General features: G+C 31.1%; 12 protein-coding genes and 1 pseudogene across 21 annotated transcripts; 3 read left to right on the top strand and 10 right to left on the bottom strand.

Annotated features, from left to right (window-relative positions):
• Nucleotides 1-23776: 23776 nt before the first annotated feature.
• On the top strand, nt 23777-27438 carry LOC114395563 (probable polygalacturonase). Its single transcript, XM_028357374.1, has 6 exons — nt 23777-23908; nt 24055-24390; nt 25576-25696; nt 26007-26181; nt 26304-26374; nt 26525-27438. Exons 1-6 carry the CDS (start codon nt 23873-23875, stop codon nt 27238-27240), a joined length of 1455 nt encoding a protein of 484 aa, XP_028213175.1. The 5' UTR covers nt 23777-23872; the 3' UTR covers nt 27241-27438.
• A 99-nt stretch (nt 27439-27537) lies between these two features.
• Nucleotides 27538-33124, bottom strand: LOC114395564 (mitogen-activated protein kinase homolog MMK2-like). Of its 2 annotated transcripts, XM_028357375.1 has the most exons (6): nt 32664-33119; nt 31536-31665; nt 30581-30718; nt 29943-30275; nt 29076-29259; nt 27600-28354 (listed from the first exon to the last, which is right to left on the bottom strand). In XM_028357375.1, exons 1-6 carry the CDS (start codon nt 32822-32824, stop codon nt 28179-28181), a joined length of 1122 nt encoding a protein of 373 aa, XP_028213176.1. In that variant the 5' UTR covers nt 32825-33119; the 3' UTR covers nt 27600-28178. The 2 variants fall into 2 exon arrangements, with proteins under 2 accessions (XP_028213177.1, XP_028213176.1); XM_028357376.1 differs by lacking the exon at nt 29076-29259 and having other exon boundaries at nt 27538-28354; nt 32664-33124.
• Nucleotides 33125-35745: 2621 nt separating this feature from the next.
• Nucleotides 35746-40005, bottom strand: LOC114395999 (protein BPS1, chloroplastic-like). Of its 4 annotated transcripts, none has more exons than XM_028357887.1 (3): nt 39815-40005; nt 37340-38445; nt 35746-36487 (listed from the first exon to the last, which is right to left on the bottom strand). In XM_028357887.1, exon 2 carries the CDS (start codon nt 38431-38433, stop codon nt 37381-37383), a length of 1053 nt encoding a protein of 350 aa, XP_028213688.1. In that variant the 5' UTR covers nt 38434-38445; nt 39815-40005; the 3' UTR covers nt 35746-36487; nt 37340-37380. The 4 variants fall into 4 exon arrangements, with proteins under 4 accessions (XP_028213688.1, XP_028213691.1, XP_028213690.1 ...); XM_028357890.1 differs by having other exon boundaries at nt 35746-36461; XM_028357889.1 differs by having other exon boundaries at nt 35746-36428.
• Nucleotides 40006-46337: 6332 nt separating this feature from the next.
• LOC114395229 (probable serine/threonine-protein kinase At1g01540) lies at nt 46338-50158 on the bottom strand. The gene is made up of 7 exons (XM_028356950.1): nt 49243-50158; nt 47844-47948; nt 47617-47739; nt 47357-47527; nt 47080-47209; nt 46778-46987; nt 46338-46685 (listed from the first exon to the last, which is right to left on the bottom strand). Exons 1-7 carry the CDS (start codon nt 49845-49847, stop codon nt 46560-46562), a joined length of 1470 nt encoding a protein of 489 aa, XP_028212751.1. The 5' UTR covers nt 49848-50158; the 3' UTR covers nt 46338-46559.
• Nucleotides 50159-60393: 10235 nt separating this feature from the next.
• LOC114395230 lies at nt 60394-67214 on the bottom strand. Of its 2 annotated transcripts, none has more exons than XM_028356952.1 (9): nt 66848-67214; nt 66674-66759; nt 66454-66582; nt 66228-66343; nt 65247-65328; nt 64253-64312; nt 64062-64169; nt 61396-61441; nt 60394-60717 (listed from the first exon to the last, which is right to left on the bottom strand). In XM_028356952.1, exons 2-9 carry the CDS (start codon nt 66749-66751, stop codon nt 60503-60505), a joined length of 834 nt encoding a protein of 277 aa, XP_028212753.1. In that variant the 5' UTR covers nt 66752-66759; nt 66848-67214; the 3' UTR covers nt 60394-60502. The 2 variants fall into 2 exon arrangements, with proteins under 2 accessions (XP_028212753.1, XP_028212752.1); XM_028356951.1 differs by having other exon boundaries at nt 66674-66756; nt 66848-67213.
• A 2684-nt stretch (nt 67215-69898) lies between these two features.
• LOC114397669 (CAAX prenyl protease 1 homolog) lies at nt 69899-77883 on the bottom strand. Its single transcript, XM_028359830.1, has 14 exons — nt 77726-77883; nt 76202-76349; nt 75969-76053; nt 75790-75885; nt 75397-75462; nt 75130-75228; nt 74882-74995; nt 74205-74315; nt 73138-73200; nt 72263-72355; nt 71861-71974; nt 71097-71168; nt 70813-70878; nt 69899-70380 (listed from the first exon to the last, which is right to left on the bottom strand). Exons 1-14 carry the CDS (start codon nt 77754-77756, stop codon nt 70264-70266), a joined length of 1275 nt encoding a protein of 424 aa, XP_028215631.1. The 5' UTR covers nt 77757-77883; the 3' UTR covers nt 69899-70263.
• Nucleotides 77884-79101: 1218 nt separating this feature from the next.
• Nucleotides 79102-82331, bottom strand: LOC114396823 (50S ribosomal protein L5, chloroplastic-like). The gene is made up of 3 exons (XM_028358999.1): nt 81977-82331; nt 81254-81454; nt 79102-79652 (listed from the first exon to the last, which is right to left on the bottom strand). The coding sequence occupies exons 1-3, from the start codon at nt 82235-82237 to the stop codon at nt 79311-79313; spliced, it is 804 nt and encodes a 267-aa protein (XP_028214800.1). The 5' UTR covers nt 82238-82331; the 3' UTR covers nt 79102-79310.
• A 3857-nt stretch (nt 82332-86188) lies between these two features.
• LOC114396576 lies at nt 86189-92787 on the top strand. Of its 3 annotated transcripts, none has more exons than XM_028358636.1 (11): nt 86189-87134; nt 87238-87336; nt 87512-87711; nt 87883-88076; nt 88171-88276; nt 88433-88743; nt 89263-89293; nt 89507-89673; nt 89929-90010; nt 90121-91689; nt 92420-92787. In XM_028358636.1, the coding sequence occupies exons 1-11, from the start codon at nt 87073-87075 to the stop codon at nt 92572-92574; spliced, it is 2976 nt and encodes a 991-aa protein (XP_028214437.1). In that variant the 5' UTR covers nt 86189-87072; the 3' UTR covers nt 92575-92787. The 3 variants fall into 3 exon arrangements, with proteins under 3 accessions (XP_028214437.1, XP_028214439.1, XP_028214438.1); XM_028358638.1 differs by having other exon boundaries at nt 89510-89673; nt 92420-92643; XM_028358637.1 differs by having other exon boundaries at nt 89932-90010; nt 92420-92643.
• Nucleotides 92788-94757: 1970 nt separating this feature from the next.
• On the bottom strand, nt 94758-100279 carry LOC114395136 (protein REVEILLE 6-like). Its single transcript, XM_028356844.1, has 8 exons — nt 99942-100279; nt 99555-99612; nt 98469-98592; nt 98211-98387; nt 97962-98081; nt 96898-97007; nt 96649-96708; nt 94758-95326 (listed from the first exon to the last, which is right to left on the bottom strand). Exons 1-8 carry the CDS (start codon nt 100106-100108, stop codon nt 95219-95221), a joined length of 924 nt encoding a protein of 307 aa, XP_028212645.1. The 5' UTR covers nt 100109-100279; the 3' UTR covers nt 94758-95218.
• A 3363-nt stretch (nt 100280-103642) lies between these two features.
• On the bottom strand, nt 103643-113087 carry LOC114396342 (C-terminal binding protein AN-like). The gene is made up of 7 exons (XM_028358264.1): nt 112424-113087; nt 107913-108066; nt 107682-107812; nt 105125-105901; nt 104923-104970; nt 104588-104701; nt 103643-104008 (listed from the first exon to the last, which is right to left on the bottom strand). The coding sequence occupies exons 1-7, from the start codon at nt 112979-112981 to the stop codon at nt 103937-103939; spliced, it is 1854 nt and encodes a 617-aa protein (XP_028214065.1). The 5' UTR covers nt 112982-113087; the 3' UTR covers nt 103643-103936.
• A 1061-nt stretch (nt 113088-114148) lies between these two features.
• Nucleotides 114149-120958, bottom strand: LOC114397391 (annotated as a pseudogene).
• Nucleotides 120559-124775, bottom strand: LOC114396604 (putative receptor-like protein kinase At4g00960). Its single transcript, XM_028358671.1, has 7 exons — nt 123966-124775; nt 123278-123406; nt 122913-123040; nt 122565-122775; nt 122212-122449; nt 121743-121893; nt 120559-121591 (listed from the first exon to the last, which is right to left on the bottom strand). The coding sequence occupies exons 1-7, from the start codon at nt 124750-124752 to the stop codon at nt 121244-121246; spliced, it is 1992 nt and encodes a 663-aa protein (XP_028214472.1). The 5' UTR covers nt 124753-124775; the 3' UTR covers nt 120559-121243.
• A 4527-nt stretch (nt 124776-129302) lies between these two features.
• LOC114395396 (putative receptor-like protein kinase At4g00960) lies at nt 129303-134173 on the top strand. 3 transcript variants are annotated; one of them, XM_028357169.1, is made up of 6 exons: nt 129311-130076; nt 132034-132178; nt 132527-132658; nt 133111-133164; nt 133723-133829; nt 133957-134173. In XM_028357169.1, exons 1-6 carry the CDS (start codon nt 130041-130043, stop codon nt 134116-134118), a joined length of 636 nt encoding a protein of 211 aa, XP_028212970.1. In that variant the 5' UTR covers nt 129311-130040; the 3' UTR covers nt 134119-134173. The 3 variants fall into 3 exon arrangements, with proteins under 3 accessions (XP_028212972.1, XP_028212970.1, XP_028212971.1); XM_028357171.1 differs by lacking the exon at nt 133723-133829 and having other exon boundaries at nt 129303-130076; XM_028357170.1 differs by lacking the exon at nt 132527-132658 and having other exon boundaries at nt 129315-130076.
• The last annotated feature ends 10006 nt before the right edge of the window (nt 134174-144179 follow it).

Below are 144179 nucleotides of genomic sequence, written 5' to 3'. Positions count from 1 at the left end.
CATGTTTCGAAAGAACCATACATTCATCTCCTTAATGTTGAAGACCACAATCAAAGGAGGCAGAAAACCTAAAATGCACTGAATTTTTGTCATATTGTAAAAAACTTTGAAGATCTGTCGGTGAAAAGACACAAAGCATGGCCGGATTAAAAAAGACAATAAAAAGTAACATATATAGTAATTCCTGCAAGACATAATAATAATAATAATGATGTTATTGTTGTTTTATCAAATTCAAGATATTTTTAAATAAATTATATTTTAAGATTATTGTAATTTATTCAATTTGATTTGATATTTTATTATTAAATTTGGAATTTTCATAATTTTCTCTTCACTTTTAAATACCTGGTCTTTTAATTTATTTTTATAAAATAAAATAAAATATTCATTCTTAATTATGAAAATAAATATTTTAAAATTTTTATATATAATTATTTAAATTTAAAAATACACGTGCAATGTAAAGGAAGTTTATTGTGTTGCTCATTATACAGAGTATGTGAGAAAATACTTCACTGTTGGGTAGTCATTAGGGATTTCCAACTTAACCCACACTAGGTTCTTAGACTTATTTGTCAAATAAAATATATCAAGACGTTCTTAAAATCCTATTCAATTAAAAGAAGTTTTGATTTAGACCATACAAAAATCCTTTTAAATCTAATAAGTTAGCTTAGTTAATAATAATAATAATAATATAGATAAATATTAAAACATATATAAAACTGATTAACTAAATATAGATTTAGTTGAGACCCATAATCATATTTAGAAATAGTTATTTTAATTTTAACTTATTTAAAAGGTCCTAATAATTCAGCTTTATACCAAACTTTTTTTTTGTGGAAATACTAAACTTTTACTAAACGCATAGATGGATTAGTACAAAATTATTACCATTTAATTAATTAGTGATCTTCAGTTTTAAATTTTGGACATGTATTTGTGTTAAATATTTTGGGAGAGAATTTTACCCTCTATAATATAATAACTGTACTTTGACTAAAATAGAATTGTCCCCATATAGAAAATACTTGTTATTGAGTCCTAGATTCAAAAAGTAGCTTTGAATCAAATTTTATACAGCTTAATTAATTAGCTGAATCATATGAATTGTCCCATGGTGGATAGGTGTGTTAGAAATTGCTTATGAGTTGCAGAAGGAAAAGTAAAACATGAGACTCACGTGCAGCTAAGTTCCAAGCTTTCTAATTAATCATCATAATTAATTGGGTGCACCTCTTCGCTACGCTTTAAATAAAGTAGCTGACGAGTGTAAATTGCTTAATATAATGCATAAATAAATGATTTTGTTTTTTCTTTTTGTAAGTACTCTACAATTGACTTGACTTTGTTCTGAAATCTGAACTGAGGGCTTATTAGCCCCAAAACAGCAGCTAGCCCATGGAATTGATAAAATTGCAAATGCCTAGCTACTACGTACTAGAAATTTTTTGTTCACATATATTTACAGAGAAATTTCCGGAATGACTTGAAATGAATTTTCCTCAGATTTTAAATAGAAAACTACTTACAGTATCTTGTTAAAAATTGCACATTGCTGCAAATTAAAAAACTTCAGCCGAAATTTTGTCCTGAAGTTTTTCAAATGAATTTGGGAAAAAATTTGATCAAGATTTTCCATTTACTGACTTATTTCAAACAAATTTAATATGGCTTCTTTTAGGCGAATTTTGGACAAATTTTATTATGTTTTCAGTTTTTAGGAGATGAAACCAAATATCTATTATGGGACAGATTTTAAGCATATTTAATTAATATTAAAATTTCATTTGAAGTATAATTAAGATAAAATTATAAACTAAATTATTTTATTTCTAAAACAAATTGAGTTAAAATATAAAAATTATTCTTCCTTTATTGTTTCGTTTCACACAGATTTAATTTGACACGATATTAAATTAGAAGTTTGATAGTTTAGAGCAAATTTGAAATAAAAATTAGCAAACATTATGTTAACCTTTTTTTTTACAAGAACATTATGTTAACTTATGAACACAAAATAACGATAAGATATAGACAATCCTATTTTTTTAATGTAATCATCTCATGACATTGGGTAACCTGTTGATAATTAAGATCAATTAAACGATCATCTACTAATCAACCACGCATCACATCAGTCTTTACAACTAATACCTACTTCCATGAAAAACAATTATATTATATTATAATTGGTGACCGAATAATATTGCAATGTAACTAAGATAATTGTGGCATTATAACATAATGTTTGTCGCAGGTTCAATCCCTTGCATATTTAATGAAGGTAACAAAAGCACCCATAATCCTGATGCACCAAAACTAGAATCATCACTATAGAAGTATCTAACGGCAAGTTTTACATTCTTGACTTAAAATAACGTTTGATATGAATTAAAAAGTGATTGACATTTCCCTTGGCTGGACAAACACAGTTGTTGTCTCTTGAGAGACACAACAAAACAACTAGAAGATGCCTCGTATCAATGTCTACATGGTTTGCTCCCTCGACGACCAAAGCTTAGATGTAATGTTTGGAGAGAAAAAGAGCATTAATCCAACATGCTTAGATGTAATATTTGGGAGAAAGAAGCATATATATATATATACCAGTCTATTTCCTATATGCCAAAAATACAAATCTCCCAGGCTAGCTAGCACCAATACAGGAAATTTTGGAGGTAATTAATGTTGTTACAAGTGTTCCAACAAGAGGTAGTAATAATAATGTTGCTGCAATCAGCTTCTACCTAAAAATCAAATTTGTCACAACAGATTCACCAGGGAAAGGAAATAATAGTACTGTTCTTAATCAAAAGCACTTGACACTACACAAAGCAAAAACTAGGAGGGGAGAGAAGAGAATACATGTCACTACATTGCACGGTTTTGTCATATTGTTCCGGTAGGCGAGGAGGTATTGCAATTTGCAAAAGTACAAATCAATAGAAAAAATAATAATAAATGCGGCAAGTGATGTAGTAAAAAATATTTTTTTTATATTGTGATTATTAATAATTTTGTGTATAATAAAATTGTTAATTTTTATAATACCAAATATTTTGTATTTACGGTGTGTTTGGTAAAAAAAATAGGGAAAGAAATTAAGAAGTAGAGGGAATGAAAATGTGTGAAAAAATAGAGTGGATTTAGGGGTATTTTTTGGATTAAGGTTTAAGAGAAATAAAAAAAATAGAAAAGAAAGAAATAAAAAAGAATAAAAATAATCTATTTAATTAAAATATAAATTTTCAAAAAGTAAATACTGGAAAATCAATTTTGAGATGCTGGAAAATCGATTTTTTTTACAGAAATAAATATTGATTATCATAGGTGCCACATTTCTAAATAAACATGATAATTGATTATAATTTTTGGTAAATGGATTCTTTTTTATTATAAACATGTTGATAGTTAATTGAATTCACTTGTTTAAACTTATTTGTTAAAAAATATTTTTTAAATAAAATAAGTATTGATTATTTTTTATGTGTTTGTTTAAATTAGTTCTGTTAATAAAAAATTTACTTTTTTTAAGAAGCAAATTGTATTTGCATCTAAAAAATATTTTTCATAATTATTTTTTTAAAATTTAAACAAAAGGGCACATAATTAATAATAATAATTAATCGTTTTCAGTGATTTTTGGAGAACAGTTGAATTTCTGTCTAATCTTGAGACAGTAAAACAACGTATAAATCTCACAATTTTTTATTTCTCTCCCTTAGTCCTATTCTATCAAACAAGTCATTTTTATTTTTCTATTTCCTGCCCCTTTTCTCCATTTCTCCTCTATCTCTTTTGTATTTTCCCAAACTGATCAAAAGGGAAAAAAAAACGTAGAGGAGACGGTAAACTCGTTTTGTCGCAATGACTGATGAACATAAAGAATGCATTGGTCAGTTTTGTTTAAATAAATTAAAAAAATTTAAGATTATATTTGATAAATTAACTAAAAATTAGACTATTAAATTATAAGTGATAGGTAAAATTAATTATTAAAGTAATTATGTAAAATTACAGAAAATAATTAAATCATAATTTATTTTAAAAAGATAACTAGAAAATTGAATAAAATATTAAAGATAAAAATATAAAAGATTAAAAAAATAAATTTTAATAAATATTTTTTTAAATAGTGTTTCAAAAAATATTAAAAAATATTTTAAAAAACATTTATCCAACAATTAAATAAATTTTTCAGTTAATAAAAAATAAAAATTTACGTTGGCGTGTGAAATCACGCTTGATTGTCCACCACTCGTAGGTGACCACAGCGGCCCGTGTGAACACAGGACACAGTTGTTGACTGGTTTGTACACTTCACACATGACGGCCATCAATCTCTTTGTGAAAAGAATTTCAAAACTAATTTATGGTCTACTATGTTTTATTTAATTTTACAAAAGTATATATGTTAATTTGAAAATTCTAATACAAAATTATGTATTTAAATACATAAAATAAGAAGAAAAAGTTTTTTTTTTAAAAAGTACCTTTTGAGTTATTTTAATTTTAATTCAAAATACACTTAGTGTGATGAAAAGCAAAGGTGAGAAAATTTGAAATTGAAATTAAAGAGAAAATAAAAGAATGAAAAAATTGAATTTTTTTAATAGTTAATATTTCTCTTTTTTTATTTATTTTTCCTCTAACTAAGCTAGCCTACGGAAAAATGTCATTAGCCCACATCACTCCTAAACTATACTGGCCCCAACTACTTTAAAGTTTAAATCTGATTTTTAGGTTCTGTTTACAAAACTCACATTACTTAGATAGGAAAACCAAAAATTGCATTTTGACACCGTTGTTTTGTCGTGTGAGTCTGGTTTGGGAAAGTCATGTGGTTTTCGTAAAGGCATGAAACTGTTTACAGAAAATGTATTCGTTTTTTCCATGTCTGTCTCAATTTAGTTTTACTTTTGAAGTTTGAACATTGTTTGGGCCTTGCTTTGGCATTGGTTTACAAAAGTCACTGTTTCTAGTCAGTCCTTCTTCAATTCCTTTCCTTCCAACATGATTTGTATGCATTCAAATCATTTTTCCTAACTACTTTTTTGTGACACTATTTTAATAAATATGTAATATGATTACATAAAAAAACTGTGATTTGGAGTTTTTGAGAAAACCAAATCATATTCACAACCTTATCTCCAACCAAACACAAGAAGAAAAAAGTGGATATACATTTGAAAAGACGGAAGAAGAAAAAATATTATTAGATACCTCTACTCTAATCGATACCTAATTAAAAAGATAAAGAGATATAATATAAAAAAGTGTAGATTTGATAAGCAATATGATGCAATAAAAAAACAGAAAAAAAATTAATAATAGGTGTTAATAAAATATTTAAAATGATAAAGTATTCACATATCACAACTCAAATAGGAATACATTCATTTCTTTAATTTGAAAGTACGAAATTAAAAACATTAATTATTAAAGCATCTAGAGAACCTAGAATGCATGAATTCTTTGTCATGTAAAAAACTTGAAAGGATCTGCCGGCGAAGGACAAGACACAGACAAATTAAAAAATACATTCACGAAAAGGACAAGACACAAGACAAATTAAAAAATACATTCACTGAAAAGGAGAACCACATCCAACATTGTTTTTTATAAGCAAAATAATATTATTATAGGGAGCACAAGGTAACCCTACATACAACAGCAACAAAGTTATGTCCCTAATACTATTGCAACAAATTAAGATCTAACACTACACATTACCCGTGTCACTAATCATAATCATTCCTTTCTTCAACATTATAGATAGCTCCCTCTACCAAGATTTTAAATATAGATAACTATCGCATTATAATTTTATCACGTTTGTTGATATAAAAACAAATCACAAATAAATGTGACTGGTGTAATTATAATTGAGATCACAAATAATTAAAAAATGTTGATATTACACCTCAAATTACATGGTCCCTACTATAGAAAATCTTGCTCCCTACTATTGAGAATTAACTCATAATTAATATTGGCGCCAATAAAAAAAAATATTATAGGTAACAACTGTCTCGCATATAACATTACTTATTTGATTTGATTTATCGTTTTCATTGTTTCCTAGTTTCCAAATCACATAGAAAAGAATGCTATTATCCAGGTTCAACTTAACTCAAGGGCAAATCAAACAGCAAGCAAGAAAGAAAGTGCAACGTAAGAAAGTACGCGGCGGCGTGTGAGCACACGAGAATTCTGCGTGCGTGATTGTGTGGGAAAACACTTGACAGAAAAGAAGCTCAAAAGTCATAACAGATTTCGACGGCATTGCGTGTGTTTGGAAAGAAATAATAATACATTGATCTCGTGCTTATTACGTGAATCAACAATCAAAGAAGGAAGGGATGAGAGAACCTACCTAGAATGCACCAAACTTAATTTTGTCATGTAAAACATGTACTAAGTTAATTAGGATCTGGCGGTGCAGGACAAGACAAAAGACGGATCAATAAAATAATAAAATGATAACTAGAGAGAATAGTACAATGAGAATTTTTACTGTGCCCCGTGAATTTGGGGATCAAGCTATATTATTATATTGTTGTTTTAAAATTTAATGATAATTTGAAAAAAGAAACTTTAATTTTTAAGAAAATTGCTAACAAAAGATTAATTTTTTAAAAAGAAAAAATAAGGATATGTCAATTGACATAATAACAACAGCACAATATTAATATGACAATAAACCAAGAAAGTAATAAAAAAATCCACAATTTTAAAATTTTGAATTTGATTCTTATCTTTTTTTTAGTCTCTATATTATACAAATTTTAGGTATTTTATATAAGAAAAAATGGTTATGCATGTGTAAAAAGTTTTATACTATCATTCAATCACAACTCATTGTATATGATAAATTTGTTGCTTTTTAAAATAATTATCTTAAAGTGATTCAAATGATGATTTATGATTAAATGACAATGTAAAATTATTTTATCCTATCAATATATACGCATTAAACTCTTTATATAATTTTCTTAAGTCTTTTATATTGAGAGCTAGTTTAATTCTTAATTATTTTATATTTCTTACTTAATTAAAATGTTAAAATTATGCAAAAAAAAATGACAAAGCATTAAACGATAACAAAAAGTATATAAAATACCTAACGTGAATTATATATACTTTTCAATATATAAAATTATATAAAAATTGACAAAGCACAAAATTGCCATATTAGTATGTTTGGATGAGGCTATTTAAAATTCTAAAGAATTTCTAATGTTTTAATTGAAATTCTTTCATTTTTAAAATTCTGTGTTAGGATAAAGAAATTAAATTTTTTCATTTTCAAAATTTTATGTTTGGACCTAGAAGGCTTTGGGTCTAGTTTCGATCAGGATGAAGGGTTTTTGAGCCATAGCGATGCAATACTTGGCGATCTCTCTGAACTTGGGAAAACTCCTGAGATCAACCTTGGTGTCGTCCTTGAGCATTATGACGATGTCACCCCACTCTTTGATGAAGCACGACACGACATGCATATCCTTGATCATGTTGTAGTCAAAGTCGTTATAATCCTGCTCCGTCAGGTCTAAGATCACGATCACGGGGAGGTTGGTGAACACATAGCATAGGTACATGGCGCATGATACCGTAGCAAGGGTCGGGGGAGCCAAAAAAGGGTGAAATCGAGGAGGAGGTTCGTCGCAAGGTTGGCATAATGGTCCCTACTGTTGAAGAATATGGTCTCATCGAAGGTGGTGGGGGGTGGAGGAGGTGGGAGAGGACACGTGGAGCCGCATGAGGCGGCGACAATGGAGGATGTAGGGTTTGAAGAAGGGGAAGAGGGAGTTGGAGCTAGAGGTCCAAGAGAGACAAACTTGAGAGAGAAAGCGAGGTTGCGATGTGGTGCCAGTTTCTATAGAAGAAGAAAATTTTAATTTCTCACGTATTAGAAAGAAATTAAAATTTTATATTTTTAGTTGTTTAAAATTTTGTTTTAAAATTCTAAAAATTTAAATTCTTCATAAATAAGCATCCAAACAATGAATTTTAGATTAAATAATTTTACATTTTTTGATAAATTACTTTTTTCAGTTAAAATTCTTTATTCAAACGCACTTTAAGAGAATTATATAAAATACCTAAAATTCGTAAAATATAAAGACTTTAAAAACGATAATTAAGGATGGAATTCAAAATTTTAAAATTGTGGACTTTTTTTTATAATTTTCTTGATTTGTTGTCATATTGTGTTACTTGTTATTATACTAATTGGCATATCCTTTTTTTTTTTTTGCTTTAAATTAATCTTTTGTTAATTTTTTTTTAAAATTAAAGTTCCTATTTCAAACTATCATTAAATTTTAAAATAACATAATAATACAGTTTGATTCTTCGTGAATCCGTATCAATACTCCCAAATTAATGGGGGACACAATAAAAATTCTCATAGTCCAATATTTTCTTTCTTGATCATGATATTGATACAAATTACATTCATCATCAAAAGTAATGATAAATCTATATTGGAGATCATAAGTATACCTAAAATAAATAAATATTTATCTTTCAACATAATTTATTCAATATTCAATATTTAAAGTCAAGATTTGACCTTGAATCATTTAATTAAATAACATAAGTCATTATCAGTACATAATTTCCAATACTTTTTATTCTAATCATATATTAGGAGACTTTTGTTTCAATGTAGTATCATGTTATATTTCCCCGCATCACATGTTATTTCTGGATTTATTTAACAATCTGTTTCATTACATTTTAACTTTTTTCGAATATGTTTTAAAATTTTAAATTAAAATAAAAAAGGATATTTTAGGAAATGTTTTCTCTTATTCCATGTGGATATCATTTTCTCATAGAATAAAAGTGTAGGAAAATATGATATAAATAAAAATTATAACATTTTTGAAAATCAATAATACGGAATAATTTTTCAAAACTTGTAACAAAGATAAATAATATTCTCACTTTGGTTCCTGGGAATCAACTTTTAATCCATAAAGTAAACACACGGTTAGTTTTAAGAGTATTAGTTGTAATTCTAGTCATGTTAATTTGATTTTGATTTTAAAATTTTGAATTTTAATCCACTACAAATTATGTGTTTTAATTTAAATTACTTATTAATTTTTCCGCACTTTTAAATGTCTAGTTTTTTTATCAAATAAAATAGAATATTCATTATTAATTATTAAAAAAATATTTTTTTTATATAAATTTACAAATATGTGTGCAATGTTAAGGACTTTTTTTCTTTTTTTATTTTTACTGCAATAAAAAAGATAACTTCGAGAGAATGAATATCTAGACTTGTAAGCAAAACATATATTAAATTAATCTTGGCAGAATCAAATTGTAAAATTTTAACTTAATAAATTGATAATAGAAGCTAAAATGAAATGTAAAAATCAATGATTGGACACATAGTTAATGTGCTGAGTTAAGATTGAATGTTAGGTAGTGTCTCAACTTGATTCTTGATGGAAGTAATTCTTGGTTGAATTTTACTTATCTCTTGAACAAATTTTAGATTAATCATAGTTTTTTATTCCTTGATTAATTGGAAGGTTAAGATAAAGAAAACGAAATGTAGAGAATCAAATATTCAAATTAAATAGAATGAAGTAATAGTAACTTGGAAGAAAATAATAATAAATTAAATGGCTAATGAAAAAAATATAAGTTTGAACAAAAATTGAAAGGAAACAAAAGAACTTAAAATTAATTTTGAAATGTAAAAAAAAATGTAAACTTTTGAATTTAGCATTGCCTTGGGGCTAGTTGTTGGCTTCTGATAAAAATCAAGCCCTTTTGAAGTAGTTGAATTGGTGGAAGTTTCATTAGGAAAATCTTTTGTGACACTATTCATCATTATGAGTGATGGGAGAAGGAAAGAAAAAGATGGATTACTAATCTCTTAGCTTGAAGAGAGAAATGAAACAAAGGGTAGCAACGAGTGACTAGAGCAAGTAAATGGGTGATTTTAAAGGCAACTCCGCGTATTCTAGAATCTAGATTTGAGAATTTGCTTTTAATTATCCTAATTACTTTACGTCATTTTATTATTATTTTCCATCATCATTATTTATCACCTTAACGTTCAAAAATATATGAAGTCTAACATTTTCCAAATGGAAAAGAGGAAATTGCTCTCAATATCTGCGACTGTAGGCGATGACGATTGAGGCATGCGTGTCAAAGCTCATGTTGCATGGGTTCCACGTTTGCTAGGGTTTTTATGAGGAGACGTGACGACTGACAATTTTAAGGAAACCTTAAATTTTATTTTCTCAACCTTACAAAATCCATATCCCTTAATTTAAAATTCAATCAAGACTAAAAATAATGTTTAAAATTTTTTTTTGGTTTAAGATTACAAATGTCTTCTATTATTTTTATTTTCATATATTTTCCAAACCATTATTACATCTCATTACTTAAGCTACTTCCATTTTTATAATAAAAAATGCACAAAAATGAATCTTGACATTAATAACACGTTCTTAAATAGTGATTTTTACTTTTAATAAAATATATATGAACCTACCTTTGGAATATCCACTTGTATGAAGACATTACGTTGTTTCTATAATAATAATAACAATCCATATGTCCCGTTATAAGTGTCGTTTTAATTATTTTTTTTACACAAACCAAGGAAAGTGAATAATTAAATAGACGAAAAAATAATAATTGTATAAAATTAACTTTATTATCATTAATTTATTTATACTTTTTGTTGTCAATTAATAATTTTATTAGGGATATAAACCAAGAAAAATAATAAATATTACATTAAAAACTAAAATAATGCTTATTTTAAAACTTAATTTTCTTTTTACACAATACTTATGAGATGGAATATAAAAGACTAGTGTTGGAATTTATTTTGTTTTTGATGAATAGTATTGGATGTCCCTCTTATACTTACGACCTATTTTATGAACTCTCTTAATAATTATCATATACTCCAAGATTATACACTACTAAAACTCCTTGACAAGTAATAATGGACCATTATCAGTTTATTTAAGGCCATTTATGGAAGGAACTGTTATGTGAAGCAAATGAGAAATTATTAGATAATTTTAGATCACCACATGTTAATAATTTCGATTAAATTTCATGTGACATGTATTTAAATTTTTTATTTTAAAAAATAATTAATAACACTTAATGTCATATTGTGTAGAGATTGGTCTGGTGACCATGAACAAGTAGTAGACAAAAACCATCTAATAATTTGACCAAAAAAAAAAGATGGAATCTCATAACTAATAGGAAAACATCATAACTAGGTTGGTCTCCAATTCAGAACAAAGTCCTCGCCTCCTTCCCCCAGATCTAAAAGGGGAAGACCATCAAGTATCTCTATATGTGGAGTTAGGCTATTTGGAGTGAACAAATACATAAAATATCATAAAGAAACTTCTTTTATTTTTTTTATTATATTTTAAAAATCTATATGTTTTCTTAATTTGAAAAAAATAATTTTGATATTGAACTGATATCAATGTAACTTAATCATTAAAATATTTACAAGCGCGGCACTATAACACATACATATATGTAAAGATGTTATATTATCTCAAACTAAGAATTTTGCACGTAAAATAAAGAAGTTTTTGATGATTTTTTCTTACTCATAAAAAATCTTATAAAATAAATAAAATTGGTGTCATGGTCCTCTTAGAGTTAAGGTAGCATTCCTTCCTGAGTATGTAGCTAGCGTAACAAACTTAGGTCGAACATATATATACCTTAAGTAGGGCAGTCTCCGGTAACGAATAATTATAGATTTTTTATTGATAAATATTAATTTGTTAGTTTTATTAAAAATATCGATTAAAAAAATGTTTCTGCTTATGAGAGTTTATAATAGGACAAAAATGGAGGGTGGATTTTGAGTGGTCATCCGTAAGAAATTTTGTCGGAGCCACAACTTTCTTTATTAGATTTTTGGAATCAGCCAAGAAAAATGATTTATAAACACTCATAATATTATATGAAACTTAAAAACAGAGAGAGAAAAGAGAAGTAAAAAAAATTATAAAATGTATGATGTGATAGGAAAATAATAAATACTTATAAAATATTTAAAATAAATAGATATTTATATATCTAAAATAAATAAGTATTTATATATCTATTATATTATATTAATTAAATATTTTACTAATACCAACAGTATAATTTTTCTGTTATTTTCCTATCAAATTAAATTCCGAATCATGTTTATATTTAATTCTCTCCGTGTATTAATTAGTAGAAAAATGTTAATAAGTACAAAACATAATTCATAAAACTGCACGAATCTCTTGTTTTTTTTATAAATCTCATTTTACATTTTTTTTAATTTTTAATTAAGATGTAGTTTAAAAAATAGATATCGGTCCAGGCCATCCTTTTACATTTTGTTCCTAACAAATAGCACTTAGTATTTGGTGTTTTCTTTTTCAGCATAATTTATGTCTAGATCCACTTTAAATTTAATTAGCGGATAAAAAAAGTATTAAAAAGTTTAAAATGCTAACATTTAATTTCGTTTAGTCCAATTGAAAGTAAGAGTTGGGGTTGAACACTTAGATGACCTAAACTTAAAAATGAAAATGGCCGCTTGGCCACTCCTTTACCACTATAGGCTCCATATCTGGTCTGGCAGAGTCTCTTAATTTTTCTTTAATTACTATCATTTTAATCTCACCCTCGTCACTATTATTTTTTTATCGGTGGAAAAAATTTACAATAACTCACGTATTAATTAACTATTTGCTTTAATTCCATATTCTTTCGTGGGCATACATCTTTTTTTTATTTTCTTCCTTTAACTTTGTTGCCTCATCTTTTAAGAGATTATTCAGATTGTCTCGCTGCACATGAATTGGTGCAGAAGTTCATCATCTATCCATATGAAACAATTTCATAAATTCTCTATCTAATAAACAATGAACTTAACATAGATTTAGAGATATCAATTAATCTAGCTAGTAGCTTACATAGTCATGACTCTCGTGCATAGAAAAGAGCGAGCAAGGGACTCTAATCTTACAAAATTAAAGCTCATGCGCTTCTTGCAGAGCATATGTTAGAGAAGAAAATCAGGTCCAAATATATAAAAAAAAATGTGAAAATGATCATTGAAGATCGAGAAATAAGTCACGGGTTACAAGTCAACAACCTCTAGAGCATGCATCACAAGAATTATATAACCTCTGGAGTTGGAGTTGATAGAAAGTAGTAATATATACCCAACATTTCGAAAGACTGGAGCAAAAACAAAAACTTTCAATTGGCAAATGATGGAGACCTTTTTTATTCACAAGTACATTCCACGCCGGAATTGAACTGAACTCTGTCAAATTGTAGCTAGTTTTTTTTACTATATATGTACTTAGCATGACTGAGGAAGTTTTGTTCAATAAAAATGTTTGTATATTAATGTATCTAACTCAGTTGATTAATCACATGTGTAAATATTGTAAATTTTGATACCTATTTTCAATTCCTGCATATAAAACAAAATGTTCGTATGTGTCACCAATGTGCGAGTTGGTTTTAAATTGCAGATCAAGCAACAGGTTTTTGTAGGTTCTTATGCAAGTAAAATACGAGTTTCATATCCTGATCACCTTACGGCATGGTAATCATTGTCTGTTTTACTGAATCCAATACGTCTTTTTTTTAGTATTTCACTCCCTTTTTATTAGAATCTCCAACCAAATTCAAGGAGCAAATCTTTATCGATCCTGCGGTTCTACCAGCTATCTAATGAAAAAAAAAACTTTTCACCGTGCCCGGCTTCATATCCATGTCCTTCAAAAACAATTGTTCAACCGATGTTAAAGGGCCTAAGGCTTTCAACGACACCGATTATTATCACGCGTCATAATCAAGGTTAAAAGGTCATTAAAATTGATGTAGAAAAAAAATAGATTTTCATCATTTTTTTATCCATTTTTAAAGAATTAAAAAATTAAAACATTTTTAATTTTTCACTTTATGAGTTCTAAAAGTTTTAAGTGAAAAATTGAAAATGTTTCTAACTATAAGTGACTGTGAATGTCACATTCATGGTTAAGTTTTTCTATTTGTACTTTTATTATAGATTTATAATTATCACTGGCACAACTAAATCAAATACCTAATTCCAACCTTCATAAAAAAATTACCATTTATAAGAAAAAAATAGTTAACTTAATTAAATGACTTATGGGCTGTTGTTTTTTATTTTTTGTTTCGAAAAATTTTTCATTTGACTTTTGGTCCCTCTAAAAAAGTTATTATTGTTATTTTGTTTTAATTTTTTTAATATATTTTTTTTGTTTTAGTTATAATATGTAGATAATTTACTTTTAGTCGTTAAATCTCTATAAATATTTGCTAAAACATGAAGTGAAAGTCATTTTAATCTTTTTAGTTTATTTATTACAACAACGAAATTTTCCTTTAAAAATGGTACGGTTTTGTGTGGTCTAAGAGTGAAAATAAACTTGAAAATCTCAATGACATGATAGGCGTATACTCCACATGAACAGTTAATTCCCATAAAATGTATTCATCCATAGATTATGGTCTCCCTTTTTTACTAAATAACTAAAGCATTCCGAACACTACAATCAATTCTTGTTTTATATAAATTTTTCTACATTGCATATTTGTCTCAATTAAGTGAACATGCCAATACAAAAACATTTTGCAGTTTGCCCGCTTCTATTCTAAATTATTCAATTCACAATTAATGTAAAATGTCTTCCAAATACCTCTCCCGCTTCAATAACTATATTTTGTCGTTGTGGTTAAAAGTCGAAACTAAAAAGTTTTCTAACTAAAACTTATTGTTGTCAAAATTGGAGTTAATAACTAAATTTTGAAAGATCTTAAATCAAATATTTGAATAGATATTTAAGATTTTAAATATTTGAACAAGTGTTTAAGATCTTTCACACACGGTTCGACTTCAACTTTGGTGATAATAGTAGTTTGAGTAAAAAAAAAATTGCTAGTGATTGACTTTTAACCACAAATAGTCATTGAAATTGATGATGTATTTGAAAAATATATTACTTTAATTATGGAATTCAGATAGTTATAATGAGAGAGAGCAAATTGTGAAATGTTTTTGCATTGATTTGGACACTTAATTGAGAGATGAATGGTTATTTGACAAAAAATAATATTAAATAAGAATTGGTTGCATTTTATATTGTTTGGTTTTTTTACTAAAAGGGAGCGCATAATTCATGAATGAAGCATTTAGTGAGGATTATTGATTAGTCATGCGAAGTGAATGATGTTCGATTCACTGAGCTTTTCAATTGTTAGACCACACATAAGATCATTTTGAAAAGTAATTTTTTATGTTGTAATACATTAACCTATAAAAATCCAAAAACATCCAATCATATATATATATATATATATATATATATATATATATATATATATATAAACTATTAATATTTTATTTGTGTGTGAAATATACTACCAATTAATAATGTATCTAAAGAGGTGAGACTAATCCTAATTCAAGCACAATTCGTCGAATAAAAACACAACCAATTCACGTTCAACTTAACTCAAGGGCAAATCAAAGAAACTAATTCGTCAAATAAACACTAAATAGAGATTTTCTTTTGTGGCAACTAAGTGCGGAAAGCTATACAGCAGCTATAGAGTCATGTCGTATGTGATCATGGCCGCGAAACTCTTGACAGAAAGCTCAACATATTTCAGACGACTTGCCCATTGAATTTGATAACAACATTTAGCGCCCATGCGTTACATTTCTATAAATAACTTTTCTCTTGAGTTCAAAAATCAATGAACTGTTCTTACGAAAATGATAAAAAAAAATTATTGATTTCTCAACATTTATGTTATGTTGGATAAAATTAACCGATAAGTTATCTAAAAACTTATACTCTCCAATTTTAAATATAGGAAGAAAAAATACTCTTTTTTATCTCAAGTATAAGAAAAAAAGCTAATAGGCTTAAGCTAGCCAATTTATTTTTCATAAGCTAACTAGCTTAATTAGTTTATGTATCAAATAAATTTATTTTAATTTATAAGTTAGTCAAAGGAATTTATAAGCTTGAGAGCCTTACCTATGCTAATAAAAAATCAAAGTGTTATAATCATTGAAAAATTATTAATTAAAATTACTATTAAATACAATTATATATATTAAAGTATGTAACTATTTAAATTTTAAGCGCTATTTTTTAATTGGGGACTATGATTTACTTACTCTATCAAGAGAAACTATGTACTGTGGGTCTCCACAAAGTCTCAAACACATTCACACGAGCCCAAAGCAAGATAATCCCAATTTGGTTCATGGGCTAAAAGCTATTTTTGGTGCCCAACAATGCTCAAAACCCAAAGTGAGTATCTGGTTTGTAAACTAATCGCAACTGGGTCTTTTTATAGCCCAAAGAAATTTATTCCATGAAAACAGTCAACTTATATGCATTGAATTTAAGGGTGATTTACTTAATTTTATTCTATCATTAAATCATAAATTATTGTTAATATGATTTTTAAGATAATTTTATAAAAAAATTAATAAATTTATCATAAATAATAATTTCAGATTAAATAACTGAATAATTATATAAAACTATTTTACAACATGTATAACCCTTTTTTCATATTTATGCATTATGCACTATCTTGACAAAAAATATGCATATCCAACAAGCTCGAACTTGGGATTTTGTTCATACAAGTACCACTTTGTGTACCCTCCAACGTATGTTCAAGCCGAAAACCATGCATGATGTATCATCCGAGTTTAATAAAGCAAATTAAAGTGCAACAACTCACTCTAAATTTAGACAATAAAGAAGGATGATTCATAGAGCATAAACAAGTCCCCATTGAGAAATAATCACTTTATCTTCATCTTCAATTTTCACACCAATACTTAAGATCATCTCTAATTATGACAATTTCTGGCTAATAGTTTTCATAACTTCATATGTATCTCTTGGGGATTACGACTTTTCATCTTTAGATTTTCTTCGTCATCATCTGACATCACCGGTTTATTCTCTTTGCTGTCAAGTGTTTAATACAATCTCGCTTACACAAATTCTAGGATATCCTTCACTTTCACTATGTCTTTGCCACAAGTTGAAATTATTTTATCCATGAAATTGTTCCCTCGCAATTCTGTCGCTACCCATCTTGGCCAAAGCTATATATATATATATGACTGTTGGACATTATCATCACTAATATCAAATATTTTTTTGCGGTTGGATAATTAGGCTATTCCATCAAAACAAGCTTTACCTATCAAAATCAGCATATTTATATAGTCTTTCTAAATAACACTCGTGAACCCAAAACACAATTATAGCCAACACTCTCACTATATTATGGTCTTTTTAAATCACACTCGTGAACTCAAAAACCCGATTACAGCCAAAACACAAAGTAACATTTAACGTTATTACTTCACTAGACATACTTTTTCTTTTTGTTTTCTCTAGCACACTCACCGTCACCACACTTTCGAAACCCAAATCCAACATAATTATGATTTAGACAAATATCCAACACATTTATGGGAGCAGTGGAAAGATTAACAAACTGGAGCTACATGCATATATGAATGTGTGATAAACGGAAGGCTAGTAACGTAGGATTTTGTTCAAGTTTTTATCTACAAAATGGTAAGTGCGATCACAATGGTGAATCAACCATATTTTTCTCTATTGACAACCCCCAAGTTGTAGAAGATTTCATTCCTTTGCTCTCTTTTTTTTTTAACATCTATTTAAATTGCAGGACACCATATATATTATGCATGACTTTCATGTACCATCCCCTAAATTGGTAGGAAATTTGAAGCACAACTGATGTGGGATTTGGGTATTTCCCAATACATCCCCTTCACGCCCAGCACTTATTGGGCTTGGTGCGTGAACCACAAATGGTGGGTGCTCGTCGCAGCGGAAGCAAAGACGAGATCCCAGGGTCAGAACCTGCTCTGATACCATGTTAGATTTCATCTTAAAACCAATTGATATTAAGTGAAGTTGTCCAACAGATATATAAGCTGTACTCCAAGGAATGAGGCAGCTGATGTGGGACTTGGGTATTTTCCAATACACCCCCTTCACTTCCAAGGTGGTGTATTGAGAAATACCCAAGTCCCACATCAGCTGCCTCAATCTTTAGAGTGCAGCTTATATATCTGTTGGACAACTTCACTTAATATCAATTGGTTTTAAGATGAAATCTAACATGGTATTAGAGCCGGCTCTGACCCTGGGACCTCGCCTTCGCTTCCGCTACGAACACCCACCATTTGTGAAGGGGGTGTATTGGGAAATATCCAAGTCCCACATCAGCACAGCTTATTTCAAACTTCCATCGGTAGTAAATCTCCTTTTAAGGTCCTTTATGATTGTGATCCCTTATATTATACCTTGTTCTTTTTGGGATGTTACCCTTTGACATCCAACGGTGATTTCAGCAATGTGATTTCTTTCTAACTTGGGCTCAAATTGAAAATTTGTAGATCAAAATCAGAGAGGTTGAGTTTCATGTTGATGACTATGTTTTTGTCAAACTACTACCTTATCTCTAGGTCTTACATTGTGCCTTCAACGAAATCAAAAGTTAAGTACACATTATTTCAGACCTTTTAAGGTTAATTAAGCACAATATTGGTTCAATTGCAAACAAATGATAGTTACCATGCATGCCAATCCAAGCTTCATCTAGTTTTAATGTCTCCCTCTTAAATTTGGTATGGGAGGGACACTTCCTACCTGTATATTTCCTACCTCTGCTTATGACTTTGAAGGGGCCACAAATTCAACTAACATAGATGGTGCACAAGTTTTAGATTAAGGATACATGGCTCCCTCTTGTTTTGGTCAAGTTTTAGCTGAGACTTCATTCTTCGATCTACTATGTTCTATTGAGTTGTTACTTCTACTTTTTTTTTTACAGGGATAACATTTGAATTACAATCATGCAATAGTTTATTTACAATATATAGTGTTGTTTAACTATATAAATTTGATCGAGTTTTATGCAATTATTTTGTTGAAATAATCAGTAACGTTATTATGCAGGTAAAAAATTATTGGCTGAATTTCGTTAAAATTTAACATAATTTAATGTAATTATTTAGTAAGTTAAAAAGTAAAATAGGAATCACTCAAGGATCCACACCAAGGTTATCTTTGTTGGATTGGCTAATTTTAGCAATCAACTAAGGTATATTCTAACTTTCATTTTGAATTTCTAGTATATTTTCCCTATCAAGAATTCTTTATAACTCAAGGGTAGTTTATTTTCCCCTAGGTGTAAAACAATAAGTCACGAGCACATCTTTGAAAAGACAAAATAAAACGGTCCCTATATCACTGTCTTGGGAACCTTCAAAAATATAAAATAAGTTTATTCAAATAAAATGGATCTAATTTAAAAATAAAATAATTAATTAAACTATTATAAAAGTGAGATATTTTAATTGATTTATATATTATTGAATTTAATGTCTGAAACTCATTTAAATTATTATATTAAATATATTATTTAGTAAGGATAAAATGATCAATTACTGCTTCACCCAAAAACAGTGATCAGTATATAATTAAAATTTAAATTAAACTATTTCCCACCATATCCTGCAAAATTTGATAAGTTATGTAAAACAATTTAATTTACAGTTTAAAATCATTCATATCCTTGTTAACATGAAGGCACTAAATTTTGATTCCATTGGATAATCATCGTCATCGTCACAAGAGAAAAGATAACCATTTGTAGCCATATACGTTGCACTGTCTTTATCTTACTCCTAAAGCAAGCCTATTTCTGGTATGTATATATATATATATATATATATATATATATATATATATATATATATATATATATATATAATTAAATAAATCTACTATTTTTTAGTTTTTAAACTTTTTTTAAATAAAAAAATTGTCTTTGAACTTTTTAAACTATTTTTAGTCCTTTAATTTATTTTTCTTGATTTTTAGTTCCTTGAAAGGATTAAAAATAAAGATGGAAAAAATGTTAAAAGACTAAAAGTAAGAATGGTAAAAAAAAACTAAGGAACTGCAAATAAAAAATTTAAGGACTGAAAAGATAATTTATTTTAATTAAATATACAGAAAAAAAAACACCCAGCTTATTTTATAAAATAAGAGATTCTCATGAATCTATAATTTTTAATAAATTTCAAATAAAAAAAGAATATGCATGTTAAATAGAATGTGTTGCTAACCTTCTTTAAAAAAAAAAAAAGTTATTAATATATATTGTCACTTTTGCCTATCATAACAACGATAATATAACACCTAAACCGTATGTGAGAATCTTAAACGTGTTCTAGTGTTTGGATTATGGAAAATTACGTTAGTTCCACTACCGACCAAGATTTCTCGTTGTTTAATTAAGAGTACCCAACCCTTTGTCATGTGTTTCTCTTCTCAGCCACCCAATCCAAGAGGTCATTGCTCCTTGAAAAAGACAAATTAATAATATCATTTTCAAATAGTTAATAATTGATTTAATCTCCTTATCCATTATATAGATATATATAAAAAGAGTCTACACTAAAATTAGATTAATATAAATTCTGACAAGAGTACAATTTAGTGCATCAAGAAAAGGAACAGAAGGGGCTCTCGTGATGGTTTTGAAGAGAAAAAGGTGTCATCTTCATGGAATCACATCCACAAAGACCCACTAAGGGAGGTGTGTGCGACCATGGATGAATGCGTTTGTGACTCGTGAGTGACTGAGTGGAAAAGAAAAGTTTCAACATATGTAATATTATATCCTCCAGAAGCCTAATAAACCAAAGAAAGACCCTACCACTTAGCTATTAATCAAACAATTAAATAATATAGCATTGGGTATTTTAATGTTGAATTTAACTTTAATATATGCATAGTGTAAATTTTTTTATATTATCATTTAATTATAGAATGTTATATAATATATAATTATTAGCTTATGTAGATTTAGGTAATAATTATTCTAAAAAATGTTAATAATTAGTTTGTGTGTAAATTCTTTGCTAATAGTGTATTAAAATTAAATTTTTAATTTAAAATAAAACTAAATATATTCTAACATTTTTTTATGGACAATGAATATCTTTAAAGAAAAGTAATTTGTTCTGGACGAATAAAATTATTATGAGCAATAAGTTATCTTTCCAAATGCAACATAAATACATACACATAACAAAAATATTTAAACTTTTTACAATATTAAATTCCAAGTTTAATGAAATCAAATACTTGATTACTCTTCAAAGAAAAAAAAAAGTAACAACTGAAGTTGATATTAGGTAGAAGTAAAAATAAGCCAAGCGATTTAATGAAAATGGTTGGAATGTTTATTTTATGCTTGATACTAAACCAAACCGCAACACAAACACTCTAAATTTAATCCACAATATTAAAGTTGAATAAGGGATAATCAACTTTTAAATATTAAGTAAATCTAACCAGACTATCAAAGTATTTACTTTATAATATACTATTTTATAATTAGACTATACATATATCCTCACTTTTACTTTTTTTGTGTGTTACTTATCACATTTTTAAAAAAAAATCTCTTCATTTCTCTCTTTTTTTAACCTAATCCCACACATTACATGGTGGGGATTTAGTAATTTTGTTTGAAATATAGTTAGCGGCTGAAGCAGAAAGAGGTGGTGCTGAGAATTGAGATTGAGACGGGCATAGGATTTGTGCACCCGTGAAGAGGGTCGGGTTGAGGGACACTCACGAGACCAAATACCAAAAAGTGAGAACTCCAATAAAGTGAAACCTTCTGGGCCCACTTGGTCCCATCTCATTTAGATAAATATATTTGTTAAATAAAAAAATAATGGCTTTCTATTCTATAATATATTTGTTTAAATTGTTTTTTTAAATAACTATTTACTTAAGAAGCAAATTCTATCTATTTGTTTTTTAAAAAACACTTATATAAAAATATTTGTTTTTAACTTTAAACAAAATTATTCTAACTATAATCCAACATAATTTTTCTATAAATTTTAGATATTGTTTTAATAATTAAGTATGTAAAATCAATTATTATTATTATTATTATTATGTATAATACATTGCGTTTAGATAAGTAAATGTAAAGTAATTTTAAAATTATTTATTTAGTTTGAGTTGTATAAAATGATTTTTAATGAAATTATAAAATGAATATAAAATCATTTTTAATAATTCATTTTGTATTTAGATTAATTAGTATTGGTAATAAAATAGAAAAACAAAATTTGTAATGTTCAAATTTTGTTTATCATAAAAATCATTTTTTTTTCTTTTGTTAAGATTGTAATGTAAATTACCAAACAAATTTAAATATTAATACCAATAACTCTGTTAAGTTTTGTCTATTAAACATTGAATCCCTAATCCAAAGTTTGAAGTAGTAACCACATGAACCCATTAATCATCCTTCTTTTAAAAAAAAAAAAAACTGACTCGGAGTGACAAGACTCTTAATTAGTAAGAGCAAGAAACAGAAAGCCTACAAAAGAAGAGCAATAAAAAGAAAACTTAACAATAGGTTTCTTATGAAAGTCATCTTTATATTGCTATCCTATTATATAGTAGAGATTCTTTTCTGAATTAGGTTTAGTAAATTTTTTTGTCATGTTAAAAGGTTTTTCATGTTAAAAATTTGCTCTTTTTTATTTCTTGTTTCAAAGTTTATTTAGTGTCCATTTTAAGTTACATATAGAGCAGGAAAAAATTTTAGTTATGGTTGAACTATAGTCTAAAATCGTCTCATTATCCTACATAGTCCTACATTTGCCAACAACCCCAGATGCAGATAACTCTACAATTGTATGGAGTTACAACATTTATTCTATACGTTTAACATAAATGTATGAAGTGTAGACCAAGAACATGTGGGCACAATATATAATAAGATAGGAAAATGAAATTCTACCACAGAATAATTGACGATGTGCCGTTAACATCTCGTGAACAATGTGACAGCAGAGATGATGAGATGAAGCATGGATTTGATAGATCAAGAGTGAAGATGCAAATTCAACATACCTAATTTTTCTCGAGCCTTCGTATAAACACTTCATAGGACCACAACTTTGAAGTTGATTGTGTTAGATATGAGACTAAGAAAGTTTGTCTAAAGATTTCAAGCTGGGAATTAAACAGTTTTAAGTTTCACTTGAAATTTCAGTAATAGAATATTGATAAATTCTAACAAATATCTGAGACCAAAAAATTCGTTACCAAACGCTTCATCAATTACTAAAAAAAGAAAGCATAAACGAAAGCAAAAGATAGATTCTAAACAAAGAAATGAAGGGTTCATAATTCACAGAATAGCTACTTGAATTTTCCTTAACATGTTCTGTTTATGAAAATCCTTCAAAGTATAAAGAAAACAAAATAAGCATGCACTCAATTTTGTGGAACGAATGACGTCAAACACAACTCCCATGTCAAATTTGCAATTAAAGATCAAGAATTGCACTATCATTCTTTGGTATGTTATGCCTACTTTTTTTATTATTCATGAAATAATTTCTACCAAAAGTGATGATTAATTCCTTGAGAATCATAAGCACACATTAGACAAATATTCTCCTACTAATGACAATTACTTAATTTGTACCCATAAAAATAGCAATCTCTAAGAACATACAGTGCTGGTATGTTTTTTGGCTTCAAGAAAAACAAAAGAAATTTGTGTAGTTTATACTATTTTTATGTTTTAGAAACCAATGAACCTAGAGGCCATAACTTAAGTTCCACTATAAATAACTGTCATGGCTTCACTCTCCACTCGTACCTAAAATTCCGAAGTTCTTTTTCTTATAATGGGGCTCTTGTGGAAAACTCACACGAGGATACACGTGAGACCCTTTTTCCTCCTTTCTTACTCTATCCACTCTAAGTAATATTCTCACATTCTGTTCTTAATATGTACACTACTTTAGTGAATATACTAGTAGCTTCATTTTCTAACAATTTTATTTTCATGGATGTGTTGTTTTTGCAGGTGATTAGAACATTTTTTGCAATCCTTTTGGTTGCACTGCTGAGTTCAGAGAGAGTAGAGAGCAGAAAAGCCAAAGTTGTGACCACTTCCTTGGAGTACAATGCTATAAACTGCAGAGCTCACAGTGCTGCATTGACAGATTTTGGTGGTGTTGGGGATGGAAAAACATCCAACACAAAGGCATTTCAGTCTGCAATAAGTCACCTGAGTCAGTATGCTTCTGAAGGTGGCTCTCAGCTCTATGTTCCTGCAGGAAAATGGCTCACTGGTAGCTTCAGCCTCACTAGTCACTTCACCCTCTATCTTGACAAAGATGCTGTTCTCCTTGCTTCTCAGGTATCTCATTTCTACTCCTTTGATGACAAATTAACCATAGACATGAGGTTTTAAGGCATAGTGTGTGTACATTTTGTGCTTTTTGAAACATTGTGAAGTTTGTTCAAAATCCATCATTTGTGCTACCCCACAAATTTTCACCACACTGATGTTAGATCAGAGACTTCCATCTGTCAGAATATGCTGTTTTTTGAACATTATAATAAAGTCTCTCACATCACTGCTGTCCAGCATTTGAATTTTCAAAGTGTTATTATTGCTCACAAGCCTTTGAAAGTAGAACCAAAATCTTTTGTTGATTCTTTTTCTACTGACTCTGGTTTTTAAGAAAGTGTTGCTGTACCAATCACTTGGCTTCATCTGCCTGTTCTTGCACCTTTCCTTTTGGCAGTATTTTGCTAGAACTGTTTCCAAAGTCTGATGACAGATCAAAACAGGATATGAAATACATTAAGATATGCTCTATGATTTCATCAATTTTGTTGCATGATACAGACATTTAAGAGATTTAATTGGGAGAAAATCAAACAGTATTCTTTGATTTTTTTTTTCCCCCAAAATCTTTAATTCATCAAAGAGTATCAAGCCTCTTGTTATTGAGAAATTATTACATGTTCTGAAACCACCACATGTTTATGATTCCGGTCAATTTTCACGTTAGTTGAAGTTTATTAATTTTTTAGTATAAATTGAAAATTTAAGTTACGCATTACGTAAAGATTGATTATAGACGCAGTTCTAGACAATACAATAATTTCCCCACTATTTGTCACTATCATAAACTCATCACTCATTTTTTAATATGGAAATAGAGAATTTTAAAGGGGTTCACGTGAGTTACATACAAGGGAAGATGTCCAATAAATGAAAGGCAAAGAATGTGTCACAAGATTCCCCACTTTCTACCGAGCATATGAGAGCAATATTAGGTTCATGAGAGCAATAGTCTTAAATAATTCAACAATACACAAAAGTCCAATGACTCCCACAACAACCTCTTTACCCTGGCCACTTTTGGTCTATTCCCACATCCAGACAACAATTTTAAGAGTGCCATAGAGTGGTCCATTACACACTTGTCTTGTGTTATCTAGGAGAACGGTTCCAAGTGTGACACATTTTTGGCACTTTCATGTATACTACTGCCAACTCTTTTTCTTTTATTGAATTAATGAAATGGTTTAGGATATAACTGAGTGGCCTGTGCTTGAACCCCTCCCATCATACGGTAGAGGAAGAGACGCACCAGCAGGAAGATTCACAAGCCTCATATTTGGAACAAACCTCACTGATGTTATTGTCACAGGTAAAGGGGAAAATAGTTTCAGTTGTATGTATCCAAAGGTTGTTTCAGTTCTAATTACAAAAATTTACTTACTCACCTACAATATAACTTAAATAAATAATATATGTACTGAGAATCTAAATTTTTTTTATGATGTCATCCAATTATAAATCCCTATACATAGTATAGTAAGTTTGTTAATTAAGTTATAATATTTTTATTGTATTGACAATATAAAAACTTACACTCATAGTACATACATATTAAACTCTTATTACTATTATTATTATTATAGATAAATGATATCAATCATGACCCTTTTTGTTAACAGGTGAAAATGGCACCATAGATGGTCAGGGTGAGTTTTGGTGGCAGCAATTTCACAGGAAAAAGTTGAAGTACACTCGCCCATACCTGATTGAATTAATGTTCTCAGACAACATTCAAATCTCAAATCTAACTCTACTCAATTCCCCATCATGGAATGTTCATCCAGTTTACAGCAGGTAATCCCACTTCACTTGTATTCAAGTCTTATAAAAAAATGTCATTAGATATACTGATATAGCTACTTTACTCTCTTATTGTCTTTGAATATTATAATAACAAATGATTTGATACTATGCAGCAATATTATTGTGCAAGGCATCACCATTTATGCTCCTGTCACATCTCCAAACACTGATGGCATCAACCCAGGTCAGTATTTCATGATCAACTTCAGATTCTTCAAATATAGAACAATGGATAGCAAGCATTTGATACAATGTAACCAAAGAATAAAAGTTTGATTTGAATTGCTAATATTTGCTCTACCTATGTTTCTTTCTTTTATCTTTTTCTCAACAGATTCTTGCACAAATGTAAGAATTGAAGATTGCTATATAGTTTCTGGGGATGACTGTGTGGCGGTTAAGAGTGGATGGGATGAGTATGGCATAAAATTTGGGTGGCCCACCAAACAGCTAGTGATAAGAAGGCTAACATGCATCTCACCATACAGTGCAACCATTGCCTTGGGAAGTGAGATGTCAGGTGGAATCCAAGATGTGAGAGCTGAGGACATCACAGCAATCCAAACAGAATCAGGTGTCAGAATCAAGACAGCAGTAGGGAGAGGAGGGTATGTGAAGGACATATATGTGAAGAGAATGACCTTGCATACTATGAAATGGGCATTTAAGATGACTGGTGATTATAACTCACATGCTGATGGCCACTATGACCCTAATGCCTTGCCTGAGATAAAAAACATCAACTATAGAGATGTTGTGGCTGAAAATGTGACCATAGCTGCTAGGTTTCAAGGAATCTCCAATGACCCCTTTACAGGAATCTGCATTGCAAATGTGACACTAAGGATGGCAGCCAAGGCCAAGAAGCAGCCTTGGACCTGCACTGATATTGAAGGGATGACGAGTGGGGTGACCCCTCCACCTTGTGGTCTGTTACCTGATCAAGGGCCGGAGAAGATCACAGCATGTGATTTCCCAGCAGATAATCTACCTATTGACATAGTGGAGCTTAAGAAATGTACTACCACCATGACATATGTTGAAGTGTAGTAGTTTATGCAAGTTATTGTTTTAGGAATAGTCCTTCTCAGATTATCAAAAAAACATTTCTCAAGTTAAGAAATGAATGGTGTTTCAAATTATAGAAATGGAACGGTTGTCTTTTCTTCTCTCGTTTATGGAACTTGGTGGCTTGATGCTGCTACAAGTTTCATAGCTAATATTAATCAAAATTTACTGGTTAAGTCTTGCTGTGAGTATCCTATGCTTATTCATTCAAATTAGGCACAAAACTGAAAAGGCTACAAACTACAAAGAGTGATCATGACAGTTGAGCAAACCAAGGTATTTTCTGAAAACATTTTCAAACACTAACAAACTGTTGCATTTTATGTCATACAGTAGGATAATGTCGGTCCCCACAAATGAAAAATTTCTCATAAGAACCTTGAGAGAACTACACAAAATATAGTTGTCATAATTGAAAAGCCCAAAAACATATAAACCCTACACTAGAATCCCATAGTTTCAATATAGGACTCAAGTCCCATACCTTGTAATTGGATCCATACAGTGTCTTGTCATAATATTTGTGTGTCTACATTCTAAAGGATGGAGAAACTGACTGAATCAGTTAACTGCACTAAAGTGTTTGTCCTAGTCTAAGCTGAAGGATAGAAATACACCAACAAGCAACAAGGAGCCAGAGCCCATGGATATTCCTGCTGAAACCTTAAAGTAATGCTAATTGGCTTCTGATTACTCCAATTGTACATCTCAACAATAAAATTATCCGAGAATGTTAAATAATAATCAAATGAAATACACCTCACAAAACCTCATTAAATCTCAAATATAATTTACCAAAAAAATCTCAGTATATCCAATACGTTAATTACTTCTGTAGAGAACCAACAACTCCTCGGTAGTGTTGTAATCCAGTCAAAAAGTATTTTTCACTATGCACAGACGATAGTAAATGCAAAATTTCAATAAATAGGTGGATCAGGATTGAATAACACAGATTCTCTCCAGATGAGTTCCTTGATATCTTCTTCAGTGAAAGATGGTTGCTCAAAATCAAAACTGAAAGGTCTAACGCAAACAGGTTCCTCATTAATATCATGAAGAGGTGCCAAGTATGGGTGACACAGAGCTTCTTTAACTGCAAAGCATCATAAGTAACATACGATTAATAAAAATATATACAAAAAGAAAATCCAACAGCTATAAAAGATTATTGCAGATAAATTGTCAACATTCAAGAAACAATAGAATCTTGACCAAAATGGTCAACCATATCACAAGCAGTTAACAGGCTCTGGATATATTAATTTTTTAACATTTTTAAATTAATAGAAACAAAGAAAAAGAATACATAATTGAGATGAAAATTTTTCTTTTGATACCCAATTAGTTTGAATTGTAACCAACGATTAGGGTATGGACAGAATTAAATGGCCTCACTGAGGAATTGGTCTTGGACAAAACACCGTAGCATAATTTGATTCATGTTACCAACCCCATATTGTGGAAAAAGGTTTTGACTGTTATTATTTTCATTGTAACCAACATTTAGTATTCAATGTTATCAGAGACTAATACATTTTCCTTTCATATTCAGATTTCAGCTACAACTTTATGAGCTTGGTATAGCAAGTTAATCATGGTAAGCATATTTGAACAGGATGAAATACAAACTACAGTTAGAAGCAACTGAGTATACCCATTTAACCAATAACAACCTCGTCATTGATTTGGTTGTTCTAACTTAAGAAATTTGCAGAGGTCAGCAAACTCTACATGGATTTAAAAGGGCAATTTATAAAATAAAATTACAAAGATTGTACCCAAAAAGAAAGAGAAGAAAAATTATGTCATTTTACTTGTAATGCGCCTATTTGGATCAAAGACAAGCATCTTCTCTAACAAATCAACAGCACCAGGAGACATACTTGGGAATCTAGTAGCAAATTGTTGCCTTGGATATTGTGGAAGCTGTCTCACATATCTACGAGCATTATCACTTCGTAGAAATCCAAGGCTATGGTCATCAGGTGAGCCTATGAGCTTTTTAAAAGCAAGGAAATTTGTCAAAATTAAATCATTTTTTAAACATGGAGACTTAGTATGAAAATGAGAAAGAAGTTGCAATCTATAGGGGGAAATGCATAACCTACCTTCCCCCCATGCATTTAAGTTCTTAGTTTTTGGTTTAGAATGAGTGAAGAATTTTTTTTTAGGCAAACACCCTAGCCATTAATGTTGTGATGCACAGATAATAAGTCCCTTTCTCTTAGGTGTGAAAACCTAATGACACTGAGGGAGATTCTCAATTTCTACAGCTGTCTTTACTTGTCTTTATGGATCCTTGGGATAACAATCAAATCTCAGCCCTTAAGAGTATTATTCTTTGAGTGCCTGATAATTCTTTAACCCTTATTCTTTTGCTTGCAGACCATCAATCCCCCACCTATCACATATGCCTCTTCAGTTTGACTAATTCTTTTTAATAAAATTTCCCTATTTTTTACCCTTAATTCTCACAACAAAACCCTAACTTTGATCCATTGAATTCTGTGCCTTCTCTGTCCTGATTTAAAGGTCCACACAGAATTTCTCTCATTCTATTTAATTGCATGTGGATCCAACATTCTGATCTATAAAATAAAAATAAAAATAAATGAAAGAATGTTTGCAATTCAGGAACCAGATGTAAAAAGTATCATTCAGGATTTCCAACTAGCTAATACCTCTGTAATCAGCCTGAGCTGATGAACATAATCTTTCCCCGGAAATAGGGGTTGTCTTGTTATGATTTCACCAAGGATGCAACCCACAGACCATATATCGATGGCGGCAGTATATTCTGAGCAATTAAGAAGTAACTCTGGAGCTCGGTACCACCGAGTAACCACATACTCAGTCATGAAATCAGTCTCAGATGTAGTTCTAGCGAGACCAAAGTCTGCAATCTTAAGATCACAGTTGGCATTCAGTAGCAAGTTGCTAGGCTTTAGATCACGGTGCAGAACATTTGCTGAGTGTACATATTTGAGTCCTCGTAGCAACTGATAAAGAAAATACTGGAAAATGTATCTTATCAGTCACTGTGAGACAGTATAAATATCTTTGGTTATATAAACCAATGTATGATGAGTACTCTTTTAATTCAAAACAAAAAGGTGAGAGCCCAAGGAGATTCCAGACAGTAAATAAGAAAATTCAAAACTGCCAAAAGCTCTTGGGAATTTTAATTAGCCAATTCAGACATATTTTTGAGCTTCAATTTGGCGATAATACTAAAAAGAAGAATAATCGAGAGATCTTTCAATATGGTAGACATTAAATTTAAAAGGCATATGCAAAAAGAAATGGTAATAGTGCTAACCCGACAATGATCATCAGTCAATTGTTGATTGGATCGAATTATTTGATGCAGATCAGTATCCATTAACTCATAAACAATGTACACATCATTGAAGTTATCCCTCTGTGGTGGTCGTATAATGTCTTTAAGGGCTATCACCTGCATTAGAGAAGTAATTGGTAAGTGAGCAGCCTTGTTTCAAATTGAATTCTAATAATGATTGTAGAATTAAAATCCAATCAGGAAGCTCCCATGAAACAAAGTGAAAATATAACACCAATACCAACTCTTAATAGGTGCTGACTCACAAAATCCGTGTTTAACAATATACTAATTAGAAAACAAAAGAAGAAAACTTTTTTCGAAAAATTAGATATAAAATATTATGAAGGGTATAAATTTCTGAGTAAGCCAAAAACATGGTAATCAAAAGCATATATTATATAATGTAAATATATCAAAAGGTAAAAGTTCTATTCTATCAATGTATCTTGATATCAGTTAAAAACATAAGCCAGAATACACAGAAGAGATATTTTGATATGTTGCAATTTTCAAGAGTTTTGAATTTATCACAATAGAAAGCGTAACCAAAAGTACATCAATTAGTACTTCTAGAAAATTATAGATATGCTTATGAGAACTAAAGCAAATGTCCAATTTAAGCCAAACAACAGAATTATGCTTAAAAGGACCTTCATCACTAGTAAATTATGGAAAATTTGCCTATAGTTGCAGTACGACAGATACAACCAAAAAATAAGAAGCAGAAACAAAGAAATCAAAATATGAGGCAACAATAAGTCAAATAGGAAAGTCCATAGTGCTACATGGAGCACTCCCTTAATATCCAAATTTGAGAAGAAAAAAGTAAGATAAAAAATAAAAAGTATAATAAATAAATAAATAAGCAACACAAATGGGGGAAACAAGGTTTAGATATGAGAACGTGAGTAAAAAAGTTTATTTAAATTACATTTTCATGATCCATGTGCCGAAGAAGTTTAATTTCTCGTAGAGTCCTTTTGGCATCTATTCTGTTGTCAAATGCATTGCCAACCTTCTTAATGGCAACTTCTTCACGTGTCTCTGCATTTACAGCAGCACTGAAAGAAAATGAAAAAACAACATTGTCCCTCACATTGTTGATAACAGAACTAAAACCATATTAATGAGTATAGGTCATTGCCTAACACACCAAATTTAATAAACCATCCACAAGATACAAATTATCTTCAGTTTAATGAGTCTGAACATCATGAGGATTGTGTTATTTACAGTGCCAATAAGTACACCAAATTCTAATAGCCTGGCTATCACAATCAGGTAGCTTCAGCCAAATGTAAATTAAACTCTATAACAAGATAATATGAGGCAGAATCCGAAACGCATGAAACTAGATATGAATACATGATTAAATAGACCCACAAGACTAAAACTTGATTCTCTTTCAATTACTCTACTCCAATCAATCAATCCCAAACAATGATCACAAAGAATATATTTTTAAACTCAAGAAACTCAATCATCTTAGCACAATAACCCACATTCAGCTCAGGAATCACATCAATCCCATATTAAAAGCATTGAAGAAAAAATACAAATTTTCAAAATCACTTCAATCCCCTATTCACATAAATAACAGATACATGTCAAACATCTACTTCAAATAAACAATCACCTATATTCTGAACTTCCCCTAACATTCAAACATCAAATCCAAAATCAACAAAAAGGCCTTTGACCACCACCAGCAACCACTTCCTTGCTTTCAAAGCCAAGAGTTCCAAACCCCCAAAAGATGCGAAATTATTGTATGGTCCGGAACCACTACATGTTTATGGTCCTGAAAAATTTCTAAGTAACACATACCAAGTTTTTATTAATTCTTTCTGGTAAAATGAAAAACTTGGTTACATATCACATGAAAATTGGTCAGGACCCATACAAAAATTTCTCCCAAGATGCAAGCAATACATACATAGCTAAAAAAAGAGCAACCCTTTATCCTCAAAACACCCTCACAAACAACAAAAACAACACAGAAAACAAATGAATTCAGCCAAAACAAAAGCTCAACCCCACAAAAAAGTTTCTTCCTTACCAAACAATACCATATGCTCCTCTTCCCACAGGGCGAATAGGAGGAACATACTTCCTAGAGACCTCAAAGAGGTTTCCATAGATATTGTACTGAACATAGCGTCCACCATGAGTGTGAACTCCTCTGATGTCAGCTGAAGCAGGAGCAGACTCAAGAGCCATGTCTGTCTGGTGCTAAATGATCCAAAACCAGAAGATGAAAATGAAACAGACCCAACAGGGAAAGCAAGGATTTTTATGAAAAAGGAGCTAAATTGGTGAAGTGGGGGTGTGCTGAATTTACATGGAACGTGTCCGTTAGAGTAGTAAAAGTCGTTAGCATTTTCGTTTGGGTTAGAGAGAGAAAACGAGGATCTAATAAGAGAGAGGGAGATTAGGTGTGTTTTTCGTTGCATACATAAGCGATTAAGCGTGTTTATGTGAACATTCAAGTTAGGCTTTTGAACTAGAAAAGCTCGTGTGAACCCGTGAAGATGTAGCACTTTTTAGAGCTTTTGTTAATTTTTCTTCTCATGCTAATGCTATCTCTGAATTCTTAGTGTGATTTTGGACTCTTTTTTTCATTTTTTTTATTCATTTTGTTTTGACATTTGATAATAGGTTTTCATTGTGGCAAGGGGAAATCAAGTTGATGTAGTTTTTTATTTTCTTTGTTTTCCTTTTGGATCAAATTGTTTTGTTTACTTTTACTTTCAATTTTCAACTAAATAAAAAGTAGAATTAAAGATGAGAAAGTTAATGTTGAAAATTGTTCACGAATGAAGAAAATGAAAAATTGGTAAAAGAAATTCTATTCCAAGTTTCCAACCGATTATATGTTAATAATAAAATTATAAATTTTGAATTATTTTTTGTATTATATTATTATATTAATTTTTATTTTATATTTTATGGTAAATATTTTTTATTCTTAATTTTTTTAAAGGAATTTGAATTTAAATTCTTTTTTATTTAAGTATACATTTCTTTCTTTTTAATTTTAAGCACCTTTGTTTTAGTTTAAACTTTTTAAAATATATAGTCCGACAAGTTTAACTCGAGCGTAACTTTTGCTTGCAAGTTTATAATAGGATTGTGATAGCACCCCTAATGAAACAATCAATTTTTGCTTTATTTCTCCTTTTTCTTTGTGTGTGTTTTATTTTAAGCATTATTATAATTGTGGAACTTCCTTAGGCCTTGTCTTTCTCCTTATCTTTTTTAGTTTTCTAGTTGAGATCTCTTTAATGGTGGTGAAACTTCCTTATGCTCTAATAAGGTCTAGTATACTTTTCAAAAAAAAATGTACAACTATTATACAAATGTGTTCTTTTACATTGGCAAACACATTAAAATTGTTTAAACGCGATCCTTGACAATTATGTTTAGCAATTGTGATTAAAATTACTTCATAAAAATTGCACAAAATTTCCCCTCATGTTTCTTTTTAAGAACGGATAAAAAAAATAAAAATTGAGCGTCTAGGCTCTACAAGTTAGGGCGACGACTATGATCCACCAAAAGGGTGAAGTCAACTTGTTTGGAATTAGACCAACCAACAACTACAAGTTGTATCAAAAGGGCATGTGTAAGTACGAAACAGTCATCAGATTTCTCAGCTTCTTTCTCTAGCATTTTTGTGGAATGTGACACGTCAAGTGCTTCATTACTTATCAAATCCAATAATTAGTTTATAAATGCCGATTTCCATATGAACATGCCATTGTCCAAAACTCCAAATTAACAATTGGTGTCAAAAAACAAAGACAAAGGAATAGTAGGGGTAGACCAAAAGGAATTTTCCCCCATCTACACGTGTTGTGTAGGATATAGGGTGTAAAAATAGGGATTTAAATATAATGCATAATTATTATACTCCTATCCTATGTAATAATAATAATTAAAATCGTCAATGTTTAATTAGTCAACCTAAAGGAATAATAACCTTTTTTAAGTAAACCTTTGCATGCTTCGTAGATATTACATTGCTATATACAATATTCAGTCAAAGTTGGAGCCAAAATGTATAGTCCTCATCAAATTAAAGCAATTTAGTGTTTCCTAGTCAGTCTTCGTCTATTGTTCTTTATCTGTTGTTCCCTTTTATCTGGTCCCAAAAATTGACCATTGAATTTGAATACGAATAGAAATAGAACTTCCTAGTTGGCGGCTCTCAAGGTCCTGACTAGTGGGTCTTCAATTCTTCGTTATCACGTCATATCTAAATATTATGTGGTGAACTCTTTCATTTAAGCTTTATAAACTTTTTATTAGCATTTATCTTGGTTTCACATGAAAAAAATGGTGTGATTGTTAAAAAAAAAAATCAAAGAAAATGAGAAAAGAAAAATCGTTAAAAAGTATTAGCATTTATCTTGGTTTCACATGAAAAAATGGTTTCATCCAATATTGGATACAAAACACAAGGAGAGAAACGTGCGTGTTAGTTACAAAAACAATTGCTTTTTTTCTTTTTGATGAAACCATAGACAATTAGATAAAATAATAAAACTAGTAAACTAAATTATTTTGTTGTACAATTTTATTTTGGCCAAAGAAATTATCAAGTTAAAAAATTGCAAACACACTCAAAAGTAATCAATGCTTCCTTTTGAGGATTTGTGCTTTTGAGACTACCAAAGCAACCCATTTTACAGCATAACACAACTCTAGGCTTGGGAAGTCAAGCCCACTATGAGAAATAATGGAAGGAAAGCCCACTTGAAACCATCTACAAAATGAGTAAAACAACATTTTGGTGCGTGATATGACAGATATGAGGTGAGTCACATTAGTTTCTTATTTAAATCACTATTTTAATCCCTGAAAAATAAAAATGCCAGTCAATTTAATCCATTTAAGTGAAAAAAGGACTCATTTGATTGACTTCTAATTTTTCGGGTCCAAAGTAATTTTCATCTTTCAAAATTTATGGGACCAATCACAAACCGTTTTTAGCTTTCAGGAACATGGTATGTTACTACCCAGAGAATACTACCATACAATGCTAGTAAACTTGCAAAGTTCCATCAGAACTGTAGAGCCAAAGGCAGGAGCAAATAAATGTAAACAATGTAAAAATCACAGTTTTTACTTCCTCACAATTTATGCTTTGACAACTTTCTGCAACAGATTTGATACTTGACCAAGATAAGACACGTACATTATTAAACATGAGTTCCCATCTAAAACTAATCTAAGTGCAAAGATTCAATTATAACTAAAATCCAAAAAAAGATTAAAAAAAATTGCCAAGAACAACACCATGCGAGTTTTGTGTGGTTCATGGTTCTTCCATTACCACCTCATCAGACTGAGTGAGCGACTCAAAGCAAATGTTCACAGAGAGAGACCGTTAGGAGAACTTGATTTGATCAGTTCTCCATTTTGTGATCCATACAAATCATCTTCTTGACAAAGCTTGGTCTCTGTTCTCTTCAACAGAGCTTGCAGGGGTCACTCGTTTCAGCTCAAAGCATGATCACAATTGAGTAAAGAGGTTCACATTTTTAGTTTCTTTACCACCCCAGATTCTGAGGGGCTTAACAAGGGAGACGAGACAGACGAGACAGATCATCTACCTCACATGACTTGGTCTCCGATTCCTTCAATAGAGCTCAAAGCTCTTATCACTACAGCTCAGTTGATATAGAAATTGAGTGTGTAGTCCACCAAAAATTCACTTCAGTTTTCAGATCTCAAAAGCAAATCACTTTTCACAGATCTGAAATGCAAGGCGGCAAGCCATAATTATTGCCAAACTGACAATTGCAAGAAATTCTGCAAGCTGAGGTGCCAGGAGATCAGAATCAGATGTGACCTTGATACCAAGGAGTTGCAACTGATCTGTGAGTTTCACATTGTCAAATGATAAACACATGCAATATGCTAAGTAATACGTGATACTTAACAATGTGCTGCATCATATGATATTCAATCAAAATTGTTCAGGGTGATTAGTTTGAGAAACATTTTGTTTTAAATTTGTTTCATGTATTCAAAAGTTTATATAGTGAAAAACAACTTATTGCTTTCTGTTTTCACTTTTTCTTGTATAAACTTCAGAAAACAGGAAATAAAATGAGACAACAATTTAGATGTAGCCCAACTGGTAAATCTGTGCTCAAGAACAGAGAGGCAAAGCATCGTAAATGAATCTGAGACTTATTTCGTATGTACCTCATTCTGCTGTCTTTGACATTCAAAGAAATTTAATCAAGTTTTGATTGTATACTAAAATGCTACATATCATATTACATGGAATCACAAAAAAAAAACTGTTCATTGCCCTAAAATAATCTGTTAATCCAGTTTCAGGGCAAAAATCCTTCCCAATCCAGACGAAAAGATAGGTTCAGAATCAGCAACCAATGGCAGAAATTACAAAATCCCCTTCCCCACTCCTCCAAAAGAAAAACCACAATCACATTTTATGTTTCATGATTCTATCACAAAATGGAAAAGGCAGTGGTTTCATGAACTAATAAATAGAAAGAATTACAGGGTAGCAAATTGCAAACTTCAGTGAGCACAAGCAACTTTCTTATATATATTTTATCATATAATATTACACAGAACATCACAAATATACATTTCAGAACCATAATATAATCATATAACCTATTACTCATTCTAACTTGAATACAATAAGCCAAACATGATTGAAAACCATCAATCTTAAAACAGAAAAACCAATACCTAGATCCATTGGTATGTACCAGAGTTAGGCTGCAACACATTCAATTGACTATTTGTGCATCTCTGTTACCCGCCTGAATGCTGTCAATGAAAGTTGCACCTGACCTCAAACTAGATAGCAAGGCATCACGACCAGTCAAGACCACTTGGAAAAAGCTATCGACTTCCTTTGTAAGAAGATCTAGTCCTTGTGAAAGCTTCTCTGTTGCTCTGCCTAATTCCCCAACAATCTTCGCAAGTGATTCTGTCTCAATGGCATCTGAGACGCCCTGGATAATAGGATATAATTCCTTCATAGAGGAATCAACTACTTCCAACTCATTCAATATAGTAAATCGCCCACTTCTAACTCTAATTTCCCCATTTACAAGATCTTGCAAACTTTTAAAGGTTGGAGCCCAAGAATATACATCAGCCACATCCAAATCTGACATATTCTTTGTAGAGCCCGAAAAAGCCGCAGCAAACACACTGCATAAAAATACTGTCTGCACCTTTACTCCATACATAGCTTGCATCAAAACCTTCTCTTTAGCAGACTTTTTAACCTTTGGCAGATCAAGTGACTGCAGAAGATTATCCAAAATGCTGCCACATTTCTCAATCCTAGGGTTTCCAGAACCAATATGCTGTTTCCAACCATCAAGTGAAGAGCATGCCCGAACATACTGCTCTGAAGAGGAAGAACCTAAATTGTGCAATGCACAATGAAGTAAAAGATGACCCTGGTTCAGGCGTGATAATTCAGAGCTAAATGCAATGCACATATCTAGTAACTTCACACTAATGTCCAAGTACACATCTATCCATTTCTCATCCCAATCATGTACAGGAAGCTCAAGCTCTGTTATGAGGGTTTTAATGTCATTATGACTCTCACAAAGTGCCTGCATGGCCAAAGTCATCCAAGACAAGCTGAGGATCTCATCCTTGCTCTTGGGAATAAGCTTTTTCAGCCTCTCTTCCAAAGTTGCTTCAAAAGCATGTAATATTAACAACAGCTGTGAAGAAATTTTTGGGCCTTTCGGTGATATCATCCTAAAAGGATTTCCAAAAGGGAAGAATGATCGGTTTGCATCCTGTGCCCGGCTCATTTAGAATTTTTACTGAAACATGCAAGATTAGAAAGTAAGATGCAATATTGTTGAATAAAAACCATACAAAATCAATTATCAGTCACACATGAAGAAGTTCACTACATGTTATTTATGCACTAAGTTCATAATTACTGAGCCCAAATAGTATGTTCCAAAACAATGTTATTAAAAAAGAAAATGGAAAAAGGCATACACAAAATTCTGATAATACTTGCATGGTCAATGTCAAAAAACTACCATTGGCCACTCCAAACACAATTTCTTCCCCTTTCCATTCCCCATCTAATAATTCCATTATTATGATAAGTTCAAAAGTATTTAGTTTGCTTTCAAATTCAAGCTGCAACAAGGTATGAGATAAGTTTGATCAACTAACCCTAAATAACTAAATGATAGTGAGCTAAAACAAAGTCAAAAGTACCTAAAATTCAAAATACAAAAATTCCAAGATCAGAAATTTTTACTTTAAGGGGGCATTTGACAGGAGAGAAGTAGGCCATTGGGAATCTTTGAATATGTTTCCCAGAAATCAAAGAGTTAAGCATATTTTTATTAATTATTTTAATTATTTACCACATTATATAATTTAATAAAGAATAACATGATGTTTTTACCGGAATAAAAGAAAAATTAAAATTGAGAAGCCTCATGAGAAAGTTTTTGTGGGAAACTTTCTAAAAACATTCCCGGAAAACATCTTTTTCCAAGAATGTTATTGTTTTCAAATGCATGCCAAACATGGGAAATTAAATTTCTCAACCTATGATTCCCGAGAACCAAAAACTTCTTTCCAACCAAACGCCCCCTTAAGTTTTTTTTATCATCTTGAAAACACAAAAGGGAATCAGAAATTAATAGACAACTAGCTAAACTTTCCTGCAAAATCAAATGAAAAAAAAAAACACAGAAAATAGGGAAATCAACAAAACCTAAGACCAATCAAAATTCCTCCTCCTTCCATTTTCCTACAATTTTTCTCAAAGTTTAAAATCCTCCGTCCCACTTCGGGCTCAGGAAAGGTAAAAATTCTAAACAATATCTACCCATCACTCCCTCACCACACCTGAAGGAAATAGCCATATAAATACTTTTCAAAGGGAAAAACACTTCTCTTTTAATTTTCCAACAAAACTAAAAAAAAAATACATAAATCGTCTGAACCTCACCAAACACAATAGATCGAGGAGCTGGACAATCAATCAAAGCGAAAATCTTGACCAATTCTCAGATTTTCCACTGAAAGACAAAAAAAATTGGGGGTAGGGGGATTCTATTTATAGAGATTTTCAGAGAGAACAATAAAAAAAAATAAAAAAAGATCGAGACTTTGGTTGAGAAAAAGGGTAAAGAGAGAGAATCAAAGAGTGAAAGAAAGCACCTCACAGTGATCAGATCGGAAGAGTTGAATTAGGGTTGGGTGGGTTGTTTCGGGTTTGTTCTTTTGATAGGGTTTGAGTGTGTGTGAATGAAATGAAATGAATGAATGTTTGTGATAGCTGGTGAGATGATAAAGCTACCAAGTTTGGCCTCAGATTCTGTGAACCTGGGAAACGTGGTGTCATATTGTTGGTCCGTTGCCCATCGTATTTATTTCGTTAATCATATTTTTGTTGACCTAAACAACACGTTGTGAGATTATTTTTTTTCCCAAAAGTATTTTCAGTCTTATCATAGTTCTGTTCTGTACTCTTTCTCTTTAAATTATCACAGTTAATGCGTGTGAGAATTTTTTAAATTTTAATTTTAAAAAATAGAAAACAATATAATTAAGATTATTACATTTTTTAGGCATCGATTTTATTTTATTTATTTATTGAAAAAAGCATAGATTTTACTCTAAAAAATTTACTTATTTTCTTTTTAAGTTTCGTATTATTTCTAAATTTTATTTTATTTACATTTTTAAAATAATGATTTTAAATCTATTGAAATATAACTGTCTGTATATTCAAAATTATTACTTTTAATTTTTAAGATTTATGTTTTTTTCCTTAAAATTTAATTGTTTATACTTAAAAATAATAATTTTAAATTCACTTTATTTATTAAAATAAATATAGTATTTTATAGTATTACTATATTTTATTATTTTAATGATATTCTTTTAATTTGGGCTCATTATAATGTTTCTTTATTATTAAAAAAATTGTCGGCAGGAGCGTTGAAATTTGACGAGCTTATCTGCAATATCATTCATTTCAACGGGCTAATTGAACGGATCATTTTGGCTTCCAAATTTTAATTGAACGATTCATATAGATGGGCAGTTTCACCAAGAAAATTAAGGAAGAAATTTTTAATTTTATTTTAAGAGCTTGCTTTACATATATTATTAGTACAAAAGTTTTTTCACTCTAAATTAATAAAAATTATTACTAATATATTTTAAAGATAAATATTATAGAATTAATAAATTTATTATATATAATAATTTATAATCAAATAATAATTTTCCATACATATATCATGTATTTACTATAAAAATGTTATATATATTTTTTAGTCACTTTCATACGTTGCGTATGAAATAATAAAATTAGAAAATAAAAATTATTTTCATATAAATTTTTTAAATAAAAAACCAACTAAAAATAAATAAATTTATTACAACTATAAAAAATATATTTTAAACCAATGTGCTAAGCCCAAAGAAATGACCGTTGAAGAAACGTCAGAGAGTGGGGCCCACTCCACATGACACTTTTCATTGTTTTAGTTTATTAATAATAATTAATAAGGTAGGATGCATCACCCTTCAGCCTTCAATGTCGATATGCCGCACATTTCCTCTAAATTACATCATCACTTGTGAGCACTTGTAAAACAGACAAGTTTAACTTCATTTTCCAACTTAATAACCAGAAAATAGATTGCAGATGACATCATGACATAGAATCCATATCGTACGTAAAATATGTAACCATTCCCCAAGTTAAGAAAAATGGATCCAATTATCCTCTTCCCTACAAGAACACAAATCAAGCCATACAAATTAGCTATGTGTGAGTCCTGTGACTAATCTGTGTGTGAAGGGAGAGATTCATATGGTACGTAAAATATGAATAAATTTAACTAATAATGACTGGTATATAATCAATTTAAATCTGATTTTGGATAGCTCATCATCTTCTATTATTATAATTATCATTACCACAATGTTATCATTATTATATCACTTGTTATTATAATTATCATCATTTTTGGCACTATCATATTTTATATTATTTTATCATATCACATCCTAATAATCAAATATATCTATAAATTGTTTGATTTCGATTTTCACACTAATAACAAATAAAAAAATCAAATCAAACAATAAATTGTTTTTTTTTGTTTCAGCATTTTTTTTAAAAAGTTTTGTTGAGTAAATTTCACAGTGTAAAATGATTTAATTCATATTGGAACACCCATGCCAGTTATCAACTTACTTTTTATGCCAGTTATCAACTTACTTTTTATGCCAGTTATCAACTTACTTTTTAGGTACAAGCATATAACTATTTTTCTTTTTTTTTTTTCAAACAACTTTAGCTTTCTTTTAAGAAGATTCCTTATGATACATATTATTATCATTTAAGATAAGAAATTTACAGTTACACTCCCTTTTTGAGAAATGTTGTCCCTTTCTATATTTCCCGGAAACAACAATCTTGGCCCTGTGTCATCTTTGTCCACAAACATACATGATCCTTTCCCAAACAGGGTGTTCTAATATTCCTTGCTCCCCTTAGTAAGGTTGTCTCCTTATCTCCACCTCTAAGCAAAGATGAGTAGAAAAAAAGCACCTTAATTTGGAGCATTTAAGCCAAAACAAGCACTCATGTTTTGAAACGTGGTACACCTTAGAAGATAAGCGTTAATAGTTGGCATGAACAGAATTAGGCATGGAACACAAAACCTTTTTCCCTCAAAAAGATCAAATACCCCCATCACTATAATAGCTCAAAAGAAAGGCATTAATCCCTTTCTACCAAATATGCATGAAAAGAACCACACGTCATGCTATCTTCTCGTTTTCTTTTCTTTTCCTTTTTATTAACGATCATATGATGATAAATGAATGAATGAGTATATCGAATAGTAGTTTCTTGATGGCATCGCTTTGTGATCAATTATGTTTGATTGCAAGAAACTTTATAAATTTTTGTTTAAATGCAGAAAACACTTGGCATTCCCACTACTCTAGTGCCAAATGAATATGAACAGCTAACCACGTGTGCGAACATGTTCTCCCAAGAATTTTAGAAAAAAGATGTTACACACATACATAATTCAACTTGAAGGTTTAATATTCATAGAACTATAACACGTAAAGGCATGTCCAGCATATAAAAACCATATAACATAATAATTAATGTCCCTCAACTAGTTCTACTTTTGTTAAATATTTTTTTTCAATTTTTCTCAAACTTTTTTTATCAATTCAACACAATCTTTGTAAAGAAATCATATTTAGTACACAGTCAATTATTCGCTTGCGCTATTTAATGTAATGTGTTCCCAGGTCTGATTAATTAATACTTATTATAACAAAATTAATAACTTTTGATATGAATTTGATGATTTTTTTTAATACAAGATATAATGATGAAATATGAGACAAAAGTTAAAATATGTGATTAAATTTAATGAATGAACTGTGTCACTGAGTTTATGCATAAATCAACTGATTTAAAATTATTTTAATTTGATTAGTATTTTGAGTTTGAATTATGAGTTTTATAGTCTATAATGATGATATTTTATTTGCTTATAGTAGAATTAGGTTTGATACTTCTGATTTATACCAAAAAATCAATAGATTGTATTATTTTTTTATTTTAACAAAATATTTGTTTTGGGCTCTATAAGCCTACTTAGGCCAATGTAAGTAAAATAAAGCAAACGCTGGTAATGTTATTACTAAACCCAATTATTTCACATGACCATAGGCCAACGCCCTATGACTTCAGAATTTTCCCCGCACAAAACATTGAATCATCATGCACAATCTGTTAATAACAAACACCACAAATAACAGGATTTAAGGATGGCAATGATCATGCTTATTTGAATTCTTCATCTATCTTTATTATCTTCGGAAACACCTAATACTCTCTGTCTCTACTCTCTTGCCAAACGTTTCTCTATAATATAAAATCATTAAAATTATAATATAAATTTATCCATATTATCTCATTTCATTTAATAAAAAAGTTTACAATAAAAATAGTATCCTAAAATTTATCCAGCACAATTAATAAATTGTTGGGTTCTTTAAACATGCTGGTAAGGATTGGATTTCATGATTTACGTATATAGAAGATTTTATTGGAAGAGACAACTCACTTACATGTCTCTATGACTTTTGATTAGGAGGATATTTTACTTTTGAAAAAAAGATGATAAATTCTTTTAAAACAATTAAAATATAAAAGTGATAAGTATTTGAAGATATATATAGTTACCAGCTTATCTTATTTCAACTTTCAAGTTATGACCAAGTAAATAAATGCCTTTTTATAATTTTGTTAAACGCTTTTTAATTTAATTAACTAGCTTATCATTTATCAACTATAAATATTCAGCTAGATTTTTAATTTTTAGCTAGTTTATCTACTAAATTTGTCACAATCATCTTATATCCTTCTACCTATCCCACTAATATTCTATGAAATAAGTATTACATAAAAAAAATTAAATACATTTAATATTTTAAAAACATAGATTGTATTTCATTTTTTTCTTGTTTAATAAATTAAAAGATTTGTAATATGTTGTAAAAAGATTTCAAATTATTATATCTATTATTACCACGTGATTCAATTAAGATGCATTTCGAAAAATAGTTTTAAAAAAACCATTTTCAATTTTTTTAGATATTTGTTTTCAGCATCTTTAGTAGAAAAACCTCCCACTTCTAATAGGAAGACATTTTCAAGGCATATGGCAAAATGTTAGTAGTTAATAGTACATGGCCTACCAGAAAAGACAATACGTTAACGATCCATTAAAACATCACATGACATGAGTGCACGCTCTTTCAACATGACAATGAATGAATTTGTCAGCAAATTGCAACACTTCAAAGTTCAAACAAGGGTTGGCATTTTTAATTTTTTTTTAGGAATAACCAAGTTTCAATTGTATATTCCACGCTGCCCCAAGATTATTCACCAAATAATGGTGTTTCTCTCTAAACCATATGCTACCAATATTTATTAGTACATTTAGTTTGCCACTTTGCCCTTTTTATGCTTGAAAGGTTATGTAAATGATAAGCCAATCAAGAAACATCATAACAGAGCAACGAATATACAGAAAGAATGAGATTGGGAAATGTTTCTTCTAAATATAATATCTTACACATAACTTTCAGGTCAAGAAGATGAGTAAGATTAACAACGTGTATCCATTGCTTACTAATTAATATAACATTTTGTTTTTATAACAAAATACATGTTATTAGTTCATTAACTAATTAATATGCGTCGGTAATCAACAAACAATTAACTTAGCATTATCATATATAGGATTTCAAACATGAAAATAATAGAACCATGAGTGTGTTTGTTATTCGTGTGCTGGCAATTAAAAATTGTTTGCTCCACAGTTCCCTATTACAGTTTCTCCATTTGGGTGTACTGAGCCAACATCAAAACAAACATTATTGCATAAAAGGTTATTAAAATAAATGGTTTTTTCTATAAAAAGAGAAAAGTATATACTAGATGAGCTTATGCTTATCAATACTGGAAGCATCACGTGGTAGGCATAAGGTGGGGTAGAATAAGCACACTGTCTCACACCGCGACCATTCAATTCTAGTATGTTACACATAGATTAGTGTAATATAGAAACTGAAAGGCTAATAGTACACTCTACTCTTTTTTAATACACTTTTTTATTTATTGAAATTTATTAAAAATCATGAAATTATGTGAATCTCATTTCTTATTTAATCATGATTTCGTAATTTTTAATAGATTTTAATCAATAAAAAAAAATATGTTACTAGTACTCCTCTTATATATAAGAATATTATTTTACACTGCCTTCTTTGCATTTGGTCCATTTGTTTACACTGTCTAAGAATCTCATGCTTTTCTGGCTCTTTTGACAGCTACGGTGATTCTTACCCAAGCCGACATCAGGCCCCTAAAGTACAGATATGCACATGATCAAGCTAGGTCTCCAAAGGTTGTAATGGCCTACTCAAATTGTTTGAACTTTGTAGTTTGCTGAAAATTTTGGTCCAAAACAAAGGTAAAGGTAAAAAGTACATGAGTGAACTGGTAGAGTAACATGGAAGAGATGTTTGCACTTGGTGCCTTTATGAGGGGTTGGTTCTATTATAGGACTTGGTGCAATATAAGAAACTAACAAGAGATTGGAGAAAGCAAATATGCAATGATGTACAAGAAGAATGTATTATTTTCTAGTCAGTTCAGGCTATTGAGCCTCTATGGATAAAGTTTGTATTAGTTTTGATAGCACAGCCTAAGCCAATAACCAAATCCAAGGAGCCTTCCCTTGTGCTACTATTTCATTGCCTGCTTGTACAATGGAGTAATCTATAAGCCAAAGTGACAAAAAGTAGCTGACAAATGTTGATATTTCATAATGGTTATAGCCGGCAATGAGAACAGGTCCATTTACCACAAGCATCCAACTATGGGGAGTTGGCAATGATGGTGCAATCTAATTGCTTTCTAGATAGCTGGATTGTGGGTCTGTTCAATGAGTTGAGCATATTAAAGTGGGGACACCAGTTTTACACTCAAAATGCCAAGCAACCCAACCATCTTATGATGGGTCCATGATAATTACAAAAATCCAAAAATGTATGAGCCTAAGGAAACTTACTCAATTTTATTGAAGGTACCCTTTTTCTTTAATTCTTATCTAACATTGTCCTGTGAACAGATAGTCATAAATATTTTTATTTTTATAATAACGAATCAGAGTATACACTTGAATATGAATCCCAAGCTGGGGCTGATAACAACAATGGAAAACTATATAATAAAGAGAGAAAAAAAGATACTATCATTTTTTTAAATTAACCTACACACAAGAATTGGCAAACTAATAGAGACCAAAAAATAAGCACGTAGTTCCATTAAATTATCAGCTTGTTATCATCTCCATCTAGTACTAGCATCTTCACTTTTATCAATGGCACCTCCATCTCTTCTCTTATCTAAATTTGAGTCCCTTTGCTCACTTTGATAGGAACGGGAAGACTCTCCCTCAGTTCTTTGTTCCTATAGAAAAGAAAGTGAGTATCACTTCATAGCAATGTTTTTATTCCAATCAAATATAATGTATAAAGTATAAGAAGGTAAAAAGAACATACAGTATGGAATAACAGGTCATCTGCTTCAAGCATGTGGATCACATGTCCCATTTTAGGCCTCTTGGTTGCATCAGGATCAACACACCGAAGAGCAATCAACAAAGCGCGTTTAAGAGCCTTTGAAGATGGCATCTCAGGGAGCTTAGGATCAACTACTTCCTCAGATTTTCGATTCCCAACCATAGTCTTCAACCATTCTATTAAATTAACCTGTAATTGTTCCAACATGCATAGTTAGCCCAAAAAAGAGAGAAGATAGCATAAATGTTAACTATGGTCTTTTATTGGCGAGGGCCTCTAACCTCTCCTTGTGGTCTACTATAATCAACAGGGCTTCTTCCGGTAATTATCTCCATGATAAGTATCCCAAAGCTATAAATATCACTCTTCTCAGTTAGCATTCCGGTGCATGCATATTCTGGTGCAACATAACTACAGAAAAAGAAAAAGGAGAGAATCAATATCATTTTACCTTTAAAAATTTGGAACCACTTACACATTGCAATCATACAGGAACTTAAAACTAATTATAATTTGGTAAGAGAGAGATAGGATAATGCTTAGCTTAATCATACTAACCCAAATGTTCCCATCACTCGAGTTGTGACATAACTATTCTCAGAACATAAAAGCTTAGCAAGCCCAAAATCAGAAACCTTGGAGTTCCATTGGCGATCAATGAGTATGTTACTTGATTTCACATCTCGGTGGACAACTTTTGGTTCAAGACCCTCATGAAGATAGGCCAATCTGAAAAGACAAACAAAAAGTACAGTGATCAAAACAATCAAGCATCATCATAGATTCCACTGTATGAAGATTAATCACAAATACGGTACCCTCTTGCTGTTCCCAATATAATGTTCATCCGTATGTTCCATGTCAAAGGGCTTACAGCTCCAACATCCCCATGCAGCCATTGTTCTAGATTGCCATTGTCTACATACTCATACACAAGCATCCTGTGAAAACAGTGCCACACTTCAAATCTTACATCTTGTCAAACCGAACAAAATTGATAGCATCAATTTTTTTCTTTTTAGTTTTTAAGAGAAGAAATCAATACCTGTAGGCTCCCTCGACACAGTATCCAAGCAACCTAACAAGATTTTTGTGTCGCACTCGACCAATTGCTTCTACCTCTACTTTAAATTCTTTCTCAGCTTGTCCCCTGAAAATAAGTTAAACATGAGGTATTTATTTCTGAGGAAGACAAATACAAGACCAGGACCGGGAAAACTTCACTAGATAGCAACATGAAATAATCAAATAAGAGAAGTGACAGAAAAATCAAATGATATAAATAAGAGTGAAAAACTCCTAATAAATGAAACATTATCAATTCAGTAGTATAGGAACAAGGAGATCAAAAGAAAAATTATTCTTTTCTTCACATGAGTGACTCACTTAAAGGATAACTTCTAAAAATACCAGACAAGGATAACACACACACACAAAAGTTAAAAAGTAGAAACACTATTTAAAGTAAAAGAAGCAAACAGTGCCCTACAACAAAAAGCAGATATCACTGCAAAGGATAAATACAGTTGGTTGCCACCAGGACAATCATTGAAGAGAATAACAAACAACATGTCTAAATCATTTCAATTATACTAGAGGCAGCTGAATATTTACAACTAGTATTTCAAGCAAAAAGTTTATAAAACTTGTTGCCAACCAAGTAGGACGCAACAAAAAACAAACCATTTGCATTGTCCTTCCCCAGATTCACAATATCAACGGGCAACACAAGGTCAAAATATCATAAACCAATTTTTCATCATCTGTGAACCAAATTAAGAAAAGCCAGCTCATACAAGGTTGAAATTGCATCTCATCCGTGAGAAAGAAATATTTGGACACTCATCACACAACATCAATAACAGAAAAGGATACAGACTCAACAGAAAAAGTTATCAATAATACACAAATAAACTAGAAGTTCATTTTTCTTGATATTTTTGAAGACCACTCCAAAATCAAACTTGCAACAAAGACTAATTGAAAAGGAACGGTAGTGTAGCTAACTTGTTACAATAAATAATACATACACTCACAATATAATGTCATTTACACTGTCATCAAATTACAAAATCACCATATATGGTAATTTGGTTGACTTAATAATAACTACCTTAAAACTCATATCAACGATAATTTCTTCTTGATTGATAGTGTAACAGATAATTTATAGAAATTGAACTCGGTTTTTATACTACCAATCAATAAGAAACCATCGATGATATCACTTTTAAGATAGTTATTATAAAAGTCAATAAACTTATCAGCTTATCATGCATGATCAGTTTGTGATTGGATGACGGTATAAAAATCTTTTACACCTTGAGAGCATACACTATTTACTCAAAAACTTAGTCATGCATATTAAACTCAATTTGACATCACTAAATTCATGTGAAAACCAAGCATATTAAGAGAAAATTGAAAGGAAAAAAAAGACTTACTTGTTATTCAAGAGGTTCTTGACAGCAATTTTGGTACCATCATTGAGTACCCCATGATAGACAATGCCATAGCCACCTTCACCAACCACATTTTCAGGACTCAACCCTCCAGTGGCATCCTCAAGCTCCCTCAGAGTGTACCACCTCCCCCACCCAAGATGTGAAACCTCAGGCCCAAGCCCAGGCCCAGGCCCACCAACACTCCCACTTCCAAAAGACGACGTCGTTTCACACCCACTCCCCACCGTGACCTTACTCTCCTCACTTGAAACCCTATCGCACTGCACCACCACCCGGTGCTCCGTCTTCTTCCCCATCTCCACGTGGATCTCCGGCGCCGGAGGCCGGAGCATGTGGGGCCCGGGAAGGTGCACGATCGTGTGGATGTCCTTCGCCGCGTCGGCGCCTCCGGCGACCTTGTAGCCGGTGCCTGCGCCGGAGCGGCGGCGGTTCCGGCGAGAGACAAGGCAGAGGGAGAGGAGGAAGAGCGTGAAGACGATGAAGACTCCGATGAGAATTCCGATCACGACCCAGAGACGGAGGCCGAAGATCGAAGTGTGCTTGGAGAGTTGCGTGTTCATGAAAGCTCCGTCGAAGATTGACATTGCTGCGGAAAAGTGAGAAAGGAGTGAACTTTCCGGCACACGGCGAGGTTCTAGAAAGTGGGTCGCATTTGTTTTGCCGGGGAATTGAGAAAAAGAATGGACTTTTCCGGCACCGTTTGTGAAGAGAGAGAAAGGTGAAAGTTTTGAATGAAGTTGAAGAAGAGAGAAGAGAAAAGAAAAAGAATTGAGGAGAGTGAGAATGTGAGATGAATAGAAAATTTAGCACTATGAAGAAAAGTATGTAAGAGAGAGAAGGTTGAGAGGAGAGGCCAGCAAAGAGTGTGGAGCAAATCTGCCTGTTGTTTTTGTTTTCTTTCTTATACAATAATACATTGCTCAAGAACAGATCAGGTGAGGGGAACGTTATATTTTTGTTCTTTTCCTATTTTTTTATATTGTATTAAAAAATTTAAGTAAGATAATAAGTATACATAATATTTTATTCATTTAGTAATCAATCAACTACTCAAGAAAATACTATAAGAACACTTAAAATCAAGGTTAACACTTTATTGTTCCTAGAAGAAGAATTTTATTCCAAAAATGACTAATATGCTAGGAGAGAGTTAGTTGAATCTGAAGTAAGAAATGCTGTACATCTTTAGATATCTCTTGATTAAATAAAAGAAGAATTTTATTTAACTCAAATATTATTACATCTCATAAAATATACATATGATTTTAAATGAAAAATAAATATTTTATTAAATAGTAAATACTCTAAATACATTAAATTATTGAATTGTTCTTTAGTTTGACATATCCTATTTAGAGTAATTCATAGGATTGATGCGTTTTTTTTCGTGTGTAAAATTTTTTTGAATTAATAATAGCCACACACTGCTAGCATAATTAGTCTATGCCTCAGCAAATTGAAAGACAATCTCTAACCCAAGAGAAAAAATTATCCTATTTAGATGTAAGTCAAATAAATTTTCCTTAAATAAATAATATATGTATTAATGTTCTAAAATTTTCTTAACATTATTATGTAATTGCAACTATATATATATAAATTTTTTATGATAATTAATCAATTTCCTTAACAATTTCACTAAAAATGTTTTTCATTAATTGATTGTATGAAAACTTTTATATTTAAAATGAATGTCTATTAATATTTTAACTTAAAACTATCAATTAAATTAGGACAACTTTCTACTAGTTCATCTACTCACGTGGAGATATTAATTATGGGATATTTATTATATTTCATCAAGCATTTTAAATTATTTGCATAAAGTACTTTAATTTATAAAAATAAGAGATTAATGGTCACGTACTAAAAAAAAATTACACAGGGAAAACATATATATGGTCCATTTCTCTAGAAAAATAATAGCAAAAAATATTTATGTTCTTATTGTGATAAATACTTTTTATTTTATTAACTAACATTTGTAATAACAGACATCTTTGACATCATCCGTAAAATGATGCAGCATGTAAACATGTGGACAGGGGAAAGAAGGCTCCAACAAAATGACAAAGCGAAAAAAAGAAGGTACACGAAAATGAAACAAACAGAAACATTAACGTTCAAAATTGAGGAATCCAAGCTCCGGCACTTTGCCCCATGACTCAGTTAGAGCTATCCAAGTACATGTTTGGATGCCAAGCAAAATGAATTTTAGTCCCAAAACTTATTATGAATAATTGAAAATGGAGAAGCAACAAAGAATTACTTTGCTTTCACAGTGAAACAATAATAACCCCACCACCTATCCAAACATGTGTCAATTCAGTATTATTGATTTATTATTACTTTTTGGGCAGAGACTTATTATTACTTGAAAATAAAATTAGGACATGTGCTAATAATAAATTTGGTTATTTTTTGCAATAAATATTATAAAATTCATATTAATCATATTTTCTTATTATTTGACATGGGAAAATGTCTTACAATAGTGCAAAAAAAATTAAGTTCTAAACATATATCATTTCTCTTAGTTAAAAAATATCATTGTAGTATTGTATGCACTATGCATTTATAAAAAAATACTAGTATTTCAATTTGTGTACCCAAAAAAATACTCTTCTTTCAATTTTATTATCATTAATTGCAAACATCTATCACATGAAAAAAAAAAACTGAACATTAATTGACAAAAAAAGAAGAAGAAAAAACTGGACTTTTTTTTTTGTTGGGATTCATTTTAGGGGGGTAGGTGGATGGGACATTGTACCTTAATTACCTGGAGCAGATTTCAGCTATCTCATGTAACACAAAAATCTTTGTATTGATCCTTGCTTGGAGAATGGAGATGACACTTCAACTATCGTAAGACCAAATGTGTAAGATATTTTCATAATACGTTTGTTTCTGTTGAGACATCTCATAAATAAAGTGATGCAACCAAAAACCCAAAATATCGATCACTCACACATATTTTCATTGTCATTATTAATTACAAATACGAATTGACAAATGACATACTTACGAAATTTATATTCATTAACATTAACTGCACACATATAGTATCCACCACAAGAAACTACATACACAGCTAAATTTTACAAAAAAGAATATATCATGTTACGTTTATTTTCATATGGTTTGTGTTAAATTTTACAATTCATACGTAATAGCAATATGTATTATAATTAAATGATTTTTATTTGTATATTATATTTATATTCGTGTATATAATTATAAAGTAATTTTTTAAAAATAAATATAACATGTTATGAGGATATTTTATATCGATTATATGAACTAATCTTACTTTAACAATTTATGTGTGTGACATATTTGTCGACTTGATTATTAATTTTTATTTAAAAATTTGATTGATTACTTTTGATAAAATTTTATTTTTCAATCATGTTTTTTAATTAACAAAGTTTAAAAAACTCAATTTGACTTAGATCAATGTAAAAGAACTATTATGTGTGTTTAAATTAACATTAAGATAAAAAATAATCAATTATAATTTTATGACAAAGGTAAAATAATAATTTGTTATTTATACTTTATATAATATCACCATGATTTGACGGGGTAATTGATTTTTGTATGTTATTTAAACCAACTATTAGTTCAATGATAAATAAAATAATTGAACTTGTACATATGTACGTGAGATACATGAATTATAAGCCTCCTCCCAGTATTCCCTGTGTAATTACTAGAAAACGTGGAAAATTTGTTACAGTAGGAAAAGGATAATCAGAGTATGACTTTGCCGATAAGAATAACACTTTTGGAGTTTTCTTTTCGGCTAAGAATGCATGATTGGATGAAGAAATTAAAGGATTCACCATATGAAAACAACTTATTATTATAATTATACAGGGTGGAAGAAAAAAAAAAAGCGCACAATGATTGTAAAAACTAGTTCTCCTGGCACCACAAAATAGAAAGCATCCAAGAATCTTTAGAATCCAAATATTTCAGTGTAGTGTGGCCTGACAAAGCCACAAAAATGTACTAAAATAAAGCACTTAGACAGCATAATGCACCATGCGATTTTGAAAAAGCCATTTTGTTTGTAGTTTTGTCTTGTGACAGTTGGCCTTTCATCAAGAACATGGTACCTGAGTCTTGCAATATTGTTTACTCTATTATTAATATATGTGATTACTTCTTCCACTTATCTCTAAATTTATGAATTTGATAATTTATTGGGTAGAAAAGCATGAGGGTTTTGAGCCGTTGAACTTTTAACTGTTGCAACTATATATATTATGCAAATAATTGACTTGAGTGCCTCATTAAAGTGGGGTGCATTGGATTGGTGGAAAATATAATAGCTAGGGAAGAAAAAGAAAGGGGGAGTAGGGAGGACATAAGTGGGGAAGGTCCTTTTGGGTTGAATTTGTGAAACATTAAAACATAAAGTACATTGTAGAACATATGGAATTAAAAGGGAAGCAGATATGAGGTTGAGTGCTTATGGATTAGGAAAACTAAAAAGGACGTTGAAGTTCTTTAGTTAGGTTGATTCTACAGTGGATCATCTTGCAAGTGGGTCTATTGGCGGATCATAAAAGGAAACAGTCAGATAAATTAGGTAAATATTGAACACATGAGATTAAATATCGGTGACTTTACTATAACACAAGTTATGAAATATGTAAGTTAGTCTCTGGTTAAAAGTAACACTCGTGGTTAATTTGCAAATTTTTTATTTGAAAAATTGGGGTTCTCCACTTTTCTATCTCTCCCTTTCCCAACGCTTCACCAGACCCATTACAATATTTGACATCAAATCTCCAATTAAATTTCCTATGTTGATATAGTTTGGTCCCAAAATGGATTAATTCCAATAATTACATGTAGAACCACACTATCATGATGAATCCAAGAACCCAACGAAGCAAATAATAAAGGCAGTGAATGATCTGGCACTGTGTATTCATATGCAAGAATGCCAAACGTGCATCCAAGATGAAGAGAAACATAAACAAAAAGGAATTCTAAGATTGTATACAAATTGGTAAGTGTGTAAACAAGAGTTTGGTTGAAGTGGCCTTAGGTTGTCACAACCATACAAGCATAGTGAACATTTCAAAAACAGAACCGAGTGACTCCTCCTCTTCTTGAGATTTGCCACGACGGTGCTAGAGAAAGGTGTCCTAGGCAAACCATCAAAGACTTGGTGGGCATGGAGTAATGTTATGGCAAAATGGCACAATCTAAACTACAAGAACACGAACACTAACCCAAACATAGAAAACCCCAATTTTCAAAACAAACAACTAATGAAGGTATGAACAAGCAAATTGAAATAGAAGGGTTTTTTTTTTTTTTTTTTTGCATGAAATTAAGAAATCAAGGGAAGAAACAAAGAAAGGAGAAGGAGGTTTGAAGCTGAGAAAGGAGAAGGAGATTAACATTGAACTGTTGATGAAGATGAGATCATTTTGCAAATTTTGAAAATTTTATTAATACTGTGACAAGCCGGTAAACTCCATGTTTACCTTCTATTGCCGGTATATTTTCATGGTGCAGGTGGAGCATATGATTTCAAAGTCCACCATGGACTTTACCCTTTAGTTATGAACCACTAATTCATAGTTGGGGCAGTTTTCCCAAAGGGAATTTTCAATGGGAGAAGTACTAAGTACTCTCACAATCTATTTGTCTATATCTTATCCATCTATCTAAAGAAAACTTTAAGTTTTTTAAATAATTTAATGGAGATTTTAATCTCATTAGAGCCCTTAATTTAAATTCATCATATTTAGTCATTAATTAAAAGTTTTAATTCCTCTAAAAAAATTACAATTAAAAATAATCGTTGATTAAATTTCATCATATTTAACATTAGTTAACTATTAAATTGATTCTATTGATGCTATTTTAAATGATTTATAATATTTTACTTTAATTATTAATTTGATATATAAATTAAGAAATATATACACACACACTTAAGTCTTTTTCTCTAATTTAATTGCTTTACAATATGTTTCATAAATAATAATGATCAAAATAAGAATTTTCTAATTAAAAGTAATATATTTATTATTGATGAATAGTTATTGATAAAAAAAAATATACTATAATATATATTTCCAAATTATACATAATTTTATAACTATGTAACTAAATTTTTAAAAAATGATAATTAAAGCTCCACATTGTAAAATCAAATTTACATAATCATTTTAAATCTCTCTGAGACGTAAATTTTGAATCATTTTAAATTAGATTTAACTAAATTTTTAATAACCAATATCAAAATACTTCTTCATTTGATTCAATCTGATGTAGCATTATTGAGCAAACAATATGATCTAACATTAATCGAAGATTACTTTTTATGATTAATTTTAAAAATTGATTTTCTATTTTTATAATTATTGACTTCTATATACTTAATAAATAGAAATAGAAAAACTATACTTATTAGTGTGTGTGTATATAATAATATAATAGTCTAGATTTTAAATTAAATTATTAATACTAGTAATTTATTTTTACAAAAATTACATGATAATCTAGATTTAGTCATTTTAATCCACTTCAGACTTTAATTTTGAATCATTTTAAATTAGACTTAACTAAATTCTTAATAACCGATATCAAAATAGTTGTTCATTTGATTCAATCTTATCTAGCATTATTGATAAAAAAAAAATCTGGTCTAGCATTAATGAAATATTATTTTCTTATGACTAATTTTTAAAATAATGATTTTTTATTTTTTATAATTATTAAATTTTATATATTTATTAAATAAAAATAAAGAAACTATGCTTCTGTGTGTATATATATACATATATATAATAATCTATATTTTAAATTAATAATAATAATAATTTATACAAAAATTACATGATAATCTAGATTTTAAATTAAATTTAAAAACATGTGTGTATATATATGTAATAGATTTAATTTAGAACTATTAGATCAAATTTATTTATTTTATTAAATAAATCAATTTTTATTCAATAAAAATAAATTTATTTTATTGTTATTAATTTCACCCTAATCATATTTGCAATCGTCAACTACTTACTAAGCTGGAAAAAAAATACTATAAGAATTAATTTCTCATTAAATATATTTAATGAAAGAGAATGAATAATATAAATAAAAACAATATGAAAGAGAAAAGCACAAACGTGTGATAAACAATTAACAATAATTTAAAAGCGTTTTTCTTTAATGGTACAAGATTGAAAATAAAAAGGCAACAAAAAACTACACTATCATAAGAAATCTTGGCTTATAGGCTCCAAAGCAAAATCAGGCGGCATATTCTAAGTGCTTAGCCCATTGGCGAGAAGGAAAAATCCGTGATAAATAATTAGAAATAATTAAAACATTATTTAATTTAGAATAATTAGAAATAATAAAAATAATGATCATTCCTTTTTTTTCCTTTGATTATTTTGTATAATAGTCATCATACGGGAGTTTCATATGGAGGGATCCAAAACACGATCATGTCTAACTTTTTAAATTCTTTTAAAACTATTTATTTTAAAATTAGTTTTAAAAAGAAGGTTTAAATAAAAATCACTTTTAGACTCTATTTAAAACCAATTATAAAGTGACATTTTAGAATTAGTTTTACGTGGCTGTAAAAAAAAAAAGAATTAGTTTTAGGTTAAGAATTTTTAAGACACTTCGTGAACATTACCAAGAACAACATATTCACAAAATTTATCTTCTTTCATACATTTTACATACTATTTTTCCTCATTTTCTACATGTGTTAGCAGTGACTACTTTTAATAATGACAAAAAAACAAACAATGGATAGTTTCAAGGATGATCAAGAAATAATAGCTACTAGGAACAATGATCACAAATCGGTAGCTACTTCCAAAAATAAAATAGAGAAGTAAAATATTTCTACTATCAAGAAAAAAAATTATATACGTTAATGTTTTCTTTCTTTTACCCTTTTTAACATATATACTTTGCTAAATAATATTTCTCCTAATTTGGATGAAAAAATCATTAAGTTAAGTTGAGCTATGTTATAAATACTTTCATAATTTTTTTTATTACATCTTTGTTTATTTGTATTTTTTAAAATATGATATCTCACTCCCTATGTGTTATTTGTGTTTGGATCCTATGATGATCTCGAACCTTGTGTTCGTGGAAGTAGATGACTAGGTGAATGACTTTAAAGAACCTCGTGCTAGAGGACGTTGAGACACAACACTCTAATAAGATGTGATATTAGGGATCAGTTTTTATTTTAATTGCATGATGTTATTTTATTTTATTTTACCTCATTGATTTAACAAAATTTCTTTTGTAAACTTTAACGGCCTTGTCCTGAGCCAGATATGTTTTTAATAATTTTTATTTGGTAATATTAAAGCGAATGTGAACTTTTTACTCACATGAATTTGTTTATCTGTATTTTTATATGATTTTCTTATTTATATGTATGTTAGGATAGAAGGTGTCACATTTAGTGGTATGAGAGCAGGTCAACCCTTTTGACTAGTGTGTTATGTGCTTACCATATTCTGATGTGCATTCTGTATGATTACTTATGAATGTTTTTGTTGAGCATGCTTGAATTATTATTTGTATTTTCTTTTGCATGATTAAATGAGACTTAATAATGCTTGTGATATGTCTTGCATCCTTAATGTTTGCTATAGCATAATTTCACTGTTGAGTCATGAGTTATGAGACTGACAATCTTTATAATTCGTGAAGTGTGGTAAGAAGTCATGGCAAGCCATTAGGTGATACAAGTGGTCTTGAAAACTTGTTGTGTGTATTAATGTCGTCAAGAACCTTGAACTTGCAGGTGTGTTGTGAATGAGTGTGTTTAATCAATGTGTTAACATGTGCAGGCTAATCCCTTATTTTCTTTGTGTGTGATCATAAATGTGATTGTTGAAACTTGTGATTCCTTAATACATCCTTAGTGTTTGTTTAATTCTTACTTCTTATATGTATGTTACATACTTGTTATAAGAATCTTATAATTCTATGTATGCTTGTAGTGTGGTGTTCTACCTTAATTGTAAAGATAGTATGGTTGTTTGTGATTCCTTGTTCATAGCGATGCTCTAGGATTCCTTGAATTAACATTAACCCTTGTTAGAGATGACTTAAGTAAATTTCTGCCATGGACAATGGGATAATATCATCACCATGGATCCCTGCCGTCTTCATTATCTTTTTAACCTTCTCCTGTATTTCCTGCTTCTTCGAATTCTTTAAGCGTTTCAACTCCTCCTCCCTCTCCTTTTGTTCTATAGTCATTCTCTCCTCTTTGCTCTTTCTCTGCTCTTTCCTTGCATTCGTCTTCTTCTTCACTGATCCCTCCACTTTCTGAGCATGACCCAACACTCTATTTCCTGGATTTTCCTGAAATTTGTATTCACATTCTTCCTCTCTCTCGAGCTCCAATTCATCCTCTGAAATCTCTTGCAATTCATCCTTTCCAACATTCAAATTCTTCCCATTCTTGCCAATCCACAATTTGACCCAACACCTTATCAAGTTAATCCGTTGTTGATCTGCAGAAGGCTTACGGATCAACTTGATCCGTAAGCCAAACTTGATCCGTAAAAGTAAAATCAACACACGGATCAAGTTGATCCGTGAAAGATTGGCGGATCAATTTGATCCATGGAAAACTCACAGATCAACTTGATCTGCACTTAGTTTGCAAGTCTTTTACGGATCAACTTGATCCGCACAAAGAAAAAAAGCAGGAGCATTTTTGGAATTTTTAAAGGATGTTGAATGCACCAATAATAATGCTGGGTGCACCTAGCAACACCCTAAATTTAATTATTATTAATATTATATTATAAACATAAATATGTTATATATAATTCTTATTAAACTTGATGACTTTTGTTATTATTATATTTGATGTGTTTGTTTATTTTTATTGTGAGTGTTGTTTGATTGTTATTGTGTTTGTGAGAAAAAAAATCTTTTAAAACTTGAATTTTTTTTATAAAAGTTATAAACATGTATTTCTTTCTTGTATAATTTGAAATAAAAAATAATTTTAACTTTAGTTACAAAACTAATAAATAATTCTATAAAAGATTATTTATTAAATATTTTTTTTAGAACTTAGATATTTAAATAATTAAAGTATAAAAAAAATTCAGTCCCCTTTAATGGTTTCCTGGATCGGTGCCTATTCATATCCTAAGTCACCATATTTCTTACCCTATTATGTTATGTGACATCTAAATTGCAATTTGATAACGGCATGCAAATTACAATTGCTATTCCCATTACTAGATCTCTCATTTGGGTCCATGCTATGATCAAAGCTAGAGTTGCTCAAGTGTCAATGTCAACTATGATGCACAAGAATTGCAATTAGGTCCACCATTGTGCAAGGAAAATTTCATTATTTGATTGGCTGCTAGTGTATGTTAGAAATATTTTTGGAGGAATTGGGGTCGTTGCTGACGATCGATCATGAAGTGTATTTAATGCTCATTTTTCTATAGTTTCAGGGTGATCATGAACTGCATGCATATATTGCTGATTGAAAGCCTTTCTATTTCTTCTAAAGTTTCTGATGAAGTTCATCATTCCCCTTTTGACCCTGATTTTTTCTGAGCACATAGTTGATTGGCTCCTGTGAATGACATGATGTGAAAGGCCATGCTAGTTGTTGGGGGAAGAAATAAAGTAGTGACAATAATTAATGAAAAAATAAAAAAAAGGACAAAAGAGTAAAGTAAGACCAGCTAATTATGAGTTCGTATGGATTTCACGTGCTGTTTTGAAAGAAGATTTTCCTTGATGATTTCCCACAAGTACTTTTATTCTTTCGGTTTAAAAAACATAAGGATCAGAAAAGGGTGCATGTTATTAAAAATTAAAGATAAGTTTCTTGCAACACTCATCGAGTCATGAGAAGAGTCTTTGGACTCTTTTTGGTGTCAACTAGCCATATATTCGGTTCCTTATACCGTGAGGTTTTCTTAGAACTTTTCACGTCAATGGATTATAATTTATAAATATAAAAAATAAATTGTATTTTTCGTCCCTAAATTTTTTAAAAATTTTAATTATTAAATTTTTTATTTATATTTTTAATCTTTTAATTTTTTATTTATTGTTTTTCACCAATGATTAAAATCAACAATTCAGACAAGCTAAATCATATAATTCAGATCGCATTCTGCTACAAAAAAAAAAAAAAAAAAGAGAAAAAAAGCACACTACACTTCTCAATTTCATCTCAATGTTCCTCCGTGAGTGCCCGTTTCTCTTCCTCCTCTAACCTTGCAAGCCATTTGAATCCAAGCTCACACCCTGCTTTTGCCGCTATCTGAAACTTTTCTCTTGCCATCTCTACTGGATCAATTGCAAGAGCTCCCTTATTCCTCCCCCGTCTATGAGCTGCAGCACCTCTCGTCAAACTGAACTTTATTACCGATTCTGGAACCTCAACACCTGAGGCACAATAATTTCTTTTATTAGTACCAAACACTAAACAGGATAAAAAAAGCTATGTACAATGCAAGCCACCAGACCCAGCTGGGAGACATTCAAGTGAGGTGAAGCTAATTATCTTTTAATCTTCAAATTAGTATGTTACGTCAGTGAGAAGATTAAATCCATGATCTCCTTATCGCTCCAACCCTTATGCCCTGCACCCCAACCACGAAATCACCTTATGAAGGAAGTAATATGAATATCTTCCTTGCTTTCAAAGTGTGGTAGCCACGATTAAAATGCAAACAAACAGGTTGTTAGGTACTTCATCTCAAGGGCAATGCATCTTTCTCATTCATCATCGTGACTTGTCAGTTTGCCACTATAGATATGTTTTGGCAAATCATCTCTTGAGTATGCAGATCAATTGTCAATGGTATTTTGTTCTTCTTCACACGTACCCACCCACATATCAGTAGTAGTATCCAATGTACTAATAAAAATTTAGAATCTAGTTTGTCTTCACACCAGATCAATTTCAATTTCAACCATTCCGTGGAAGACATTACGAGTAGTAGAGCTAAAGATGCCTATAGTTGCCAATCATGAACTTACTAAGACCATAATAATGTTGCCTATAACAATGATATACCACATAATTAGGTGAAAGTGGAGAACATAGAATGAAAAGCTTACCTTTAAGAAGAAGAGATCCATATGCTATAGCAGCCCCAGCATGGCCCTACATGTTTAAGGGGAGTAAAATTTAGAACCAAGGCATACTCTTTACACAAGCAGCTAAATATTTATATTGTTTACACATGCAAATGACAAAACGGCAATAAACCTATTAGGTTGAACGCTTGTAGATTAACTGGGCCATAAAATTTTCAAGGACCATATATCTAGGTGCAAACTTTTTTTCTCATAATAAAAAATTTCACAAGGCAAGATTAAATGCAGTCATTCATTAAATATGAGAAATTAATACTTATTAATATACAGCTACACATTCAACAAAATGTTCCCTTTCCCTCCAATCCTCCATCATTCATATAAAAACCAAGTGTTTTCCCAGTAGATGGAGTTGGCTATGCGGGTCAACGAAAGCCACAATGTTCTGTCATACATCACGTCTATAGAGTATAGACAAATTATGGACTTCTAAATTTTTATTTAATGTTCTGCCTATAGTTTTTCTCAGTCTTCCCACTGCTAGCTATTCAGCTACTCTTCTGATCTACTGTCCTTATAGGGGGTTATAAGTATTAAGTATTCTATAACAGGAGCTAAAGAAAAAAAAAGTATTAAGTATTCTCCACACATGCCCAAATCAAATCACATAGGCCATGTTTTCTATAACAAGAGCTATCTCAACTTCTTCCCTAGTGCATTCATTCCTAATCTTATCATGACTAGCATGTCCACCACTCATCAACTGCAACATTCTCATCACTTCTACATTGACCATTTAGATCTTCTCAGAATCTTTTCCCCTAATGTTATTCCTTGAATAAAGCTTCTAAATCCTTAAAATTTTATCTTATGGTGCTCTTCTAACCCCAACTAAGGTTGAATATGCACTAATTACATTAAATCTCCCCTTCCACTACAAACTTAAGAACTATAATCCTATCAACATCACTCTTCCAATACTTGAAGTTTTCAATGACAATTTTACCCAGCCTATTTGTTTTTAGCAATGTACAACAACTTAAAACCTACAGTGTCTAATTCTCTTTCCTTTCTCCTACAAACTTAATTTTATGCAGTCACATAAAATTAATCTTCCTACTAATCATGGTGTTTCATGGTGTTTACTACTTCAATTGTTTTACCTACAAGAGTGCCTATACTCCATGTTCCAAAGCAAATCCTCTTCCCATGAACTAAATTTTTTACCACACACACATGTAAGCCCCTGCTTATTTTTCACTACATCTAGGCAGGGATGCAGTCACTCCTTTACTCCTTTGACATATGTACTTCAGCCATACAATGCACTGCTTCCAGCCTACAGGCAACAACCTAGCATTAACATCATCATCACCTAGTTCGATCCATTTCTACAAAGTTTTACGTTGATTGTGGATTGCCTAACACAAACCTCACCTTTTATCCGGTCTTGGGCTGGCCATCAAAAGATTTGCAGCAAACAACAGCATGGCAGGTTTCATCATTCATTTATTATGATTGGGCAAAGACATCTGCATTTATTTGTGTCTTCAATATTACCTCCTCACCGATCACTAGCAACAAATCTTTAAGTATAAACAGTGCTTAGAAACTCCTAACTCCTGAACAAATGCCAACTTTGAAGGCCACCATACAAACTGAACCTTCATAATTTTTTTCAAAAAAGGTCTATTTCCCACATAGTCCACCAGTTTAGAAGACAAACTCAACAGGACACTTGATTTAAATAACACAAGCTTCAGTAAACCAGTGAGTTCTAAAAGCAAAATTAAGAAAAAATATAACTAACAAAATTTTAATTACTGCAAATCAGAGCATGAGTAATCAATTAAACTCCATTGCACTTCATGGCTCATGAAGCATTCTCTTTTGCCTTGTTATCAATTCCAAATAGTGGCACGTAGCAGCCGACCCGAAAAATGCGAAAAGCAGGATAGCACATAGGATGATCCTATATTAAAAAAATAAATACAGACACGTGTGTGTAAGAGCATCTTCAGTGCTCTCCATATAAGAAACCCACTTTATGCCACCTCAATTTTAAGCAACCCAATCAGTTTTCCCTCTAATGGGAATTCCTATTAACAAGTTGCTGGAATCACAAATATCCCGTCTTCTCCAACATCCCACTCCATATTCTCTCTCCTATCTTTCCAATTTAATTGTTAAGCAACTCTTTCCAATTTTAAGCAACCCAAAATCACATGTGGCACACCAAAATAATATTTAATTGTTAAGCAAATCAAGCATTGTAGTTAAGCAACTACATTGTAGATGCTCTAATGCTCATAAGACAAGTAAGTTAATGATTATTCATAATTTCAATAAGAAAAATAAAGACTTGCACAAAACATACAGGTAAATAACAAAAGTGAAGGAAACAGTAACATAGCATTAATAGAGACTGAAAACAGGTGAAGTGGTTATCTCCAGTGAAGGTGGGTGGGCAAGAGAAGAGGTATGCACTTCAGGGGGAAGTGCAAACTAAATAAATCATAACCAGATGATATCGAAATTCCAACATATGTTGAACTAGTCTAATTGACCAGACTAATGAAAAAAGAGCATAAAGAAAACAATGCTGAAATGCAGAACCGGGTGCGAGCATTTTACGGAAAACCAATGACTTAAATTTGATTAATTGGTATATTTTATTTCCTATTTACCTTTTCCGATGCTCTGTGGAAACACCACAATGCAGAAGCAATATCTTTCTTGACACAGTCGCCTGTCAAATATACAGCACCCAAAAGGTAAAGAGCACCTGGATGCAACTAGAACATAACATACCACAAGTAAGGTTTAGATAGACATGCTGAAATCATGGTAAGAAAACACCTTCCATAGGGTTACGTACCTGGTCCACAGCTTTCTCCAAATAATAAAAAGCTTGTTGATCAGACTGGACATAGTCATTCTGTCTCCAAAAATATTGTAAAAACAAATAGTAAAACAAAACTAAAGAATTCTCTCTGGATCACCATACTTCCCAAAGTATTCAATGATATGTACATCATCGAAATCTAATAGAATTGCACAACTATGATGCATAGATACAATACATGTATCCAATCCAATACAATACATATCTGATATGGAAATACAATTACTCTAAAAATATATAACAAATAAGATATACATCTAGATATCTAAGATATGTATAAAAGTTCATAAAACATAATACATATATAATTGTAACTGTAAATCCAAATTAATAACACTTCTTGGCCATTACTAAAAACAAAAATAAAAATTATAATCATCATAAATCAACTCCTATTGTCTACAAATAGGAATAATATCAATCTCATTTCTTTCTTGAAATTATCCATAAAGAGGACAATTACTAATTTCGGTTCATTAAGGGACAATATTTTTATGTTTCCATATCATACATGCTTCTAAGTCTCATGTGCAGCTCTATTGAGTTTTCACGACTATTTTTAAAGGCTTGGATACTTCACAGATACGTATCAGTCAAGTATCTAGGTGGAGTATTTAAGAGTATTAGTATCGGTATTGAATATGTAACGGATATAGATACGTGATGTAAATTAAAGTATATGTGCTTCATAATCAGGCAACCAAAGAATCAAGGAACTATTATCAATTCACCATTATGAATACAAAAGATCACGGCCAGGCCATTTCTTTCTGCACTTTAGCCTACCATCGCTCTCCCCAAGGTAATATCTCATTTATTAACCACAAAAAACAATCAGAATCTTAAATCTGCAAATAGTGATTCACGGAGGCATTAACGAATTATTGCAATCATAAACTCAGTTTGCAAAGTTGGTTGTATGTACATAAATGATGTCATCACAATATAAGGGTTAGAGTACCCTCACCTCAACTCTTAGATGACAACCCAATGCATACTGTGCCTCAGGATCACCCATTTCTGCTGCTTCTACCAATAATGCTGCCCCTCTGTTTACATGGGGAAAAGGGAATATATGGTTATGCATTCATGGTTGATAGATTGAGAGTATTTATATGTGATTTGAAAAAACAACCAAGCACAAAAGAACTCAAACTAGTCATCGCTACTCAGTGAACCGACAGGTACACTACACATAGTCAATGGAAACTGTTTAAAAAATGGCATAAAAAGAACAGTAAATAATAAAACCTCAAAAGTGACATGAAGGTCATTGATTTTAAAAAGGAAAAAATCAACAGAGAATATCTTAGAAAGCTGCATCATCATACTACACAAAATGAGATTTATAATGTATTGAGGCATTCCATTTCATGACTGATTTTTACTTGGCCCTTCCTTGTGGATTGCTACTTGGTTGAGTTCACATCAGAAAGTAGCTTAACTAGAACAATTTTGTAGGGAATCATAAGTTCCATACAGTGACTTTCATAATAAGTTAATTAAAGAGTAAATTACACTAACTGTCCAGTCTACCCTGAGGTTTCATGACATTACACAAACATCCTCTGCTTTTTTCTACTCCTACACTAACCCTCCTTAATTTTTGAGTTATACATTACACTAACCCCCTTGATTGTTTGAAAAACATTCCACCGGACTCCCCTAAAGGGAGGTTATTGTAAAGCCTAAAAAGGCATTGGGGTGTTTGTGTAATTTCACAAAACCTCAAAGGTGGTTAGTGTAATTTACTCTATCTTAAAAGAAATAAGGCTTGTTTTTCAAGTATTAGTTGAAAAAGAATGAATGTTAAATAGTAATGTGAAAACGACCTATTTTTCTGGTATGAAAAACTTAATTAAGCCAAGAAACAATAGAATTAGAATCATATGGTATAGTAATTCTACATTTATTGATGGAGCATGATGCGGAGAAAGAATTGACTTACACAGCTTTATTAGCTCCTGGAACAGGGTATTTCATATGCAATCTGGACAACCAATACCTAGCATGGGTATTGGTATTATCAGCTTCCAAAGCAAGCTCGAAATTCTCCTTAGCTGTCTAATATTGAACCTCAAATAACTAAAGGTCCTCTTTTTCTTCTCATGCATCAAATCTCAAATAAAGAAACAAATAGCAGCAAAAATAGGTGGAGAAAGCATTTTCATTACCCTGAGAAGAGAAACAATGCCCGAATGCTTGGGATCGGAATAATCGATGACTCTATCAACCTCCTTCAAAGCATTCCAGCCTTTTGCAATGAACTCCAAGGCTTTCTTGTTCCTACTATGCAATGCTCTCTGCAAAAAAAATTCCAAACCCTAGATTGAGATAATAAGCATGGATGTCGAAACAAGACAAGGGTAATACTGTAAAAGCACAACAACATGCCTGCTGATTGAACTGGAATGGAGAAACAACAGTGGAGGGTTTGAGAACGAATTTGGCCAATAATGCCCTCGGAAGCATCTTATCTGCTAAAAAACAAAGCAACAATGGGTATTCCTTTACAGCGTCTTCTAAGAAATTTGGAAAGAAGAAAAAGTTAGAGAAGAGATTGTGTACACAAATCGAAGGCTTAAGTGAAGATGTCGAAGAGAACACGTTCGAAGTGCGATTCAGGATTCACTCTGTCTCGTCAGGCGAACATAGGAGAAATCCGGCGAAGCCAATCGGCGTCACGGCGGCGCGACTCAGACGACGGCGGAGGTAAGGCGCAGAAGAGTCGAAGCATGAAGAAGTGAAGAAAGGGGATGCGCGGTGTGCAGTTTTTTCCAACCGGTCAAGAAGATGTCCAAAACGGGTGGGTTCGAATGGGTTGACGGGTTAATCAAATGCCTTTCTAGTGGAGGGGAGGGGGAGAAGAAAGGGGAGGGGAAAACTTGGCATGGCAACGGGGCGGGTCGGGGTCGGGTTTTGTTTACCCCACCCCGCCCCCGACTCCCCATTTCTCTCTGGCCCCCACCCTAAAAATCGACCGGGGTGTATATTTATACTCCATCCCCGTCTCTGACGAGGTCGGGTCGGGTTTTTCTCGCTCCGTCCCAGTTTCATATTTCAATGTGTTATATATATTAATAATTAGCGGTTCGGTGACAGGTTCGGGTGGATATTAAGAATCTCATTCCCGATCCCAAACTCGAATTTGGTTATCGGGAAAAACTTGACCCCAACCCCGACCTCGATCAACTCCAATTTTCTCCGTCAAAATCGGGATGGGTCTGGGGTGGGCCTCACAGATTCGGGCTCGTTGCCATGCCTAGAGGAAACGAAGTCTCCGTTGTAAAACTATTCAAATAATAATAGATAAAATATAATGTTAAAATAATAAATTAAATACTATAAGTGTTACAATGATTAAAATAAATATTGTAACATAAAAATATATAAAATAATAAAAAATAAACATAACATCTATCATTATCAATGTCTTGATTTATAACGTTAAATTAATAAAATAAATAGTATAATAATTAAATTAAGAATGTTAGACTAACTATGATCTTAAAAGCTAAATTTTATACTTTAATTATTTAACCATTAAAGTAGACTGAATTTTTTTATACTTTAATTATTTAAATATCCAAGTTCTAAAAAAATATTTGATAAATAATCTTTTATAAAATTATTTATTAGTTTTGTAACTAAAGTTAAAATTATTTTTTATTTCAAAATATACAAGAAAGAAATACATGTGTTTATAACTTTTATAAAAAAAAAATCAAGTTTTAAAATATTTTTTTCTCACAAACACAATAAAATCAAACAACACTCACAATAAAAATAAACAAACACATCAAATATAATAATAACAAAAGTCATCAAGTTTAATAAGAATTATATATAACATATTTATGTTTATAATATAATATTATTAATAATTAAATTTATAAATAAATAAATAAATAAATCTTCTAATAATACACAAAACATAGTTAGTCTATATATCATAACAATTGATGAAAAATTATATAAAAATAAGATATATATATATATATATATATATATATATATGTGTGTGTGTGTGAGAGAGAGTTATTTTATTAATTTATTTATTATACTATTTATTTTATTAATTTAACATTATAAATCAAGAAATTAATAATGATAGATATTAAGTTTATTTTTTTATATTTTTTATTAATGTCTTGTCCGCATTAGGATGGTTAGGATCTCAGAAAAGTCTTAAAGAGAGTCTTATAGTATGGTTTGTGTTAAAATCATGATATATATAATATTTTTATAAAATATTATAACAGGAGCTAAAGAAAAAAAAAAGTATTAAGTATTCTCAACGCATGCACAAATCAAATCACATAGGCCATGTTTTCTATAACAGGAGTTATCTCAACTTCTTCCTTAGTGCATTCATTCCTAATCTTATCATGACTAGCATGTCCACCACTCATCATTCTCATCTCTTCTACATTGACCATTTAGATCTTCTCAGAATTTTTCCCCCTAATGTTATTCCTTAAATAAAACTTCTAAATCCTTAAAATTTTATCTTATGGTGTTCTTCTAACCCCAACTAAGGTTGAATATGCACTAATTACATTAAGTCTCCCCTTCCACTACAAACTTAAGAATTATAATCCTATCAACATCACTCTTCCAATACTTGAAGTTTTCAATGACAATTTTACCCAGCCTATTTGTTTTTAGCAATGTACAACAACTTAAAACCTACCGTGTCTAATTCTCTTTCCTTTCTCCTACAAACCTAATTTTATGCAGTCACATAAAATTAATCTTCCTCCTAATCATGGTGTTTCATAAAATTAATCTTCCTCCTAATCATGGTGTTTCATGGTGTTTACTACTTCAATTGTTTTACCTACAAGAGTGCCTATACTCCATGTTCCAAAGCAAATCCTCTTCCCATGAACTAAATTTTTTACCACACACACAGAATGCTATACACTTTTAGCATTTATCAGAGGAAAGATTTAATTAGCATTGATATGGCGTTAATTGCTAAAGAGATTCCAAATTTTATTATACTCTTTCGTTACACTACAATCATTCATGTAATATATTTTGTATTTTTTATGCTAATTTTTTATAATGCTTGTTTAAGATCAAATATCTAAATGTTACTAGGAAGAAGTATTGCACGTAGGTTGAAACAAAAGATTCTTCGATGTCAGAATTGACTTAATAGTTTTCAAGACATCTCTACAATTAAAAATAAAATTTAATCATATTTCTAAAAAGGAGTAGAAAACAAAAAATAAAGTAAAAACTTCCCAAAAAAGAGTAGAAAGTAAAAAAGTATAAAAAAATTGAAACCAAACTATTCTAAAAACATAAAATAAAAATTTCATTTAATTTCTAAAGCCAGTTGAGAGTAGATATTCAAAATTAGTTATCAATAATTCTAAAGTTGCAAAATGCGAAGAGATTGAAAAAAAAATTGTCTTTAAAAGGCGTACTTATACTAAATACACAACACTAATATCTCATAAGAAGGAATTTAAAATAGAAATGAATATGTAACTCTTTTATCCATAAATGAGTATGTAAACTAAACATTCATATATTAAGATGAATGTTTAATAGTCATTTATGGATAAAAAAAATTACTTTGTAATTTGAAGTTTAAACATTCATTCATGACGTGAAAGAGAATGTATTTTACTCTTAATCTATTACCTTCGCCAAAAGCAACATTTTTAAATGTAGTATGAAAGAAAGATAATCAACAAAAACAAAAGTGGGACATAAACCAAAGCAGAGTAATAAAACATTATGCACAAGAGTTATAAAATGCCATCTAGAGATACGTAAAACTATGTTTTTGCTTTGTCCCTATTTCCCTTCACTCTTGTAATCTAATCTTCCTGGACCAAAACATGATCACTGAAACCTAAGCTACATAAACATGTCACCTTTTGAGATATTACAGCTATTGCAGCACTCAATCATAGCAAATTAGGGTACAACCAATTTTAGCTGCTCTTCATCTTTAAGTTGCTTGCTTAGTCTTCTTTCTTATCCGGTTTGTCCAGCGCGGCCAATCTTTCAACAAGGGGAGGATGAGAATAGTGATAAGCAGAGTACCAAGGATCTGTATTCATAGCTGAAAGATTCTCCTCCTGAAAATGCAGGCATAAATCACTTTACTTCCCATCACCAGGAACAAAATCTCCTTGCACATAATAGCATGAGGAAGAATAAAAAGTGAAAATTGAAAATACATCCACAAAGCAACCAATTCACTGATAATTGGTTGCATCGATGTAGTTAGATAAAACTATGACCCTTCTAGACAAACATTTTAGCAAGCACTTACAGGAGAAAAAAATAAAAAGCAAAATAAATTTGTGCATCTCAACTTTTAGAGAAATTAGGTATGAGAACTTTCAAAAGTTTAAATGCATAGGTTGATTTTTAACATGTGGATGAAATTTATCTCATTTTGCCTTTTTATTTTCTTCTAATACTAAGCATTTACTGTGAAATTTATTCAAATAAGGCCTGTCAAACCAGGAAAATAATAGTATAAAAGCACAGATAATAAATGTCACCTGTAGTTTCACAAGACCACCGCGTAGTCCAGATGCATATCCAAGCTTCTTAGCAAAGCCATCAGCCTGCATAGGATGACAAACATAAAGAAAGTCAAAAGGAGATGCACAGCACAAACATAGGAGATCAAGTCTATGCCGGCCTCAGTTGGAGTTAAAAAGGGCAGGTGAAAATGGCCACGTATTTGGCCAGAATAATGTGTAAACAGAATACATTGCTATTTTCCACGAATCCATCTTCACTCCAACAAAAAGAGATGAAAGGAGAAGAAAAGGAAAGTAACCTGAAATTCAAATGATCGGCTGACAAGGTTCAGACCAAAGCTGACCAATTGCTGAAGTGGGATTACAGTATGCTGCAAATAAATCCAGGTGAAAGGATTTTAAGTGCTTTGTAGATAAAATCTTCCATGGAACTATAAAAGAATAATGGCATGGAGGCTCAAACTTTGGATTTGTGCAAACAACCTAAATATCACTCCTAGTGACTTCATGAAAGTAGTGTTTTAAGGCACCCGATAGCAAAGATCAAATTTAAAGAAGTCAAATAAACCTCTTATTCTAAATGAGTTTAAAAGTTAGTAACTAAACATGGTTCTCAAAAGCCCAATTCTGGATGTTTCCAATGCTAGCATAGCATTTTGCTATGTAGATATGTATAATGCAACAGACTATGCCCCTTGCATGAACATTTTGAGATGTTTGAATGACCAATGCAATGATACAAAGCTCTAAAATTAAAACAATTGAACAGGAGAATATAAGTCAAAACCATTAAATTGAGCTAATGCCCACAGTAGGGATGGACCAGTAATATACTAACGTACTCCAGTGCCCGAAGGTTCCTTGCTATGCGAAGTACGGGGAAGGGTCATTTACGCAACCTTACCCTTGCATATACAAAGAGGTTGTTTCCATATTCAAACCCACGACCAACCCGGTCATCAAGGCACAACTCAGAAATATTCCCATGCAGCAAGATGTACATCGAACAGAAATCCAGCAAACATTTTTTATTTAGATGGAAAGACCATATTTTGAAATGTACCTGAAATATGATGAGCCCAATGAGGACTGGCTGGGTATCAAACCCAAAGCTTCGATACAGATCAGTTGAATTTCGCACCAGTGTATATCCTCCAAATTGTAGAAGTGTAAGAATCTACAACAATATATCAAAGTGTTACAAATAATCTCAGTCAAAATATTGCAATGCCTTTTCCATTAAACATTTAATTATAATTGAATGTAACTATGAGAGATGCATTTGATGATATAACTATTAGGCATTGTTTACAGAGTTACATCATCAAATGCAATAGTAACAAGGTCTTAATGATGTCAAGCTAAACGGCTTCACAAAGTAACCACAAATATTCCATTATCATGAATAATCAATATAGAGGCAATCTGGTATTCACTTTCAGTTCAGGAATGCTATTACACAAACCTGCATAGCAACAAACGTGTACACAGTATGGTTGAGCTTCCAGTGTCCCAACTCATGGGCAATAACAGCAACAATTTCCTCATCGTCTTTGCACTGTATAACATCATTTGATAAGTAAGGATAACTCATAACTAAACCACATTTCTCAAATTTAGTATTTGATATAGACACTCTGACACTCACCATAAACTACTAATATATTCTCCCTCATTCGGTATTCATGATTCAATTGAGATAATAAGGATCAATTTCATCTCTTTAGGTACACATTCTCTAACCCTCTTATTGTTATTAGTTATAAACATGCTATAACTGTGCATCAATTTGTTTCTTAATTTTCCATCAATTGTTATCAGAGCTAGGATTGATGCATGTTTTGCCAATTATGGTTGTTTTTGAGTTATAAAAAAATTGAAATTTTAGATCCTATTGCTACATAGTACGTACACTCTAATATTTTAAACTTTAAAGAGAAGCAGCACATATATGAAATGAAAAATATATCAGAAAGTAATAAGCAAGGAAACCATTACATGGGATATTCATTAATTCAGTAAAAGTTAAATGTGGAACAACAAATTCAATCACCTCAATCAATTTGAACATAAGCTTTGACTACAAACCAACCCTAGTCTAGCCTACAAAATAGAAATTTTACATGCAGGTAGCATCTCATTGAATGAAAGCAGGGAGAGGGAGAATGGTACAAACATTTGCAAAGATTCACTCAAGATTTATTTATTTTTTAAAAAGAAGCAGCTTGAGAGAATATAACGAATTTTATAGAAATAAAGCTCTTCCATAAGGTTAAAACACGAGATGTATAACAACCTGAAAGACAAAATAAATTTCTACAGTTATTAGTAATTCTTAACCTGTTGAATTAATGTGTCATAAAGCACAATCCTCTTGTTCTTGAAGAATCCATACATATAGGCCTGCAATATATATAGAAATTATTTCAAGCAAATTTACAAACTGAAGATAAAAATATGACATGAAAGACTATTTTCTATACTTTATTTTTTACAACATAAGAAATTTCAAATAAAGAAAAGTTGTGCAAATTTGAAAGAGTGATCACATCCAACTAAATATTATAAGACACAAAAATAAACAGCAGCCCTAATAAGCCATCTTCATGAGTTTTTTCAAGACAATGTACCCTAAGCAACTCAATATTGAAAAACCATGAGCTAGGTAAACCACTCCATAACAGAGTGATGTCAAAAGCAATCCTGTTATTCCATAAACAGAAGTATGATAAAATTTGAGCATGTAATCTAAATTAAAACAAAATCCTATAAGTACATGACTTCCTGCTGTATACGTGCTTTGTATTCTGTAACCTATTCCACTGTTATTCAGCTTTGATCTATCAACACCCATATAAAAGTCGTATAAAAGAAATAAATGTATTTTAATATAAAGATATCCATATCCCCTTTTAAATTTGGGTTGCAAGGGAAGGAGCAGTCTTCAAAACAATGCCATACTAAAAAGTTTATCAAAATAGTTTATTATATATTACTATTGGCCAACATAGATAAATCTGTGACTGTGAGGACACATCACTGCTATTCACTGCTAAATTATAATCATCTCAAGGGATTAAAAATAAAAGATAAAATGACAGCTACACTTTTTAACAACTAGGCCAAGAAAAGAAAACAAACAACAGAAGAAAATTAACAGGGGTTAGCATTTCATAAAAAATCAAACTGTTCTGGTGAGTGACAAAATTCTACATATTTGAATCCTCAGCATGCATGCAGATAGGGGAGGAAAAAAACAATCTCAAGATTTACTTGATCTCAAAGGAGGGGGAATAATGAAGAATACAAATAAAGTTAAAGTTAATCTATTTGAGATTAAAATAAGCATAGTATAATGAAGTGTAACCGTATTGGATTTGAATTTAGAGGAGATCAATATTCCTTACATTGCTGTGACTTGATCTTGTGGATCCATCGACAACAAATAGTTTCTTTAACGGATAGTTGAGGGAGGAAGCAAGTTTCTCAATTTTCTCCCTGAGTTGACCATCTGGAAGCTAGTTACCAATTATATCATGAGTGCAAAGATAAAGAATTAAAGTGTAACCAAAAATAGCAGGAAAAAGTACACTGATCTCCCCTTCGATTTGCACTAATCACAACTATACTCACTTTGCTTACATCCACCCAACCCAACTCCATTAATTTGATAATTATGATTACAGCTTTAACCCAGCAGTTATTGGTCTGTTAAAGCATTAACACAAAAACAAACACGTGACTTTTAATTTTTTTCTAGTTTTTTCAAAATTAAAAATACAAAACAAGACTATTGTGCCCTTCCTCTGGGATGCTTCTCCCAAAAACCAAGATGGACTGTTCCTCATCCAAGCCAAGCTCTAAATCCTCCCATCCCCACACCTCCACTGCCTGCACCAACCTCTACCAACTTGAGTATTTGACCTCTCCTGAAACCTCCTTCTCAGCCCCATAACCAAAAGAGGAGAGTCCGAGTGTAATTAGTGCTAACCTTGGAAGAATTCAATGTAATTATCCCAAAACTAAAATAAACAAATATGGTATATGAATTTTTTTAAAATATTATATGTTAAGAAATTCTTACTGGAGTAAACTTATTGAAGAGTGGAGCTATTAGTACTGGATAAAGGGTCATCATCACAATAGAAAGACCAAATGTAAAAGCCCAAAGATAGATGGCCAAGTATGGACCTCCTTTCTGCCAAAATTCACATGAACATTAAAATAGAAAATCAAAGTCAAAAATAACTCTAAAACAAGAGCAGCTAGAAAATCCAAATATCAAGCTAAGTTTTTAAAGTGCTAGTTATTTTAAATAGCAGAAGATTTTACCTGTACTATTACAATTATTGCAGCCACTATAGGTGGACCAATTATTACAGAAAGGAAAATTCCTTTAATCATGTCCCTAAAGAATAACCATGGTGTTTGCTGTATAATAGAAGATAAAAACGTAAGGATAGTAGGATACAAAAATACGAATTTTACAACAGAAAAACAATATTACAAAATGAGACGTCAAATCAAAATAAAAGGAGTGAACTAAAAACATGAATGAAATAATAGATGGATGGTTGAATTTGAAGGAAGAATACGAACCTTGTTAAAACCATGACGGGCCTCAATCACAAAAGTTGAGTACAGAGAAAAGGGCAAATCAGTTATCTGCACAATAGGTAGTCACACAATAAAGTTTATTAAAATGTAGACATTAAGATTGATAATTCAAATGCACAGTTATCAGAAGCAACAAAAAGCATTACCATCATCTTCCAAAACCCAAAAAGTAATAAAAAAGAAAAAAATATTCCAAAAAGTAATGCTTCAGCACAGGATATCAAAAAGAGATAGAGGAGAATAATAAATAACAAAGCATTCAAGTTGGTCCCAGTGAAGTTGAACATGGAGTAAATAAAACTGGTGGTCTCAATTATGCATAATACACCCAAAAATTACTATATTCTCTAGTAATAAAAAGTGTCAAAAACACACCTGTGACCAAATCATCACCCCAGCTAAAAAGGCAAGGGTATGCAGTATTTCATTCTCAGCATTGAGACTGGCTATTGTCATAAAATCTCCTGATATCTGTAATCAATAGACATCAAATAGCAATTTTACAATTGGCAAATAAGGGTTCGTACTTCATAAATACCACACCAAAATCTCACCTTCCAAAACCAGGGCAATACTCCGAAGTACAAAATTGTAGAGTCTATCACTATTGTCACAAACTCGTGAACAAAATGGAAGTGGCTGAACAAAAAAAAGGCATTTGTAAAAATGCTAACAAGATACAATAACAGAAATACACAATTATGAAGAAAAAGAAATACCAGAAGCAACCTTGAGAATAAGATAACATCATCCAATGAAAGAAATTCACATAAATTCAAGAACAAACCTTTTATCAAGACTATAGGCTCTAGATTTCTCAAATTTCTCTTGGCTGATAACTCCTTCTAAAGTCTTTGGAAGAGTAGGAAGTTTGAGGGCACTATGTTGCCGCACATCCAAGTAAGTTTCAAATATGTACATTAATATCATAAACCCTGAAAATAGATCATAAGAAAACATGAAACAGTTAAATCCTATATTTTATTTTCAATTTTGAAGGGACTAAGCAGTGAAATACAACAAAAAAAGTATAAGAAAACAATATTGGACAGTCAAAACTGGGTCAAACCAAATGACACAACAAAATCATGGGGAATAGTGGTATTAGCAAAGGGACTAGACCAATGGTTGTAGGGTTTTCTATTGAATCCCAGCAGCAGTGAGTATTAAGATGCATCATGCATCAAGATTTGGGTTTCAGATTTGAGCAGCTACTCCTCATAATATTCATTTTATCAGTTTCACTTTTGCCTCTGTGTAGGTAGGCCTATAGTTTGTCACATATACATCAAACCAAACCCTAGTGGGATAAGGCCTTGTTGTTGTTGTCTGTTTTTCTCCCTAATTTATATCTTTGCACTTAGTTACAACCGTTTACTACTTCAGCAACATACAAAAGTTTCCACAATAAAAGAGCTGTGTAACATCATGAATCACTGCCAAACATGTTCCATTACATCCATCCAATTTGACATACTTATGGAGTTGTTCATACTACCAAACACACCATGTCATTGAGGCAAGCCAGCTATGTTTTAATAAATATGCGATATTATGAAGAACCAACACAAGATCAAGCAATTAATAAACCTAGCTTAAATGCCCCTGACGACATAGTGTATAGGCATAAGAACAATCATGTTTTCTACTCCCAAGTTATCTACACCACATACAACCAAATAAGTGGACTATTCTTTCCAACCAGTGAAATCTCAGATGCTGCTTCACCCGCATCTGGCCACAACACATCCATGACCACCACCCCCACAACAAAAACAACAACAACAACAACAAAGCCTTAGGTGAGGTCAGCTACATGGATCACAACATAAATATATAATTCTACTGAGTTATAACTCTAGGTTTCTTCTCCTCAAGTTATAATTAACTAAAAAGAAAGAGAAAGACCCTGTCTATTAACATTACTCTTCCCTGCACTGGTAAATGGTCAGAAACCAAAGGGGTTACATTTTTCAAAGAAAACTCCATACATAATACAACAAGAACACAAAATGCATGTTATTCAATGGCAATGCTAGGGCAAGTAAAAAGGGGGAGGAGGGGACTCAAAATCCTCAAATGAATAACCACAGCACTTTCAATTAACGCGTCACCAGAATCCAATAAAAGGGTCGAATTACACGATAAACTCAAAAACTAGCAAATTGATTAGAAAGGATAAAATAGAAAGATAGAAACTTTATTTACAATAACATGACCCAGTAGCTGAAATATATGATTTTTGAGGTTGAAAAATAAGAGAGGCGGAAAAATTGCATAAGGGGCAATAGAGAAAGAGAAGATAGCTCACCGACAACGGCTTCCATGTAGGGAAACGCCATGGCTGAGACACACGCTGATGAACCGAAGGACAAACAACAAGTGAGAACTGAGAAATCAGAAACAGAGTGAGATCATTGGGTTTTATATTGAGAGATTGGATTTGTTTAAACCCCCCTTTAGGTCCCAATGTTTGGGACGCAACTCAATTTTGGGTGTTATGTTAATTTTGGAAATATTTTTGTTACTATTTTTTTAAAAAATGTAACTATCAATTCGGTGACAGAGAAATTACTCTTGGAATTAGTAAATTACCGGTTAAATTACATAAATAGTACTAGTGTATATTAAAAAATCATAATCTATAAATTTCATACTTTAAAAGTTATAAAAAAATATCACGCTATATCTCAAGAAAAAAATCATAGCAGTTCTATTCCTTCACTCATTCACTTGAACCCATTTAACCATTTTGTTTGATTTTCTATTTGAGGGGTTTAGAAAGTAAAATCAATTTTTGTGACATGCTTAATTACTCTCCAAAGAGTATGTTTGCACATTAAAATCTTGTATGAAAATTCTTTTTTGTAAAAATAAAATTTGGATTTCTCTTGTAAAATCAACTTACTAACTAAGTTTAACTTAAATTGAATTTTGTAAACTTTAATCCAAGCATACATCCAAACTAATAAAAAATGGTTGATCATATTAGTTTTACAACATTTCTAATTCAAAAAACTAATGATTGAATTATCGTTAGTAGTCCTCAAAATGACATTTTTAAAAGAGTCAAATATATGTCTTTTGTATTTGTTCATTCGATCAATCTAAAAAAACACGTACAGCACAATAAACGACAACTCAAACATGTCCTAATTATTTTTGGTTAGATCACTTATTTCCTTTTACTCTAGTTCAATTAGCTAGTATAAACAAGTTTTGATAGCACCAATTTAAATTTAATTTTTTTATAAATTTAAAATAATTTTCAAATTCGGCATTTTAAATCTGTTGCTTTGATTATTATTGTGACATTTTAAATTTTAAAGAATAACGCATGTTTAAATTTAATCAAAAATGGAAAAAGTGAAGCATCCACAATTTCATCCCCTTTTGTGGATTAATTTTTTTTAACTAATGACAAATTTCATTAAGAATTTAATTTAAATACACTAATACATCAAATTATAAATTATCATCAATAATAAAATTATTGAATTTTATAATAATTCTCTTTGTAAGAAAATCATACAAAAACATTTTATTAAAAGTTGACTAATTTCGAATATATTCTTACCATATTAATTAGTATGGTACATTTAGGAATGTTGACTTTGATATTTGACTTCATAATCGAGTGAAAAATTGCAAATTGTAGACTAATAGAATAACTTAAGAGTGCCAAAATAAACAGGAAATAAATGGAAATCAATTAGCAAGCAAGATCTGCAAGACCACATTATAACCTCATAGCGACATAGTTGATGGCATGTCCAAGCCTCTTACATAAAGAATCAAAAATAATATTACATCTGAATGAAACCAGGAATACAACACAGTCTCTTCTGGTTCCAACCTTACTTCCTTTTATCCTATGATTTTGCATCAAAACTATGTCACCTCCTTCCTCTTCCCTTTGATTTTGCATCAAAATGATGAGACTTAAGCTTCTTTTTCCGAATTATCGTGGCAGGACCACTTCCCTCTCTGAAGGGCATACCCATAAGAGCTAACAATTTCTGTGCTTCTTGGTCGGTATTAGCCGTCGTCACGATGCAGATATCCATTCCCCGAGGCTTACCAACAACATCGGCTCTGATCTCTGGGAACACACCCTGGTCCTTAATGCCAATGCTGTAGTTCCCATGCCCATCAAAGCTGTTGGGGTTCACACCTTGGAAATCTCTTGTCCTAGGAAGTCCCAGGTTGATAACTCGGTCTAGGAATGAATACATCATCTGTCAAAAATCAAACAACAGTTATCGGATTTCAGCTTTATAAAGACACATGAGGTTTTGGTTTATGGTATGTGGTTCTAATACAACAGGTACTGGATGGTTGCTAAAATATGAGAGCTTACTGAAAAGTAGAGTATTAGAATTGGAATTTGGTATTCAATGATGTACTTACAGTTTTTAAATAAAGAATTTCAAACAGATATCAAATTCACATACATATATATTGCAACATATCACTAAACCCTTTGACATGACAGAAACTCCGTAGCATGTTTGGAAATGAATCGGAGACGTGATTTTTCACATCCGATAATGCTACTAGCTGTTGCTTCTGAGATTTTCACATCTGGGATGTAAATTGTTGGGGGTTGTAAATCGTGCTTCTAAACAAGTGGATAGTCTCATTCAGTAAATTCCTGATGAGAGCACTCTTTATTAAAGTAACATTGAAAATTAAACACAAATGATTAGCATAGCCTATCCAAAAGAAAACAACTTCGACCTTGATAAAACACAGACAAAACAGAAGGCCAAAATTTACTTTAACTTTAGATTCTGAAGAAACAAGTTCAGGATAACAGGAAATAATGTTACCTACTGTTCTTATAGGAGGAGAATAATGTTTTCCAAGTAAACATTTTCAGTTACAAGATAATGTCTGATTGATGGAGAGCATATTATGTCAACAAGGAATATTGCTAATTTGCAACATGAAAGCATATATTCCAAACCTAAATAGCAACTCTGTTCTAGGTTACTTTTAGACAAGTATGGAATCCGCACATTTCCCATACATTAGTTAACTTCTCAGGTTATTACCGCTACTAACTTGCCAGATCAAACGAATATGCCTTAGTAAAGAAATGAAATCCTTTCATAATCATATAACCCCCTATTGAACTATATTCCAATTCTCAAACTTCATTCTATTCCTATTTCATTTAAAGGATGTCAAAAGGCTTACACAAGATTCCTAGCCGCAGATAAAGGACAAGTTAACAAACAGCAGCACATTTATCACAGTATGGAATCCACACATTAGCAAAAGATTATTTTAACTTCTTAAGTTCTATAGTTGGCCATGAATCCATTACCAATGTTCAGAACTGCTATTAACTTACCAGATTAAACGAATATGCCTAAGTAATGAAATGAAATCCTTTCATAATCATATAAATCCTATCGAACTATATTCCAATACTCATACTTCACTCTATTCCTCTTTCTCTTGAGGGATGTCAAAAGGTTTACACAAGATCCCTAGCTGTAGATAATGGACAAGTTAACAAATAGTAGCAACACATTTAAGAATAAATTTCCAGCAGCATATCAGCACTAGTCAAAGCTTCTTATACCGAGGCATTTAACCGTACCAGCAAAACAGCCACACTATCAGGAAAATAAATCCATGTAACAGCAGTGTAGCAGCTCGTTACCAAAAGCCAGTAACATCATGATACTCACATTGTTCTAAATATCATCTACAATAGGAGAATGTCCAGAGTCATAAAAGAAAAAGCATAAATAAATTCAGTAAATCATCCCATGCCCATCAACTATATTCACTAAACAATATAAATCGAATACTACTAAATGCTCACATTTCCTCTTAGTGTCACAGCAATCCCAAGCGGTTGACCTTCCCTGATCTTAAAAGTGGCAAGAGAAGCCCTGGCCCGAGTCTTAATAGGTCTCTGCCCTGTGATCAGTGCTAGATCACTTATTGCCGCGTCCAAACCCTTTGCATTTTGCGCAGCATCTCCAATACCACAGTTCACCACAATCTTCTCAATTTTAGGCACCTGAAATGAAGGAAGATAAAACCCAACATTGCAAAAATTGAAGGCAAACCAAATGATCATACCCCCATTTCTTCTTCAACACTATTTGACATCAAAACTTATGGTATGTTTGGAAGATAGGAAAGAAAACAAGGATAACAATGTATTTTATTTTGTTTAGTTAACGAGAAAATGGGAAGAAAAAAAAAATCTAACTTATAGAAATAAAAATTCAAAATTTTCCTCACTTCCATTTTCTCTTCAATTCAAATTTCAACTTTTCTCTCCTCCTTGGTCTTCTTTCCACCGTTCCAATCACATCATTAGTCCCCCTCCCACCTAATCAAACCCAAAGAAAACTGAAATTGAGCCGTGAAACCCAATGAAACCAAATCAGCTTATCATGCTTCATCTCTATCTCCCCACTATTACACCAAAGTTGAAAAAAACCCCACCAACCCAAAACCAAAAAAGATTCAAACTTTCACAGCCAAACAGTGTTAAAAAAAAACATTAAGCAAAAGTTAGAAAATTTGGTAAAACCTGGTGTTTGTTGGTGTAAGAGAACTCTTCCATGAGCAAGGGAATAATTTTCTCAGTGTAAGCTGTTTTGAGCCTATTGGCCTTCTCTGCCTCAGACTTCTCCACCAACACAACCCCAGAAGCAGAGGCCTTCACAGAGACCACGGCATTCCCATGCCTGTTTCCATGAGGGAACAGCGAAGAAGAAGAGAATTGAAAGGCACGAAATTGAGAGAAAAAAGAGGACCCAGATGAGTGTAGAAGCGAAGGAGCGGTAGCCATGGTAGTTGCTCGGTGTGCACTCTGAGCTGAGATGGATAGAGATAGCGTTCGAAGGGGTTTAGAGGGTAGTGTTGTAAAGTGCCCCTCGGGTTGAATCTTATTTACGAAGCTTAACAGCGTGGGATGAGAGTGAATGTTAGCCAACCAAAGGGTTTACAAGGGATGTTGTGTTTGGTTACGTGAGGTACAAAAATACAAAGAAGCTAAGAATGGATAAGGAGGAGAAAAATGACTGTAAGTGAATATCCTTTTTATATATAAGTCATTTTTTTAAAAATAAAATTATTAAAGTTAAAATATATTTTTTGATCTTATAAAATTAAAAATGTTCATTTTTATTTATGTAAAATTTAGTTTTTATAAAATTGAAATATGTCATTGTGAAATATGGAGTTTAGCTTTACGCTAAATAATGATATATTTTAATTTTATATGAATTAAAAATGTATTAAAATATTAGGTTTAATTATTTTGTGGGTCATCATACTTTTATCAAATTTTTAATTAGGTCTTTGAATTTTTTTTCTTTTAATAGGGTCTCTTAACTTTTATATATATTTTAATTGGATCTTTCTGTTTAATTGTTCTTAAGAAAAATTAACTATAAACACTTGATTAGAGATTCAAATAATGAATTGATGCTTTAGAAATGTGTTGTAAAATTAATTGTGATTTTTTTATACAAAATTTCAACCTTTTGTAAAGTCAAGTCATATAATTGTGAGAGGCTTTGAAAAAAAATACTTGAATTGAATTGACATGATTGAAATCTTGCAAGTTAAGTGATATATTGATATAGTGGTATATGTTATCAGCATTACATAAAAAAAATATAATTAAAGTGAGATAACTTACTAAACAATAACAAATAGTTTTGTAAGTTTTATGTATGCAAGTTGGTTCCACCAAAACAATGGATTAGGGATTTTTTTTTTTTGGTATAATGGATTATGGATATATTTTAACACCATATTAAATTATCATTAGTTTTTGTATCACATAATGGTTTCTATGTTATAATTTGGTTTATCAAGTTTGTATACATATGATGTAAACAAATTCTTTTCCTAAATAAGGAGACACATTTTAAGAAAAACATTTTTTAAAGCTTCCTCTCTATGTGTCTCTTCCCTATATTTAGTTTGCTTACCACAAAATAAAAGCAAAGGACCTTACTTAAACAAATCATTGATTCAAGTGGTCCTGGACTCGATTCCCTTAGGTAAGGTCTCGGATTCAAGCTTTGTAGATAGAAAAACGTGGTTTGAAGGAGAGACCCCACTAAAGATGGTCAGTCAGGTTTCCCGACAAAGATTAGTCATTAGTAAAACTGATGGATATTTTGTACTAATGTCATGGTGATACAAAATTGTTAAGTTAAATGGTTAACATGAATAAAATTTTCACCTAATCACAATATTGGTACACCATCATTAGTTAATTGTTAAATTAAACCAAAATTGAGGATTAAATAAATAAAATTATAAAATTTAATAACTAAAATTGCAAAAAAAAACAGAAGAACTAAAATTCCAAATAAAAAATTAAAAGGGATTAAAATTATAATTTATGCTAAAAAATAATTTGGATAGATAGAAATGATCTTTAAAGTCTCATAAATTTTTCTACTTTGTCAACTATCAAATATTAGAATAAAATAAAATGATTTTAATCAACAATATTAAATTAATTGAAATTAATAAGAATTAAATGTAATTAGTTCCTTGAATTCTTTGACTTTTATTTACTTTCATAATGTAAATTGTCAATTTACAACAAAGTTTTCAATGAATTTCAAACAAAATTCATGCATAATTATTTAACTATATTTTTCTTATAATTATTTTTAATGAAGCTTATGTTATCGATCAAGAAATGACAAGTGTTACTCTTGGCCAAGGCATTAATAGTTTTGTTCACTTCATGAAATACACAGTTTTAGGAGATGTAGTCACTTTGTTGGAAAAGACTCTTTGTACTTGAAATCTTGTGAAATCAAATGTGAATGTATTTACATCTAGAGGTTATTAATCTCATCACACTCAAGGAATTAGACTTTATCATAATGTTAGATAAGCCTAGCTGCTTTAAAGGAACAAGCTTTGGTATAAGGTCCAAGGCTTAACCAAAATGATTGAACAAGTGTCCAGGTTGCATGAAAATTACAAGAATAAGTTGGACCTCATATTCTTTAACTACTCCATGCATAGTCTTGGTATTGTGATTTTGCACAACTCCATCATTGTTTAATTTCACCCATGATTATGGTGGAGTTACTATTTTGTCATTATTATTATTATTATTGTCACCATTGTTACTCTATCACTCGCATTACGACAACTTCTTATTGTAGTAATAGTCGTCATTCTATTTTTCCATTAACTAATGTTGCTACATTTTTATCCCATTATTGCCGACACCTACAAAATATCTTTTCTTACTCAAACCTAGCATAATCCCACATATAATTACTTTCATATATGAATGTCAAATGAAATTGAAATTTTAACTTACATCTATAGGATATCAATCTCATTGCACTTAATGAAATAGACTTTATCATAATGTTGGGCATGCCTAGTTGCTTTAAAAGATTAAACTTTCATTTATGACCTAAAGCTTAGCCAAAATGATTGCGCAAGTTCCCAAGTTGCACCAAAAGATTAGAATAAATTGGCCCTTATAGTCTCTAACTATTCCTCCATACATAGTCTTGGTATTGTGACTTTGCACAACTCAATCACTATTTAATTTCACCCATTCTTCTAGTGGGGTTATTATTTTGTTGTTGCTATTACTATTATAATTGTCACCATTGTTGTCCTATCATTGCCACCAATTGTAACAACACCTAATTATGTAATTGCCCTCATTTTGTTTCCCCATTAACTATCATGACTACTTTTTTTGTCTTATTATTGTTGTTGCCAACACTTTTAGAATATCTTTTTTTAGTCAACCCCAACATAATGCCACCTATGATTACTTTTATTTAGGAGTATCATATAAAGTTGAAGTTTAACTTGCATTTAAAAGATATTAATAATCTCACTAAACATAATGAATTGCACTCTTTCATAATGTTGGACAATGCTTTGACATGTGGCCATGAGCTCAACCAAATTGACTAAGCAAGTGTCCAAGTTGTGAACAAAATTCCCTCATAATGTATGACACTCCACCATACATATCTTAGTATTACTATTTTACACAAATTTATCATTGATTTCACTCATCTTTTGAGTGGAGTTATTATTATGTTGTTGTTACTATTATTGTTGTGATTATTATTATTCATCGTCGCCACTAATAAGGACAATTTCTATTTTTTTTGTAGTTGTCATTATTTTATAGTCTTATTAATAATTGTTGTGATTTCTCATCCTAGTATTATTATCATTATTCCGACTAACACTCGCTAAAATATGTATTTTTTTATTCAAACTTAACATAATCTAATCTATGATTACTTTTATTTATGAATGTTAAATAAAATTGAAATTAATTTACAATTATAACTTTACATTCTAATTCTTTTTGCTAACTCAAACATAAAAATATATTTATGAACTAATTATAATTTTATTTAAATTAGAATAAAAATTATCATTTTGAAATACAATTCTCATTTCACGTGCTAAATAGATCCTCGTAGCTATCTTAATTTTTTTAATTGTACCTCAAATATTATGTTCATTAAAATAAAATATTAAAGTAATTATCATAAAAACTGAAAATTTATTATATAAAATATTTTTGATTTAATAATGTAAAAATCTTTAAATTGGGTACACTATTTACTCATGTAATTCTAGCAAAGTAGTAAGAATTAAATAACGTTTTTGTAAGTAAGATTTTTTTATTAAGAAAAACAAATTTTTGTAAGTAAGATTAAGACAGTAATTCTAATTATTACTAATTTATTTATCATCGTAGAGAAAAAAAAGCATTCCTATCCCATAGCTTGCCGTAGATAATTATGACACCACAATAGTAACAATTTTCTCTCTCTCACTTCAAATCTCCTTCTCTTTTCGCTTACTCCCCCTTCCTTCTTCGCGATCCATCACTGCCAAATCTCCCCAAGATTTCGATTCCACACTGTTTCGGTGATCGATTTTCTCCATAACCCTCGATCCACATAGGTCATCTATAAAAATCCAAAACCCTAGTTTTTTCTTTTCCTTAATTTCATGGTGGAGTTTTAGATTAGGCACAAACCCTTCAATGATTATGGTCCCTTTCGTTTTCCCTCGGAGCAAAATTTCATGGGTGTTCCTAAAGTTTTTGAATTGAATCTCTTTTCCCTGTGATTTTGTGTTCTGATTTTGGGGCGATGAAGTGTATATATCTATCTCGCGAATTTCATTGAAGGGGAGAGTGTTTTTCATCTTGTTAGGTGATGGTTATTGCGAATTTTTCACAAAGGAGGAAGCTTGGGAGGGTTTTGGATGGTGGGTCTTGTTGATTGAGTTTGGATCAGTGAGTGGAATTTTGCCGTGTATATTGGTTCTAGGTTATTTGTTTTCTTGGCTTTGAAGATTTCCATATCATAGATTGTAGAAGTGGGTGATGGAAAAGCAGGAATTGACCTCGTGCTTGCACTAGAATAAAAATATTTGAGGGTTTTTATTTTAACCGTATTTGGTGTTTGGAGCAGAAGAGTATTTGGTTATGGTTCTCATTAGGGTGAGATTGTGTTATGAATGTTGTAAGTGATGATAACTATTGACTAGTGCTCTTTGTGGTTGATACTTTGCATTATTCATTGGTTGGAAATATTTAGCTGTTTTCATCAACTTTGTGGAGAGGAATTATTGGGTTGAGAGAACAAAATGAGCTTTGAAAGTGAAGATAAGGGCTTGTTGGATCAGGCAACTGATCAAGGATTGGAAAAGTAATCTTTCTTCTTAGATCAGCTTTTTGCTAGTTATACATGTTTTCCATCAAAATCAAAATATGACGCGTGTTGTAACACTTATCTGTTGATGGTGGTTCAGGAAGTTAAAAATTTCATACACAAGGGAGTTTTTGTTATCGCTAAGTGGATTGGACATATGCAGAGAGTTGCCTAGTGGGTTTGATCGATCACTTTTAAGGTAAAGATTGTTATGCTGCATCATCTGTTTCTACCTGGTGTAATGGACGCAATTCAATGCACTGATGCAGGAATGCTGCATTTTTCTTTTCAATTATGGTGTATCTTTTCATTATGGTGTTATGGCCTTGTTTTTGTTGGTGATCTTTGTCCTTTATTTTTTATTTGGAAAACAGTGAATTTGAAGATGCTTCTCAAGATCGGCAGAGAAGTACAGGTGGTTTGTCAATGCATAGTTTTAGTCGACGCAATGAGTATAGTTCATCCCCTCCCACCAAAGGCGATAGCTTTTCCCGGGGAATACATGGAAAATGGGAAACTCGATCTTCAGGACTGTCTGATAAAGACAGTGATTCTCAATCTGAATTGGATTCAGGTTTTTACACTTGATCAGCAAGAATATTCCTGTCCTTAATTCTCTACAAATTAAACTGTTTGGATTGAGATGGCATTCTTCTATATATCTATGACTTAGTGATGGGTGTTGAAGTAGAAGTTTCTTTAAAAAGGGTTATTTTGATCTATTTCATTTTGTGTCTATTTGCAGATTTTGGAAAACGTTTTGGCAATCAATCGCGTAGATCTTGGCAAGGTCCTGAGCATGATGGGCTTCTAGGTAGTGGTTCTTTTCCTCGACCCTCTGGGTATACTCCTGGGTTGTCTGCCTCGAAATTTCGAGCTAATGACAACTACCAGCTAAATCGGTCTAATGAGCCTTATCATCCTCCTCGCCCTTATAAGGTTAGTTGTAGTTGTTATATCTCTTGCACCTGTAATTTTATTAACTTCAATGTCTAGTACCTTATTTTTTTATTTTGCTTTGGATGCTTTCCAGGCACCTCACTCACGTCGGGAGACTAATGACTCTTTTAATGATGAAACATTTGGTTCTTTGGAGTGTACAAGTGAAGACAGGGCTGAAGAAGAAAGAAAAAGAAGAGGTAACTGTTCTTTTCCAGAAGACATTGTGGTTTGCAGTATCTTTTCTCATTATTTATGGCTTTAGAAATTCTGTTTACCTTTGTAATTAGGGTCATTGTTAAGTTTATGTTTAGTGAATTTTAGGCTAAATAAATGGATGACAACTTTCTTGCCAGCTTCTTTTGAATTGATGAGAAAGGAACAACATAAAGCTTTCCAAGAAAAGCATAAGTTGAACCCGGACAAGAATAACAGCGATTTTGACACAACTTCACTTGCTGACGACGATGAGAAAATGCTAGTTAATAGGAGCAACAAGTCTGTGGAGCCTCATGTGACTCTACCAGCTTTAAGCAATGATGAGAAATCTTCTTCCCTTTCACAGACTCCTTCAGCAGCAAGACCACTTGTACCCCCTGGTTTTGCAAGTACAAAGTTGGAACGCAATTTGGCAACCAAAACATCCCTTAACACTCATTCAACAGAGGTAACTAGTTAACATTTGTTATCCTCATCTTAGTTGTGGCCTTTTGTAGCTTATTTATTCTTAAAAGCTGTTATTTTTCAAATGTTAAGCTAAAAGATTAAATTCTTGATGTATTGAATTAGGAATTCAACTTGGTTTTACTTCTAATTTTTAATTTTTGATATCGTCTATTATAAATGTTGTGTCTTTGTAGGGAATTTTAGTTGTTACTGTTAATATTTATGATAGAAAGTTGCCAAGTTGATATTTCTTGTTTGAGAACTAAGTCCATACTATGTGATATTTTGAGATGGGAATCATAGAGACAGAAAACCTAATATTTGAGGACCCAGTTTTAGAAAATGAGAACAATAGTCTAATTTCTCCCTAGATTTTAACCAAGTTAACCTTTAAAACCATATAATGTTATTTATTCAATGTAGCTGATAAATGAAGTGTGCTTTATTATAATATATTATAATATGTGCCATTATGCTGGCTCTTTTTTAATACATTTTTTTTATTCTGATGCTTGCATAGGTTGGACGACCTGCACCTGGTGATACTGGAGGTAACCATGTATTCAGTATAAATTCTGACAATAAAGAAGGAAAATTGTTAACCATACAAGTGGATAATGATCAACAGAATCTTCAAAATACAAATCTAAATATTTCAATTAACCATGAGAAAGAAAACATTTTAAATTTACCATCAATTTTGGATATTGCCGACATTAAAATTGGAATGGGTGATCAATTGAGGAAGAGATCTGCTCTTTCAGAAGTCTTGGAAGCATCAGATGACAATGGATTTATTCAACTTAATGCTGAAGTAAAAGGAAAGGAGGCCATGGGAGCTTTCAATCCAGACAATTCAAATTCTATCCTATACAAGCTTTTTGGTAACGCTTCAACGCTAGACAATGACAAATCAACTAGTATTGTTGAGGTAATTCTCGAACTTATTGGAATTTCCTTTAAGTAATGTCAAAAAGTGTTAACTGAACTTATTGTCTGCATTCAACTATGCCTCACGTCCTTGGGGTTATAAAAGCTAGAGAAACCCCAACTGGCAGATATCTTTGTGAAAACAGATATTTAACCTACTTGACCATATATATTGTGATATGGACAAGTGTTCTGTTTCTGCTTTTATTCTGCAACATTATTATGGATTTGATTATTTATGCTCTTGCTCTTACAGCAGCCTGATCAAAAAGCAGATGAGACATGGAGTCCACATGCCTTCCAATCTTCCAAGTTTGCTCATTGGTTTGTTGAAGAAGGTATACTTATAAAAAAGGCTTTAGGGCTTTCAATGTTTTATGCTTTTCAAGTTGTGCTTTGTGACTTGATTTTAACTTGTTTTGTTCATTCCCTACCCACCTTACTGCAGAAAAGAAGCCAGTGGATGACTTGAAACATAGGCCAAATGACTTGCTCTCACTTATCGTTGGTGGAGAAAAAGGAGGGTTGCAGAATTCTAATGTAGAAACACCCGAGCCTATAGCAGCTAATTTTACTTTCCTAAATCCTGAATCAACTGGTGAGCATATGACATCAAATGTAGCACATACTACTATTGATAACTCTGAGCAATTGTACAAGAGTGATAAGCCTGAAGTTTTACCAGCAGTTCTTACATGTGAAGATTTAGAACAGTCAATTTTGTCACAAGTTGGTGAAAATGGTTCATCACGTCCACGACCCATTCAGGACAAAGATTTTGATGCAAAAACTGAGCAGTTGACTCCAGTTGATAATCATGCATCCCAGCACCTCCTTTCTTTGTTACAGAAGGGAACCTCACTCAATGATATGGAACTATCATCTATTCTAGATTCTTCAGACAAGGTGCTTAATACTGAAGGAGTCACTACCGGCAATGTTCTTGATAATCCCGGAGAAGCAAATGTTGATGTTTCCAATTCATCAAAGACATTGACACTTGAAACACTTTTTGGGTCAGCTTTTATGAAGGAGCTTCAATCAGTTGGAGCACCCCTTTCTGTTCAAAGGGGTTCAGTTGCATCTGCAGGGCCTGATGTTTCACAGGCTCTTTTGTTTCCTTTCCCTACCTCAGACAATGTTCACCCTCCTACAGGTGAACTTACGCTGAACAGGCACGGAAGTGGTGTCCTGCCATCAGAACAAACAAATCAACCCAAATCTAATAGATTTGAAGAGCAGTGGTTGGGGTATGGTGATTCTCAGGGAGATGGTAATTCATCATTACTTCAGAGTGAAATTTCCAAAGCTAGTGGTTTCAAGGGGCCTCATGATGTTCACCTTCTAGAAGAAGATAGCTTGATTACTGTTAGTGATCCTCTGCAAAACTTTTTATCTGCTGGAAATTTAGTTAAAACAGATTTGTCCCAAGACACAACAGTTGACATTACTAGAAAACTGGCAGCTCTGAATTCTGCATTTAGAGATGACCGACTCATTATGAGAAATCAAGAAGGTCTAGCTTTCCCTCGTGGTCCATATGATATGAGGGAACCTGGTATTCCATATCAGAATCTTAATGTCCAACGATCTCCTCAGATCCACTCTCAGTTGAATCACAGTGGTCCAATGTTTAACCAACTGGATTCTCATCCTCCTCATATAAGTTCTTATATGAAGCTTCCAACTCCTGAGAGCATGGTTCATCATGACTCACCACCAAATCATCAATTTCCAGGAAATATGCTTCGTCCTCCTTTCCATCAAACAAACAATGGACTAGCAGGGTTTGATCCTCCCGCTCATCATTCTATGTTACAACAACAGATGCATATGCAAGGAAACCTTCCCTCACCTCATTTATTACGTGGATTCCCAAGAGGTGCACCTATGCCACCTCATCCCAGCAATCCAATGACTGGCTTCATGCAGGAACCAAACCCTATGCAAGGTCAAGGCTTCCCATTTAATGGTCACCAGCATCCTACTTTTGGTGGCCCTGGAATGCAATTACAAGGTAAAAATTTGATGTACATTACTATTGTGCTTGCTTTTGTATGATTATAATTGTTGAAGCTAACTTGATTGCATAAAAAATTCACAATTGTGCTTGCTGTCGTACATTTTGATGACAATTGATCCTCTTAATTGTTTTTTTTTTGTTTGCTATGTGGCTAGGTGTTTTCAGAGCAAATTTAATCAATAATCACTTTAGTCTGTGACTGCCATGGGCATGCCAGCAAACACAATGCACACATAAGATGCATACATTCACTAAAGTGTGTGTACATTAGAACACACAATGCACATAATAAGATGCATTTGCACATTCACATAACAGTGATAACTCGCTCATCCACCAATTCAAATTATTAGTTTTGCTTTGTTCTGGTTTACACAGTTGCTTCTACTCTGAACAAATTAACAATATTCAAAGCCATGTATGCTATGTTTGGAGTGGCGGTGCATTAATGACACCACAATTCTCTTTCCACATTCACACTCAAAGCTACATTTTATTGCTTCTGGTTTTTCATGGTGACACCACTATTTTTGGTTGCCCAGGGTGGCACTCAAACAAACTAGTAATCTAGTACACTTGGGTAGATGATATCATGCCTGATATGATGATGACTAGTATTTTCTCATTTTGCAACTGTTGGATCACATGACACAAACTTTCATCCTCATTTTTAGTCTGTTGATCTATTTTCAATTCCTGATATGCCTTTTGGCCATTTCATTAGCTCCTGATGTTGGCGGTGGAAGAAATCATCCAGAAGCACTTCAGAGGCTTTTTGAGATGGAGCTGAGGTCAAAAAACCCAAAGCCAATCCATGCTTCAGGTCACAGCCAGGGGATGTATGGTCAAGAGCTAGACTTGGGTTTTGGGTATAGATAGTGTATTGTCATTGTTGATGTGTATACTTAGTTTGTATTCACCTGATGTTGTGCTTCTCTATACCCCCTGCATGGAAGATGGGTTTCATATGATGCTTTCCTTTGAAAAAATTAGCTATTCTGTAAATGATTTTTCATCAATTTGCATTTTGCTGGGATTTCAATTTTTGCTGCCTTCTTTTGTTAACATAATTAAAGTGCTTATTAGCAGGAATGCTTGTTCTGAATGTCTGGTTATGTTTTGGTGGCATGAAAGATGCCTGTTCCGATTTTAGCTTATTCTCATGAGAGGAATGAAGAATAGAGACTATACAGATAAATGGGTAAAGATGGATTTTCTTTTGGTTGATGGAAAATGAAAAGGGGAGGAAGGTGGTTTTTAGAAGCTAAAAATTTAAAATTTACTTACTTTGGAAATTTTCTTCAATAAAATTTGTTTTTTCTCTCTCCCTTCGTCTTCATCATGTGGCATTTATGTCCAAGCCAATGACATGAAGCGTGATTGGAGGAATTTATTTTGAGAAAAAAAATTATACCATTATTATTTTTGTAAATTACTTAGTGAAATCTTTAGTAATCAATCATGCTTCATTCTGTGGCATACACCATGTTATGAAAAAATTAGACTACTACGAATCTATAGTCCTAACTAATAATATGCAATTAAATTTTTCAATGTACAAGAAACCTAATGACATTTCACTACGTGTCACAAGTAAATTATTTGAGAACATGATAGTCTTTGAATTATATAATAATTTTTCCATCACGTTTAAAACATTTTTGTTTTATCTTTATAATAAATTTTTCTTACATACATTTTAATGTAAATATATGTGTGGGCGAGATTAATTTAGGTGCACATTTTAATTACAGTTAATTCACCTTATTTTCATATCTCCATGCCTTTTCTTTTTTAAAACTTCTGTAATTATTGTCTTTACATAAGAAAACAAAGTTATAATCTTTATACACAGAAATTTCAACTTTTGAAAAAGTGAAAACAACGAAGTTACTTTACTAAATAAGAATTCAAGACAAAAAAGATACTTTTTTTTGACAAAAAAGATATAGCTTATAGAACTTCGTAAATATCTTATCACTAATCAGTATTCTATTTTCTAAGAAACGCATCATAAAGCAAGCATATTAAGGTGGTGGAACGACCATGTGACAATGAGTAAAATAACAGTATTATGTCAGTAGTTGGAAAATTTTAAGTAATTTTCAAATAATTTTTTTTCTAAGATTACATATCTCTATCAATAATTTTAATGCCATATTAAGATGATATATACAACTTATATAACAATAATTTTTTGATTAGCAATATATAACGATACTAATCATTTTCTTTTTTAAAATTATAATAATATCTATTATATATAATCAAGATTATCAAACTTGGGAATCTATAAACTAGTGAGAATTCCATAGACTCCACTTATAGACTCAATTCATAAACTTGTAAGAATAAACTTTATATGAAAATAATAATAAAATATCTATAGATAACATACCCATTAAATATTTTAGCAATATAATAAAACAAAATAGTAAATCATAAATTTCACAATACTTAATTAAGTCTAGTAATACATCACTACTAGATAATAACTTACCGATGTGATAGTAGGATAAAGCATTCCCATCTAGGATTTGATGTCGTTAAATGTGAGAAATTTTCAATTTAGGAACAACACATCAAATAGAGTATGTTGAACCCTAAACGCACAAAAAATAACAAAAAATGACCTTCATCTTAGTCTAGTTTTTTTACTTATTAATTTGTTGACGCCGGTAAACTCAAGAGTATACTGAAAAGAGAGTTTGTATAGTCAATTTGTAGAGGATAAATAAACTCATAAACTTGGAAGAATTAACGAGTTAATTCGAGAGTTTGATAATCATGTCTGAAACACATATTTTTCTTCCTTAATGATTGATGTGTTTCTCTCCTTGGTGAACTCATAATTTGCAACAAAATTTCTTCCTTTAAAAGTGAACATTATGCTATTAAAAGGACTAAATATATTTAACACTTTCAAAATTAATTTGCATTCGGCTATTCAATGATCCGGTTATCTATCGTTAGCGTGAAAAAGGAAAGAAAATAGCTCACATTTGATACATACTCTTAAAAAGCATAACCTTTTTCTTTTGTTGATAAAAAGAAAAAACTACTGTGCATGTGCATGCATGAAATAATCACAATTTATATATGCTCTTTATTGCTTTTGGTTTATATACAACACAGGTAGCACCTCCTAAATCATAGCACCGCTCTTGTATACTAAATTGTAGAAAAAACCATCACAACATTACACACAGACGCTCTCAATATTCTGTACAGTACAGCCTCCAGGTTACCTTAACAGGACTCTGGACTCATTATCCTGCATTCCTATGACAACCATCTTCATAAGATACACACATAAGCCTAAAGGACAGTAAACTACATACACGTGCACGCATGCACACATGCAAGTATCTGCAACCTACAAACTGTTAGTAAAACCTGTAATCCTTTCCCCTCTTGTGCCCCATATTTCACCATTTGGAGTTAGTGGTAGCTGAGAGGAAAGCTTATTGTGTTTTTGGAAGATATTTAAAAACTATGTTCCTGATAAACCATTGGTAACACCTTAAGCAGATAAGACAACACTCTCTGATCTGTCAGTGAGGGGTTGGCTTCGATGACTACTGGATTTTTCCTTCTCCATGTTAGCATAGTACAATGACAGCATCCTTCTCTGCATTAATTCCGAATATTTGGTGAAAATTGAATCATTGAGTATATAATATGATGTTATATCATGGAAAGTCAAATGCAATAAGCCAAGATTTTTATTCAGCAAAATGATAGGACAATGAATACTTGTAGCAAAAACACGGAGACCGCTGCTAATTTTGAACATTAACCTCTTTCTTTGTTATGAAACCAAATCTGAAAGTAGCAAAATTGATTAAAAATAGCAAAATGGAGGGAACAACTTTTTTGAAAGAAGGAATCTGAATAGGGAAAAAGTCAAAAAGAGACTCTCTTGCTCGGTTCTCTCCAAAATACAATTTCTTGAATGCCTCCTTTTTCTACTATTAGCCCCCTATTTATCTAGTTGAGTCTCTTCTAACTAACTACCCTTAGTCCCTAACTAATCCTAACTACTACACTTTATTCCATTCTTCTACCATAGCACAGAACATGAGAATAAAATGCAGCTGAAAAAATGCTGTTGGGTCCCTTTAGGACACTAGTTGAGGAAACAAAAGTATAATGTGTTAATAAAGGGAAACAATATTATTTTGAAAGTGCAAATATCATTTAAACTTACTTTTTAAGTGATTGGAATTAAAAGCATTTAATATAGTTTATTGAATACTGCTTCAAGTAAGATCCATTAATTAAACAGTAAGTAATTCATCTGCCATTTAATTGCCTGACTGGCTACCTTTCCCTTACTTTTGCATATGTATGTGCATGTGTGAAAATAGCATCTGTGATTTATTTGACATGGTGCCAAGGAATTTCTCTCTTAATGGAATAATATCCATTATCTGCTGAGGGAAGTGCAAACTAGCAGCTATAAATGAATTTCAGAATGTTAAAGTCAGATATAATGTACAATATCAGAAATGGTCTGAAAGCTCTTATTTTATTATCGACAGACAGCCTTAACTAATGTTGTATAGTTCAACATTCAACACTAAAACTATAGGCAAATATAAACAGCATAATTGAACTTTGTTTTGTGCAAAGAAAACATGCAATATAAAAAAAAATCAAAGATTAATTCGGCATAAAGAAGTGTTAGAGGAAAAGTTCTCTAATCCCAGACCTAAGCCTTACACTCTATGCAGCTACCAATAACAGAATACCAAGATTGAAAAATCAATATGTTGATTGCATTAACATAAACATACAATTGAAAATATCATCTCATAACAAGCATCATAATGTATAATAAATGAAGTAGCAGATCAAAATATGAAGCAGGCATCCAAATGCAATAAATAATTATGTTTGTTAAAAAATTACCAAGAGAAGAGATGCATTATGTTAGGAAAAAAAACTTACTTCATTCTCAAATTCAGGACTCCTTAAATTGGTGGAGAGGTTTCTCATCAATAGCAATATCTGGGAAAGAAAAAAAATATAAGTCCCCTACATTGGCCTTTTAATTTAAGCCATAAACATTAGACTTCCCTACCAAGTATAGTCTGATTGCTCAAACCTCGGAAACTCACCTAGTTACCATTAAAAAAAGGGACGAAAAAAAATAAAAAATGATATGGAGACAAAGAACATAAGGTTGCGGTCACTTACAGTTTTTACATTTATTGGGTCCATCTGTTTCAGCCTCTGTAGATGATTAATTGCATTTGGATCAAATACAGTGCCAATGAAGCTATAGACTTGTGCAAAATCTGGCATCACTGCTTAATAGGACAGGTGAATTTGTCAAGAGAAGAATGAAAAGAATCACGAGCATGCTAATAAAACAGATGATCAACAGTGTAAAACCAGGCATCTTGCATATGCTACACACATCATGATGAACTTAATAGTATTAAACATTTATCTTTATGAAGAGAAAGAATGAGTTGAACAATAGTAAATTCATATAATAACTACTACAGTATTAATGTTTGAAAGATTGACATTACATATTTGAATGTGCTGCTTACCCAGGAAGTAAATTCAGAATGGAGTAATAATTATACTCTCACTTCCTATAAGGTTTGTAGGTGTTACACATTAAATACTTCTTGCTCAGACCCTCTCATTTCTCGCAGTGCAAACAACACATCAAAATGCATGAGCCGAATACTGAGGGCAATGTTCCAACTCCTTAGTCATCAACGCTAAACCAATTCTTACTTGAGCATTTCATTTAATGTGATGCAAGTGATACAGAAATTTTACTATTTTTACCTCTAGTCCCCTGTCCAAATAGTTATTATATGGCTCTTTTATTTAGTTTCTTTCTACATCCTTATGGATTGTTTCTAAGGGTTTCTGGCAGTGCTATGCATGGTCTTGGAAAATTGTTTTTAAATGAACAAATGGACTTAGAGATACTTTATTTTAATTTGTTTTCACTTCCTTGAAAAGAAAGCTTCAACAGGCAGTACCACTTTCCTATAAACTTTTCCTGTTGTTTTAATTAATTCAGTTGAAGTAAAACCCAAAATGCCTCTATAGCACAACCAAAAAGTGATAAGGTACTTGTAGTTATAGAAACAAATGAATATATGGAATTAAAAACTATATATATACTCATAAAATTTTGTCATAATCCAAATACATATCAGATGTTTACTATTCACACTTTTCAGTTAATTTAAGGTTCTATCAAATTAAAATTTGAGTAAGAAAAGCATTCCTACCTATAGTTGGCTTGCCTTGGTCACCCTGATCTGTCTGTTTGCTAATTGGCCAACCCCTAGGAGTGCTCTCATTACTACTGCTGAAAGGATTGATTTGTTGACTCATCAACACCATATCATCTAACCATAAAAATGAAAATTCATGTTAACAAAATTTCCACATATCTAAATTTGTCATAGAATAAATTCAGAAAGGTAAATACATAGTTGAAGATTTAAAAAAAAAATAGAGTTCAGGCTAAAGAAAACCTTTAGTCACTCGGGGAAGACTGACTGGTGGTGTAACATTATAAACCCAAGATGGCAATGGCACACTGCTAACTGGAGTTCTAACCACAGATGATGAATCTGGCCTATAGATGTGTGATGATTCAGATAAAGCAGATGAAGATTGCAATGGCCGCGCAACTTGGGATATAGTAAGAGCTGATAAAATGCAAACAATAAAAGAGTTATTCATAAATTGACTAAGGTCACTGATACCTGAATGAAGTTAGCCACACAAACCATTTTTAGATGCCTTTTGTGGGTAGGGATGAGCAGCTTTTCTCTTTGGACGAGGGGGAGGTACATGTTCACTTGTGCCATTCTTCTGAACTTTCATGAAATACTTCTGTGCATGACTCCTTATCTGCCAAAAAGTGGAAGGGGAGCAAACAATCAATTCTGAAGTTTTGTATAGAAGCACCAAATACATTAAGGAAAAGAAAAGCTACACTGTATTTTACTATAAAATGAGGAACATCCCACCCCTTGCCACTAGGACTGTAAAGAAAAACAAGGCAAGTATAAGTTGTATTTCGCTTAAAAAAACATACAACGAATACACAAGTATTGATTTTGTGGAGAAAAAATTAAATTAGTATTCTAGATAACGGTTGTATTTATTAAAACCAAAAACATAATGTTACTTATGGGTAGAATTTAATGTCATCAATTCATCATTATGCGGAACTCAGGTTTGGGGTTTCACAACTGGCATTTTTTCAGGAAACTATCATGTCAAGTGTCAACCTTCACTCATTTTAAGAGATCCTTTTTTTTTTTGTGTGTATGTGTTCACATCACATCAAAGGTATATATCCCCAACCAATCACCAGAACCTAAATCTTTTAAGGCGGAAAAACCACTAAAGTGGGTATAGGTTCTCTTAAGAAACCTTTTATTCTTACACACTTGTAAGAGACTAGAAATCAAACTCTTATCAACATATATTTAAGAAATATGATTACCTACCACCTATGTTGGACTTTTTTTTTAATAGATAATCTCTTGAGGAAGGGACTAGAAACACAATCTAACACATTTTTTTATTATTGGTTAAAATTTATTAAAAATCATAACACCATGAGATATTCATTAAATAAGACATGGGTCTAATAAAATTTTATAATTTTCAATAAATTTCAATCAACACACTGTAGCAATTATCATTTCCTGAGATAATCTTAGAGCCCTGTATTAAATAATGGCATTAAAATTGAATAATAAGTTTCCCTAACTGCCCAATATAGGAATTAAAAAAATGCGGAATAACCAATAAATGTCTAACTGTTAATTTTCACGCCCACTTCTTATTGGTATAAAATTCACCTGGATAACTGTTTTTGAACCTACAAATGCTTCAATCTTCTTCCAGTCACGGTCGAATCTGAAATCAGTCAGGAGAGAAACACAAAGTGAAAACCATAAGCAAAAACATACAACAACAAAAAAGAAACGATTTTTAGACCCCCCAGTTGAAAAAGGAACCCAAAGTACAGCCCAAAACAAAAAGGGTCTCCACTGCAGCAAAAATCACAAACACAAAATCCTTGCATAATTCAGAACCCAAAATTCAGCCACCATGATCAACAAAACAGAAACACAACATCCAAACACTGAAACAAGTCTTAAATTGTATGAAACAAAATTGAAACTTAAGAGCAAAAAAGGAAACTTCACCAAACTGAATGAATCATAAAAAGAAAGAAGACATACAAGTGAAGAGCTTCGAGAAACTTGTCATGCTCCTGGTCGGTCCAGTTCTCTCTGGACTTGGTAATGGTGTAAGGTTTTCGGACCTTCTTATTCTGATCCTCCATGTTGAAGGGGTCGAAGAAGTGAAAAGTTTGAGGTGGGTTTGGGTTGAGGTTGAGGGACACCATAAATAACACTAACACAAACACTATGTATCTCTATCTCTTCAACAACCTCTTCCTTTAGTTGTGAACTATTGTTCGCTTGTTTGTGTTTTGTTGCTTGTGTTGCGCTAGCTAAGTTTGAGTGGGAACGAGAGGCAGTGATTTTAACTTCATTTTTCCACAAGTTGGAACCGACCTTTCTCTCTCACTATATATACAGACACACACACAAACATGGTAAGACATGTGGCAACAGTGAGTTGGTTGTTTTGTTATTCTTGCTGAGAAAATAACGTTTGAGGTTCAGCCATAAAGAAGCCTTTACCTCTCTCTCTCTCTCTCTAATTTATTTCATGTTGGTAATTTTCAAAAAGACTTTCTTCCGTACCATTTTATTTGATGTTCCAACAAAATTTATTTTTTCTATGTTTTTGTCATTTTATAATATCAATGAAGTGTTAATTTTTTATTATATATTTAACTACTTATATGGAGTGGAAAAATAAAAAAAATAAAAATGAAAGGGAGTCTATTTATTTTTATAGAAAATATATAATATTTTTTTATAAAATATAAAATATTAATTTTATTTTTTAATTTTTGTATCAAAATCTTATACGTAAACAATATGGACAAAGAGAATTAGTTTGGAGTTTTCAACATATTTTACTTTATAGTTAATAAAACATATAATAAGAGTTTAAATTAAAACCGCGATCGTGATTGTAAATTTGTTTTAATCGTTGACATTGTAGTTGTAAATTTGTTTTAATTACTTACAATCAATGTAATTATTCACAAATAGTCCAAAAACAATAAAGCTGTGATTGAAATTATGATTGGAAACTGTTTTTAAAACCTTAACACAATACTAGAAAAATGGAAATTAGTGAGGGACCAATTCCGTCACTAAATATAAAAGTATAAATTGTTTGTACCTCTCACATAACTCGATTTCGAATGGTAGAGTTAGTGAGACATCATGTTTAAGGTGCAGTTTGAATTTGATACTTCGAACCAGCAAAATATCACACCTTCCCCTTCACCCAATCAGTATCACTATCCCTCTTCCTTGGATCAAAAAGAGGATATTTAATCATTATTAAACGCAATAAGATATTTATAATATGTTAATCAAATAACATTTCACTAATTAAACAGTTTTTTAAAAATAAAAAATTCTCATCAATAAAGTAATCTTTCATCAAGTAAATTGATATTTTATTAAATAATCGCTAAATTTATATTTTTTAATGGTTTATCTATTTTTAAAGCTAGTCATTATACAATGTACGCATGGAAAATATAGATACAGTTAAAATAAGAATAAAGAAGAAAAAAAAAACAAAAGTAGATTTTTTTTTTGGGTGAAAAGACAACAAAAGTAGAATAAAGAAGAAACAAATAATAATTATAATGTGAGGATATTTCAAAATGTACAAGATAGGCAGAATGTATATTATGAATATGGGACCTTATTCAGACCTCATTCGAAACTTTTCATTTTTTTTTAATTATCTTAGCATTGAATTTTTTTTAAGTTAATTCAAGTAATTTGATTATCTGGATGCAGAATAAAGATGTAAACAGTACATGTACTAGGAAAAGATGTCACTAACTAGAAAGTATGTTAAACATCACTAAACTCAAAATATCCTTTTGTAATCATAGAATAAAATGCAAGGTTTGTTAAATGGTATTTGAAAAAGTATTGATGCTACGATTAATATGATATGTAATAAATATTAACTTGAAAGATCTTAAGTTGACTTTCACCAATATGAAAATGATATATAACCCATATTGAATATGAATCCATGTTTGTTTGTCCTTTTTTTCTTTGAGAAGGAGAGGGGGGAGAGGGGGTTGAGTTTGGCAAGAGGGAGGGATCACAATAGAATCTGTTGAAACTAAATTCAGGGGGAGTAGCAGTATTAATTTTGCGGAGACCTAAAAGTTGGCCTCTACCTACTTTTCAGCTTAGAATAACATGCTCTATGTCAACTTCAAACAATAAGTGTTTATCTTTTCTAAATAAATAAAGTTTTGCTAAGTTAATAAAACATGTCAATAATGAGTTCAAAAAATCTATCAAAAATCAGACCAAAACAGTTTATTATAATTTAGTTACGATTTGTGTGTTGATTATGGAAAAAAAAAGAGGGGATACATTACACATCTCTTTAGGTGGTTCATGTCATTTTAACTTTTCAAACATCAACTTTGATTTGTAAGACAGTTTTGTTATTTTAATGTCTCATAAAAAAGGAAATTATCTTTTGAAGAGGAGTGGCAGCAACATTAGAAATTATATATATTAAAGAATAGTCAGATTAAGAACAAATAAGATAGGATAGAGATTTTTATTTTGTCCTAAGACGAGATTTTCTAAACAATACAAGAAGGCTGCAAAGTCTTTCCGCTAGCTAGATGAATTCCAAATTTCCAATGTGTTGTCAAGAATGGTTAAATTACATGCAAATCTTCAACTACTAGTTACTGAACAAAGCCATTTAGGTTGGAAGTGCTAGTTTTGTTGAGAGTCCATTGGAGATATCAGATATGGTTGTTTGTCACGGCATGTTACAATTTCCAAACATAATTATTTGAATGGAAAAAGCTTTTAAGAAAGGAAATTGAAACTTAGGTATCACATAAAATATACTATTTGAGTTTATGACACTCCTTTCTGGCATGAATTGAATATCATAGCTAGATATTTCGGCATAGATAAGGTGACATGGGATTTTGTTTTGCTTGGTAAGATAGGTTACCACTAATGTTAGATCTAGGTATGAAAGACAAAATCTTTCCGTAAATAAAGTATCTCATATTTTAATAATTTTGTCGGACTTTAGAATATGAATGTTCTTCGACAGATATCATGTAGTTATGCAAACGAGTTAACTCAAGTCCAACATTAGACATTTAAGTTTGAATATGATAAAGATGAACTACTCACTTGCTTGTTCATGTTTAGCTCATTTTATAATTATTTGTTATTTTAATTTTGTTTTACTTTATCAGTTACTAGTATTTAATAAAATATTTTAATACTAGACAAATAACCTACAAATATAAATATGCGCTCAAGATGTGGCATAATATAATGAGATTTATATAATTTTAATTTTTTTTATGATATATACAAATCATTCACGAATTGTTAATATCAGACTTATAAAACTTTGATTTGATTCATTTAAATAATTAAAACTAATCTCAAACTTGAGTTTATTTATTTATTTAAACAAATAAGATTGTAATAAATCAAACCCGAATACTTCACAAACCCATTTACACCTATTTTTTCGTTTTCAATTTGATTGTCTTGGCTTTTTTATGTTAAATGGATACTTTTACCCACTATTTTGTATCAAGTTAAATTTATTTAATATATTATTTCTAAATGTTGAGTTTAATAGTAATTAAATAACACGCTAATTAAAAAAACACAAAAAATTAAAAATATTTGTGAAAATTAATAATATTAATTAAAAACAATTTTATAATTACAATTATAATTATATAAAAAGAAAAACAGTTAAGCCATTAGACTGAGTCAATCACTACCTTGATTCAATACTTTCGATTTTCAGAAGCTTGATAATAGGTGTTACAAGGCAAAGCCAAAATATCATCACACGAGGGCCAAGTTCATCACTCCAATGGAAAGTTCCTCAATTAGTAATAAAGAAAAAGAAGCAAAAAAATGAAAAAAATAAAAATTATGCTCTACACTATGAATACATTCCAATCTTTCACAAAGAAACATTTGAAAGATCATTAAGTCACGGGACTGGAGTGATTTACAAGCTCCTCCTTTTTTAGTATTACAGACCTACAATCACTCTATTCAAGCCAACGAGTAACGCCATCTTCGCCTACAGTGGCCAAAATCTCAACGCGTACATCCAAAACAGCCTATTATTTGTGTCAATAGGAGGAAACGGAGAGATAAACCAATCAGCTTGCAGAAATTTTACATACTAAATTATCAACTTATATATAGCTACAACTATCCGACAAACATGTGGATATAATATCACAATGAAGCAACACAAATTAAGGTATGTATAGTGTAAACTGATGAAAGAACCTAATAGTTTATCAGAATATAATGCCTTGTAAGGACATGACTTATGTAAAATGCCCAAAAAACAAAGTTTACAATTGAAAATTCTTCATGTCAATCAAAGATTAAGACAACCAAAAGGACAAACGAAGAAACAAAACAAGCCCTTGATAAAAGCAATCTTCTACATCTCTCTGACATATGTTTCTTATACGAAGAGAACAGCTTTGAGGAAAATTAAGAAAGATGGTGCTGAAAAATTACAAGTTATAACCCATTTTGGAAAGCCTCATGCAACACCCTATGCAGCCAACTAAACTAAAAGTTTTGCAACTATTACCAGATTGCAGAGGAACCCATCTAAATCTCATATATGTATCAAATATAGATTGCAACAGAATTACATAAAGTTAACAAAGAGAACTTACTGATGGGTTTCTACAGTTCACCAGTCTGCATTCCTGTAAGGAACCTTCTAGAGTCCAGTTCTCCCAAACATCAAAACTATGACTAGCAAATACAAACTCCATTCTTCTATTGATCTGCAAAATGACAGTTTACAACCAAATTAAGGGCATCATGTTTGCAGTGTAATATAACATGGTAGAGTTAGCCATATATCTAAATATTTAGCTTTCATTGAAAATATACTACTCAAAAATAGAAATACAGCATGCAAAGGAATCAGCATATATGATAATAATCAAATCTAGAGGAAATCTATGATAAAATTGATAAACTCCGAGCATTTTAATGCACTTACCTGCAACAATTTTCCACCAGCAGCAAGGGATCGCAATCCAATTGTGTCCTGAAGCAAATGTATTAACATTCAAATATCAGCTAATTTGCATCACCCATGAGATAAAAATACAGGTTACACCATTCTAAACTATTTTGAAGCACATGCTGGCATATAATTATATTAAGTGCCTTGGATAACACAAAGTTCCTTTGAGACGAACCTTGCTTCTGAAGATGATGAGGAACTGCGCAGCAGGGTCTCTTTTTGACACATTTGACATGGAATCCATGATCCAACCTCCACCTTTAACTCTTTGCCTAGAGACATGAAGTGCAGAGCGGTCTCTTGCATACAGAGCTATAATATATCCATCTTTCAATAGTTCAGTACAGTTTCCACTAAGTCTCACAGTTGACTTTATGAATTGAGCACCAGTGGGTTCTTGCATAGATTCTATTGGAGTTTTTCTACTTCGTGAATCTTCAGAGCTAGAGCTCAAAGCTTGGTCAGTGCCACTCATAGCAGTATCATCTCTCCGAGACGTGCCTTCTTTCTCCGGTGCAGAAGGATCTTCAGGTTTTTGTTGGGACTTCTGACGGGTATGCCTTTTTTTGGCCTTTTTACCCGACCTGCTGCGCCTTCCTTCAGATCTGGCAGAGGTACTCTGAGACAAACTTGAAACCTGATGCTGGGACGAAGACTCTTTCATTTGAGTACTTACTTTCTTTTGGAAATTGTCAGGACTTACATGAACATCATCTGTTTGCTCTCTAACAATAATCTGGAGAGCATTTTCGTTGTATTGCTGATCAGATAGTTCACTTTCATTGTCAACCTCACTCTCTTCTTCCGCATCTGAAATGGCATTCTTTGGTATAATTCCATCAATGAAGAATGTTTGTAGTATAGATATAGCTTTCTCCCTTATTTCCATCCAAACCTCTTCACTGTAATCTGCACTTTGGGGAAGTATCAATACGTTAGGCATCTCCTTCACCTGATGCAGACATGCACAAAGTATGTTAGCATCATCTATGTATTAAAACTATCATTGTTGTAGACTGATAGACATATATATATATATATATATATATATATATATATATATATATATATATATATATATATATATGATTGTGAGTGGAAAATATAAAAGCAAATTCCATTATGTCAACAAACTTTTGCAAAACCTATTTTATTTTGAAAATACAGCTTTCCCATTCATCCCATTATTGCTTTGATAAAGAATATTCATATTCTAAAGCAATGTGTTTGAGAATGCATTGCATTTCCTAATTCACACTTTCCAAGACAATTTTCCACTTTCCTAGGAAGTGAACATGACTGGAAGAAAATGTAGCTTTTGCGTTCAACGGAAATCTAATGTGAATACAAACATAACCCAAGTCTACTGGATGAAATGGGCTGAAGACAAGTTTAAACGTAACAACGTGGGTTTGTAAAACTTTAGTAAAGAAACCTTTCACCCTGATTATCATTTTCAGTGTGGTTAGAATCGCACGAATTGTATGATTCATATCCTGATTTGATACAGAAGGTTGTAACAGGATTCATTTTTGACCTTGAATTGTCTGCTAAATTGTGCAAATCACTTCTGTATTGGAAGAATTGCTAATTGGAGCCTTATCATGTGATTTTTGCGCAGTGAATCATGCACAAAAAATGGGTTGGGTCACAAGAGCCAGTTCTGAGAAAAACCCCATTTTAGGGTCAGCATAACAATAACTACATTACATTTGTCAATATGCCACAGCCTGTTTACTAAGATTGTCATAGAATACTAATGTGTGCATTCCGTTATTGTGGAAAAGGTGCCTCATCTTCCTAATCAGGTAGGTTTGTGCAAAGACCATAGCTACCAATCATTTACAGTAATAACATCAATTTCTTGGTTCAACTGTCAAACTGGTTGGTCTAGTCTGGTTATTTCAACAAATTACTATCATTTTTTTCTTCAATTTTTTTCCAGGTGGCCACAGTGCTACCAATTTCACCATATCCCCTTCTTGGAGAAACAAATTTCATCAGGATGCTTTTTCTTTTCCATTTATGCAGAGAACTATGGCAAAACTATTGAGTTCATTAGATATTGATTCCTATACTGACAAGTTTCCTACTTTTTAATTAATTTTCTTTCATCAGATGCCCATATTCGGTTGTATAAAAGATAATTATTTAATCACTCTATTCACAATTCAATGTACACCTATATACAACATATATCAATCAATTTATATTCCCCTACTTCTATCATTTTTTATGTGATTTGGAATACTCAAATGGTCAATTCCTTTTTTTTTTTTTGGGTTTTCCATCTTAGTTTTTCTTCTACCCTTGTGAATGAAAACAAGGGAATCTTCCATTATGATCTGGATTAGTGGATTGGACTTTTAGAAATATCTCTAACACTCTTTCTTTCACTCACTGTATCCACCACAGACAGTGTTGTTTACTACGAGGAGTTTGATTATTTCACACACAAATACAAGGATAACAACTGCAAACATGTACTTAAGACCATACATGTCCTGCTTAAAATTGGCCATCACCCCATTTTTTTAAAAAAAGAAGACATGGTTAGATCCTTGAGGATAGTTTTGTTCTTCTGACAGAAGTAAAACTTCCTCTGAAACATTTGAGTTCAAGTAAGAAAGGAAAGGAACAGTAAGTCGTGAATGAATCAGTAGTTTAGACATTTGTGATTGCCTGCATCATACCTTGTAAATTAAAGAATTAAAAACCTAAATTTACCGTACCCATGCTTCCATCCATTGAGGCCCTTCTGCCCCATCCAAAGCACATCCAGCTAAGGTTCCATCAATCAAGAGCTGCTTTACAGCACAATCATCCAAAAGTTGACTACTGCCCGTATTTACAATAAAAGCTCCTATGAAAACATCAGATACATTATGAATTTGTGAAGATAATTAAAACCGCAAATAACTAACAAAATCAAAGAAATATATAACATATGAACAAGTAAATACCAGGCTTTACATGTTGAAGACATTCAGCATTAATAATCTGCATTGTTTCATTTGTTAAAGCACAATGGAGTGATATAAGGTCACTTGCAGCTAATAAATCATTAAGAGTATCCATTCTTCGTGCTGCAGGAGGGAACTTTACTTTTCCTTTTCCCTGTGAGTGTAAGGTTGAAGAAAAAATTAGCCAAAAATATAGAATCCAGTCAGCTGTTTGGGATTAGTATGTTCCGAAGAAACAAAAGAAAAATGCAAATCAAAGAGCAGACTATGAAATACACATTCAGAAGATGTTAGGACTGTGAGGAAAGGGGAGTTAGTTATTTCAGTTAGGATATTGATTAGTTAGTTAAAGGGGTTAGTTAGATATAAATAGGGGAGAAGGATAGGAGAGAGAGAGATCTTATCATTTGTAGATTGAGCATTAGCTTTTTGTGAAAGGAGAAATCCTTTGTGAAGGGAAAATCCTTGGAGGAGAGTTTTCTCTCCTATTTTCTGTTCTTTTCTTACTAGTCAATAAAATCCTTTCTTTTCTTTCTCATTTCAATTCTTGGTTCCTAACAATTGGTCCGACTTGTTGGATCTTCGAGGGAGAGCTAGTGTTAGAGATGGAGGAAGCTCAAATTTGGGCTAAGAAGGTGGAGCTTTCAGCGTTCATGGGGACAGATCCAATTGGTTGAATTGCTAGGGCTGAAAAATTCTTTGAGGTACAAGAAACTCCTTCATTCTATAAGCTGCAATATGCATTCATGAGCATGGAGGGTGCTGCGACATATTGGTTCTACATTTGGAGCTAAAAGAACCCAGATTCAGATTGGGAGTCATTTTCCACAGCTTTGATAAAAAAAAATTCAGAGATCGCTATGGTAACCACATCTTTGAAAGATTGAGTATCTTGAAGCAAGAAGAGCAAACTAAGATGGAAACCCACATCGAAGAAATGGAGACTTCCACAGTGTGCTTGAAAGAGAGGACAAACAATGAATCTGAGCTTAAGCAAATGCTGCAACAGTTGGTGAAGAATCAAGAAATCAAACAAGAACTCAATGGGTCATTGAAGAAGGAGTTTGTGAGAGAGGCAGCCAATTTGCATGGGTTGCAACATCATTCTTGCAAGACCAGCATTTCGAGTTAAAGCATAAACTGCACAAGACACTGAAGAGTCAAGAAATCATTCTTGAAAAGAAAAAAATGAAAGATGAGGACAGGATGGAGATGCATCCTTCTCACATAAAAAAGACTGAGGGAATAAAAGAGATCAAGTTGTGGTCAGAAAGGTGGATGCAGGAACAAGACATCATGTTGGAGGACAAGATTACAAATAAGCAAAGCATTCAAGAGAAGATCAATGCCCATTCAACCAAGCAGGTCAAGAAGACCATGGAAGGGAGTGGGTCAGAATGCTGCAATAATACAGAGGTTCATTCTTGGACAAGAAAGGCGCAGTTAGCCACCTTTGGGGGTTGCTCAGAGGGAGAAACAAAAGAGGATCACCTTGTTTGTGTGTTACATCAAGCATTAGAAACAGAACAATACAATGAAGTGTTGAAGGAGAGCAAGATAGGGAGATCATCAGAATCCTTGAAGCCAAAGAAGGATCTTGTTTTCTTTGAGGAAGAGTCAGTCAGCCCATCATCATCCTTGGAACCACCAAACAGAAAATCATCAGAGGTAGACATTTCTATCAAAGGCACTCGAGATGCAGAGCTAGTTGTTGAAGAGTCTCCCATCAAAGACCACCCAATGTCTCAAGTTGGAAACCTCCCATGAGCTCGAATTGGATCTTTGTTTCAAACTCCAACAGTGTGCCTCATACAACACTCACCCAACTCAAGTCAAGGTCAAACCACATTGGTCCCAGTCAAGAGCACATTTGGCCCAACAAATAATGCAAACAAGGGGAAATCAATGAATGGCTACAACGTGATTCAGTTGACTGCAAAGGCCAATGAAAGTCTTTTGTCAAAATATGAAAATTGGGATGAAGATCGGGGTACTGGCAAGTAGATTTTGGTGAAACAATTACATGAAATCTATATGTTATCAATTGGTTGTTTTCAACCTGGAGAACAAGGTTGCGTTTTAGGAGGGGTGGTATTGTTAGGACTATGAGGAAGGGGGAGTTAGTCACTTTAATTAGGATATTGATTAGTTAGTTAGAGGGGTTTATTAGATATAAATAGGGTAAGAAGGATAGGAGAGAGAGATCTTATCATTTGTAGATTGAGCATTAGCTCTTTGTGAAAGGAGAAATCCTTTGTGAAAGGAAAACCCTTGGAGGAGAGTTTTCTCTCCTATTTTCTGTTCTTTTCTTACTAGTCAATAAAATTCTTTCTTTTCTTTCTCATTTCACTTCTTGGTTCCTAACAAAAGTAGAAAAATAGAACAACCAGGCCTTATCTGTAACCCCCTTTCACTTAAGCTACTGGTACTCAATTGATTGTGTACATGTACGCCTGTGCATGTTTGTTAGGGAAACAGAAACCTTAAGGCACAAAAAAAGCCAAAATAAAGACAACATTTCATAATTGTTTGAAGAAATATGAAGGCTCAATCCCCCTTAACAAAAGTTGGATCTGTATCTCATCAAAATTAAGAAATAGCATACATAGTTAATAGTTAATTAGTTGCACTAGACAATTTACCAACCAAACAAAATTCAAGCCCCATGTTTGAACAGAGTATCTTAGTCTCATATATTTACTAAGGATTTATACCAACTAGTCAATCATCAAACACAAACTACAAATGTTTTTTTTTTTGGAAGGCAAACATATATATATATATATATATATATATATATATATTATTAATAATATCAGATCAATACCAGAAGTACTGATGAATTACACATAATTACATGACACTTAGAGTGTCGCCTCCCAACCAAAACAAACCCTCCAATAATTCCACTACAAAGGATAAAATATCCAACCCAATACAGATAGTCAATATACCCAGCCCATATCAACTAAAATAAGCCACAAGGTTAGAAGACCATTGGTTGAAAGAAATACTGAAGTGTTTCTCTCTGGTCTTTAACCATGACCAATTGAGGAATAAAGCATCATCCATCACTTTAGATGGTTGAAAGTGATTACCCTCGAAAACCAGCTGGTTTCTATGCTTCCATATAGAGTTAGTCAGAGCTACCCACCATCCATACAAATGTACTAACTAGTAACTACTACTTCATTTTTTTTTAAATATCCTTAGGGATAATGGTTATACCATCTAATCGTCAATTGTCACAATTAACATTAACATGTTAATCACTACATTTGAACTAAGAAATACTAATTACCATTTCAATTGTGTTATAATAAAAACACGTTAGGAATTTCCACCAACAATTTAGCTTAAATTTGGGGGAAATAATCAATTATTTCTTTAAAATAAGTTGAACCAAACACACACCAAATTCTCATGTTAGAACACAGTATCTTATTCTCATAGATTTGCCTGAAAAGAGAATTTACAGACAAAAGCAACAACATGCTGGAATATGCTGACCAAGGTAAATAAGGAAATGAAGGGCAAGATAATTAAGACAAAAGCAACATAAGAATAACATGGGATCAAGTGGGCCTGGATACGGACAGCAATGGGGAGTAGAAGTTTTGTACATTAAAAGGCACCAAATGCTATGCTGAAGAATTTTGTATTGGAGAGGCAAAATGTAAATGATACATATAATGTAACTGACTATACAAAGAGATGAGGTGAATGATGATGCATTGAGTACATTTCTGTTTCCTTCTGTCTTCTCTCTCAAGACTGTCCTTTTCCTTCTTGGGCTTAATGCAAGTTTTCAGTATCAAGAATTTGCTAGTTCCCAACAGCAGTTCCTAATATAGTAATACAGACTACACTACTCGAATAACGAAAATGGTTGTTTGTATGAAAAGAAATCAACAAATTTATGTGATCTTAACGGCAATGCAAGCTTTCAGTATTAAGAATTTGCTAGTTCTCAATAGTACTCCCTAATATTGTAAATAACTAATACAGACTACACTATTCCAGTGACAGAAATGATTGTTTGTACGGATCAAAACCAACAAATTCATACATGCTAATTCTGTCAAAAACGGAAACTCATTCTCAACTAGCAGTGTACAGTCATGCGCCAATGGCAATGGTCAAAGAACATTCGTCATTTTCCCGTACAAATGATTTTATACCAAATAGCATTTCTATTCTAGTAATTCCACTTTTTTTGTTTGGTTTCTTGTTATACTTCAATACGGTTACTATACTGTTACTACACATGCTACTCATGAAATCCAAACCGTTAAACACAAGTTGCAATTCCACAAAAATCCTTCAGAATCATGCAACAATGCAACAATAAGCACATCTAACCACCAAGTAACCACCAAGTCTCGCAAACAATTGACATTCTAATCACAAAATCAAAGCATAGAAAAATCAATTACTACTTAAAATTTCAGCAGAAAAAGGTTTTTCAATCAATTAAACAAACTGATCGAAGAAGAATAAATAGAAGGTACCGCGCGAGCATCGAAATAGAGCACGCTCATTTTGAAGGCCAAGCTGCGAGTGGCCAAAGACCTAGCGGAAGCGGAGATTCCGACGATGCCGAGAACGAGGCCGCGACAGCGGCGCATGCCGCGGCAGAGCGGCTGGACGGAGCCGAGCCAGCCGGAGGCGGAGAGCGGGTGGCGGGAGAGGAGGTGCGTGCGGCGGAGGAGGCCGAGGAAGAGCGCCATGACAGAGTCCGCGATCTCCTCGGCGCGCGAGGTGTCAACGTGGACGAGGCGGAGGCCGAGGTCGGCGGCGAGGGCGGAGTCGACGGCGTGGTCGGCGGAGCCGAGGCAGAGGATGAGGTGGTAGGGGCGGAGGCGGCGCTGGGCGGCGCGAGGGAGGTAGGCGAGGGAGTGGAGGAGCACGGCGGCGGCGGACTCGATCTTGCCATCGGATAGGCAGCTGAGGGGAACATGCTGGACGGTGGCGACGCCGGCTAGGGATTCGAATTCGAGGGAGCAGTCCTCGACGCAGTTTAGGGTCACGACGAGGGGGAGAGGTGCAGGGTTGTTACGGTGAGGCATTGCCGCACACGATTGGATCTACTACTCACTCCTTCCTCTCTTGCCTTCTCCGTTATGCTATTATGCTATGCTTCACTTTAGAACTCTGTGTCTGTCCCCACTTTTGGGACCAGCCATTTTCAAGAGCCTAAGAAAATGGGATTTTATTTTTAAATTATCTTCTTTTTTCTTTTTTCTTTTCTCTATTTATATTTTTAATTTTTTTAAGAAACGAATATATTAGCCCCAAAAAAATAAATACTTATTTTATATAATTGAAATAATTATAATAAATAACTATTTTTAATGTATAATTATACTTTAGCTTATAATCAATGATTTAAATATCATCAAGACTATTTTTAATTATTAAACCCACATATTAGTAATAATTGTACCGTCTTGCATTAAGTTTCGTAAGATAAATTTAACATTAAATTATATAAATTAAGAATTAATTTATCATCAAGTTATATACATGATGTAATTGTGATGCTTTCTGCACATTATTTTTTATTAGTTACAAAAGAATGTTAATAATTATTTTTTTATTGAAAAATTTAAAAGTGAGATAATGTTTCTAAAGATTTGATCTGTTAACTGAAGAAGTTATTTGATGCATGTAGTCGACTTCTTCAAACAATGAGCTAAGTCAAAGTGAAAATTTATAGGTGATTATGATTTAATTTCAAGCCATGATTGTAACTTGTAAGGTATACATACTACTCAAAGAGATTACTTATTTTTTTTTTCCCAATTGTTAATAATGGCAATTCTTGTCATTTAAGCTATCAAATACTAGAGTTTAAGCACTGATTTATGGTTCAGGCGACTAAAATGGCGTAAGAAAGTGGTTTCCAGTAAACAAATTACTTTGTAGTGTTAAACTAATTTATACAAAATAAATGCAATATGGATGAGAGACCATATTTTTGAACATCAGAATTACATTAGCATGGACAGAGCACCAAGCACAAGCAGCACTGATAGATAACATAATAAACCAAACCATACATACACTTAAAGACCTATAGAACATTAGTATATTACATGTTAAACAAACAGTTTCTATGGTCTATTTAAGTACAAGACTTTGCAATGACAAATCACAATAGTTCCAAAACATTTTATTAAAATATTGATGATAAATGAACATATCACCCTTGTCACCAGAATCTACCGAGGTTGTTACACCGACTTGTGTGCTGGTGTTACACCTGAATTAACTTCCCATGACATGTTTGGAAGGCTTCTAGTTGCACTATCCATAGAAAATTCAGGTTTTGAGGGCACTGGGAGAGTGGTAGAATTGCTATTAAGCATGAGTACGTGCAACCATAGCCATGGTTGGTCTGTTGACCAAATTTTCTTGAACAAAGAGTAAACCAATATGGATGCATCTTATCATTTCATTCTGTGAACTATTGTTTAATATTGGATCTATAATATTTGTAACTATCCCCTCTTGTCAGTTTCTCCATGCCTGCAAGAATTTGCACAATTGCAAATAATCAGATATTAGTAGATTACCAAATTCTGTTTCTTCATTAATACTTAGGAGCACATAATACTTACAAGGGCAAAATAATATTTGGAGAAAATAGACTTATGAAGCTGAATATTTCCTCATGACAAATACCATGAATTCTTTTACCACTTACAATCGCAAGAACCAGAACACCAAAACTAAAGACATCTGATTTCACGGAAAAATGTCCATTCAGGTGCCATATATCCGCTACATGCCAACACGGACAAGCTTAATTAGTGAACCATGTTATTACTCTTTACGGTAATAAAATCTTCACTATTTCAATCGCCACATACGACAATTGATATTGATAATGATTTTATAATTTTAATTTCATACTAATGTAAAAGTAATTAATGCTATCACTCAATCGTCATCTAATATTTTTAAATAATGTTAACGTTTATCTTGTGTTTCGAAATATGTGCATGGAATAAATCATATCAAATACTGACCTAATGCAAAAGCTATAATCAACTACTTTCATCGAGACATGAAAAATCACATATCGCACGAGACTAAACATGCACTATAACAATTAATCCAATGCTTGGCTCTTTGAATAAATTATCAATATTTGGCTAAGTAATAATGTAAAATAAAATAGTTGATAGTTGATTCAAATTAAGTTGTCATGGCAATTAGTATGCTCTAACATATTCTAATACTTACTAGGTTCCAACAATTCTACTTGTACTTTTTTTGTGTTTCATCTACCACAATCAGTCTTGTCATGCCAAAATCTAATATCTTAGGAAACATCTCTTCATCTAAGAGAATATTGTTTAGTTTGAGATCACGATACATAAAACGTAATCATGAATCCTTATGAACATAAAGAAGGCCTCGAATAACACCTCCAATGATTTTGTAGTACCTTTCCCAATCCAATTGTGCTTTCTTTGTCGGATCTATATGTGTGTCAAAGCCATTGGTATTTTAGAGCTACTTTTAGTATAGTTGGTGGTCTTTTCATGAACTAGAACTAAAGTAATAGTGGAAAAGACCAATTATGCTAATATTTAAACCTACCAAATATTAAGTAATCAAGGCTTTTATTAGGAACAAATTCATAAACCAGCAGCTTTTCTCTCCCTTCCAAACAGAAACCAAGTAGCCAAACTAAATTTCGGTGCTGAAGCTTGGCAAGTAAAATGACTTCATTCTTAAATTCCAAGTCTCCTTGGCTAGAATTCCTTGACAACCTTTTGACAGCAAACACTTGTCCATTAGAGAGCTTTCTCTAAAAACATATCAGTATTAGGTAAATAATACATTCTTTGTATTCCAATTTATTTGTATATATACCATGTTTTGATGAAGAGTTGATGAAGAGGTGATATATAGCTGAATAAAACAATTTTATCTTACCTGGTAAACAGTTCCAAACCTGCCTTCTCCTAGTTTATTAGAATTGGAGAAGTCACTTGTTGCAACTCGTATTGTGTCTAAGTTGAATTGCAATGATTCAACCATTTGAATTTCATCATTGTCTTCATTTTCTTCAAATAATATGATTCAAGCACAATAATTATTATAGTAATTAGTGCAGTCAATATAGAAAGAACATCAGGAGATATCATTTGTGAAAGAAAATGGCCATTGATTTCCTTTTTTCTTTTTCCGTTTTCCAAGTGGGGATTGAGCTACTCCTGCTTTGAGTATTATCAAGAAATTATTCTAACTCATGATAGATTATATGTCCATTTTGAAAGTTTTTAATTTTGTGCCTATCTCGTCGAAATACCTTTCGACAATATAGGACTTAGTTGAAAATAGAAAGTATTGATAAATCAATTAATAAATATTAGCCCTACCAGGTAGAAGATTTTTTCTTGCTTTCTTCCTCATAAAATATATGCTAATAATAATGAGCAGAGCAACAACAGCGAGAACAGTAGGCACAACTAAGATGATTGTAGTTCGCAAAGAGTTGTTCTTTCCTGTAAAAACCAGAATATCTTTTTCTCGATGAGACATTTTTAAATAGGATAATAAAATATCAATAATTCAAATAATTAATTACTGAAGGAAAAAAGCCAACATAAGAATAAGGAAAGCTAAACCTAACAGAGAAGAAAATATTCCATGTTTCACAGAAAGATTCTTTGAAGTTTATGGATTTCCCATATATATCTAAATGTCTTATATATCTAAATTCTCACACATGGTAAGGAATATTTAAACATAATTTTTCATAAAACTAAGAGTTTAATAGATATGTAATGTAAAATAATTTCCTCTGTCAACCAATTAAAAATAAGTTTTGATGTTATTTTTAGGATAACTGTCAGCAAAGTTAACAAATTTATTCTCTATAATAATTTCTTTTATCAGCTCATTCATAATAATTTATAATTGTGTGTAAAAAAAATAACATTGTTAATTAGGGCATATATTTTTTCCTCTAAAGCTAGCTTTATGTGGAAAAGTATGATGGAATGTAAATGGATCATAGAAGAAGGGACAATTTGGCAGATTGGAAATGAGCAAACAGCAAAAATCTGGCAGCATAAATGGGTTTCTAATGTAAGGGATAATTGCATCCATGGCGATATCCTGAAGGAGGTTGACCCCAATGCTTTGCAAAAATCTTTGCAAAGTACGTAGGAGGCAAATGGGACCATCAAAAGCTCCAAGAATTTTTCCAATATCAGGTAGCTCTTAGCATTTCATCCATTCCTTTGCCTAATGTGCTTTCACAATGTGATATTTGAGATAGACAATTTACAGATTCACAATGTCTGGAATCAGAATGCTAATGAAGCCCAACGTAACTATTTCCAAAGTTTGATCTATGACTGCAATTCTAAAAAACATCTTTTCTCTTTTTGTAAACTGTCCTTTACCAAGAGATCTTCTAGCTAGCCATGCTTCCTTTTTCAAAGAGAATTTTATTTTTGGTTGGAGGACTATCCTCACCAAATTAGTGCTCCTATTTTGTCGACTGATATAATTAACATTTGCCTAATGTGCTCCTATTTTTGGTTGGAGGACTAGCCATGCATGCTTCCTTTTTTCAAAGAGAATTTTATAATGCAGTTTTTATCGTAAAAAACAAATGGATTTTTAATTAAGTCTAATTTCCAGCAAAAAAACGTAAATATTAGTCAGAACCAAAAATGTGTGGTGGTTGAATAATTTCTAGGGCTTGAGAGTTAGTTTGTGGGGTTGAATTATAATTATTATTCTATAAGCAACTAAGACTTCTTAGGTTTTGGATAAAAATTGAAAAAGTACTTTAAAGAACTTCCAATGTATATTTCTGAATTCCATTACACAAAATAAGGAAAAAAAGAATTGCGTTTTGTTTCAAAATCCAAACATGCTGAACTAAGGGTTTATTTGGATAATTTTCTCTACAAATACTTCTATATAGAAAAACAAAAGAAGAAGAAAAAAAGAGAAATAAGTTCATCTATATATATATATATATATATATATATATATATATATATATATATATATATATATATATATATATATAAAAGTTAAAATTAGCTGATAAATAAATCAATCACTTTTTGTCCATGTAAGTTAATGTTTTTTATTTTTAGTTTATGAAAGTTATTTTTTTAATGTTAATCATGAAAGTTTGAATTTTTTTAAATTTGTTTCCTATAAAATATTTTACTTATTTTTAGTTCTTATAAATTTATGTTTTTTTAATTTATAACTTAAATACCAATTAATTTAGTCCCTACATTATTCAAAATGCGTTAAATGGTCTCGTCTCAAATTTTTAAAATGCTTCAATCTTGATCATCTTATTTTTAAAAATGTCAATTATGTTTTTTGGGTCCAACCACCGAGGTTGAGGCGATTAAAGATTGTAACTTCCAACAATTTTCAATTAGAAACTGTGAGGATTTTTTAACTGCTAGTAGATTTATTATTAGTTTCAAATAATTTTTTTAGTAACACCCAGATCCGCCACCAACACCCAGTGTGCGCCACCACCTCTTCCTTCTCCGTTCACGAACTCTCCGGCACAGATCAAGCCTCTCTCACTCCTTCGTGAACCGCACCACCTCGTACCAGCTGGCATTTGGCGACCCCATGGCGTTTTTGGAAACCGGCTACATCAAACCCTTAACACTTGGAGACCGGAGACTTAACATGTTAAATCAAACTCACGTAAAAAATACGATTTTAATAATTGATGGATCAAATTCTAATAACGTTTAAAAATTAGTGAACTAAATTTAAATAATCTTAAATTTTTCAAAGGAAGACCTGGGTAGGTAGTATAATGAAAACTAAAAGGTATACTAACAAAGGTTAGTTGAGCAAGAATATGAGTTCGATTTTCATTATTATTAAGAAAATCTTGTTGGTAACTAATATGTAAGTATTTTTGTAAATGTAAGTATTTTAGTAAGTGGTTGGAGTAGCACATGCAACATGCACTTTTCGTCCAACATAATCCCCTAGGTTTGGACAATATTTGTGTGAGACTGAGTCGAGAATTGTTGAGGCAGTTGCGACATTCGTCTGGCTTAAGATATCCCCTGCATGATCCTATGGCGTATACTTTTTGTCTGGATTTAGGGCATGCGAGAAATTGTAGAAACCATAGTCGATTTCTGTGTGGGAAGTGAGGGTGGATAAGAGGGTATTGAGGTTGCTATGGTACGTGCTATTGGCTGTGTAGTTTATAGTCGTGAGTGCAGATTTTGCTGTTTTCGAAATCTGGTCCTGGGAGGGCTGCTGAAAATATTGTGATTAGTGCATAGAGGCAACAAAGAAAGGAAAGAGGCATGTAAGAAATAGTAGCATTATTATTATTACAAATTGTCCTCTCGGAATGATCCACAAGTGTTACTAAGTGCTATGGGACAGGAAAAAAAGTTATAAGAGAAGAAATTATAATCTTAATATTATAAGGTTGTTTCCATATCTTATCTGATCTTGCTTCTTCAATGCTTCTCTTCCTGCATTTGCATGCCTTGCACTATTTTGTAACTGCACACTCTCCCCTTTAATCTTAGTAACTCTCAAATCTTTTTCTTTCTATGCTCCTTCTCTTCCATATGCATCGTTATTTGTTTTCATAACATCTGAAGCCATGCATGAAACCTTTTTTTTTTCTTTTGTCATTTTTTAAACCTACACTATTTGTTACCACCAAATGCTATGTTGCACAACATATTAATTGTTTCCGAAATAATAGCTACATACAATCACTAATTTGTCTTCTTTTAACAGAGCCACGCTATTGAGGAGAAATGGCTTTTGATGCAACAATGGAATGGCTAGCATGTTTGCTAACACTTTTGTTATAATTTTAAATTGAAAATTAGCAAGTACAATAGGACGAAAATTATCAATAGTGTCAACCCCGTGTACCTTGGGAAAGAGAACTATTAATTAGGTTTGAATTCAAATTAGGAAGGATACAACTTTGTGAAAAGAATTGAAGCATATAGTGGAATATATCATTTGCAATGATATCCCAAAACTTTTGATAAAAGAAACCACTAAATTCGTTAGGCCCAAGAGCACCATCACTATTGGTGCTAAATACAACATGCATGCTTAATTAACCTTCTCTATAGTGGGAGTGTTTGTCAAAGAAACATTATCCGCATCAAAACTAACACAAAATTGTTTTAGGATCAATGAGAATAAGTTGATAGGGACTAAATAAAAGGAGGAAAAAGTTTTAAATGAAATAGAGCCCACAAAAATTAAAGGAGCAAGAAGTTTTAATGATGAAAAATAAAATAAGAAAACAAACAGGGAAACAGAGAAGAAGGAGGAATAATAAAGAAGAAACATGTTGATAGTGATTAAAACATAAACAAATATGCTTCTACAGGGATTGAAACAAGTAATTTTACGATGTAAGACACGTCAATGCCATGGCAGTACCACTTCATCCATTGTTAATAATATTAAATTTATTTATTTTTGATAGTAATAATCAAGATAGCATTTAAAGTGCAGGTATATAGCTACATCAAATGGTTTTTAAATGTAGGGATTAGTAAAATTTGAACAAAAACCAAAACATAAAAATAGTATATGTATATAAACTAAAACATAAAGCATAACACACATTAAAGTCGTGTAATTTCAAGTTATTCTTAACAACAAAGAACAAGATGAAACTAAAAGATAAAATTTATGCAGACTAAAAGAATAATTTAACCAAATTATTTTTACTAGCCATTGTAACACTGCATACGCCAACCAAACAACTTTTTTTGGTAAGTGGAGGAAAAACAAGAAAAGAAAAAACAGAATTACAGTCTTAGGAAACTAGTTCCATGAGCATCTGCTTGGAGCATAGATTTGAGACCTTGCGGAACACTTGCAACCAGCTGAAGCTGCACCCCTGAATTAGGACCAAGCTCAGAGATGAAATCAACACTCCCTTCCCTTCTCTGAGAGTATGACGAAGATCCACCACCCACGTCCACGCCAACCAATATATAATTGCTAGTAAAACATTTTATGGTCATTTTAATTGCCATTAAAAGCAATATTTATTTCCATTGAAGGTGCTTTTCGTTGTAGCTGTGGAAGCAACACCAAGCAGCACGGATAGCATAATAACCAAACCATACACTTTAAGACCAATACACCATTCATTTATATTTCATGTTTCTGTCTTAGTTGACTGAAACAATTAAGTTCTATGGTCTATTTAAGTAACCATACTTTGCACAAATAAATTACAAGTTCCAAAACATGTATTAATAACATTGACGACAAATGCATATATCACCCCTAACTATGACCAGAATCTAACGAGGGTATAGCTCAGAAATTGAAGCCTCACTTAATGAGTCGTGAGCTGATTTGGTTGTGGACTGATTCGATCGTGTTGTCCCTGAATTAACTTCCCATGACATGTTTGGAAGGCTTGTAGTTGCACTATCCATAAAAAAAGCAGGTTTTGTAGGCACTGGGAGAGTGATAGAACAACTATTTAGCATGAGTGCAACGTTAGCCATGGTTGGTCTGTTGGCTAGATTTTCTTGAACACAGAGTAAACCAATGTGGGTGCATCTTATCATTTCATTCTGTGAACTATTGTTTAATATTGGATCTATAATATTTGTAACTGTCCCCTCTTGCCAGCTTCTCCATGCCTGCAAGAATTTGCTCAATTGCAAATAATTAACCAGATATTAGTAGATCACCAAATTCCATTTTCTCATTTTAATATTTAGGAGCCCACAATCTTTTAATTCATACATTTAATTGGAAGGGAAAAATAGTATTCAATAAAGCAAGACTTACAAAGTTTAGTAGATCTTCCACATTCTCCCCATGACGAATACCATGGTTTTTTTGGCCACTTACAATCTCAAGAACTAGTACACCAAAACTGAAGACATCTGATTTTATTGAAAATTGTCCATGCATTATATATTCTGGTGCCATATATCCACTACATGCCAATATGGACTGGCTTAATTAGTAAAGCATGTTATGATGATTCTTTACGGTAGTAATTTTTCACTATTTCCATTTTACATACATCCATTGATATTAATGTTCTAATTTTAATTTCATACTAGTGTAAAAGTAATATATGCTATCACTCAAACGTCAAATATTTTTAAATGATCTTAACTATTAATCAAACGTTAAACTCTTTGAGTAAATTATGAATACTTGACTAAGTAATAATGTAAAAAAAATTGATACTTGATTCAAATTAAGCTCTCATGGCAATTAGGAAGCTCTAGCATGTTATAATACTTACTAGGTTCCAACAACTCGACTTGTATTTTCTTGTGTTTGACCTGCAACAATCAGTCTTGCCATACCAAAATCTGATATTTTAGGAATCATCTCTTCATCTAAGAGAACATTGCTTGCTTTGAGATCACGATGTATAATGCGCAATCGTGAATCCTCGTGAAGATAAAGAAGACCTCGAGCAATACCTCGAATGATTTTGTATCGTCTATCCCAATCCAGTCGTGCTTTCTTTGTTGGATCTGTATGTGCGTCAAAGCCATATGAGTTTTAGAGTTATGTTAGTGTAGTTGGCTGTTTTTTTCATGAACCAAAACTGAAGTAATACAACAATAGACTAATCATGGTAATATTTACCAAATATGAAGTAATCAAGGCTTTTATTTGGAACAAATTCATAAACAAGTAGCTTTTCTTTCCCTTCCAAACTAAAACCAAGTAGCCTAACTAAATTTCGGTGCTGAAGCTTGGCCAGTAAAAGGACTTCATTCTTAAATTCCACGCCACCTTGGCCAGAATCGCTTGACAACCTTTTGACAGCAATCACTTGTCCATTAGAGAGCCTGCCCTGAAAATATATTACTGTTAGGTATATAATAAATTCTTTGCAATCCAATTTACTGGTATACCATATTTTGATGAAGAGGTTATATATATATATATATATATATATATATATGAATGAATGAAACAATGTTATCTTACCTGGTAAACAGCTCCAAACCCACCTTCTCCGAGTTTATTAGAGTCAGAGAAGTTATTTGTTGCAACTTTTATTGTGTCCAAGTTGAATTGCAATGATTCAGCCAATTCAATTTCATCATCGTCTTCATCTTCAAATGTGATTCATTATTCAAGCACATTATATATTATAGTTAGTGTCGTCAAAATAGACAGAACATCAGGAGATATAACTTCTGAAATCAGAACAAAATGGTCATTGATTACTCATGATAGATGGCATGTCCCTTTAGAAAGATTTTTGTGCCTATCTCTTCGAAATTCATTTTGACAATAGGACTTGGTTGAAAATAGAAAGTATTGATGAATCAAATAATACTTAGACCTACCAGCGAGAAGATTTTTCCTTGCTAATTTCCTCCTCCTAAAATATATGCTAATGAAAATGAGCAAAGCAACAACAACGAGAACGGTAGGCACAACTATGGCGATTGTAGTTCGCAGTGAGTTGCCCTTTTCTGCAAAAACCAGAATCTTCTGCTCAATGAGACATTTCAAAGATTAAGGATGATAAAATATCAACAGTTCTAATAACTAATTATTGGGGAAAAACAGACCATCATAAGAATATATAAGGAAAAAATAAACCCAACAAAGAAGAAAATATTCCATCTCTCGTAGGAGATTCTTCGAAGTTTATGGATTTCTCATATTAGCAATCTAAATTCGCATATATGGTCATAAAACTAACATTCTTAAATGTTTTTTAATCAAGTTTTCGAGTAAAATATTCTCATCAAGGGATGGGAATAGGGAACCATATGAAGGCAGGACACACTTTTTCTATAATATTCCCAAAAAATTTTAGGAAAAGGGCAAATGATATATATATACCATTTGTTTTAAATATCAGACCACTGCGATCACATCAGTCTTTCTTAGTCATCATAACCGTGACTGCGATCCAAATTTAAAATCATATTTTATATATATATATATATATATATATGTATGTAAAGAATTAGTAATTAAAACAATTCCACCAAATTTGCAAGCAAGTAGTACAATGAAAAGTACCTTTTAGGGAAAGTGGTACCGATGCTGATGGTGTAGGTTCATCGTAGAAGGGGTAGATTTCATATCTAACATTACAACTTGGTCTAAGCACTACAGCACCAACTTTGTTTTTGAAAACATTTCCGAAATCTGCCAAACTCCAATGCAAGCAGTCACCGCAGTCTTGCCTTGACAAATCAGGCGTACACTGCACAAGACCGTATATGGTTTGGAGATTCGCAAAGACTGCAGTATCCGCGGCATACTTGCGCCGAGAGTCACCTGATGCAGCTTTGTCACTCAGATTTCTAAGTAACTCACCCAACACTTTATTGAACTCTTCCGCATCCGTTGCATTGTTTATGTTGCTCATAGGATACGAATAAGAAGCATCCATGGTGTGAAAAATTGCGCGGTTGGAGTAGCGCAACATGCACTTCTCTTCCCACTTGATTGCCTCGAATTGCTTTGGACACAACCGTGTGAGACTCACTCTAGAATTGTTGAGGCAGCTGCGACATTCGTCTGGCTTAACATCTCCTCTGCATAACCCTATTGCGTATACTTTGTCTGAGTTTTGGCCATGCGAGAAATTGTAGAAACCATAGTCGATTTCTGTGTGGGAAGTGAGGGTGGATAAGAGGGTATTGAGGTTGGTTTGGTAGATGCTATTGGCTGTGTAGTTTCCATTACTGTTATTACAGTATTTGGAGTTTTCATAACTTGGTCCGAAGCTGGCTTCACATATTACTATTATTAGATACAAGCAACAAAGAAAGAAAAGCGGCATACCAGAAATAGTAGACATTATAAATTGTCCTCTGGGAATGACAAGTAACATGCATATGACTGAGCGCAAAGAGTGTGGTGTTTATATACACAAACGTACTATAAACACATGGCTACTACTAAAATTATGTCGTACTAGGTACCTGTATCGGGTACTTGTTGTTGGTACTCTTAATCTTAGGTATGTACCAAAAATATTTTTTTTAAAAATAGATACCTTTTAGAAACGTAAATATTTAGCTCGTATCCAAGTTTTCTTGTTGTAAGAGAAATTGAAATACATTCTTTTTTTAAGTTTGATGTCTATGTATTCAAACTTTAATTTTTTTTTTTAATATTATCATTCAATAAATTTATCATACATAATTGATTATGATTAGATGAGTGCGTATAATTCTTTTTCTTTTATTTATATTCATATTATGAAAAGAAATAGGCTCAACTCCAAGAGAGATATAAATATTTTTTCGATGTGAAAAAAAGAGATAAATATTTAGGTTTTATACACACACAAATCTTTCTTTTTGATTGAAAATACGTTAATTTGTATTTTTTTATTACTTATAAAATTGAGTTGTGTTTATATTAGATTCTTTTTTATAAGTATTTTTTACTTTTTTTGTCTTATTATAACCATCTGAGGTTACACATATTAAGAAAAACAAATAAATGGATCAAAGAGAATACCAATTTTTCAAAATTAATCCTATCATTGTTAATTTATTTTTAATTTTTTTTATTCATATAAATAATATTATAAAAAATATAAGTGAAAAAATAATTAATGTTACATTAAAAAGTTAAAATAATAAATATTTTGAGATAATTTTTTTTCTTATACCATAATTATTATAGAAAAAGCATAGTAAGATTTATATTAATGTAACCATATCCTAGATTTTTTAACAATCTTGTTTTCCGTACCCATCCTATACTCTTTACCGTAGGCATGTTCATGCAACTTAGTATACACGGATTCATCAAGTGTTTGTTAAAATAATTAAGACAAATATAGGAGAGAAAATATCATGATCACCCATTTATTTGCGTTAGAGAGCAAATTTATAAACACTTTGATAGTATTTTTTTAAAAGCAAACTTTAATAGTATATTAAATATCTTATCACGGTCCTTTAAAAAAATGCCTTATCAACATCAATCATTTTTATATCTCCCTTTATTATACCTTGTTGATGAACAAATTCGTCTAAAGTTAAAGAAAATTGATTTAAAAATGTTATGAGAAAAAAATAATTTAAATTAATAAAAAATTAAATCAAACAAAAGAAAAAATTAAATAAGAATTTAAATTAATTAATTAAAAATAGAAAGGAAAAGAAAAACCAATTAGTATAGAAGTTAAATTCAAAAGATGAAAATGTTAAAAACTTATCATATTAAAATCATTCCTTAATGTAATGTTAATGATTTTTTTCTATTTATAATTATTTTAATTTACACATGTCTCTACCGATATACTCTAACTTTGATACTCACATGAAAAAGTTTAATTTATTTATTTTTCTCTTAACTCCCTTTGCAGAGTTAAAATGGGAAATTACATTAAAAATAAAAATTTATAACAGGTTAAACAAATATCAACTTATCTCTAGCGTTGACTTTATTTAGATACTATTTTCTAGTTTTATTAAAAAATAATGTTTTTCAACATTATCTCTAAAACTTATCATGGAAATGGGTGATTAAGCCATAAGTAATAATATTAAGCACAAGAAAAAAATAATGTAAATATAATATTCATAAATAGATAGAAAGAAAAATTATAAGTTGAGTGTCAAATTTCCAACAAATGGAGGTTTAACATCTCTCATTTTCATAGATGCTTTACAATTCCAAGAGGGGAAATTTAGTAAAGGGAAGATAAAAAAAGGGAATGGAGGGAATAAATGATCCCAATGCTTGCTTATCAATCTTTAAACTTTTTTCTTCTATATATAAGAAATTATATTTTTTTGAAATTTATGTATGTTTTTTTCTTCTTTCTTCTTTTCTTTTACAAGTGCAGATTTGGGTTAGTATTAAGCGGGCTTCTCATGCTAAGTCCGTCTTTCCTATGTTGAATTAGTCTATTTTTCTTAATTAGTCATGTTTTTTTTAATTATTCTCTTTTTCTTAATTAATCTTGTTTTCTTTAATTATCTTGTTTTTTTGTTTTTATTTTATTTAAAAAGTATTATAAATTCGTTACTTTTAATATTTTCGAGAAAAATTACAAATTTTTATATAATTTAATCCCAAAATATATTTATAATAAGTGGTTATCATATATCTTTTTCTTTTTAGTATTAATTAGCACCTACCGTATGCATGAAATATATATTTTTTAGAAGATTCCTGGAAAAAGAAAACAAATATCAGAGAAGAAAGGCAAAATGTGACGTGAGTGATATTCAAGCCACGGCAAAGTTTTCTGGCCTCATGTGCGAAAAAATTAGCAACGGGAGGACAATTTTACTTGTGTTTCCAAATTGACCCAAAATTTGTTCCGCGCGTCCTTATTACTTATGAGGCTACTTCGTGGGTCACTCGAAAGCTTCACTACTTTGGTTTTTTGTTTCGTGCGGTGTGATGCCTTTATATTTCTGTCTCTTACCAATGTCGTGGCTCTAAATTTCTAGGATTTGGAAATTTTGACAATCTCCTAGTTAGTCCAATTTATATGAGATTTGAAAAATAAAAACTCTTTTAAATGTAAGAAAAATAGAATTTAACAAAGCCCAACGAAAATAAAAAATGATTATATAAAAACTAAAATTTGATAAAATATTTAGATGAGATTTCTTAAAAAAGAAGATAAAATTACTATTGATTTTATAATTTTAAAAATCCTGAAAATAAAAATTGATTGTATAATAACTAAAATTTGATAAAATATAATATTTAGATAAAGTTTCTTTTAAAAAATTAAGATTTCTATTATTGATTTTGTAATTTTAAAAAATTTTCGAGACAAAAATTAAATTCCTTCAAATTAACTTTCTTACTTAATTGGTAAAAATAATTCTTAACCAAAAAATTATTTATCTCTCGGCCTAATTTTTATATTTGTCAGTATCTCTTTTCTCCTAATCAATCGAAAGATTAAGAAAAAAAAATTAAGTTGTTGCCTAATGCCTCCATAAACTACACGCATAAAATAAAAATCAAATCAGCATCTATAATTGACAGTTGCAATCCCTGTATAATGCATGATCATGTATATAAGCATATCAATTATTTCTATCAATTAAAAATATTTTAATATTTTAAAATTTCAAATTAAACAAATAAAAGACAAAAAAGAAAAAAGTATCACAGTACAAAATAATGTAATTAATGAAAACGAGGGAGCTAGAAAAACTAATCTTAGTGGAAGACAGACCCCACCACGAAGTAAACTGATCTATATATATTTGCTTCTTTATGTGTGAGACCTGGACTTGTTCAAAGTCTTCTGATAATTTTTAGAGTCACTGTAATCAACTGTGCATGTTGACTCGCGAGTCACCACTCCAAGACATAGATAATGCATGCATGCATGGTAGATGAGGCCAAGGCTTAATTTGTTTGATACCTCAACCCAATTGCAAACCAGAGAAAGGTGATTCCAAATTGATCATGTTATCGTTATTTAGAGTACTATATGCTCCCAGCTATCCATTCCAATTAAGGCTCGCCAATCTTGCATTTTCCATCGGGATTAATTATTGCATTTTGTTAGGAAAATCATTGCATCACATGAAAGGCATGTAAGATTTTTTCAAACATATATACATTGCTAATTGCTTGCTACACCTTCTACTTTATCAATACGTCTTCTGCCAGTGACAAATCATGATACAGATCTACGTGAATACAGGTCTATATATATTATTAGTAATTTACAATTTAGAGGGAATCACCGAAGAAACTTCGTGCATATGCTTTTCTAACAAATATTGATAATTATCGATATTTTACGTACCTAAAAAAAATCAATCTTTATTCTTAACGAAAGGTCAAGGAAAGTGCGCGCTAGAATCCGCGTGGAAAATGCAAAATTAAGTGTGCATTAACACATATCTATCCTTTAATTTGTAGCCAAATTTCTCATCAGCAAGCATGAATGTTGCAAAATATGGACCATTAATTGGCTATTACAATGCTAGTTAACAAAGAGAGAGAGTGTGTGATCGATGGCTAAAATTTCTGATTCAGAGGCAGCAGAGGATTTATATATGCGTGGCAAATAAAACCTTGGCTACATTTATCATCTATGCCTGCGTAATATATGTGTCTTGGAGGGGTGACTCGGGAGTCATACAAAACCTAAGAAAATGTTCTCGTATTAATTGGACACGTTCTTTTTTACACCGACATATTTTGATATTTGTTTAATATTTATCCGACATTTTTTATTTAAAATTATTTCTTTTTAGGTCGAACACTTAATTATTACATTTACACAATTAATACACTTGAATAAACATAAAACAAATACACTTAAACAAATATAAAATGTTTAAAAAGATTAATACACCTTTGATTTAAATATTTTGTTATATTTTACTCATTTTATTTTATTAGAATATCTCTATTTATCTATTTGGTGTTCTTATATCTTATATTTTAAACATCAATTAAGTTAAAATATGATATCAAAGTGTATGCTCAATGTGCATAATATTTTAAACATCAACTGTGTCCAAGTGTGGATGTTCGTGTGTTCTTGTTGGTGTCAGAGTTTGTGTTTAATGTGCACTAACACCTCACGAAAATAAGCTCAAGAGTCAACAAGGGACGAATTTTGGGTAAATTTTGTAGCACGGGAAAAATTGCCCACTTGCTTATTTTCTTCACACAAGAGAAGCGATTATTTTGTCTTTCTTCTCTGAGGAATCCTCTCTGGGTGATCGATCATAACATTTCCTCTCTTGTTTTAACAAACATAGCCTGCATGTTTATGAATGCGTATATATAAACCACTACTCTAGAGCACAAATTATAATGGCTACTATTTCTTGTAGACCACTTTCGTTTCTTTGTTGCTTGTATCTAATAATAGTAATATGTGAAGCCAGCTTCGGACCAAGTTATGAATACTCCAAATACTGTAATAACAGTAATGGAAACTACACAGCCAATTGCATCTACCACACCAACCTCGACACCCTCACTTCCAACACAGTAATCTACTGGCTGCTTCTGTTTCGTATCGCTTAGATCAAGTTCTAATGTTAGATTTGATATCTACCCCTTCTACAATGAACCTACGCCAATATCATCATTATCATACCCACCAGTCCCAGTCCCAGTCCCAGATGTACCATGCACCGTCAACACCGGTATCACTCTCCCCACAAGGTACTTTTCATTATACTACCACTACTTAATTGATAATTGTATTCAATAATTCAAGTTAAGGTACATAAACATGTTAATTTTTAATTTTTTTTAATTAATTAAAAAATTTATTTGACTCATGAATAAATAAGTTTTTTATTTAATAATTTTTACTGTTTTTAGAAACAACAGTTGAAGTTGTATTTTTTTTAAACGCCAACTTCTAGCTTCTTATATTTTGTTTCATTTTTTATCTTTCATATATTTATCTAATTTTTTAATTATCATTTTTAAATAAATCATAATTTTTTTATTATTTTACTCTTTTCTGCAACTTTAATCATTAATTTTATTATATACTTATAATTTAAAAATTTAATTTTTTAACTTTCAATTTCTAATTAATAATTTTATCGAACATAACTTCAGTCCCACAAAATTGAACCCCAAAGAAGCTCACCTCATGAATAATATATGGTTCACTTTCACAAAGCATGTTTGGATAACCATTGTATGTGACAACAATACTCCTTTAGGATGCTGAACGTATTTTTTTTGTAAGCAGGTGCAACGGGAATCCAATCATAGTTTTAGTGCATGTTTGGAAATTGAGTTTGCAAGTTTTTCAAGTGTTGTTTCTTTGAAATTGAAACAAAATTTTACTCTAAACATACTTTTGAAGAATAACAAAATATAATCACAAATTGATTTTATGTTTAAACATACTTTCAGAACATATCAATCTGAAATCTTAACTCACCCTTATTGTTACCCTCTTTGTCTTAAATTGGTTAATGTTTAAGATTTTTTCACATAAATTAAGAAAAATAAATATTTTAAGACAATAATGTTTATTAGGAGATAATTTCATTAAAATATCCTTATTAGCTTTCTTGCTGTCGATAAATATAGGATTGATACACAATATTTATTAGAGAACAAAATCAAAATAAATATCTAAATATCTCTTGAGAATATCAATAAATATATTTTTTTAATGCCAAAATGTCAATCAATTTGAGGTGAATGGAATATTAAGAAGAATTTAACTCTCATTGACACCTATTTTATCTTCTCTTAATTTCATCATTTTTCATTTATTATCATTTTAAAACTTTCTCTTTTTTCAGTAGTTATAAACATACATTTACTCTATTTTCATCTCATTTTCATTTTATCCTTCTCTTCCTTTCTCATTAAATTATTTATTACATCTATCACTTTTTGTTTTTATCTAATCTCTTTTTCCCAATATGTCCCCTCTTTCCCCTAAATTTATCCTAAAATGGAGTAGATCGAGTAGATGTTTGTGATTTTGTTATCTTTTTTTCTCATTTTTTTACTTTCACATTCTTTCTTCTTTTTATTTATTTTTTTCTCTTCACACTCATCCACACTCTGAAATGCGTTTGAACAAAACTTTTTTCAGAGTATAGGATTATTTATTTTTTTGTCAGAGTAACGACTGGGGACAATTCTGCATTCCAAACACTTTTGACTCTCATAATTTTCCTTTTATTTATTTTCTTAATTATATCACCTATATTGTGATTTCATTTTTCTTATTTCCTCTCTTCACTAGATCTTAAATACCTTCTTGGTGCCCAGTTTTTTAAGAGAAATTATAAAGAAGAGTTTTCCACCTGCCTAGGAATCTAGGATTTCAACGTTTGATGGTGAGAATTAATAAACTTCAAAGAAAAAACCGAGGAAACCGAGACTAAAATAAATAAATAAATTAAAATTAAGGGATCAAATTAACACAAAACAATTAGACTGAAATTAAAATTATATTTTAGTCTGCTAAGAGAAATCCATAGACTTCAAGAATCTCCTACGAAACATGCATGAAATATTTTGTCCTTTGTTGGCTTTAGTTTTCCTTATTCTTGTGTCAACCTTTTTTTTCTCATCAGTAATTAGTTTTGAGAATTATTGATGTTTATCATCATTAATCTTTGAAATTCTCATCGAGCAGAATATTCTGGTTTTCGCAGAAAAGGACAAGTCGTTACAAACTACAATCACCATATTTGTGCCTACTATTCTCGTTGTTGTTGTTCTGCTCATCTTTATTAGCATATATTTTAGGAGGAAGAAAGCAAGGAAAATCCTTCTATTTGGTAGGTGTAAGTATTATTTGATACTTTATATTTTAAACTAAGTCCTATATTGTCAAAATGAATTTCGAAGAGATAGGTACAAAAAAACTTTCTAAATGGACATATAATCTATCATGATTTAGAGTAATTCCATCAAATAAATAATACTAGATAGTAAATACGATAATAAGTATGTGTAATATGAAAATCTTGAATAATATTCAAAGCACCTCGGTCATCACTTGGGAAAAGGAAATCAATGGTACGGTCATTTTGTTTTGATTTCACAAATTATATCTCCTGATGCTCTTTCCATTTTGACTGCACTAATTCTAATATATATTGTTCTTTGAATCATATTTGAAAAAGATGATGAAGACAATGATGAAATTAAAACGGTTGAATCATTGCAATTCAACTTAGACACAATACAAGTTGCAACAAGTAACTTCTCTGCTTTTAATAAACTCGGAAAGGGAGGGTTTGGAATTTGTTTATCAGGTAAAATGACATTGTTTCATTCAGATATATATCACCTCTTCATCAAAACCTTTTTTTGTTAGACCTCTTCATCAAAAACAAGGTATACCACTAAATTGGACGGCAAATAATTTATTATATATCTAAGGGTAATATATTTTCTGGGCAAGCTTTCTAATGGACAAGTGATTGCTATCAAAAGATTGTCAAGCAAATCTGGCCAAGGAGACATTGGATTTAGGAATGAAGTTCTTTTACTGGCAAAGGCTTCAGCACCGAAATTTAGTTAGGCTACTTGGTTTTAGTTTGGCAGGGAGAGAAAAGCTACTTGTTTATGAATTTGTTCCTAACAAAAGCCTTGATTACTTCATATTTGGTAGCCATAGATATTAGCAAAATTAGTATTTTTTGCTGTATCACTTTAGTTCTACACTAACATAGCTCTAAAATTCATGGCTTTGACACATATATAGATCCAACAAAGAAAGCACAATTGGATTGGGAAAAGCGCTACAAAATCATTAGAGGTATTGCTCGAGGCCTTCTCTATCTTCATGAGGATTCACGATTACACATCATACATCATGATCTCAAACCAAATAATATTCTCTTAAATGAAGAAATGATTCTTAAGATAACATATTTTGGTATATATGGATTGTTGCGATCAAACACAAGAAAATACAAATAGAGTTGTCGGAACCTAGTAAATATTAGAATATGCAATAACTTGCAATGAGAGTTTAATTTGAATCAACTATCAACTATTTTTTTTTTTACATTATTACATAGTCAGATATTGATAATTTATTCAAAGAACGTTTAATTAACTGTTATAATAGTTATGATCAGTTTAAAATATTCGATGATTGAGTGATAGGCTGATAGCATAAGTTACTTTTTTACTAGTATGAAATTAAAACTAGAACATTCTTATTAAAATCAATGATCGTACATAGCAATTGAAATACTGAAATTTTATTACTGTGACCAGTCATAACATGTTATTACTATTAAGGTTGTCTATATTGGTATGTAGTGGATATATATGGCACCGGAGTATATAATGCATGGACAATTTTCAGTGAAATCAGATGTCTTCAGTTTTGGTAAACTAGTCCTAGAGATTGTAAGTGGCCAAAAAAACTATGGTAGTAGTCTTGGGGAGAATGGTGAAGTTTTGTTAAGTTTCGTAAGTCTTCCTTCTCTAAATATTATTTCGCCCTTGTAAATATTATGTGCTACTAAATATTAATGAAGAAATTTGAATTCGGTGATCTACTAACATCTAAATATTGCAATTGACCAAATTCTTGCAGGCATGGAGAAACTGGCAAGAAGGGACAATTACAAATATTATAGATCCATCATTAAACAATTATTCACAAAATGAAATGATAAGATGCATCCAAATTGGTTTACTGTGTTCAAGAAAATTTAGCCAACAGACCAACCATGACTACTGTAGCACACATGCTTAATAGCCATTCTACCACTTTCCCGGTACCTTTAAAACCTGCATTCTTTATGGATAGTGAAACTATAAACCTTCCAAACATGTTGTCACAGGAAGTTAATTCAGTGGCAACAGCAAACAAGTCGGTAAACGAGGCTTCAATTAGTGAGCTATGCCCTCGTTAGATTCTGGTCATAGGGGTGATATATATTCATTTATAATCAATGTTAATACAATATACGTTTTGGAACTTGTAATTTGTCCATGCAGTTTTGTAATCCCTTAGTCTCGACTTTTTTAATAATTTATTTGTCCATTTTAATAAGAATTTTATCTAATTTCTAGATGTCTTAATTATTTTTTTATCTATATATTTTTACTTAATTATTTTTTCTCTAAACATTAATAAAAAATAATTAAACAAATAAAAAGATAAGAAAATGATGATTTTAAAATGATAGTATAATTAATTGATAGATTTAATGTGATTAACTAAATTAATTATTTTTCTTAAAGAATATAAATTAGTTGAAATATTTTTATAATGCATATTTGTATTTATTTTATACACTAGTTTAACACTACAAAGTAGTTTGTTTATTATCACCAAATATATATGGATCAATTGACAATGGTTTTTTCAAGTTTCAAACTTGTAATAATCTTACTGAATTTGAGCATAATTGTTTTTCGTAGACTTTGTACTTATGGCCTTTTATAAAAAGAAAATTAATTTGTTTACTAGAAACCACTTTCTTTGGCCATTATTTTAGTCGCCTTAACAATAAATTGGTAAAATCTAGTATTTTTGACAGCTCAAATGTTCACATTGCCATCAGTATTAGCTTCAAAATGAGCTGAGTAATCTCTTTGAGTAGTATGTATACTTTACAATCATGCCTTAAAATTTAATCTAAATCACCCATAAAATATCTATTTGACTTAATTAATAGAATCAGATAAGGCTGATATCATTGCTGGAGCTTCAATATCTTCTTCCAGTTCCAACACTAAAAAGCCAAGATTGGTATCTTGGATTCCATGGAAGGCAAAGTAAAAACTAATGTGAATCTGATTCACTAGTAGCATTAATATTAAACCTAGTGAATGCTGATTATAACAGTACTGTCACCCTTAAACCTAGAAGATTTGCACTCTCAAAGATAGGAATTGGAATCTGCGGTTGCAACATTTATTCAGAGAAGCAAATCAATGGGCTGATTGGTTGGCTCGTCATGGATTTTCTTTATCCGAGTGCTTGAGTACTATCCTTTCTTCCCCTCTGGCTTTGAAACCTCTTCCTCTAGCTGATGATTGTTCCTTATTTTCTTACTGATAAAAAAACTAGTCAATGTATTGTAAATGGTAAGCTTTTAAACTATTATAGGGAATGAATTTCTAGTTCATTCCAAAGAGCTCTTTCTAGCCGTAGAGAATACTAAGGTTTATGATACTTTTAAAGAATTTGCACTAAATGAATGAAAACGGGTAAAAAGCAATAAAGAAGGAAATAAATGAAAGATAAAAAACTAATAAAAGAATATTATATTTTTGGATCGTGTCTTCTACAATCTAATAAGTCTTATATATAATCGTTCTTCCAATGATTACATTAGCCGTGGCACTAACTAATTAAAATCTCTAAAATCTAAGAAATCACGGCTAACATGATGCTAACTACTTCCTTGGTCTCCAAGCTGTTCTCCAAGTCTGCCAATAGAGTTCACGTTCTACTCTTAATAACTTCCTTCATCAGTTTTACCAAATTATCCCAAATCAGTTTTGTCAGCATAGTTGGCTAGTTCACTTTAATCATATCTAATGGGTGATCTTATTTTCACTTTTTAGGTATATCATCAAATATATATATAATAAATGGACTGAGTAAATCAATGGAATATTTTTATTATAAATTACTGTTTAATTTTGTGAATTTTTCAACTTTTTCAAATGCTCCCCTTGAGCGTTTCCAAATGCTACCATTAAATATAATTAAGTTAAAGCTACTTATAAAATAAGTTAGAAACTATTAAAATAAACTAGCATATCAAATTAACCAATTTAAGTAAGCCAATCTAGATTATAAGCTCCCAAAGTGGCTTGCTAAACATGCTCAGTATGTAGGTGATAGAGATAAACCAGTATTTTACGCATGATAAAATTTTATTTTATATAATTTAAATTTATAATATAAATAAATAACTTTTAATATATAAATTGCATGTTAGATTTATGATTAACAATTTATATTGTGATAGGTTGTTTTTAACTATTGGTAATTTATTTTATAAAAAATATTTAAATTTAATTTAAAAATAAAGGTAAAAATAATAAATCAAAAGAGATAAGGGGTTAAGAAAAATTTCTAAAAACACTAATTGGAAAAAACCCCAAAAATCTCAATGAAGATAACAATTTTAATTTTAACAGAAGATTACATGTATGGTACTTTCAAAAGGTAAATTTGGACTGAAAATGGAGTATTTGTTAACTCTTATGCATATCATATCTTGTCCTCAACTAATTTAGCAGAATTATATTTAAAGTGGATAAAATAATTTCAAATCTTTTTTATATATGTAATATTTTTTTCATTCATATTATTCAGATTCTTAGATCTTGTTTAAGGAAATTAAATTTAGTAGTATATATTTGGACCGATATTGATTTATTGGTTATCATATATTAATTATTTTTTATCTTAATCTTTCAATTTATTAGCAAAAATGAATTCTAACTAATTTGAAGTTCAACCCAAAAAAAAAAGTCTCAAAAGAATTTTGATAATAGATTGTCACTTGGAAAACTAAGATAAAAAGTTTCTCAATGGATAGCATGGGCATTCAAAAGTATATTCTTCCGAAACTCTACTTATGAGCCTTAGAAGCTAGCATCACCTATGATTAATTATCATCATATCATCAAAGAAAAAGTTGGGATATTACCCTAAAAAAAGTTGGGCGGCTATCTAGTTAGCTAGCTACTCACCACCACGACCACTAAAATTGCTCGACAGAAATAGAATCACGTATCAATGTCAAAAACTCAAAACAATAATCTAAAAAGGAAGAAAAGGTCTGTGATTATAAGCTACAGATTGATATACGTTAGCAGCAAGTACGTGCATTTGCATGGTGGGACCAATGAAAATGGTATCTGAGATTAATGATTTTCTTTTGGTAATTAAAATATAGATAATTAGGATGTGTACTCTAAATCATCTACATTTTAAAATACTTATATAAAATTGAAGTGATTTAGTTGTTATATATAGCGAACTTGGTCTGGTCTGTGTTTCTACTTTTCAGTTTAGGCTGAGTATTCTTACCCTTACTTGATGATAAGTCCACAATGCCAAGATCTTAACCGGCCCAAAAGAAAATATGGCCCAAAAAGGACCTGGAAGCCCCGTATACAAACTCATGTGAATGGGCTAAACAACGGTTTAACAAATAACTTTAAAATAAACATTTTTTATATAAATATTTTTTTAAAAAATAGATAGGATTTACATCTTAAAATAAATAAAAATTATTTTTTAAACTGCAATATTTTAAATAAACAAAAAAAACAGAAACTTATTTATTTTATTAAAATAAACATTTATTTCAATAGATTTAAACAAACTGATTCATTATTAGATAAGGATATATAAATAATTTTTGACTTAAATTAGGGTAGAAATAAGTCAAGTCAAGTTAAACTTTACTAGGCTTGAGCTCGACTTGAGTTGAATACTCAAGGCTTGAGCTTGGCTCATTACCTGTCATAACCTTTTTTAAAGGATCAACTCGACTTACATAAAAGTTTGGTTTGACTTATGAGCCTATTTAAAACTTGTTTAAAGATGTCTTTGACTAATTAATTATTTTAAAACCCAGTGAAATACTAACTAAAAAAGAAACTTATAAAATTTCGTATAAGTAATGCACAAATTCAAAAATAATTGATAAATAAAATTATATTGAATTCAAGTTGTTAAAACACAAAGTATAACAAAAGAAAATGAAAAAAAAAGCATAATATTAACAAATGTATGAATTAGAGATAATTTATACTAATATAGCCAAATAAAAATATTTAAATTATCTGAAAATATCTTTACAAAACATTATTTTATTTAAAAGTATTAATCTGGTTGCATTATCCTTTTAACATGAATTTTTTTCTTTTTAAAAATTTTTCACATGCAAGTAAACTTTCTAAGCACTTAATGCCACATCTTATTCATAATGTCATAAAAATGGTATAGATAATAATAATAATAATAATAATAATAATAATAATAATAATAATAATAATAATTATTATTATTATTATTATTATTATTATTATTATTATTACTTAAACAAACCGGCTTATCAAGTTTAACAAGTCTTTTTATAGTTTGACTTTGATCTTTTTATCTAAAAAGACTTTCTAAAAAAATTGAGTTTAACCTTTATACTAAACAAGTCAAGTCGAATCAAAGGTCCTTGACAAGCAGTTCAGCTCATTTTCATCCCTAACTTAAATAATATTTTAATTCTCTATTTTATCAAATTTGAAAAAATAAATGTGGGTGTTTTTGGTTCTTATAAGTTGGTATTTTTTCATTAATTTTTTATTTCAATAAGTTCATCCTTTTTTGTTTTAGTTCATGTATATTTATGTTTTTTAATTCTAATTTCTGTCAGATATTTTATTTATTTTTAATTTTTATATGTTTATGTTTTTTTAATTTTGATAGCTAATGTGAAGTTAAGAAGATTATAAATAATAAAAAAAATTAAAATCTTAAAGGGATTGAAATAAAAAAAATATAAACTTATACAGACTAAAAATAAATAAATAAAACTTACAAAAATCAAAATTAAAAAAAATCCAACTTACATAAACTAAAATTAAAAAAAAAATAAACGTACATATATCAATAATAAAAAAATTATAAATAAAACATATTTAATTCTATGTATTTACTTAACTCATAGTAACTCTTTCGATTAGATAACTCATTGTACAACATATTTTCTTATAATTAACGAATAAAAGGATTTCCATAACTTAAAAATTTTGACAGTTTCAAAGCAGTCTTATATTTAGTTATAACAGAAAAATCAGAATGCAATATAAAAATTGAATACCTCTCATGCATCTATGGGCTCATGCTCGTTGAGATAACCATGGCCATGGCGGCGTCCGGCGGCCATTCTAAAATATACGGCACCAGCCGCCGCAGCCGCCAAATTTGTAAAAACCCGCAACTGTCACATAGAGCTTCAACCGTGGGACCCACATATTAGAAAACTACCACTCTCACGTGCGAAATTACACACGCGAAAGTTCTCCCACGCGCTCACGCGCCACCCTGTGTGCGTAGGAAGCTATAGGGAAAACAGAAGTATCTTATAAAATACTAGTGTACTGTATACTATACTGTACTCTACGACACTGAAAAAAGTGATAATGACACTACTAGCATTCTGGCACCGCCCACTGGGCCCACCAGACGTGGCATTCTCAAATTTCTATTTATTGCTGCTTGCACACTGTTTAGAAATTATCATCCAATTTTCTCAAAAATAAAAATAGTTGTATTCTACCTTTTCTATAATTAAAAAATTATTCTTCTGTTTATCCTGCAGAATGATAAATTAAATGGAAAATGTTGCATGAATTTATTTAATAAGATAATGGTATATATATATATATATATATATATATATATAAGTGTAAAACATTTGAGTAAATGATTATCATCAAATATAATTAAGTTTTAATTTTTTTTTCTTTCTCCTTTAATAATTTGTTTTAAGCACAGAACAATTTGGTAATTACATGTTGTGAGACCCATCAAAGACAGAATTATCAGAAGAAATAAATTTGCTAATAATTGGATAATATAAACCCTACAATGAGTTGACATATTACTCATCGCATTCGAATTTCAAACGCTACTCATTACATTTCAAATTAACTTTTGTTGGTTTACTTTTGGTATGAAAATAACATTGGTATATATGTTTGTTTATTTATCAATTACGCATTGAATAAGATTCCACTACTCTTCGTAATTTGAAAGCAGGTTTCGTGTTCTAAATGTATCCAACTACTTGTTATTTTCTTATTAATAATATTTCGATAACACTAAGCACTTTTGGTTTTTGATGAAGCTATGAATAATATATTTTATATTTCCTTCTATTGAAATGAGTTAGGTGGATTGTAACTCAAAAGGATGCTGTTTAACTAAATAAAAAATATTAAAATTATTTATTATATTAAAGATATAAAAGCTATATATATTTAATACCATTTCTTATAACTAATTTTCTCAGAATACTTGTATATAAAATACAATGAATTATTCAAAAGTTAAATTTGTTAATTTTTAAAATTATTTTTTTAACTAAACAAAGCTCAAATTTATTATGATAAACATATGGTATAATCTCCGAGTATATGTAACAATCAGCATTTGGAATATATATATATATATATATATATATATATATATATATATATATATATATATATATATATATATATATATATCACACTGGTTAATGTTCAGAATGTTGTCTAGACTTCAAATTTGTGACGGTTAACATGCCAACATTATGTCCTAACACAAATATGTTAGCAATATTATAATATTTATTTAGTTTTTTCTCTTTTGATTGACGGTTTGACTCATGTGATACAACTCAAACATGCAAAATAAGAATATTCATAGGGGGAATGCAGTATCTACCTAATCACCCAACATGATACTACATTGGCCATTTGAAAATTTAAGGGCGAAATAAAATATGTGGGCAATTTGATCATTTAGTCCAGTATGACATTATGGTTATTAAAGTAATGCCATGCGTGGTTATAAAAAAGTTACAAAGCAGCATGATACTATATCTTATACTATGCACATGATAAACAAAGTATTTGCTTTGATTTTGTTTTATATGTACTTTGACAACAAATTACAATTTGTGGATAATATTGTATTTGATTTGCATGTAGTATAATGTACTATTTTTTTATTTGCTAATATATGCGACCTAAATACCCATTAAATTAATGAAATGGAATAATGTAGGCCCGGCACTAATAAATATAGTTTGCCAGTCATTTGTTTTAAACGAATTGAACTAACCAAAACTATGTGATGAAATCATGGAACATGCTTACTTTAATATAGCTAGTGCTCTAGAATTTACATTATTTTATTACCCGAAAGTGATATAACATCATATATATATATATATATAATATGTATTTTCTTTTGGGTTATTTTAATTAATTTTCTTGTTAAGTGATAGTTTACATTGTGTAGTACATTAAAAGTTAAGGGAATAGATTTTAATTTTTTGATAGGCAAAAATTTTATTAAAATGGGGAAGAAAAATTGTTGGGGCTACCCGAACCAAGTATTTTCACTAACGACAGGGGTTGAATATTGTGGACAAAGATTTTGGATTTCCCTCTCAACCTTGTCAAATTCACCTTCTTTCTCTTCACATCTAGATCATTCTTTGAACAATTACTAATCGAAATGATTTCTCTCCTTTTCCATCAATGAAGTGAAAAATGATTTGCATTGTAGCATTGGCCACACACTTGTCTTTGGAAGGCATTAAAAAGAGCATATATATGCAATGGGATTGACAATTGCCTAATCCTTAATTTGCGTCTTGTGCCATAGGACTTCACGGGTATCAAATTTCCTTTCTTATTTTCTTGTTTCTATCTTCTTCAATTCCTTTTGATTAGAAATAAAAAAACATTACTTTATTTTTCAGTTAAAAAAGATAGATAAAAAGTAAGAAAAGAAAGAAGTTAATTTGAATTAAGTGAACTAAAGAAGCAGGGCCCATTTTCATTGAGAAGTTACAAAGTTCTTTATATTCATGAGAAAATATATATATTTTTTATCTTGACCGAAAATTTAACATAATTATATATTTAAAATTAAAATTTGGCAATACTTTGTTAAGTAGATATAATCCTTAGTTGATCTACATGCTTAATAGTAAAAAATGTTATAATATGAATTATGTAATAAAAAGAGATAATAAAAATCTCATATGAATAATAAACTTAATTAAATATATAGTAACTATATTTTTTATGCTATTATTTAGGATTAAATTATCTTATATAATAAGCTTATTAATTTTATTATACCTTTTTTCAAAAATCATATATCAAATTCACAATATATTAGAATTAAATTCATACCCTACCCTCTCTGCCCCTTGGGGTGCGGTATGTATTTTTGGAATAATGACGCAATACCAATTCTTATCTTATCCCTTTCTTGGACACTTTTGACCTCATTTTGTATTTGTTGATGCGTTTGGAATAAGCTGTCACCTTTTCATATAGTGTAGGTAAATATAAACTATTTTTTTCGGAGGAAAATATAAACTATAATAAACTAATAACTTTTCTGTACGTTGTACAATTTTTTAAAATTTTAATAAAAAATATAAATAAGAATTAAATAGGTTGTTAGATATTTTATTATTAATGGTTAACATTCTACTATTTTAAATAGAAATAAATTGAAGAAATAATACTTTTAAAATATATAAAATTATAGAACTAAATTATTTAAATACAGATTAATTATCTTACTTTACAATTCCAATTTGATACTCAAGCCCCCTTTTGTTTATCATTATTTTTTTTAATTTGTTAAATAAAACACATTTGGCTAAACTCGACCCTACTCACTACTTTAATAAAGTATTTTTTTAGGAATGAGAATGAATTTTGTTAGTTTAATTAACACTAGCATCTTATATACATCGTCGTCACAACAATGATTCCAAAATTTTCCTTTTTTTTAGAGAATTCGAAAATTTTCCTAATTAAGCCGTAATTTACTTCCATCTCGTGTAACTATTGTTGAGTTTTATAAGTCATTACCAACATTAATTTACTTATACACAAAAGAAACATTATTCATTATAAATTAAAACTATTTGTTGGATAAAGTGTTACTTAGTTTTTAATTTTAACTGTAAAAAAAATTGTGAATAAAAGGGATAAAAGCTTTATAATCTCCAAAATGATGCAACCAAACTTGCGAAAATGAACATTACTACATCATTTATCACCATTGAAAAGAGTCAGGAACCTTTTCTCAAGCTAAGAACCAATCTTTGTTTGGCTTCAATTCACTCTTAAGAGATACAACTTTTTCAAGGTCCTTTCCAATAGTTCCTCCAAATCTTGATTGACTAAAGATTCCCGAAACAACTTTCTCCTACGTTCAATTCATGAAGCCAATGGGAGGAAGGTTCCATGTGATAGAAAAAGCTAGAGAATTATATATAGTAGGTGTTTTGTAAAATATATGAATTTAATAAAAAATACACTTGTCTTTAAATTATGTGATACTCTTTTCAAAATCATCTATAATAAATTAAATAAATTATATGTGCATGTGTGTTTGTTTAGTTTTTTTTATTAATGTTCTAAAAATATATTTTTGTTGAAATAAAAGTACAAAATGAATTGTTTTATAAATAAATGTTACTCTGAAAAGAGAAGACTTAATTAGAACGCATGCTTTAATAAATTGTCTCACCCTTGGGTATTAGTATTGGAACTGGCCCTTAATTATAGCATAAAACATGAAATTAATGTGGGAGATATTAACCTAAATATTTTACATAATTAGTTTATGATTAGATCTTATAAATATGTTATTAAGTTCAATTTTAGTGTTATCTCAATAAAAAAAAGTTCAATTTTAGTGACTAACATGAAAAATACTCGGTTGGAAAATATGAAGCTTATTTTGGTGATCTTTATATTTTAAAGTGATTAATCTCTTTGGCAAGAAGAAACTTATGGATAGTGTTTGATGTGAAGGAAATAATATTAAATAAAAAATTTCATGTTTTGTAAAAGAAAATATTTTCTAGGTATTCTTAAGTATATTGTTTTTTACTGAAAGGTATTATTAAGAATGTTATACCTACATAAATAGGAATAAAACTCTCATCCTTCCAAAAAAACAAAAAAGAATAAAACTCTCATATATAACTTGTAAAGTTATTAAATTATCCTTGATTGTTTCTAATTCCACTACTATTA

The sequence above is a fragment of the Glycine soja genome, chromosome 18 (genome assembly GCF_004193775.1).
Source record: "Glycine soja cultivar W05 chromosome 18, ASM419377v2, whole genome shotgun sequence".
NCBI classification, from domain to species: domain Eukaryota; kingdom Viridiplantae; phylum Streptophyta; class Magnoliopsida; order Fabales; family Fabaceae; genus Glycine; species Glycine soja.
Note: the sequence above shows the minus strand (reverse complement) of the source record. Positions and strands in the feature narration are given on the sequence as shown.

Bases quoted from the DNA above. Each gene is read 5' to 3' on its own strand.
- LOC114395563 (XM_028357374.1), top strand. From the start codon at position 23,873: ATGGGGCTCTTGTGGAAAACTCACACGAGGATACAC. The intron at 23,909-24,054 runs GTGAGACCCTTT...TTGTTTTTGCAG, and splicing joins AAACTCACACGAGGATACAC to GTGATTAGAACATTTTTTGC. The intron at 24,391-25,575 runs GTATCTCATTTC...GAAATGGTTTAG, and splicing joins CTGTTCTCCTTGCTTCTCAG to GATATAACTGAGTGGCCTGT.
- LOC114395564 (XM_028357375.1), bottom strand. From the start codon at position 32,824: ATGGCTCTTGAGTCTGCTCCTGCTTCAGCTGACATCAGAGGAGTTCAC. The intron at 31,666-32,663 runs GTAAGGAAGAAA...ATTTTCTTTCAG, and splicing joins GGAGCATATGGTATTGTTTG to TGCTGCTGTAAATGCAGAGA. The intron at 29,260-29,942 runs GTATTAGCTAGT...GCTTTTAAAAAG, and splicing joins AGCTCAGGCTGATTACAGAG to CTCATAGGCTCACCTGATGA.
- LOC114395999 (XM_028357887.1), bottom strand. From the start codon at position 38,433: ATGAGCCGGGCACAGGATGCAAACCGATCATTCTTCCCTTTTGGAAAT.
- LOC114395229 (XM_028356950.1), bottom strand. From the start codon at position 49,847: ATGTCAATCTTCGACGGAGCTTTCATGAACACGCAACTCTCCAAGCAC. The intron at 47,740-47,843 runs GTATTGATTTCT...CTGTTTTCACAG, and splicing joins TGTGTCGAGGGAGCCTACAG to GATGCTTGTGTATGAGTATG. The intron at 46,988-47,079 runs GTTAGAGGCCCT...GAACAATTACAG, and splicing joins ATAGTAGACCACAAGGAGAG to GTTAATTTAATAGAATGGTT.
- LOC114395230 (XM_028356952.1), bottom strand. From the start codon at position 66,751: ATGCTTCCGAGGGCATTATTGGCCAAATTCGTTCTCAAACCCTCCACT. The intron at 66,344-66,453 runs GTAATGAAAATG...GTTCAATATTAG, and splicing joins GCATTGTTTCTCTTCTCAGG to ACAGCTAAGGAGAATTTCGA. The intron at 64,313-65,246 runs GTGAGGGTACTC...TTTTGGAGACAG, and splicing joins GTTGTCATCTAAGAGTTGAG to AATGACTATGTCCAGTCTGA.
- LOC114397669 (XM_028359830.1), bottom strand. From the start codon at position 77,756: ATGGCGTTTCCCTACATGGAAGCCGTTGTCG. The intron at 72,356-73,137 runs GTTAAGAATTAC...GATGTTATACAG, and splicing joins ATGACACATTAATTCAACAG to TGCAAAGACGATGAGGAAAT. The intron at 70,381-70,812 runs GTGACATTTATT...CTGCATTTTCAG, and splicing joins GTGGTCTTGTGAAACTACAG to GAGGAGAATCTTTCAGCTAT.
- LOC114396823 (XM_028358999.1), bottom strand. From the start codon at position 82,237: ATGGCTACCGCTCCTTCGCTTCTACACTCATCTGGGTCCTCTTTTTTC. The intron at 81,455-81,976 runs GTTTTACCAAAT...CCTTCATTTCAG, and splicing joins CTTACACCAACAAACACCAG to GTGCCTAAAATTGAGAAGAT. The intron at 79,653-81,253 runs GTGAGCATTTAG...GATTTTTGACAG, and splicing joins CTGTGACACTAAGAGGAAAT to ATGATGTATTCATTCCTAGA.
- LOC114396576 (XM_028358636.1), top strand. From the start codon at position 87,073: ATGAGCTTTGAAAGTGAAGATAAGGGCTTGTTGGATCAGGCAACTGAT. The intron at 88,077-88,170 runs GTTAGTTGTAGT...GATGCTTTCCAG, and splicing joins ATCCTCCTCGCCCTTATAAG to GCACCTCACTCACGTCGGGA. The intron at 88,277-88,432 runs GTAACTGTTCTT...CTTTCTTGCCAG, and splicing joins AGAAGAAAGAAAAAGAAGAG to CTTCTTTTGAATTGATGAGA.
- LOC114395136 (XM_028356844.1), bottom strand. From the start codon at position 100,108: ATGGTGTCCCTCAACCTCAACCCAAACCCACCTCAAACTTTTCACTTC. The intron at 99,613-99,941 runs GTATGTCTTCTT...GACTGATTTCAG, and splicing joins TTTCTCGAAGCTCTTCACTT to ATTCGACCGTGACTGGAAGA. The intron at 98,082-98,210 runs GTTTTCTTTAGC...TTTTATGGTTAG, and splicing joins TCTTCCCCGAGTGACTAAAG to ATGATATGGTGTTGATGAGT.
- LOC114396342 (XM_028358264.1), bottom strand. From the start codon at position 112,981: ATGCCTCACCGTAACAACCCTGCACCTCTCCCCCTCGTCGTGACCCTA. The intron at 107,813-107,912 runs GTATTTACTTGT...ATGTTTTCATAG, and splicing joins TCTTCAACATGTAAAGCCTG to GAGCTTTTATTGTAAATACG. The intron at 104,971-105,124 runs GTTCGTCTCAAA...CATTTGCTTCAG, and splicing joins TCATCATCTTCAGAAGCAAG to GACACAATTGGATTGCGATC.
- LOC114396604 (XM_028358671.1), bottom strand. From the start codon at position 124,752: ATGTCTACTATTTCTGGTATGCCGCTTTTCTTTCTTTGTTGCTTGTAT. The intron at 123,041-123,277 runs GTAGGTCTAAGT...TCACATTTGAAG, and splicing joins AAGGAAAAATCTTCTCGCTG to ATGAAGACGATGATGAAATT. The intron at 121,592-121,742 runs GTAAGTCTTGCT...AAATTCTTGCAG, and splicing joins TGGAAGATCTACTAAACTTT to GCATGGAGAAGCTGGCAAGA.
- LOC114395396 (XM_028357169.1), top strand. From the start codon at position 130,041: ATGCACCGTCAACACCGGTATCACTCTCCCCACAAG. The intron at 130,077-132,033 runs GTACTTTTCATT...CTCATCGAGCAG, and splicing joins GGTATCACTCTCCCCACAAG to AATATTCTGGTTTTCGCAGA. The intron at 132,659-133,110 runs GTAAAATGACAT...ACACATATATAG, and splicing joins GTTTGGAATTTGTTTATCAG to ATCCAACAAAGAAAGCACAA.